This window comes from Epinephelus fuscoguttatus, linkage group LG7, assembly GCF_011397635.1.
Source record: "Epinephelus fuscoguttatus linkage group LG7, E.fuscoguttatus.final_Chr_v1".
Lineage (NCBI taxonomy): Eukaryota > Metazoa > Chordata > Actinopteri > Perciformes > Serranidae > Epinephelus > Epinephelus fuscoguttatus.
Window position 1 is genome coordinate 8,496,717 of NC_064758.1, and position 144,179 is coordinate 8,640,895.

The window sequence follows — 144,179 nt, forward strand, 5'->3', positions numbered from 1 at the left end:
TCTTAATGAAAAGGAAAAAAAACAATGGCAGTGTAAGTCATATCCACATCATGTTATATGATTATAATGTAGTTGTTTACTCACCATTTTGTGTCTTTGCAATTTCTTTTGAAACTTTAAATTAACGTAAAGCACTTTAGACAAAGGTGATTACCAATGCCTTTAATAGCTTTGTTAATTGATAGTTGTAATGATAATCCATACCACTGACTAGGTTTCACAATTGGGAATACTCGATATTTACAAAATTGACAGCTGAGCAGGCTAAATTATATGTTGCAATCTCCACCTTCACTACCAGAGGCCCAAAATTACAAAATCTCCCTGTAGTTGAATGATTCATGGCCTGTAATCACTTGAGGCTACCCCATACACACACACACACACACACACACACACACACACAGAGTGCGGAGCCTGCAGGATTGTTAAAGACAGTACTCATCCCTTTCACCACCTGTTCACACTGCTGCCCTCTGGAAGACATTGAAATGCTGCACCTCCCGACTGAGGAAGATTTTTTACACAGCCGTAAACAAACTGAACTCTCCCTCCAAAAATCCCCCTCCCTTCCTCACCACCACAACAATTTGAAATTGCACTACCATGGACAGATGTACAAAAACTACAAACAAACTATGCACTTTATCTTGTCCTTTTTATAGCACCTTATTTAGCATATTTATCATAATTCAGCCTCATCCTGTTTTAATGTGAGGGTATGTGAGTGTGTGTTTGGGCAAACTGAATGGAACAGTTTTTCTTTTATGAGGGACAGCAAATTGCATTCTGTGTGAACGTACAATGACAACAAGAGCATTCATTCTTTAACTCATTATGGTATTATAGGAATCTTTCAGCGTTGCTGCTTAAGTTCAAAGTGTCACAGTATTTGCAGTCGTGGCATTATTGATGCATTCTCATATACAGGACCTTTAAAGTATAAAACAAAACATGGCAACAGGCTCTAACAACTGAATCACATTATATTCTTCCGTAACTGAACTACAAATTGCATGGACAGGATTTTTTGGAAAATCATAAAGTGGACTACTAAGAAACTTTGGCGACCACACAGACAATATATTTGAGGGGTTATATATGAATTATTTGGGATGTCATTTTGTTGTGGGCTTCAGTTAACCGAAATTACTACTACAGTTACTATTCTATAAATAACCTCTAGTAGAATCTATCTACCCAGATAGTTTGTTTTCTTTTTTTAATCCAGGCTTGTAGATATATAAATGGAATTTCATTTATCTCCTTTCAGAGTTGGTGCTGAATAGAATGGGGGTGGACAGAACAGATAAGCCACAGAATTAACTGTCTCCAGTTTTCATGGGAATATTTTCTACTGGAAAGTGTTGAAAATGTGTTGAAGAGTGTTGAAATATGCATCTCTATTGTATTAAGAAAAGTCTCTGAGTAACTTCCTCAAACACAAAGGACAAAAAAACAACAATCTCACTCCAGATGGTAGTTAAAAGTTGGCAGCCTTGTTCAAGTATTCTCAAACCAGACAGCATGCATACTAAATACGTCTGACTGACTTTTGAGTGTGCTGTTGATAGATGCTTTTCTCCCACAGTGTTATATTCAAAGGATATGGAGGAGTTCTGACAGCTGTAAAAATTAAAATAAATTATGGGTAGTGATGAAACAGCTCCTGAAAGATGATGGAAAACAAAATAACCTTCAGAAAAGACAATCTAAAAACTAAGTCAATTACTTACAGCCACTGAGGTATTTAACCTGGCCTGATCTGGCTGCTGCACTTGCCACAGTTTCTTTGGTTGTGTTGTCTTCAGAAAACGAACTGCAGGCTCCAGTTGCAAACAATCATATTTATTCATACCAGCATGCATAAGGTTGAATAAATGTCCATTTCTTCATTTTTCATCCTAAACAGAACACCCAACTTTTAGCATGTTAAACAATCTCCTGCACCACAGCAGTCAAAATCCATTTGCCCTTCCAGGGTCAAACACCTGGCACCAACAATGTCCTTCCTACCTTCATTTACCAAGCTCAAATAGCCAAAGTAAACCCCAGTGCCGGGGGGTCTGATCCTGGACTGCCCCACCTTTCTAGCAGAAACCGCAACCTCTATCTTCACGCCTGTCAGCTCTTGGAGGTCACTCCCAGGGGCGTTGCTAGGCATACAGCTGTGCAGGGACACAGGCCTCCAGTCAGAAGCCGACCTCCGCCCCCTAGTTTAATTTGTCACGATTTGCGAGACTCATGTTTTTGGCGTTGACACAACAGATAAGAAGTTTGAACCGCTAGACTTTAAACCAGATGATCTTACCTCCCTCCACCTCATTCTCATCTCTCCTTGCTGCTTCCCTGTCCCTGCCTCCTCTGTTCTGCAAAAAGAATTTCCTTATGTCCATGATGACGGTAATCCATCAATGTGTGGTGGTATTATATACTTTTGGTACAAGGGCTTTACTTGACAACATGTGTGGGCTACTGTCTGCTGATAAATTTGCACCGTGGCCCACAGCAGCTTGCCTTCCAACTCCAATTTTGCAGTCCACTTTTAACACAGATTTCACGAGTGACACCTACTGGTGGAATAAATTGAAAGCAGATAAATCATAAACGCAAATATTACTGATGTGCTACTGCGGTGCTATGCTCTTCAGTGTTTTGAGTGTCCACAGTGTAGGTTTGGGAAAAACTGAAAACTGATTAGTGTGTATGGGAAGAAAGGGAAGGGAAAGCTTTTACTAATTTTTCTTTTTAGTAACAGAGTTGTCTTCACTGTGTTTGGGCATTTATGATATTACCTCTGTTGCTCTGGGGAAGATACTCTCACAAGAGACAGAGGAGGCTGGTGAATACTAAGACTGTAGTGCCACACAAGAGACGAGGATAAACATTTTTTTGCTTATTTAGTTTTCAAGCTGATCTTTTTAATCAAGAAACCTCGTTTATCATCAGTCATGATTTTCTGAAAATGAGAAAAGCCTTGATGTGAAGCGGAAAGTACTTGACACACTTAAGTAAAAGGATTATAGTGTATATAGATTTCATATTATTTCATGTTTATGATATTTAATTTGTGTCATATTTCTATCCTTATTTAGCACTCAATTATTTTTTTCCTTATTTCTCTTGCCTCTGTCTCTTGAGCTGCTGTAACATGAATTTCCCCACCATGGGATTAATAAAGCCTTATCTTAAAAATGTAACTTTTAATGCGACTATCTGTGACAGGTTAGATTAATGGGGCTCACCATTATTGTGTCTTTGTGGAACTGAATCTAATCCAGATTTTGCCAAAATACTAAAAGACCCACTAAAGTTTCCTTTGTTGATTATAGTGAGTAAGCTGTAAGTACTTGACATGCCTCGGAGCCTCAATATCATACATATCATTCGGTTACTTTGTTACCTTGGTTCTCTGAGTGAGGAGATTATCTCCCCACCCAGTAGTTATATCATAACTATGGGAATTATTCCCATCTGGGGTAATGGACATGGAATATAAATAATCTTTAAGACACACCACTTAATGTGGCCGGCATGCACCAGGCTATAAAAGCACCACCTTGCGCATGCACCCACTGATTAACATTGATTGGAACAGGTGCAGAGAGGCCTTGAGCCTGGGGAGATCATCGCCTCACTCAGAGAACCAAGGTTACAAAGTAACCGAATGTTCTCTATCGTATCGAGATTATCTCCCCACCCAGTATTTATATCATAACTATGGGAACCCTTTAAGACACGCCAAGGGCCACCCACCCCCTCATCATCAAAACGGGAAGGGGTGGGACCCTGACCCTCACAGTCCGCTCACCCCCTTCTGAAACTGTAATAATAGAGGCAGGGGAGCACCCTGATAGGCCCCCATTCCCCACTAGCAGTCCTACCACACCTAGCGCTTCGCTGGCTGCGGGCCCTGAGAAGGGGCTGGTGGACGTCTGCCAAAACGAATGGCAACAGGCTTCCCTTTGCCTAGCAGACACGCAGAAGCAGTTCATGCATGAAGCTGGATTATCACGAGCAGACACTGCTTCCCCAAAAATTCCCAAACTTAAAACACAGTTGTCATGTTTCTTGTTTGTTTTTGTTTTTCCACAAGAAGGGTCCTGCCAGCTTACCATCCTCTCTCTCTCTCTCTCTCTCTCTCTCTCTCTCTCTATTTATTTATTTTTTTTGGAGAGTGACATCACTGTAGCATGACCAGAAAGTACACTCTGTAGCTATAGCAATAGTGCTGCTAACTGTCTTTAATTAGTTTCAACAAACAGCATGTCAGTGTGGCCACAGTATGGATTATTTCCTTTGACACCGGACAGTGGGACACTTTCACTGGAGGGAAATGTTTTTGTTGTAATGAGGAAATGGGAAGCCTCCGCAGGTGCAAACCGGAAAACCAGCTCCACCTCGCTGTGGCTAACTGTGCAGATAAGCTATTCGCTGCCCCCTAACTCTATCGGGTTGGAGCAAGCAACTTAACCCCTGAGGAACGTCGCAAACTGCCCCCCAACTCTGTCAGCAACAACCTCCTAGAGGAATGCAGCACACTGCCCCCGACTGAGTTACTGTACGTTCACACCAGAATCTTCCAAAGAGGCAAAGTCTGTCGCGGACGCCCAAGAAGCACGAAAACTATTTGTGGCAGCTTTGGTCGCTCTAGTCGCTCATCACGTGAATCATTGAACGTTCGATCATGCTTGTCAATTTAAAGGAGCCGCAAAGCAGACTACTGGCTTGAAAGCAGCGTAGTTGCTGCTTGCTGTTGTCCAGTCAAAAAGCTCATAGTTGGCCTACAGAAAGTTGTTGATGTTTGGTCAGTGAAAACAGAAAAACAGAAAAGGTATGTCATCCCATTCAAACCAAGCAAGAAAGACTGGCATGCTACGTCGCAACATTAGCCTGCAATTCTCTCCTCTATTACTAACATTACACACTTTAAAACTCACTAGACCAACCAACTACCTCCGCGATGCATTCCCAAGTCTCATTCTTTTTATTTTGGTCTCTGTAACCAAACAGCGACACATTATAAAGGACTGAGTGGGCGCAAACGCAAGTAATAACCTTCTCAATATCCATTGTTGAAACAAGTGTGCTGTAGGAACCAAAGTTACATGGCTTGTTCTCTGGAACCTGCTTAATTGAAACACATCAGCATTCCGACTGGTTGCTGCCGAACCGCATCAGAGCTAATTACCATAAAGTTAAACGAGTTTTAACTCTCTTTCTGCTCTCACGTCGACTCCAGCAGGTGGAAATCCATGAATCAGTGGGTGCATGTGCAAGGTGCGGCTTTTATAGCCTGGCACATGCTGGCCACGTAAAGTGGTGTGTCTTAAAGAAGATTTATTTTCCATGTAGATTCCCCCAGATGGGGATAATTCTTATAGTTATGTAACTACTGGGTGGAGAGATAATCTCAATATGAAGAGAACCACTAGTTACAGGCAAGTTAATAACACAGACACTGGGGTGTTTGGTTACTCTTACAGGGCACAGGTTAGCACTGCGATCACTATATTGATTACATCCCTCTTTCTTCCCTTCTCATTCCAAACTCAGAAAATACCGCTGCTTTGACAGTGATTTTGGTATCAGACACCTTCGACAAAAGCCACCTTTCATGGCAGTATGATACGCTGCTGCATGGCATCAGTTTGAAATGCTCCCTGTGACAACACAATATAAGGAGCTGGGAGGTCCCTATAGGGTGGGCAGAAAAAGGGGAAGTGGATGGGTCCAACAAACCCTGGACTTTAACGCAGGAGCGGGCTGTTCCCTTCCTGTATGAATGTAGAGCCAAGCCATTTATTTCAAAACCCAACCACACTTGTGAATAAAAATGATCTAAAGCTCAATCCTGAGGCTGTTCTGTAAATAGTTTTCTGATAAATAATAAATATAGCAACTTCTAATCAATCCATATCCAACATCTGTTTAAATCCCACTCATTTATGGTTTAAGTCCCACCCACCTCCGGTTTAAACCCGATCCATTCCAAGTACAGACACAGACACAGACACAGACACAGATAATTTAGTTGGTTTAACTGATACAAATACAGATGCAGGTAATGGTGTATTCACATGTCTTTAATTGCTATCATGGTATGGCATGGCTTCGTAAGATTGCTCGTGTTGAAATTAGCAACACTAGTGCCACCTCTCACACCTAAAGCCTTGCATACTGTACAGGTTGCCTTTTTATTGGTGAGACTCTCCAGTGTAAGATGGTGCCAAATTGCAATTTTTTTGTATTCTGCTCATGGCTAACTTTACACTATTTACCCAAAATCAGTTCTTCTTAATCGCTCTAAAACTACTGCCGGTGGTTGCACAGTGCAACTTACTGTGTAGGCTACTCTTTTAGAGCGGCACAAAGAATCAATTTCTGTTTATTATCAACTATAAAAACTCTAAATAAAAAAACATCTGACAAAAATTGTCAATTCAGTGTGGAAGATACATCCTTGGATGCGCTGGGACACATCACCAGTGATGTTCCTGAGATGTGTTTCTTTCAGCATCATACACCCTTCCTCAGGTGCCGCAGCCAGGATCAGACCCTGGCTTGTGTCCCAGCAGCATTGGTCCACTGATCTTTCTTCCTGATCCAAAGCCATCTGGAGGCTCGCTCTGCTGCTTCCATGGTGGACTTGATGGCTTTCCTTTTTGCAGCACCACTGCACCCCACCTCAATGGGCTCACAGCGTAATGACAGAATGAAAGCTTGTCAGGTTGTATTGACCACCTCATTGTCTTTACTCAACAGGAAAACCCTCCTACTTCCTGAGTTGTATTAAGTCTATTCTGATGCATTATTGCCAATTATGAGTGTTTCAATCCAGGAGTCATGTTAATGATGTTTGAAACAGATGCTTAATAGCACATTTTTCTTTAAGTGATTTGCCAGAAGAGGATGAATGACTAGTTTAAAATTAGATGTAAAACAGTGTTGATGAATGACACATATAACAAGATGATCATAAAACTGATATACTTCAATAGGAAATTAAGTAAATGTGAAAAATGTTTCCAAAAGAAATCATGAAAGACATTTCCCAGTCTTAAAATATTTAGAATCCTGAGTGGTTCATTATAATTCATTCTAGGAACTTCACTATGTTTGTTTGCATACTTTCTAATTCCATCCTGAAGTAAGCTAAGTGAGTATAAATTAAGAATACATATTGTAGTGGCATAAATGTTATGCATCCAGTCCATTCTTATCACCAGTTTGTAAAACTGCCACTGACACTTTGTCACTTCCCATGACCTGTGATATAAAGGCCCAAAGTCCCCTTTGATGTCTTGATGAGACGAACAAGACTTTCAACCAACTCCAGTGTAAGCCCATCTATGTTAATATTTGATGCTGAGAGCAACCTATGTGTTTTGAACAGTGGGAAAGTCCACATGAGGTGGGAGACAGGGGACATGAATGTGTCAAACAAAACAAGACTGTCACCCAGGGAGAGTTTTGATGGTCGATGCACTTTTATCACTCACGTTTACGTATTTATGTCATGTTACATAGTTATATAACAAAAGCACTTATTTTAACCCAAACTTGATTACTGCCCCACGGTTGTATACCTCCATGCACCAATCAAGTTTCTCTCACAGTTTACATCCATGTCTGTAAATGTAAATGTGGATGTGTCACACACATTTTCCCCCCGAAGATCTATACGATCAGCACAGTTTCAAGGTAGGCATCCTAGTTTAGTGTCACCAATTCAGTATCTGACCAAATATCTCCCCTTCTGTTCCTGAGATATGATGCTAAATAAGGACCAGAAAGGAGTGTTTTTGCAGAACATTATGATGTCACGGTGCAGTTGTTCCAACTTTGACCTTTTCTGATATAAAACATCATCACTTTATTATTTAATCCTATTGGACATTTCTATGGAATTCTTGAGTTATGGCCAAAAACATATTTTGTGAGGTCACCGTGACCTTTGACTTTCAATCACATAATTCTAATCAGTTTATTCTTCAGTCCAAGTGGACATTTGCGTCAAATGTAAAGAAATTCCCTTCAGCTGTTCTTGAGATATTGTGTTTATGATAACGAGACAGATGCAAGGTAACACTGACTTTGACTTTTGACGACTAAAATCTAGTTAGTTTTATCCTCAAGTCCAAGTGAACCTTTGTGCCAAATTTGAAGAAATTCCGTCAAGGCATTCTTGAGATATCGTGTTCACACTAATGAGACAGACAAGGTCACAGTGATCTTGACCTATGACTACCAAAAACTATACAGTTCATAGTTGAATCCAAGTAAATCTTCATGCAAAATTTGAAAAAAAAAAAAAATCCCTCAAGGCATTCTTGAGATATTACGTTCACAGGAATGGGACAGGCAGACTACCCGAAAAAGTAATGCCTCTGGCCACAGCTGTTGCTGGCGCAGAGGCATATAAATCTTAAAGTAAAGATCTTTTTCTTAACCTTACTGAAAAAGTCCCCTCTGTACCTTTTCACATGCCCAGGTTCCCAACATTTACTACCTCAATCACTGTCATTAGGCTTGATAATGCCACCTGTGCCTAGTTAGACACAGGGTGAAGCCATCAGTTTGTTGGCTTATGTCTCATTTAGTCCATAAAATGTCAAATAAAATAGGGTTATGAGGTTTATGTGCTTTTTGTTGCAGTGTGTATTAACCATAAGGATGTATTGTAAGTATGATTTTCCCTTCTTTTCACCTGGGCTGCGTTCAGCCCTGACAAAATGTGTATTTAAACAGAGTCGGTGGTGCGTTGAACTCTGTTGTATTACAAAGGTGCACTACCAATACTGCGGGGTATTATTATTTAGTTTAGCTCAGAGGAGTTTTATTGGCTTGAAAACCCAACCTTTACACTGCCAAAGCAAGTGTGAAATAAAACAAAAAATATTTGTATAATAAGTAGAGATCTACGAGACTTTATTTATAAATATGTCACTGATTGGGAACACCTTTGACACACCCACACCTCAAAGCCTGTTGCACACCTTTTTACACAGTTTCAAAGAAACATGACATTTAACCCAGAAGCTGTAGCAAATCCATAGCAAAAGGGTGCCCACCATTTTCAGATTGAACATGCCTAGGGTGACCATATTTTGATTTCCAAAAAAGAGGACACTCGGCAGGCCACGACATAGCCTACTTAAATGATACTCGCAGCTTACTCAAAGATGCCTTATCATTTTAATATATTTAAAATTTATATGTATGGATAAAAAATTCAGTTATATTACAAAATAATATCTCTCAAAGACAGAAATTCAGATAGGCCCCAATAGGGGACACATACACACACACTAGAGTGGGGCGATCTGAGCCCGATGGTACCCGACGGGTCGGCCAGGTTTGGTCAAAAATGTAGCTATAAATTGTATTCGGGCTCGGGTCGGATTCGGTCAGCTTTCAGTGAAAATGTAGTGTAAAAATAAATAAAATCCTATTGTCTGTCCTGTTTATTGCTTGGGCACTGTTATTTACGTGACAACACCTGAACATAGCATACACAGACACACATTGGCTGTTTGTTTCTACCTCTCCCCTCACTGGAAGTCTCGGACCTCCAGCCGCCCGCCTCCGCCTTGATTAAACGCTGAAAATAAAATAAAAGAGGGAGCCAGGTTTTTCCCATTTTATCTTATTTTGTTTTGTTTCTCCCTCTCGTCTCGCTGGAAGCGTCGGACCTCCCGCTCCCGTCTCAAACACGGAGGTCTCCCTCTCCGCTGAGCACGCCCGGCCTGTTAAATAGCCTATAACCGTAACAACTGTGTGACACAAACTCAGTGTTTTGGTCATTAAATAATGTCGGGCTCGGTTCGGGTTCGGACAGAAATATGCGGCCCGTGCCGCACTCTAACACACACACACAAACACACGGAAAACCGGACATTATCATCAGTTTATAAAACCCCCCCGGACGGGACGTGAAAAGTGGACATGTCCGGGCAAAAGAGGACATTTGGTCAGCCTAAACATGCTGCACTGTTATTGTGGTCACTAGCCATCTGGGATCAAGAGGAGTGGAAGGACCCCGTAGTGTCTTCCTCCCTCTGTATGACCAGACACCACTGACCAGTTAAGTCTGTAGGAGCATCTAAATCAACTTAGGGGGAAGTGATTATAAATATTTGCCATAATGAAGCATTAGAGGCATTTAAATATTTGCCTTTTTCCTGTTAGGTTCAGGTTTCAGTGGAACTTCCCTCTCAGGTTTACCTTAGTTCCCTGCAGTGGTTTAGCCCAAACAGGCAACCCCCATATGGTGGGTTAGTCCAATTAAGGTGGTGCCAGGAAGGGTTATATGAAGCTACTTGGGAATTGACTGTGGGGGAGTTGTAGTCAGTTGCAGCTTGTGGTGAGGTTGTGTTATTTCTCTTTATTTTCTCCATCTTATTTGCTCTCTGCTAAATTTCCTGGAACGTTCGTTCTTCTCTGTTTTATTGGGATTTTTGCTCAGTAAAGCCACTTTATTTATATAGCACCTTTCAAGCTTAAACACAAAGTGCTTTCTCAGTTAAAAGGTTTATGGAATAAGGACCACATTAAGTTTTAGCTTCACCCTATTGCATAAAAATCAATACAGGAGAAGTTGAGGACAAACAGCAGGGACACAGAATCAACAAACAAACCGGATCTAGAGTGCATGATTACAGTGAAAATTTAAAATATAATATGTTTTTAATAAATAAAATGGGAGAACGGCTGGACTTTAATAGGCTTTGCATCCAGCATCCTGGTTGCATTTGGTGTGCTTGTCTACAGCGCCTCCCCAAGGTCAAAATTCCCAAAGTGCAGAGAACAGTGGTAAGGATCTGGAAAGCTATACACATTATATTTAATTATTACTTACATAAAGATTCCCACACCACATGAACATACTGAGTAATAAAATACTCTCCACTAGATATTTAAACACCATTTCCAAGGTAAGTATCATTAAGATAATTTAACTGTCTAAGTAGATTTTATTTTAACAACGTGTTTAGTATTCTCTGACATTAAAGTGACCATTAGTCACTTTTTCAGGACCTTTAAGCCTGCTGACAATTTCTTCAGCAGATCCAGTGATAGTTAAAGGTTACAGTTTGTCAGAAGTCTGGTGTGTTGCTCGAAAACAACAAAGGTAATAAAAGTTGTACACTTTGGTGTTTCTGTGTTTTGAGTAATCACCCCTGACAGCCAACCTTTCACAGACTCTCTTTTGTGGTTTATTGGACAGAAAATCTTTAATCCACAAAATAACACCACCGTTTCCACTTAAATCCAACAACCTTTTCAAAACACATGTAGTGTCATCGGCTGAAAATCAGTAATTATGATTCTAGCACACTTTTTAGGCTTTAAAGGAGGTATATGTAAGAAATCTAAAGCAAATAGTCGTAAAATCCTCCTAATATGTCACAGAGACTAAGGAATAATGTTCATATAACATACTGATCTCACCGACAACAATAGGACAGCCAGAATATTTGCATTTAAAACATTTCCGGACCTCCAGCCACCCGCCTCCGCCTTGATTAAACGCTGAAAATAAAATAAAAGAGGGAGACAGGTTTTTCCTATTTTATCTTATTTTGTTTTGTTTCTCCTTCTCGTCTCACTAGAAGCGTCGGACCTCCCGCTCCCGTCTCAAACACGGAGGTCTCACTCTCCGCTGAGCACGCCCGGCCTGTTAAATAGCCTGTAACCGTAACAACTGTGTGACACAAACTTGCTTTGGTGCTTTGGTCATTAAATAATGTCGGGCTCGGTTCGGGTTCGGACAGAAATATGCAGCCCGTGCCGCACTCTAACACACACACACACTGAAAACCGGACATTATCATCGGTTTATAAAAGACCCCCGGACGACCCGGATGGGACGTGAAAAGTGGACATGTCCGGGCAAAAGAGGACGTTTGGTCAGCCTAGTTTATGTTTTGAATTTGTGTTTTGGCCTGTTGCGCCACCCACCGCCGTCTACCAGTCACGCAGTCAGTAGAGTCTCAGCATCAGTTACAGTTACGACTGAGCTACAGCAGCACGGCAAGCAGCATTAGCAGTGTCCCGGTACATAGCATTAGCAGCCGGCTTCTCCTCCACTGTATCCCGGCAGCAGCGTTAGCAGTGTCCCGGTACATAGCATTAGCAGCCGGCTTCTCCTCAGCTGTATCCCGGCAGCAGCGTTAGCAGCAGAGAGGACTTGCTGGAACGGTCTGCTGGAAAACCGAAGATCAAGGACGCGGCGACGCGGCCCTGCCACGGCAGCCGCCCATGGGCAAACAAATCAGTCTCCAGCGTGCCGCTGTCCAGCAACCTCGAATCTGTAGGGGAGCGGGGGCGGACACGACTGGCGGCAGTATTTTGAATTTGAGTGCAGTAACCGTTTTGGCCACATTCTTACATACAGCGCCTTTAACTAAGATTAGAGTTGCAATATCACTACCTTAAGATTTTTTTTTTTTTTTACATGCACATTAAATGATTACTTAAAACTCTGTCCACAGACAGCAGTTTTCCTTGGGATGAATACAGTTCTGTGTTATCTTACCTGAACTTTGACTCGCTGTATTTCGGACACTTGATGCAGTAAATTTGTTTTGCTGCTTTAATCAATGCACACAGAAGCTTGATTGCTCTCCTCGTCTGTGGGGGAGGGTGTTCCCAGTCGAAACAAGTTGACTGATGCTTTTTACTCCCCAAAAAAATCATATTAAAAAAAAAAAAAAATACCAAGAGACACAGTGTCTGGACTATAGTGAACACTCAACCCATTTCCAGACACATGCCGTTTTAAATTCACGGTATCCCGCAGCAGGCATTTTTAATGCTCTTAATGCATTTTTTTTTAATCAGATATCATTGAATAGGCTACAGTGTAATTGTTATTTCAGGACACTTAAATTTAGTTGTTCTCCATTCTGTGACAGTGATCAGTCATGTCTGGCAGAGTAATGTTACTTCTTAACTTGCAAAGTTATAATTAAAGGTGAAATAACGTAATAAAAAGGACTTAAAGACCTTAAACACTGTATCACCATTTAAGATTTTTTCATGTATTTATCTAGCTTTATTGTGATTAAAATCCCCTTGAAAATAGTATTTTGGTGACTCAGACTCTCTCCACACGGAGCCTCTGGTCACAAAATCTTCCTGCCATGACACTGGAAACTTATCCTGATTTCTGATGCTTTTTTAAATTATGACAGATATATATATACCATGATGTCTGAAACACAGTGAGTCTACATTACCTTATCTTATCTTATCTTATCTTATATTATCTTATTTTATCTTATCTTAATTCTCTTCAAGGTAAATTCGTTGAAAGCAGTTGTGACATTAACCAGTTCACCTCACTGTGTAACTTTTGTCCAAAGTCCTTGTCCAGAACACATTATGTAGGACATACTTAGTCGTCTTGTGTTTGAATTTAAGTCAGCATTGCAGCAGAGAGGATCGGCTGCCCAAAAAACTGTTGAGCAGTTGTACCACCACACAGATAAACAAGTCTGAGTTCTACAAAGATGTATAATTTATAGGTAAAATAAAAGCTTGGAGTTCGACATGTGGACATAATGCACACCATTTAGAGAAAGTGATGGTATAGTGCCCTCTGCTGGTGAAGGATTAGTATTACAGTAAATGGCATTGAAAAATTAAGATAATTAAACAGTGCTCAGACCTACAGTACATGTTCTCATGTACAGTACATGTTGGATGCAGGATCCCATAGGCAAAGAAATACAGACACCATTTCTTACTTATCACAACCATTATTTTTTCCAATACTACTCTCCATTCCCTCAGTTACTTATTTATTACTTGTTTACACATTTTTCACACTGGCCCTAGCACATTTGGTGCCCTAGGCGAATCGAAGATCCAGATGTTCAGGAGGTTTTTAAATTAGCCACAGAGGTCTCCTCATCTCCTAAACAAATGGAACCTAGTGATTTAAACTGATAACAACACTGAATAAAGCTGTTTCATGTTAAATAACTGAAAGGTAATGCATCATCTTTAACTTTCCAATCTGAACTGTAATAACAATGTTACTCATTCTCCAATCCTCTCTGGGTTGGCCAAAAACAGCCAGTCAGAGAGGTGGGTCAGTGTGTGGCTCATGTGTCGAAGAAAAATGTTACTTCCTGACCTCTACAGTTTAGGTCCTCATGGTGAGCCCTATAGTTTTGCAAATACTCCTCTGAGACAACGCATCATTAACCATGTTAAAATGTGTGTTAGGACCCCAAAATGAAATTCACTGGACACTATATATATGCTATACTAACCCATGCTTGATGAAAGCATTATGAGCCTCATCTTATCTTGCGAATGGACAATGTAATTTTCTATGGCTGACCTTTTACTTTTCCATGTGCTCTGGTCCGAGTAGGTAGCGCTGCAGCTGGGGCAGCTACATACTGTAAACCGCCCAACGGCCACATGATTGGCCAACATACCTACACAGTCAGCCTTTGCACCTTAGTCCAGAAGTGGAGGCCCTGAAAAAAATGCTGGATTAGCATTTAACTAGCTATGAAATGTTATGCTTAAAGAGAGGTGGTTAAGATTAGGTTGGAAGAGATGATTCTGAATGTGCCACATTGTGGATTCAGTGCACTGGCATCAGGGGTCTGATTGTCATTATCCACAGCTCATATCTAAACGATAATAATGGTTGTCTCTCAGGTGTATGAGTGCCTGGCAGCAAGTTAACGTCCTGCTGTCAAAATTCCTCGAAAAATGAGTCAACAGTGACCCCTGCAGTCTGGAAGTGAGACCTGTTGGAATGAGCCACAGCCCTGAAGCCCTGTGGTCGAGATAAGTGCTCTGTTGCCTGCATACAAATGATAAAAAATAATACATAGGTATTAATTTTCCCATATATTTGTACAAGTGGACCCCAAAGTATAAACATAGACCTTTGTAAAATCAAAGATTTTTCAACAGGTATCACGTAGACCACATTTTTCAAATTCCCCCCATGTTTCTTATTCAAATTGAGCCCTAACAAGACAGTTTTCAACTTCTGAATCCATATTCTTTCCTGTCTCCTTCACTGGCCACCTGTCCACATAGCACATCCAAAGAGGACAGAGTGGACCTGGAAGTGCTGTGTCAGAAGAGTGTTCAGTCTGCCCTTCCCAGTGTTGTTAATGTGTTGCTTGAGTCTTGTTAATAAAGTTTTCCTTGTCTCCCCTACATATTGCATCCCACAACACTGGTATATAATGACAGACACTAGATTCTGACGTTGCAGGATGAATTTCTCCATGACTGGAGCACCTCCACCCCTGTGTGGATTATATATGAACTTCATTGCCTTGAAGCCCCAGTGGCTGTTCTCTGCTCTGCAAACTTGTCTGATAAATTTGGCTCTGACCTGTACATCTTTAAGGTTTTTTTTCTGAGTGCTGAGATAACTCTGTTTTCACCTGTTGTTTGTCATGATTGGCTATTAAGTTGGTTTTGTAGGTTTGTATATTGTTTAGAGTAGTAACTACAGGCACAAACTTTTCTGGACTCCCATTGCCATTTCTTTAAGGGTGCTGCTGCCTGACAGCTTCAAAGGAGAGATGGTGAGCTGTGTCAGTGGGAGAGAGAGATGGTAGGGTGCTTTGTTTTATCCATCCAAGGAGCTGCTTGGAGTAACCCCTCCTCCTGGAGCCCTGTCTCACACATATAGGCTACAGATATTTTGAAAGGCAAACATTTTCCCCCTCCATTTTAAAAGATAATTCCGTACACATGGCCTTTGTTTTTCTGTTCAACATGTCCACACAGATAAACAGTAACTGGAGTTTTGATAAATCTTCACTTTAGAAAACGTTTGAAAAAACGAGACCTAAAACTCATGTGAATGAGAGGCCAAAACATGGAGGAAACATATCTATATACATATAAACAGGGCCTGAGGCTACAGAGAAGGATGGAAATGGAATGATGAAAATCTGCCATGCGGGATATAACAATGACCTTGAATGTGTGTTTTGGATGGAAGAAGCCTTCTGTCCATATTCTGTATTCATTTCATCCACAGTTGTGAATGTTTTCAAAAAGCATACGGGTAAGGATGAAATGGAGCAGTACCACCAGAGATCGTGGTGGTGTAGTTTAAACAAGATGCGACCTTAGTAGACAACAAAAAAATTAAATAATGGCAGTACGGAACAAATTGGTAATATAGTGAAAATAGTTATTCATCCACATGTTGGGATGTATATTAAGACCACATAGACAGTATCTGTTGTGTCAAACTTTTGACTCTCTAGTGCCATCTCCTGGCTGGATCTATGTCATTATAAAAGAGGCACTGTGGTATGAGGGCAGTGATGTTTCCTTGGGTGAGTAGTCCTGTGCTGTTGTGATTCAAATTTTCAAAAAACACGGTGGTGTCTTAAAAGTTCACAACTGGGTCCAAATTGCACTTTACTTTAATAGAGGGGTGATGGTTATGTAGTCCTGATAGCTTTTCTCTCCATACTGATACACTCCAATGATGTCATCTAAAAACCTGTAGTAAAAATTAGGGTTCAATCAGCATTTTTCCAGCACCTCTCTTTACAGCTTTGTGTGGATGGCATGTATCTGTGTCCCATTGCCATGCCCTCCACCTGTAAGTACTGTTTATCATCAAACAAAACATCATGACATTTCAGACAGATTTATAGTCATTGTAGAATTTCTGTGTCTGGTCTGTTACAATCTGGCACTATGGGCCTGCCAGGGAACTGCATCAAGAACTGTCAAGGCATGTGGCTGTTTGGGAATTTTAGGAAGAAGATAAAACTGATTAATTCCTTGTAAAGATTTTAAATGACAGCCCTCACCTGTGTTTGTAGCTGGATACTTTACCTAATTGGTTTGTAATATCTGGGGTTGGCCAACTGCCTGTTAGCCTCCATGGTATACTGTTATACCAGCGTGGAGGGTACAGGTCCCTACGCAGCCCCTACCTGTCAAAAACATGTCAGGGAGAGAGTGAAAGTCAACCCCCTCTCCAGCAGGCAGATATGAGCCTCATTGGACTGGACTAGCATGGGTAAATTTAAGATGCTGGACAACAATCACCAGGAGAGGTCCACCGAGGCAAGTAGGCCTGGCGCCCCACCGAGCGCTCCAGGGATGTACCATTTTTCCTGTAGGCTGACATGGAAATTAGCATCACGCTGGTTCCCTTTAAAAAAGCTCATGGGATTTTTCCATTAGATTTAGGATTATTGCTGAAAATAAGCTCTGTGGCAAACAAATGTGACTTAATAGAGGTTTTGCATGGGTCCTGGTCCCTGTTATTCAGCTCCACTGACAGCACCACCACTTTGACTGGTGAATGTGATAGAATGAGGTCCCTATCAGTTTGGATGTCCTGGTTGTAGAAAGTTTGTATATTATTCGTATTGGAGGCTCCTACAAACCAAATGGGTTTTCTGCCCCTGAAGCTCCAATCAAATAATTTCCTGTTCTCTCTGGTTCTCTCTTTCTGGAGACGTGCTTTCGCAGTCACTAACCTACTGGCTGTGTGCACAAAGACCTGAGGGGTGTTTTGTGGGATCAGAGGAGGTCTTACTAATTAGGCCAGCACTGCTTTGAAGACTTCTGTGTCATCATTTTATTGCCTTTCACCTCTTTTGTAAATTTGAGCCTGCCCCGATCTAAAGCCCAAATCCAGCCCTAGTGCCCTGTCACACCCTGAGGAAGCAGCAAGAACAACAGATGTTGTAATTCAGTGGAGAGGCCATCATCTCTCACAGCAAGATTTGACTGAAAAGGTCTGTAGGTTTGTAAAGATTTACTGTTGGTCTTTAAACTGTATTTGAACTGTTTGTCTCTTTTAATATGTCCCTCGTTCCTATTTGGTCTGTCTTCTACCTCCCTCTTCTTCTTACACTGTTGCAGGGATGACATTTATTCGTAAACTAGCGTCGCCCTGGTTCCCTTGACAAACATTGGATTTTTGGATTATTGCAGAAAATAAGTCTCTGTGGCAAGTTTAATACGTACACATTTTGTTCAAAAAGATTATCTTAACAAATTAACACCACTCTTATGATACTTGAGGCGTAACTGCATTACCAGAAGTACAAAGCTAACATTAGGTAATAAACAAACTTTCCCATAGTCGCATGACTCAAACATCGCCACCACAACGAGGCTGTGAAGCTGCGGTCAGCGTCGCTCATTCCCACATGATATGTGTCAGTTCCCAACCTCACCTGCAAACATTCTGACCATTCATGCCTACACAATAAGTTGATTATCAATAGACTTGAGTCTTTTTCTGTCCTGCAGGGAACACGTGTTTTTTCACTGTGTTATCAACAATTTAATGTCCTGCTCAACCATATGGTAGAGCACATTTTGAGTCACTGTATGTTAATGACAAATGTGTTGAATTTAACCCAACCTGACTGAGCTATCTCTACCATTCGGTTTAGGCATGTAATGCTACAAAAACAATCCACTAGATGTCGCTGTGTTTTTAAATAGTTTGGCTGTCAGTTTCCCTCTACAGGGAGTCAGTGACAAAAAAGTCACTGCAGACATTAGGGCTCTGTGTGGTAAGATTTTGAAAGGTAGTGTGTTTATTCGACATGTTATAGTTTCAGAGGTTTTACTGAACAGATTTATGTAACTTTATACAAAAAATAAAAGTCTGATGAAGGTCAAATCTTTTTAAAAAAACTTGTCCTACCAAATGATTGATTTGGCCTTCTATGTTAAAGGCAGAGAAGCTGAGCTCGTCTGGCAACCTGTCCAGGGTGTACCCTGCCTCTCGCCCAATGTCAGCTGGGATAGGCTCCAGCCCCCCCGCGACCCTCAAGAGGATAAGCGGTTAGAAAATGGATGAATATATCTATATATATATATCTATATCTATCTATATCTATATATATATATATATATATATGTGTGTGTGTATGTACATTCATTCATTCATCTTCTAACCGCTTCATCCTCTTGAGGGTCGCGGGGGGGGGGCTGGAGCCTATCCCAGCTGACATCGGGCGAGAGGCAGGGTACACCCTGGACAGGTCGCCAGACTATCACAGGGCTGACACATAGAGACAAACAACCATTCACGCTCACATTCACACCTATGGACAATTTAGAGTTACCAATTAACCTAGTCCCCAATCTGCATGTCTTTGGACTGTGGGAGGAAGCCGGAGTGCCCGGAGAGAACCCACGCTGACACGGGGAGAACATGCAAACTCCGCACAGAAGGGCTCCCACGCCCGGGATCGAACCGGCAACCCTCTTGCTGTGAGGCGAGAGTGCTAACCACCACACCACCGTGCCGCCCCATGTATGTCTGTTTAAAAAAAAGAAAACATTGCTTTTTGTTATAGTCTCAAGGAAATAAAAATGCAATGGATGTTTTTTCCATCCCTTTGTCCTTAGAACGTTGAAGGGTTAAGAAAGACATGCATATCTGTCGGTAATAAGGAGTGACACTGTGTTCTGTTTGTTTGTTTGTTTGTTCTTTGTTTGTTTGTTTTGGGTTTACTTTATTTATTTAACAGCCATACACTGATGCTCCCTGACGCAAGTCCTTGCATTTAAACGGAGGGCCAAGAGATCAGCTATCCGTCCTCTTACTGTCAACATTGGGATGAAACTGTAGCAAGATGCCGCTGAGTGAATGTCTGTCACATATCCAACTCAAACCTGGAGGAGTGTGTGTCTGCAGACCTGGAGACCGCAGATTCAGACCTGCAGATCTGGACCCGCAGTTCTAGACCCCTTGTATTTCGCGACAGCGCCCTCTATTTCATTGGAAGCCAACATACTATTACAACTATTGAATATGGCCGACGACGATCCGAGGTGTACCTCGCCTCTCACCCAGTGTCAGCTGGAACTTTTCATCTCAGTTGCTAATAGCTGAGTAGATGTGGGGGAAAGTACATGTGTAGATGACCCCAGACATCTGAAAATAGTAGTAAGCTTAATGAGATAGTTTAGTAAAACATCATGGAAGACACTGGTTTCCAGACTTTTGGGGCTAGTTCCCCTTTAAAGAAATGGACCATGTCAATATAGCCTGTCAGGAAGGGGCTAAATAAAAGTTAAAGCAAAAAAGGGAACAACTGGTTAGGGTTGCAGCGCTATACCGGTTTCAAGGTATACCACGATATGAAAGTTGACAGTTATCATACTGTGTACATTTGCTTATCTACAATGTTGGTAAAAAAAAAAAAAAAAGGAAAAAGAAAAAAAAGAAAAACAGCTGGACGGACAACCTCCCTTTATTTCAGTCATTTTTAAATGGGAGACTTTTTACAACAAAATGATTTCAAGTTTCAATTATAGTGATAAAATGTTTATTCAAACAACAATAACTCTTCAATTTTTGCTTCTTTAAGTGTCATTCTGACTGATTATAATATGAATTCTGCAATAATGTGATACTGCAAAACCACAGTATTTTCTGAGATGGTTATACCGGAAAACCTCATACCATTGCAACCCTACAACTGGTGTGGTCATTTTTAAAGGGGTCCCTTGAATTCTCACCTCAAAATATATGAATAAAAATGGGTTCTATGGGTGCACACAAGTCTCTCATTTTGTTTGTTTGTTTGTGATTAATGTTCAATATTCACCTTTTATCTCTGTTTTGGTCTCCACCAACTCCATAGGGAAATATCTGACTTTTTATCTGTGTGAGTATTGAATGTGAATCATATTATTTGTTTAAACTATTTTGTTGACTTGAATTAGAGAGCCAACTTCATGTTTTACAGTGATACGTTTAAAATGATATGACTGTCTTTACCACGATAGTCTGAAAGGCACGTCAAATATGGGTTAAAGTAGTAGGTAATAGTTTAGCTTGTTAGCAATGAACTAACCACTGCACACAATAAAACATTTCAAACCATTTCAGTATTTCACAGCCTTTGTTTCAAATTCCCACAACAAAAGTGAGCACTGGACACCCAAGACCAGACATTTCCTATTATATGTTGTAGCGGGTTTGATCAATGCAGTGCAAGTGTTTGGGTGCTAGTCAGAGCAGTCTGATGAATATTAAGAAATAAAGAACTAAAATAGTTGGATCAAACCAAACAGAACAACCAGCAAACAATAATGATGCAGAACAGCACCCAGGCATAAATCAATAATTAAATCTTGGTATTTTTATTCGGGTGTAATAAAATTTTAAAATTGTAAATTGTAATAAAGCATTAAAAGTCCAACTTCTTTCAAACAGTGGTGTTTGGGTGAGATGCTGATTTAGTTGCAGTTATACAGCCGTCCAGTAGGGGACGAAAAACAAGGGGTCTAGAACTGCGGGTCCAGAACTGCGGGTCTGAATCTGCAGTCTCCGGGTCTGCAGAGACATACTATTGGGGCAAACCTGACTTCACCGCGGTGTGTTTCCCTTTAACAAACAGTCCAACGTAACATGACGCAGATGCTTCCATCCTTATACCCTTGTGTCCATCCTCACGCGGCAGCCATCCAGCGAACCTCCTGCATCCCCCTGGCCCAGCCCCCTTCTCTCCTCTCCCTCTCCCCGGGTGTGTGTGCCAGGATCACCGCTCCATCCAGCGGAGCTCTTGGCAGAGAAGCGCAGGGAAACAATGCAAACCGAGACGATGGAGCCGCGAAAGGACTAACGGCGCTACACGGGAAAGGGGCCACAGGTAAGCGAGGCCTGGGCTTGTCATTGAAACCGTCAGTGCTATTGGCCGCGGCAGAGCTGTCATTCTGCTAAGGATGCTCCTCGGGAGTGCAGAGAGTGTGGTGCAGCAAGGAAACAGAGTATGATACATTATGGAGTAACCGTGCAGGAAATGTGTGGAGCTTGGTGTTTATTTGGAGCCGAGCTGTTTTCTGCTCTGTCTGTTTATTTTGCTGCAGCTGATGGAGGGATGCTGCGCAGTGCGCTCCGGCAGATGTTTGCGCGTCTTGTCATCCTGTGCGCCCAGTGTTTGAGCGTGTAACTCCCCCAGGGCCTTAGGGCGTCAGATGCATGTTGTCCACCGGCGTCAGCGTCATAACATGATATTTAATCGTACTTTTTACGGTGAATGGAGACGTCCCTGAATTCTCCCCCCGGCCCTGCTTTGCGAATCAGCTCACTGTGTCTTAAACCCAAAGTAAGTGACATCCATGTTTGTAGGCAGGGAAGTCGTGACAGGTTGCACGGCGCTGCAGTTTGACCTTGCAGCATTTCTGTTTTTCAGGAACGCAGGTCCCACCTGACAGTTAATAGAGGCTCAGCTCTTTTTGTGAGCCTTTCAAATGTTGCCACTGAATTACTGCAATAATATCAACGCTTTATCTGATTTCCTGGAAGGCTGTATGGGGTTAGCTCACTGTTCATTGACTTCCATTTCTCCTGCACATGTTAAATAGAAAAAACATATTCCTTACTGTAACAACACAGTGCTCACTCAGGAATGAATGGATATAGAGTAGAGCTGAGTGAGCGAGATTCTGTCAGATCTCCCTGGACAACCTTGGCAAAAAAACATGCTTTGATGCTCTTATAATTTACTTCGCCGGTACCCAAAAATGCTCAAATGTTGTCCGAATTTGGCATTTGTATACACCAAAGGGCACCACATAGAAGCAGGCACTCTTGAATGAGTATGTGTGAACATAGACAGACTTTGAGACAGTGGGCGCCTGGGCAGAGACACATGAAAGTCCTCCCACCCCACTCCAATGCAGGAGCGAGCCATCCAGCATTAAAGGAATGCTTTTGAGTCACTTGTTTACTGTCCTTAAGGACAGGTCATTTTTGTCCTTTGCAGCATGGCCATCTTGTCAACAGTAGGCTCCTCCATCCTGTTCCTCAGCACTCTCAGCCAATGGCAGCTCTCCTCCTGCACACGTTACACACTAGTGGCGGACTGACCGTCGTCATGGTGACTTGGCATTCGTTTTCACAGCATGGTGTTTGCTCAGATGCACCCATGGTGGGAAAATCTCTAATTTTGCCTTTTTTTTCTCCTGTGATAATTCTAAGCACAAACACAACTATTGATCTGTAACAGTGTAACACCGCAGCAGTTCTCTCACAGAACCACATGCAACAGTTCATTTCAGGTCTTTATTTGTGCAAAATTGCCAAAGGCTCCTGCATGTTGTTTTTCATTCCTCTTGTTTGCAATGAATGGCGTCCATCTCCACTTCTAGTGCTAATCACACCTTTGAACTCCCCGGTAGCTTTTACTGCAGGAGAGGAAAGAGTATTTCCATCTTAGTGGCTTTTGCTGGCTATGGCCATGTGTTTCCTGTATAGATGCTCCAGTATACTCTCATAGTCCAAAAACATAATCACCAGAGGTGTGATTGTGAGTGTGTCTGTCTTTATGTGTCATCCTTGTGATTATCTTGTGACCTGTCCAGGTGTACCTCGCCTCTCACCCAGTGTCAGCTGGAACTTTTCATCTCAGTTGCTAATAGCTGAGTAGATGTGGGGGAAAGTACAAGTGTAGATGACCCCAGACATCTGAAAATAGTAGTAAGCTTAATGAGATAGTTTAGTAAAACATCATGGAAGACACTGGTTTCCAGACTTTTGGGGCTAGTTCCCCTTTAAAGAAACGGACCATGTCAATATAGCCTGTCAGGAAGGGGCTAAATAAAAGTTAAAGCAAAAAAGGGAACAACTGGTTAGGGTTGCAGCGCTATACCGGTTTCAAGGTATACCACGATATGAAAGTTGACAGTTATCATACTGTGTACATTTGCTTATCTACAATGTTGGTGAAAAAAAAAAAAAAACAGCTGGACGGACAACCTCCCTTTATTTCAGTCATTTTTAAATGGGAGACTTTTTACAACAAAATGATTTCAAGTTTCAATTATAGTGATAAAATGTTTATTCAAACAACAATAACTCTTCAATTTTTGCTTCTTTAAGTGTCATTCTGACTGATTATAATATGAATTCTGCAATAATGTGATACTGCGAAACCACAGTATTTTCTGAGATGGTTATACCGGAAAACCTCATACCATTGCAACCCTACAACTGGTGTGGTCATTTTTAAAGGGGTCCCTTGAACTCTCACCTCAAAATATATGAATAAAAATGGGTTCTATGGGTGCACACAAGTCTCTCATTTTGTTTGTTTGTTTGTGATTAATGTTCAATATTCACCTTTTATCTCTGTTTTGGTCTCCACCAACTCCATAGGGAAATATCTGACTTTCTATCTGCTATGTTACCGAAGAGATATGTTCACCAGCTAGTTGCAAACTGTGTCTGTCTGTCTGTTCAGTGCTGAACTGGTAGTGTTCAGTGTACTTTTTCACTAAAACAGCTGCAAACAATGCTGATGATGAGAAAGTTAAAACTTTATCAAGACAAGTTACGGACCAGTGACAATGAGCTGCTATAAAGGTCTATGGAGCCAAGGGGAACTGCAGAGAGAGCAAATCCTCTCACATGGACACAGTCATGTGATCCACCGTTAATGTAAACATAATTGGTTATAGCTGCTTTAAGCTTTTCTTAAATTTAACCCCCAAATATTTCTCTTTTATTTGTAACTCTCAAAGCTGTATTATTCAATACTTTATATTAATGTCATGTGATAGAGGGCACTCTTGTGACTTTAGTGTCTTTGAGATCATTGTTTTTGTTTAACAGTCCGCAGCTTGACTGTCGTGGTTCAGTTTTACCTTCTTTATCAACCCCACATCCAGCTGTTTTCAGCAAAAAAAAAAAAAAAACTCTGATGAATACACTGCGGGGCGGCACGGTGGTGTGGTGGTTAGCACTCTCGCCTCACAGCAAGAGGGTTGCCGGTTCGATCCCGGGCGTGGGAGCCTTCTGTGCGGAGTTTGCATGTTCTCCCCGTGTCAGCGTGGGTTCTCTCCGGGCACTCCAGCTTCCTCCCACAGTCCAAAGACATGCAGATTGGGGACTAGGTTAATTGGTAACTCTAAATTGTCCGTAGGTGTGAATGTGAGCGTGAATGGTTGTTTGTCTCTATGTGTCAGCCCTGTGATAGTCTGGCGACCTGACCAATGTCAGCTGGGATAGGCTCCAGCCCCCCCGCGACCCTCAAGAGGATGAAGCGGTTAGAAGATGAATGAATGAATGAATACACTGTATAATACCCAACACCAAACAACAGACAGACAGTCAATGTTAGTGACTCGCTTGCAACATAATATGAAATATGAAACATAATATTCTCAGGAGGTGGTGGAGACCAAAACAGAGCAAAAAAGAGAGTAACTATTGGCCTTTTATTTGTCCAGTAGACAGACACATGACTTTAAATGCTAATGCTGCTCCATGTCCGCTTACTGTGTAAAAAGACAACTGCTGGCCATGTCATAAGTATATAGTGCTATTTTTAACATACAGAGAGAGATTAAACTTGCTGTCATATTCTGTGATTGCACCCACATAATGAATGGAGCTTGATGTCAACAGAGAGAGTGAAAGAGATGAATGTGTGTGGTCCTGAGTCTCCTCCCACATGGCATTAACATGACTGTCAATATTGATTTCCTGTTTTTCTCAATGCTCTTTGCTTGTCTTGCCTCTGAGAAAAATAGTCCACACAGACTATTAGCCTGATCACTTAGGCTGCAGCACTCTGGCATGCTTTTAATCGCTGCTGCTTGGCTTACTAACGAAAAACCCATGGTGTAAGATATTTTGAGCATTTGACCTGATTAAACACAGATAGTCCCTCAGAAGTTATAATGACGCCATGTGCTTTTTACCCAGAACTTGCAGCCAAATGACGGCTAAATCTTGTTCATATCCTGTGAGAATGTGGTGTAAGAAAAGTGTGAAAGAAACCTTTTGACAGGCTTAATGTCAAACTTGGCCAAAACCCTGGTTAATAATTGAAGTTTTAGTAAAATTGTCTATATCACATTCTCCTCCCTCTTTTCACCCTCAACCTCTGCGTTAAGCTTTGATTGATGGTCCAGTAAGAGCTGTGCCTTATTTTATTGCTGTGCTCTGCTGGATCTTAGCTAAGCTAGTCTGCATCCTCTGCAGCAGTGGGGTGACTCTGCAGGATGGACCTGATCTGTGTGCGCTGTGAAAACCAAAAGTCACAGCTTGTGCTCTTTACTGAATGTTATTTCCATCCTGCTTTAACTGAGGAGACATTTGATGGATGCGTGAGTATGTACTTGACTCTTCTCTAGTGATACTTCACTTCACACTTATGCGCTTTCATTCTGAACTACATGCATGTCCACAGAGCAACAAAGACGGAAATTGTCACTGCTAAATGTGCTGCTTGCCAGTCTGCTCTGGTTTATGTTTTCCATCAGTGTAGCCACTTTGGAGCAACTGCGGTGAAGGCTGTCTGAGGGTCAGTGTCTGCATATACTAGCATGCACTGCACAGGAACTGCTGTAAAGCAGTCGGAGTGGTCCAGTGTAGGAAGTGAGTATGTGCTTTAACCTGACTTTATAATGCTTACTGAAAGCCAGTTTGGTTGCTTGACAAATGTGCAAACAGTACATGCGCTGCATACAGTTCATCCACAGTGAAACTCACTGAAATTTTAGGACTCAGTGAGCAACTGGAGCTCAAATACTACCACTTGGCTCTATGTGGCAGCTTGGATTCTGTCATCCTGGCAGGGGACAGTACTATAAAGACGTAGTCTGCCTGGCATTGCTACTGCTTTGCTTTTGAGTTGGCTCTTTATTTGCCCCTTGTGGCTGATGGGGGATAAACACCTGCCACACTGGAGATTTCAGTAGCCACAGTTGCAGTGGGTGTTTCCTGCCCTCTGACCTCAGGGGGCAATAATGAGCCCAGTCTGGCTTGGTAGATCACAATCAGGTGCATGACACAGAGACCTCAAAAATAAAATTAAATTCTTGCTTTATTGGAAGCATTTTTAAATAGTATGTTTGGTTTTTACAAAAGAAAAGGCGTTAAGGATTAGGACCAGGCTTTTCACATCAAGGACCTGGGCCTGGATCTCAGTGAACTTGACCACAAAGTCCAGTTTGATTAGTGTGAGCACTATGTACACAGTCCACTTGAAATGGTAGCAGTTGGCAAATAGAGTTGCAAAGGCACTACTTTTGTGTTACTTTCACCAAAATGAGCTCAGAAGAACTAATGTTCATTTGAAATGGATGAGGGTCATGTTGTTTCACAGCAGCTGATCAAAGCACAGAAGCTCCAGTTTATTACAGTTCATTTCAAATCCAGTGCTGCAGGTCTGACCCATTCATGCATTCACACACAGTAGTTACCACTTTGTATTAAAATCCCCTGCTGATATTAATAATAGGGTGATGATATAAAACTATTATGTAAGGTAGATTGTTTAAAATAAATGCATAGCCTTAGACACAGGGAGGGTCAGGCAGAGGATCAAAGTCTGATAATCATGAGATATGGATCAGTATTTGTGGGCCTGTGACATGAAATACAACAAACAAATGTTGAGGTTAGCACAACATATGGAATGATGTGCGAGTCAGTTACTATGCCAATTAATATTATGGAGCTGGAAGACCCACCTGCTGGTTCCCAGTGTGCCGGTCAGCTACAGCAGCAGTGGAGAAAGAGTTGTTAATAAAAACGGGACTGTGTGCCAGCATTGCTCCAAAGTTTTTGGGGATGAGAATGGAAACACATCCAACACATGCTAACATCACCCAGATGTGCCGATCACTGGGACCAGGAAAAAAACAAACCAGAGGCCATCGTTCTATTCCTGCTGCTTTCAGGCAGCCCTAGGACACAAAAGCAGAACAGAATACATTGTAGACTTTGAGGGTATATTAATGGAAACACAATGAACATGATAATGCACAGAACAGCATGACCCAGATGTTCTGATCACCGGCACCCTTTTATAATGCAGTCTGTAATGACATGACAAGACATAACAACTTTCAGGGGATGTTTTATTTGGTGACACACTGGCAGAGGTGGAGTGGTGTGGAATAATAAACCGTTTGTTTCTGATGGTAACACATTAAAGACTACCCAGTAGTGTTGCGATCAAAGAGTAGTGTTTAGTGTGATGCTAGTTAGACTGATGTTATGTGTCACAGAGTTTCAACTGGCCTAAAGCCAATTTGTGAGTGAAACATTGAGCGAGAAAACAATGAGTGAAACACTTTGCTCCTGTCAGTATTGATAAAAGATCCATGATAATATATTTATAATGGCTCAGTCTGTGGTCACTACCACAAAAAAAGCTTGTGAGTAGTAGACACAATAAATCTTCTAACAGAAGGCTAAATTCCAGGGCGTCAGTGGCTTAGTGGTAGAGCAGGTGCCCCATGTACAAGGCTGTTGCCGCAGCGGCCCGGGTTCGAGTCCTGTGGCCCCTTGCTGCATGTCATCCCTCTCTCTCCCCCCTTCACACTTAACTGTCCTGTCCATTACAGGCAAAAAATATCTTTAAAATAAAAAAAAGAAGGCTGAATTCCAGTTAGATGCTTTAGTTTTAAGGATCCTAGTATTTTGTGTGCAGGGGTGTGTGTGTGTGTGTGTGTGTGTGTGTGTGTGTGTGTGTGTTGGGGGGAGATCTTTTTTAATCAGCGCCCAGTTAGGATATATAAAATCCTCGCCCCTGCAGCTCGAATCCCTGTGGAATCTCAGCCACACAGGACTGAGGCCAGCTTGGCTTGTAGTAAGAGGGCTCAGAACTGGAGTTACATCCAGGTCACTACTGTTTGTAAGGCTAATAACTGATAGAAGCATTGCCTACAATGGTCCACCTTCCAACTTCTCTTCCCCTCTCTCTGTGTTTTGTGAGCATATTCTTTAGAACTATTTGTATGATATCCTACGAATTAGTGCCTCATGAACAACATTACATCCTTAGCGTACAGATATATAACAATGTAAAGTTACAGTTTTGGAAAAGAAACACGGATGAGTTTTTTTAGGTTTAGGCAAGTAATGTCACTGTGGTTAGGCTTAAGGAAAGAAACACGGTGAGGATGCACCTAAAAATGACTCTAAGTTGACACGACTCCAGGGGAATGTCCTGGGGAAAAGTCTGCGTTTTTGTGACCAATCCACCACCCCAACCTGCCCCCTTACAAGACCGCTTGGGACTGCCTCCTTGTTCACTCCCGTCAGCACATTGGTCACATGATTGCATTGGTTACTGTTGTTGTTTGTTAGAAAAGTTGTTCATTTAGCACATCGCTGAATGTGCTAAGTCTAGCACTGGCATTAAATACAGTAGATGCAGCTTTTATCTGTAACTTACTGACCTCTGTGTTTGATATGAAACAGAGGAGTCCCACGTGTCCTGCTGTGAACCACAGGGACCAAACCTGGCAACAGCTAACGAACAAACATGGTCACCAACACAAGCTCCAGTGCTTTTTCATTTCTTTTAATGATTTCATTTCACCTAAACTTTTCACACACCATACACTATAGAATATGTCAGTTCCGCAATTAAACTTTTAACCTCATCTTATTCTCGCACAGTTGTGAGTATTTATAGCACCTAAAGTACCACAAATGGTGGGTCACACTTTAATGTTTCCCAGGCAGATGCTAATAGAAGCTGCTGACTGTGCAGCCTATCAGGATAAGAGAATGAGTCATCATCATCATTTAGTCAGATAGAGAATCTCTGCCTTGGAGGGATGCAGCGCTGCATTCAGCTCACAGATGTATTATTTAAATCAGATGAAAGCTTCTCAAGTTATGGATTTAAAGACATTGTGTACAGGAATAGAGATGAGCCTGCATGAACCTTTACTATCAAAAGAGCCATTTTTTTTATCAGAAATGATTTAAAAGAAATATGTGTGGAGCCGCAAAACATATTTGAGGCTTTTAATGAAGGTAAAACAGCCTATAAAGTCTGAATGAGCCTATACTAATAGTCTAAATGAGCATTCATTCATATTTCACCACAAGATGGCTGCTTTGCAGGGCACTATTTATGATTATTTGGTACTTTAACTTTGCTGAGCTGGCAGTGAAAGCAAACAAATGTGTCCACACACTACTAAATTCTCTATTTTATTCAGATACTTTTACTTTTTGGATTTGGCATCCAAGCTAACCAGCTAGGAAGGCAGGGGACGTGAATTAGGGCCACCCAGTTGTGCTGTGTTTGACTGGACTATATTGGTTTATCAAAATTAAATTACTTGTTCTGTCAACTGATTTATCAACTGTTAAGTTCTGTTACTAAGAATTGTATTTAATTGTCAGTGTGGTATAGCATCCTAAAGTTTGATTTCGCCAAAGCGTGGCGGCATGGCGGTCTGTCTTTCTAGTTTGATGTGAACACAACAAGGGTTTTTGCCTGAACATCACGGCATCTGTAAAAAAGCTGAAGATGAAGAGAGGATGGCTTCTACAACAGGACAATGATCCTAAACACACCTCGAAATCCACAATGGACTACCTCACAGTCCCCTGACCTGGACATTGTTTAAAATCTGTGGATATACCTCAAAAGAGCAGTGCATGCAAGACAGCCCAAGAATCTCACAGAGCTAGAAGCCTTTTGCAGGATGAATGGGTGAAAATCCCCCAAACAAGAATTGAAAGACTCTTAGCTGGTTACAAAAAGTGTTTAGAAGCTGTGATACTTGCCAAAGTGGGTTCTACTAAGTACTGATCATGCAGGGTGCCCAAATGTTTGCTTCAGGCCCTTTTCAATTTTTGTTATTTTGAAACTGTAAAGAATTACTATTAAAAAGTAATCTTGCTTAAAATATTGAAGAAATGTGTCACCATTAACTTCATGCCTTTTGGAAATCAGTTCATCGCCTACTTACTTAAAGGGATAGTGCACCCAAAAATGAAAATTCAGCCATTATCTACTCACCCATATGCCAGTGGAGGCTCAGGTGAAGTTTTAGAGTCCTCACAACACTTGCAGAGATCAGGGGAGAGGGGGTAGCAGCAAAACTTCACCTAACGCGGTGTACAGAGAGGCGTTAGAGCTACAGGCTACAGTGAGGCTAAAAACAGAGTTCAAATGATGTTTTTCCAAACAACTTTTTATGTCTGCGCTTCAGGACAGTGGGATCACAATGGACGAGCAGTATGGAGATATTTTGTGGTTTCAATTATGTGTTTTGTTTTTGGACATTTTATTCTGGGGCGCCATAAGCCTCCATTAGGTGGAGTTGTGTTGCTACCCACCCTCCTCTTGGATCGCCGCAAGTGTTGTGAGGACTCTAAAACTTCACCTGAGCCTCCATTGGCATATGGGTGAGTAGATAATGGCTGAATTTTCATTTTTGGGTGCACTATCCCTTTAACCATTTTGTTGAAGAAATTTTGACCACAGGTGCCCAAACCTTTGCATGCAACTGTATGTTCCACCTTCCTATCTTGTTTCACTTGGAAATACATCCTTATACTGAAGCTAGATCTCAAAATGCTGTTTCATCTGGACTTAAAGCAGATTTTTAAATTTTGGACAGAGCCAGGCTAGTTATTTCCACCCTGCCTCAAATAGTAAGCTAAACTAAGCTAACCATCTCCTGGGTCTAGCTTCATATTTAGTTTACAGACATGAGCATGCTATTGTAGTATATTATAGTGTAGTTTCAAAAATATCCCGCTATTCCTTCAAAATCTGACATAAAATACTCTGAGGTTGATATCTGTAATGTTATCAATACAATTTTAATAGTATAGTTTCTTCGGCTAGAAAAAGTAACACTATGCACCAAAACATCTCATAGCCCTGCAATTTACGTTTATTGTAATGGAGCAGTAAAAGGAAAGTGACATGTCAGCATCTCCGTTATGTAAAACTGTAAACAATGAATGGTGACAGCAAATGGTCAGCGAGGTATATGCTGATGTACAACTCAGCACAGCACCCTGACTCAGCACAGTGATCATCTCTGCACAACACAACATGAACACAGACATGGTGACACAGGTAACACACACATTAGGTAGAAAACATCGCATTTTCTTCCGTGATTCAGTGCCTCTCACTGATCGGTGCCCAGACAGGAGAAGTGTTGGAAAGGACCAAAGGGGCTTTGGATGAGCAACACTCAGCAGCACACAGCCATATACACACTCAGTGTTGAAAGGATCTCCTGCATTAACAGCAGTGACTCAGTGTTGTCGACCCCGGGGCTGTCTAACAGTCTGTAAACCTCTGTTTGCTAGCATTTGTCGGCTGGGAACGCACAGAGATTTCAAGCAGGCTCTAGAGTGTTGCTGGTGGGAGTGAGTCACACTTTCCCACACACAGATACACACCCCCTCCCTCTCCCACTCTGCTCAACCTATGGGGTGCAAGTCGTGAGTTGCATTACCACTGCAGTCTGCTCTGTCCTGATGGGGGGGGGCTTTATTAACCCTTTGAGTCTCTGCATCAAACTCTTTTCTCGCGTTGTGTTTTGTTTAGTCCTGTCAACTCTGTCACTGTTTGTCTACTTTCGGCAGCCAGTATATGGACCTCCATGCTCCAGCTGTGCAGAACAGTTGTTTTTGAAATACACTAAGATTAGTCAAGGTCAAATCATCATGGATAGCAAGGGCACACTGTCTTTCATGAGAGAAACCGCAGTGTCTCCTCTGCTGCAGATACACAGGGGGACGAACAATGACTGTGTGTTCGTTTGTGTGTGTGTAAAATCATGTCTTTTCACAGTTCCGTGTGCGTCCAGATTATCACACTTGACAAAGTGGTGTTCTCTATCCATCAAACATCCTTTCCTCATTTACTCCTACTCCTCCTGTCTTTCTCCACTTCCTCACCCTCACAAGGTCCCTGACACGTGCCGCCTCTTCCTTTCATCTCATTGGCTTTCCCTTCTCCTCTCCTTCCTCTCCCCTTCTTCCTCCCCTCTCTCACTGCCGATCTCTCTTCTCTACGTCTGTGTTTCCGTCTCGTCAGCAGAGAAGCTGCTTGCATGTGTCTACCTCACTCGGGCTGTTCGTGGTTGGGGATGGTGTTATGTAACTTAATAAATCCTGTATGATGTGCCGTGATGTGGTTTCATCTGTTATGACAGCAGCCAGAGCTGGAGATCATGCAGCCTTCTCGGGCCAATGTCACACTCTGCAGAGTATTACAATATTATGATAACTATGTTACACAATTGACAATGAATATTTATACACTTTTTGTCCAAGTCATACTTAAGTCATTTGTACATTAAATCTCAGTGACAAATAGACATGACTGTGATCTTATTCTGTCCTTTTTTTCCCTTAAGTGAATGCATGTGAAGGATATCTATCAGTCATCAATCTGTTGCCTGTAGCTCTGATCTAAACAGTTCCAGCAGACAATCAAATTTAAGTAGTGGCTGCAGGCTTGTTCCCATTCATGTTTCCTGCATCCTGTGTTTCATCTTCATCATCTCATCTCTTTGATTCACTATTGAAACAGTTTGTTACATCACCTTTTTATAAATGGATTAAGCAGATTGATAATTAATTGGAATTGGACAAAAAAACATTGATTAAACAGGATTTGGTGGAATTAGGCCTTTTTACTCTGGATTTAACTAAACACACGCAAGCTGAACAAAATGTGCAGCACTCAACCCTGTCTGACATGTGTGTCTTCATGTGTGCATTCATGTGTGTGTGTGTGTGTGTGTGTGTGTGTGTGTGTGTGTGTGTGTTTCCCCATGCATATTAATGCAAGAGGATTGTACGTGGAGATGTAGTAAGAGAGCGAGCAGGTGGTGCTGTGACCCAGTGTGACATCTGCAGTGTCACAGCCAATGGTAATAACAGATTTTTGTTATTATTTATTTTTCATTAAGACACGGTTTGTTAAAAACACAGCGAGAGTGTTTTCTTAATGTGGGCTGTGATGTATTTGAGCCAGCTTGTGTCATTGTGCATTCACTGAGTGACTGGTCAGTGTTACATTTGTTGGCTGTGCGAAGCCTTTTGCCTCGATTTTTATGCCTCTATGCCGGCAACAGCCGTGGCCCGAGGCATTATGTTTTTGAGTTTGTCTCATTCTCATAAACGCGATATTTCAAGAACAGCTCAAGGGAGTTTCTTTAAATTTGGCACTAATGTTCACTTGTACCTAACAATGAATTGATTAGATTTTGGTGGTCAAAGGTCACTGTGACCTCACCAAGCATGATTTGGTCATGAAGGTAATTATGAAAAAAAATAAAATGATGAAGTGATGACATTCTAAGTCCAAAAGGTCAAACATCAGCTTCACTGCAACATCATAATGTTCTACAGAAACACGTTTCTGGCCATGACTCAGCATCATAATTCAGGAACAGAAGGGGAGACATTTGGTCAGATACTGATGGTGACACTAATCTTGGGTGTCCATCTTAGGGTTAGGGTTGTATAGATGGTCTGTGCTGCTGGGTTGAGGATGTGTGTGAAGCATCCATGTTACAGAATTTCTTGCTTCTTTGCAGCAACATCCATATTTAAAGCATTGCCTACTGTCATGGCAACGTTTGAGTCTGGACAGACATGGATATAAGCTGTAACTGCAATTTGACGGGCTCACGGAGGCATTCAACCACGAGGCAGTAATACTAATTTCTCTAATATATTTTGATTGGATTTCACACAAATGTTCGTTAAAATATTAGCCACTTCAGCCCCCCAAAAAATCATATATTGTCCAAGCGTAGAAATGTTTCTCTCAAAAATAAAAGTCACTCAGTGAATCTGTGTGTTGTGGTTGAGAGGTTATGATGTGCATCATTTTAATCAACTGTCTCTACAACTATGATCCAGCCCTTCAACAAAAATATTTGGCTCCTCGACAAAACTTTCATTGTTTATATCTAAACTTTTATTTTTAAAAAATGTAAATCTACTTTAGATAACATTGTAAATACATGGCTCATTTAAACCTCAGTTAATATGACTTGAACCTGCCTTCATGTAAGGAGAGGCATGCAAACCATGGACACTGTGTGTCGTTCTTTGTCAGGCTTTTTGAACAGTACATGGTGGTCAAATAACTAAGTACTGTGAGTGAAGTGACACTTAATAAACTTGGATAAATATCACAGATAATATAATCCACTTCACTTCAAGATACAGGTGGTGATTATTATTAAAGAAATACTTTATGTAATACTTGCTGAAACTGTTGATATGTCCTGACAGTAGTACATGAGGCAGGTAATATGTGAAAAAAAAACATGTTCCTCTGCCTCCTCGTAGCGCTCCTAATGGCATTTGCAAAAATCTACTAGCAAAAATAACCAGTCAGAGCCAGGAGGTGTCTCTAACACAGTTGTCAATCACTGCTCGTGCCCTTGCTGCACAGCCAACAATAGCAGAAACGGTAAAGACAAGTAAACAGAGGAAGACCCACAATGAAAAGCAAGCTAAAAAGAAACAAGTAAACATCGGAGTAGCTTTTCTGAGGTAGAGAGAGCTTTGGGACCTGAAAGGATTCAAAACCAAAATATGAGTGACTTGACCGAATAAGAGCATGGGCGGGGGAGGTGAGCTGTGTATTCAGTGTGAGCACGAGCAGTGCTAAGCCCCTTTTACGCTGCCTCTATAAGGTGGGAATTTCACGCCAAGGCACAATCACAGAATGGGGGCACAGAGTTGTCCCCCATGTAAGCCAGCATCAGAGGTAGTAACAGCGCTAAAACAATGTATGTAAAATGGACAGCCAACAGGACAGTTGTGATGATTTTGACAACATGTTATGTGTATGACCCACCGTGGGATATTTAAAAAGTAGCTGGTAGCAGCTAGTGGCTAACTCAAAGACGAAGAACAACAGCCAAAAATGTCCGGAAATAAAACAATGAGGTCTGGGAGCTACTCTCCCAGCAGAGGACGAGATCAGCCACCATTTAACAGGGACGCATGCCAACACGTTGTCTGAAGTCACACACTGGAGTGGCCATTGTTTGGTTCTGTGTAAAAATGCAAAGATGGCATAAAAATGGACTTTGTGGCGGCCCTATAACATGATCTCTGTGTAGAAAGGGCTTTAGACATTCCTTAGCTGTGATTGGTTGTTTTTCTTCAGGCCCAGTGGATTGTTGCAAATACCATCAGGAGCACAGTGAAGCCAGAGTAGCATGATTATTTCAGATTACCTGTTATATGTACTCATGTCAGGGTATTGTGATAGTTTCAGCAGTTTCAGGTTTTGCTGATCTGGTCTGATATACAAGCTTTAACCAGTTAGATTTTTTTATGCAAACCGGCTGAACCAACATTTCTCATTACGACACATTGTGGTAAATTAAAAAGTAGCCTACATCAGTAACCTGTACTGACAGCATCACAGCGCTAAATTCAACTTGTATTGCAATTGTAATAAACAATGACAATGTGATTAAAATAATACTCTGTTTAACAAACATACTAATTAATGGAGATCAAATTTCAGTAGAGGTGGGAGGGGGCGAATGGTGCATGTTGTGTTTGTTTACCAGGAGGTTCTTGTGTTTTTTGGTGTGACAAGACATACTAGAGTTAGTCTCTCAAAAAAAGCTGAAATAGTGGTATAATTCAGTACACCGGTCTGGTCTGTTGTCTGGCTTAATATCAAACCAGTTTGACAATTTTTACACTGGCCAAAGTCTATGGCAGAGAAACAACACAGCATGTGGAGGTGTTACAGCAGGAAGGTGACTTACAGCAGGCGCCTCACATTTACACACATACACAAACCTGGCACTTAGGGGCACACGAACTTGTTTGTGTGATGTATTATCAATGCAAATTATCCTCCTCTCTGCCCATCCATGTGCTTTTTCCTTCTATCTCTGTCTCTCACTCTCAGTGTGCCTCTCTGTCTCCCAACAGATACTGGCAGGACTTCATTACATACACCATAAATACCATGGCTGTGACAGAACATATTTACATTTGGCCTTTCCAGCTTCATAATTCCAGAATAAGATGTGTTATCTCACTGATAGGGATAATGATGAAATGTTTATGAGACAATCTGTCCTCATCTCCCTGCATCCACACAGCCATGTGTGTGTCTGAGTGCTCAAAGCGGCAAATGGGAACCCTCACATGAGGTCACACACATGAACAAACGAAGCACACAGATGTGTGTCCTCACATACAGATGCAGATGCAAATGTCACTTCACTTTGCTCAGTTCAGCAACTCTCACTGGTATTTCGCCTGAGATGAGGCAAATGAGTGATGATTGGGTAGTTCTCCCGAATGGCTGAGAGGTGATTGGCTGCTGAGCCCTGATGTCCTGTCTTTGCCAAGTAAGTGTCAGCTTGAGTCAGCAGCACCATGCTGCATGCTGAGGCATTGAACGCAGAGACAGTCAGCAAAACTCATTCCTTATTTGTGTGTGTGTGTGTGTGTGTGTGTGTGTGTGTGTGTGTGTGTGTGTGTGTGTGTGTGTGTGGTCACTCACTGGTCATGTCTCTGTTTCCCTCCAGCCTCTCAGTGTTGAGCTGAAGAACAGAGAGACCAGTTGACAAAAGAAGCAAAAGGTTGCGCAAGAGGTCTGTCTGGCCCCATGTCTGCCCCTGCTCCAGCCAATCGGAGGTCTGCGTTGGGCTCTCGCCGGTAGGTAGCCAATAAGGACACGTTACTTGTTTTACGATGTCAGTGTTTGGATATTCAGTAAGATAGCTACAGGATAGCCACAAGAAGTATCTCTAGAGAAGAAAGGTTTTAAAGGAATATTTAATATATAATAACATAATCATCAAAATATCATTTGTTACATTTGTCATCATTTATTACTTCCCTTGTGTTACGTTGAATTCATGAAGAAAATGCTGTTTTTCTTGTGTGCTTCCACAGTGAATGAAGAATCCAAAAAAGGGGAAATCCTTGATGAGTTAAAGTCATAGAGGGCCACGTTTACCAACAACAAAACAAAATCAAAGCCTCTGTTTACAAACTCTTGCAGTACAATCCAAGTCCCACTTATCCACTTGTATGCTCAGTATTTCCAAACACATGCATTTTCACGAAAATCTATGCTACTCAAAACACTTCCATGTGCGATTAGCATGCCTGGGCAAGTGTGTGTGTTTGAACTCTGTTCGTGCATCCCATTGAACAGAGTTCAATCACACACGCTTTCCCAGGTGCACAGCTCATCTGTGCATGAGATTGCTTATGCAGAATCAGGTTTTGGATTCTTCGTTCACCCTAGACACGTGACAAAAACAAAATTTTCTTCACAAATTCGACATAATACAGATGGGAAATTGATAGGGATGTCCCGATCACATTTTATTTGCATCCGATCCTATACGAGTCCTTTATTTTGAAACTGAGTCCAATACCGAGTCCAATCCGATACTTTACAAAGCATGAAGAAAGAAAAAAAATGCATCCAAGTTGTCCCATAATGTTTGTTTTTTATTTAAGTAGTATCCAAAAAGCATATCTGTAGTTCAGCAGCACAAAAGGTAAACAAATTCAATATCTTCTTGTCTTCAACAAACAAATTAGGCCTATATCTTTTGTAGCTCAGTCAAACCCCACAAAGAAACCATAAAACCCATAAACAGGTCCCTTAACACCAAAATTAAATTGTTTTTACCTGGTTTCTGTAGAACACAAGAATTATACTCACTTTTCAAAAATATAAATACAACAGTAATCAGTTTCAAGAAAGTATATATTTTTTCCACCAAAAAAAGAAATGTTCCGCTCCGTTCAGTCAGTTCAATCCAGTTCAAACAAAAAACTCCACTCCGGGATTTCCAAATAACACACAGTTCACAGTTCACAGTTCAATTCAGTTCAATCCATACATTTCGCTAAACAAAAGGAAACTCCACCCCAGGTTTTTCCGCAACCAAGGAGGTAAAGAAAATCCACTGTTTGCTGTGACTCAGTTCAGTTTCAAAACAATAAATCAACCCGGTCCTAAGGTTCCAAATAAGGAATAATGAAATGGAAAGTAACCCCCGGCTTTTGCCAACTCACGGGACCGTGGGTGAATGCCGTAACGCTCCAGCGTTGTTTCGGCCGTGGAGGCTCCATAGGATCCCTTGATATCCGTGGCGGAATCTCAGAGGTGAGGCCGGTAGCCGGATGGATGATATTCCACAGGGAAGCGCACCTGTTGCACGGAATTTGAGCGGTGTGAAATGCCGACTCTCGCCATACTGTCAGGAGCGGCATAATGTAGGGGCCGGTCTACCTGGGCTCAGCCGATTGAGCCATCCCACTGGCTGATAGCACCAGCGGGTGTGTCTGGAGGTACCTCAGTGTCTGGAGGTGAACAACATAGATGAAAAACCTGGCCATTGTTGTTGTTTTGATTCCTCTGATCTTTTATTACCGATTCCGATTTTGTAAAAATAACATGATCTGCGCCGATCGGATCGGGACATCCCTAGAAACTGATGTACAAAAAATGATCTGGTGGGTAAAGTATTCCTTTTACCTCCGTCATTGCATATTGCAGTGTGATGGGCCTGGTTGTGTTTATCAAGTGTCTTAGAGCAGGTACTCAGTCCTGGCCAAAAATCTTAGAGTGATGTAACCCAGGTCCTACTTTTGTGACTAGGAGTATTACCATTTAATCAAGTTACTAACTTTGAAAATGACTCCTATCCCTGCTGATATTTGGGAGTCGCCGTTCTGTGGGAGGACGGACATTATTGATGACAATGAGGTAATTGCCGATACAGTTTGGTGAAAAAAAAAAAAATTGTGACTGCCATTGTGCACAGTGAATAAGAGAACACATGTTCTCCACAAATAAAGAAGTCCTCTCAAACTTACAGCAACAGCAAAAACGTAGTTTTGCCACAGTGATGATTTGGGTCTGTATCAACCACAACTGCAGCAATAATAAATCGGAACTTTGATTTTACAGCACCTCCAATAATGTACAGAGTCATTTCAGTTGCACAAGCTGCTTGATATTGTTCATACTGTTACTTAAGATCAGGTTATATTACAGAAATAACTACTTTTGCCCACCTGTAAGGAGGACCTACAAGGTAGCAAAGATTGTGGTTGAGAGGGGGGTGGCTCACAATTCTCACACCTCAATAAAAAATATCCCATTGGACCCAAAGGCCATTTTTCCGACAGTCTGGTATCCTGAAAACAAACACCTATTGCTCCGACTTGCATTTTCCTTGAAATAGCTATCTCCCAAACAGATGCACATGGCTAATTATTATGCAGAATGGCAGCCCTGCCCACTATGGCTACTCTGCCTCTAACTGGCTAGCACTTGTTTCCTTCATTGGTTGGGTTGGTCAGGTTTAGGCATGAAGAGTGAGATTGGTTAGGGTTAGTAGAACATTATGCAGAATGAAGTAATCGGACCTTCCTACTATGGCGACTCTGCCTCTGGCTAGTCCTCGTTGCTGTTGCTTGGGTTGGTTAGATTTAGGCATTAGAAGTTCTGGTAGTACAGCCACCTCCTGTTATCGCACTTTATGCAAAGACTCAATCTGGCTGGTAGATGAATTGGTTAGGTTTAGGGTAAGAATATCACGGTAAGCCAGTCAGAGGCAGAGTAGGGTTAGGGGTTAGGGGTTAGGGTCATGTCTTGCCATAGTAGGAAGCTCTGATGATGCCATTTTGCATAATTATTAGCCATGTGCTTCCATTTGGGAGGGTTTGGGGCATATTTTCAGAGAACTGTCCCTTCCAAACAATGTGCGGTTGTTTTCAGGATAATGGGCTATCAGACACAATTTCCTTTCATTCCAGTGGGACATTTTTGGGACTGTTTGGGCTGCATATTTATGGACTGACAGAACAATGGAATGGCACCGTTGAAAAGGGGATTGGACAGTGGATGAGAGGATTCCATGTTTCTTTTGGTGATATGCTCAGCAGTCCACAGGGGCTTTTCTGATGTCATTGCCAATATTGCACAATATATGCATGAAGCAGCACAAATATAGGTATTATAAAACATGAGGATATGTCACGCAGATGAGTGAAGTTGCCTGCTGTTGCTAATTGTACAGTGGGATGCAAAAGTTTGGGCACCCCTGGTCAAAATTTCATTTGCTGTGAATATTAAAGAAATAATGAACTGATCTCCAATCTTTAACAAAAGGCATGAAGTTAAAGGTGACACATTTCTCCAATATTTTCAGCAAGATTACATTTTATTTCAATCTTTTACAGTTTCAAAATAATGAAAAAAGAAAAGGGCCTGAGGCAAAACTTTGGGTACCCTGCATGGTCAATGCTTTGTAGCACCACCATTGGGAAGTATCACAGCTTCTAAATGCTTTTTATATCCAGTGAAAAGCCTTTCAATGCTTGTTTGAGTGATTTTCATCCATTCATCCTGCAAAAGGCATCTAGCTCTGTGAGATTCTTGGGCTGTCTTGCATGCACTGCTCTTTTATGGTCTATCCACAGATTTTTAATGATGTTTAGGTCGGGGGACTGTGAGGGCCATGGCAAAACCTTCAGCTTGCTCCTCTTGAGGTAGTCCATTGTGGATTTTGAAGTGAATTTAGGATCATTGTCCTGTTGTAGAAGCCAGCCTCTCTACATCTTCAGCTTTTTTTACAGATGGTGTGATGTTCTGCATACTTTTTTCTCCAAACATACCTTTGCTCACTACCTCAAAAAAGTTCTATTTTCACCCAGCCTTTCCTAATGGTAATTGTGAACAAGCCATAGCCCCTAACAAGCTGATTAAGGTCTGAGACCCTGGTAGAAGTTCAATCAGAATCAGTTCAATTTCTACTCACTTAACTATTTACAATAAAAGAAATTTTGACCAGGGGTGCCCAAATTTTTGCATGCCACTGTATAAACATTAGATTTTTTAACCATGTGAGCGGCTTGCTAGCATTTACTTTAAGTGCTTTTTGGTAAATATCATTATGACTTAGTAACTTGTTTGTCTATACACATAAAGCCCCCACATAATATGTTGATATTCTCTGCAGTTTGAATTGTATCACTGTCTTATATCTCAAACAGCAAGTGTCATAGAACTACACTATATCATCATCATTTCAACAGCTTTTCACTCACTTCTACAGCTGAGTTTGTCATGAAACAGTGATACCACTCTCCTCAGAAAAGTCCGTCTCCTTGCTGAAAGTCAGTATATGAATCTTCATCTTAAGAAGGAGTGTTTGTAGTTGTAAGTTAACTTTCAGCAATATTTCTGCAAGTGATTGTGAGATGCTTGATGAATGCAGGCCCAGACATTTCCTCCAGCACCACAGGCCGCGGTGGAGCTGCACTTATCCTGCAAGTGTATTAATACCTCCTTCCTATTCACAATTTCCTCATTCTTTCATCAGCCTTTTCTTGAGTGTCTGTTATTTTTTTGTAGCTCAGTTATGTAGCTACAAATTAAACTCTGTTACATTACCTTTTTATTTAGATTTGTGTGTAAAGGCACACTATGTTTGCCCTGTTTATGTGTGTGCAACGTAATTATTTCTAAACTGAATATTTTCTAAGAACAGCTTTCTTCCAACTCAAACAGCTGTTGTAAGAACTCTTACCCAACTCAGTACCACTTTCTTATATGTGCCTGTTGGCATGGTTATGAGTTGTAGACAACTGCATGATAAATAGTTAAGAAATAATTTACTAAAGCTTTGTAGATCTGTTTTTAACCATTTAAAAGTACAAACATAGGGCTGCCAGGATGTGAAAAATCTCCCTGGCTGGTGTTTATCCCCCTCCTCTTTTTACCTTTTTAGTTCATCAAGTAGAAGCCACCGATGGACATTCTGATCTCTGACCTTCAGGAAGTGCTGCAGAGCACGTGAATTAAAGTTATTAACAACTTACTATTATTAATGGTATATCTCTGCAGACCACTTGGCTTATTAGCAAGATACTCCATACCTTTCACAACCTGGCAACCCAAAAGTTTTTGTAAGTAAAGAATTATAAAATATTTTTTAGCATTAATAACATAATGATTCACAGCTTAAAAGGCCCATGCCATATTAGAAAGTGGTACCCTGAACTCTTACTCACCTCTCGTTCTTTCTCCCTCTCTGTTGGTGTCATGGATGAGTCAGCATTTTATCCCAGTTTGTTCTTGTACTTTTTGTCATTTAGCTCTAATGATCCTGATGGAGGAGCTGTGGTATTACTGACAATAAGATGGACTTAAATTAGAGGCAGTCAGTGTTCTCTTACACAGTGACCTGTGAAAAGCAACCTGAACACACTTTATTGAGTATATTGATGTGTTTCTCTTACATCTACATGACCTCTGTGGCCTGTTTACTGCAAGCAGTAGGCATAGGACCATGAGACCTTGAGATTTCACCCCCCCAAATGACCATTTGTATATCAGTTACTCCCCCAGTGTTACATTGAATTTGTGAAGAAACATTTGTTTTTCTTGCATACCTCCAGTGAATGAAAAATCCAAAAACTCTTGATGAAATGACGTCAATAGGTTTCACTTTTAAAACTATTCATTTACAAACTTTAACACAACTTGTGCAGTATAATCCAAGTCTCATTTATCCAGTCATATGTTCAGTACTTTCCAAACAGACAGCCTTTTATGACAGGAAACTGAACTGAAAGTGAAACTTATGCTCTTCAAAGTCAGACTCCATTGAAAACAAAAACAGTAATTTTACCTTGCTGAATATTGGAGCTGTTGGTCTCTCGCTGCCTTGATCAATTATGCTGTGTCTCAAATTGTGTACTTCTATACTTAGACTTAATATTTTGAGTGCATAAGTGCGTTCACACTGAGAAGTATGGAAAAATGCAGTGCACTATGAGTACCTGGATGGTGCACTCAAAACGGTCAAGAAGTTCAGTGTGGAACTACGGACACTTCTCACCCTCAATGGTCGCCATCTTGGCTATGTAGCAGAAGGGGAGGGACGTTATTTCAAACTGGAAATGGCAGCTGGGGACTGTGTGACCGTGAACGTCGCTGCGTTGTACAAATACATGTGTTTTTTGCACTAAGCACCACTATACTGTTGTCGGATATAAGCCAGCAGTATGTTTGTTGGGTTAATTTAGCAGTCTGTGATGATTTGGTACCGTGAACGATAACGCGAATGATAATGCTAGTTTGCTAACTAGCTAATTTGCGGTCGTCATTTCCGGTGAGCGCATAACGGCCGTGTTTGGTTTGAGACAACACTACCCTGTCGAAATTCGTGCACTACGCCAATAAGTACATAGTGCACATAGTATACTACATGGAAGTGTACTAACGGAAGTATGTAATTTGAGACACAGCACAAGTCTGTGTTATTGTGTGACCTTGGTGTTTTAAAGTAGTAAGTTGCCATGTTCAGCGAGGTATAATGTAGGGGTGGGGGGAAAAACAGCTGTTTTGATATAGTTTGCTGTTGTTAAGCATGGACTCCTTTTACTGTAACTCATAAAGAATTTTCTCAGTTTTTGGATTCTTTGTTTACCATGGAGGCATGCGAGAAAAAAAGTTTTCCTCATGAAATCCACATAACATGGGGCAAGTAATTGATATACAAAAGGTTTGTAGGGACGTGTGTTCCTTTAACCCTCAGACTAAATGTTCTTACTCTGCAATGCAAATGCTGCAGTAATGCAGTATACAGACTGTATGTTTTAAACCTAATGTGTACAATAGGATGCATTGATTTATGTCTGTGGTCCAGTTTTACACAGTCACTACTTTAATAATATGGAGAGCATCTTTGGCATTAATATTGGCTGCTTATCAGAAGAATAAATGGTTTGACTGCATATTGCCAAAAATCCACTTATACTAATTGTGTGTCAAGTGATTTTTATGTGTTTTAACCAGTCATCTCATTCAGATGTTGCAAGCCATATATTTATGCGTGGGTCACAGACAGATACCCTCTTAAACTGAAGCCAAGATGTCTGGTCAGTGGTCATAGTGGTTTTATTGGCATGGTAATATGTAGCTACAGACAGTTCAATCTGTAGCTGTGGTGTCCTCCTCTCTTTCATCTCTTTTCCTCAGATTCAACCCTCTGAAGGTGTTGCAGCCCAAACGTCGTTTGCAGCAAATACTGGCATCCTCGCCCGTCCCTGTGCCCAAGCCGGTATCGGGGTCGGGGACGGCTGCGCCAGCAGCCACGGCGCCAGTGGCCATTCCTGTGCCCGCGCCCCCTGCGTGAGACTCAATTCAGTTTCAGTCTCAGAGAGCATGCTCCGCAGCTGTAGCTGTAGCTTCGGCATGCACTGTAGCCACTAAAACAAGACCGAGCACACAGGCAACATTATGCTACCTGTCTCACTTTGACACTGTTTACATGAACAACTGGAACTCTCAGTGTTCATATTCAGATTAGAAGTTGGCATAAACAGCAGCAAACGACACAGACTTGTGTGTTTGTGTTGTAATGTCACATCACCCCAGAGTCTGTTGATGTCCTGGCAGCAAAAAAACACAGCCCTGTACAATAAAAAGACTGTCCTGAAAAATACATATTTTTCGTCTTACCTGTATTGCTATTTATCAATCCAGATTATTTTGGTGTGAGTCGCCAAGTGTTGGAGATATCCGCCATAGAGATGTCTGCCTTCTCTCAAATATAATGGAACTAAAGGAACTAGATGGAACTCAACAGCAATGTCTCTTTCCAGACATTATGACCCTGACTCAAAAGTATCCACAATTTCTGTCTATCGAACTACACCCATCAGTGTAATTCAAGAAAAGAGACATCTCTACGACTGATATCTGTAACTCTCAGAAACTCACACCAAAACAATGTAGATCAGGGGTCTTCAACATTTTACAGGCCAGAGACCCTTAGCTCAAAGAGAGACATAGCAGGGACACCTACTGCTGTACATACAGTTGCATTTTCAGGTCTTCTTATGTTTGCACTTGTCGGTCGCTGCTAAGTTGCATGTCTCGCCTCATCCTCTTTTCTGGTAGTTTCTGAGGTGTATGGTGTGTCAGAGTCTGTTACTTGAAAAATTATAAAACTATCCATCGTGGCTCACAAGAATGTCCAAGTACAGCTAATTGGTCAGTATGTTTGGGAAGAATGTCATTGTTAGCTAACTACTTCATCGTACCATCATAGATAAGTGGCGCACAGTGATTAAGGGTCCACTAGCTTACATAATTGCACAAGGATTCATGGGTAACAGTTAGTACGTTTACATGCACAGTTAAGGCAAGCCATGTTGTTACTGGCTTCCTCTACTACTACTACTACTGTTGCACATTCAATGCTATCCGACTTCCAGGTTAAAGCCCAGAGCAGAAACTGTGGAGCATGTGCAGGGCGCCTAGTCCAGCTTGTGTTCAACTAACTGTACATGCAGGAATAATTCGACCTCCAATTGCATTTTCTAGGTGTGTTAGTCCAACTTTGAGAAATTTGATTTAGTACGATTTCAGTCGGACTAACATGTTTACATGTATTTGTATTTTTAAAGAAAATAATTACATTTTCAAACAATAACATGGTGCCCACACACACACACCCACTGCTGTAATTCAGAGGACTGCCTAGGGGTTGCGGACACCCTGTTGAAGACCCAGAATCTAGATTGGTAAATAGCACCACGGGTAAGAGAAAAAAATATGCATTTTTCATTTTGGGGTGAACTGTCCCTTTAAGAGTCACCAGGTAAATTTGTACTCTAGAACTGGAGAATTTCTAACACCATTTGGTCCATGTTCCATGTTAATGTTTGTAGCATGAAGTTGTATTTAGAGGCTACGTGCACAGTAGAAATAGCGCAATCATTGTGCTGTGGAAGCATACTGTGATCAGAAGTGATCACTGGTCCACCACAGCTGTCAGTCAACACACAACGTTTGTTACGAACACTAACCAATTCAACAACAGAGAGTTGGTGAGACACCGACATTGCCTGAAAAGAGAATGTGCTTTATGGTTTATTAAGAAGTGAGATGTGGCTGATCTAAAATGATTTCAGCCTCTGGAGCAAAGTCTCTGTCTCTACCAGGAACAAACAACATTGTAAAGGAATATTCCTGTACTCCACCCACTCACACTAACCAACACCTGACTCTCGGGCAACACTCGGCTCCTACAGTCTCCCTACAACTTCTCCCACCAGACTGTCACCCACCACCTACAGTGCAGACACAGGTCCCATTCCAGCAGATGAATGGGATAGACTGTCAGACCTGAAACACTCTTGTTCTGTGTATTCCGCCCCCTTCCAGGCTCACTGCTTCAGCTGCTTCCCTCTGCCTGTTTCTGTTCTGTCTTGGCTTTTGTCATATATTGATCTTCAAATAACTACCAAGTAGTCAATATCTGGCCTACTCCCTTACTGTATCACACAGGACACGTATACTCAGCATAACTCTTTCCAAGGAGCTCGGGAACGTTGAGGGTAGCCAAAAGAAAAAAAGATGTACATGTTTTCAAAAAGAAGTGAGAATTACACGCTACTGTGTTAGTGTGTCAAATAAAGTCTCTGTTTTGGTATGCTAAACAGCTGCAAACTAAGTGTCTGAATACTAAAACAACACACGATTAATAACATGTTCCTACTCTCAACTCGTAAATTACAGGTTGGTCAGTGGTTCTGCACTTCAAGCTATGACACTATACGTACCCTTCTAACGTCACTTTTGCACGTCAACGTTTAAACATTTAAAACAAACTTCTGTTATCACAAGAAACTACTGGTTAAATAGGTATGTTTGTTATATTACGTATGTGAGGTAAGTTAAGTATGTTACATAAGTCAACTTACATAGGTAAGTTAAAATAAGCCAACTTTGTCATTTGGTTTCACACAGGGCATGAACAGTGATCCTGTTGACCCATCTATCCTACCTGAACTCCTCTGTACGCAGGCTTTGTCACTTTTAATACTACATTAACTGACTTCTTCCTTTGCGCCCATCAAAGGAAGATGGGCACAAAGGAACTTAATCAACGTGAGCTTACTGGAAATTCTTCATTCATGGGAAGTAATTGCAATCCCTGTGTGCGGCTGTGGCTCAGAGGTAGAGCGGGTTGTCCACCAACTGGAAGATAAGCGGTTCAATCCCCGCCTCCTCCAGTCTGCGTGTCGAAGTATCCTTGAGCAAGATACTGAACCCCAAGTAGCAGGTGGCACCTTGTATGGTAGTCTCGGCCACCAGTGTATGAATGTGACTCATAGTGTAAAAAGTGCTTTGAGTGGTCAACTAGAAAGGCGCTATACAAGTGCAGGTCCATTTACCATAATAGAGCCATCATGGGGCCTTATTCGGAAAAAATAGGCACAGTAGTCAATGGCAAAAATAGCAAATAATTTTTTGATCCCATAATATACATCACCAACTAGCTAGCTAACTTGCTAACTTAGCTTTGTTCATAGCATAAATGTAATGTTATCTTACCTGATGTGTTTTATTCAGCAACTCCTGGTCATTTTATCAGCTGGGAAGCAAAAGACAAGCAAAACCTGTTGCTAGTGTGAGCATATGCCACTAGGAAACACAAAGCTATTATAGATTCAATGTGAGCGAAAGCTATGACGTCACTTTTGTGGCTTTTGTAGTTTTAAATTATGTATTTTCAGTCTTATATTTCAATAGTTTTACAACAAACTATGATGCACGATCTTATCTTATCTTTTTAAATCTACACACATATGTGTAATTCATGGCACAGTTCAATTAGGATCAATCAGGAGAATAATTACTGAGCATATTTTTTCCAAAATAAGGTCCTACAGTGGTCCCCAAGGAGGGGGAGGGACTTTGTCTCTCGTTTACAACTGCCACGTACAGTGTCATAGTTTAAAGTGAAGGGCCACTGACCAAGCTGCTGTTTTGAAGAGTTGGGAGTGAGAGCGTGCTGGGAGAAAATTCATTAAGTAAAAAACAACCATCTCAGTAATGTCCTTTATACAACAATATCTAACTAATGTTTGCTAGCATTAGCCACTATATGCTAGTGTTCATAGCAGACCATGTAAGGCTGTAGCAGCAACACCCTTGTGTGTATTGAATTGAATATAAACTCTTGTAAAAGTAAGATTTAGTTATTTTGTCCTCTAAAAGTTACACAGCCTCACTTGAAGGTGCAGCATTTGGATAATTCTCTTTCTCTCTCAGTTTGTGTGTTGAAAAAGTTCCAGCAGGTTAAGTTTATGTATAAAGATACTGAGTTTGATGCAACACTGTGTCCATGTTTTGGATTTCAGTGTGGCAGCGTAGAGTTATCGGGTCCTGTGTGACAATCCCTCATGGCTGCTCCGATTGGTCCCGCTTGTTTCCTCCTCCCTCCGTGGAGGCCAGTGATTGGGCAACAGTCATGTTCTTTTAAAGTAACAGGTCATTGCAACATTCACTGTGTCATACAAAATCACTTATTATAAAACATTTGCAATATTTACTGTCAGCGAGGAATGTCTTGACAGAAGTTGCCCATCACAGATCACTCCTCCTTTTCCTGTCTACCACTGATGTAACTGTACTGTGATACTCAACTAATTTATTTTCCTCAGCAGAATAATTGAGGTGAAAATATGTTTATTTTACATTTATAAACATCATTATTTGGATAATATGTGGTCTTACATGGTTTCTAAGGTGATTTGGGCGAATGTATCATTGTGTGACATGGATTAGTTTAAAGGAATAGTTTGGCATATTAGCATTAGCATATTAGGAAGTATGCTCATTCGCACTCATGCCAAGGGATAGATGACCAGATCAATACTACTATCATTTTGTTTGATCGTTAAGCATAAAGCTAGAGTCCATGGAAGTATTATCAGAACTGCATACTAGGTCCCAAGATGGCGCCTATTCGGTCCAATCAGAATTGCTCACCTGGTGCATACGCCAAAAATGTTTCAAGCTTTTGACTTTACTGCCAGGGTATGTGGCCCACTGAAAATGCACAGTAGTGTTTCTCCTGCTGGCTATTTCCACAAGTTCCTGCTCAGCCAATACACTTCACATTGTGATGACACCACAGATTTTTAAATCAGTTTTCCTGCCTCAAGATAAGTTTTAAAAAAAAAACCTCCATGGATCAAATTTTCTCGACGAAAGAAATAATAATTGATTCTTTTTGCAAGTCGAGGTGGCCTTTCAACTGTCTCTTACAGTGATAGTCCATGGGAAGATGTTTTTGAGCCGCAGGGGAATTTTAGGCTGCAATACTGGGAGTGACCACTGGAAAAAATTGAGAGCAAGGCTGAGCGGTGGCCCTGTATCCAGTTCATCCATGCTAGAGTCCTACTACTTGGCACAAAGACTGGGAGCACGGGGAAACAGCTCATTTGAAAGCCAAATCATCCAACTACCAGCAACTTCAAAGCTCTCTAATGAACACATTGTTTTATTGTATTTTCAGGAGAAAGTTTCATAAAACAAAAATCCTAGATCAGGGCTTCTCGAGGTTTTGATGACTGGGAGCCATTTCAAGGAGCCAGCATATGATCAAAGGCCACACATTTTCTGCGACATACTGTATAATACCATGACTGTTGATGACTTTTGTTTATGACATATTATACTATGACTTTTTAAAAAATACTATACTATAACCTTTTTTGACAGACTTTTTTATGACATACCATAGTATCACTTTTTCTGACTTTTCTGTGACATTCTGTGTAAGCCTTTTTTATGACTTTTCTATGACATAATATTTCTATGACATGCTATACTAGGCTTTCTTTCAGACTATGACTTTTATGGCATACTTTCTATGACCTTTTATGACTTTTTCCAAAAAACTATACTATGACTTTATAGTGACTTTTTTGACATACTATACAATGATTTTTTTTACATACTATACTATGGTATTTTTATGACTTTTATGACATACTGTACTATGACCTTTTTACATACTATACTATACCTTCTTTATGACTTTTCTATGACACATTATACTTTGACTTTTTGATAACTATTAATGACATACTGTGACTTTTTTATGATTTTTCTATGACATACCAAACTATGAATTATTTGGCATACTTCACTATGACATACTATGGATTTTTAATAACTTATTGATGACATACTAAGACTTTTTTATGACTTTTCTTACTATACTATGACTTTATACATGACTTTTTATACATGACTTTCTGTGACACACTATACCATGACTTTTTTATGACATTTTGTATGATGTGATTTTTCACATACTAAACTATGACTATTTTGTGACTTTTACATGACATACTATAGTGTGGCTTTTTGGAAATACTATACTATATCCTTTTGGAAATACTATAGTATGACTTTTTAGTGACTTTTGTATAACATAGTATGACTTTTTAATAACCTTTTGACATACTTTGACTTTTTATGATTTTTGTATGACATACTATAGAGTGATTTTTTTTTGACATACTAAACTGACTTTTTGGAAATACTATATTATAACTTTTTTTAGTGACTTTTCTATAACATACTGTGACTTTTTTAATAACTGTTTTGACATACTCTGAATTTTATAAGTTTTCTATGACATACTATATGATGACTTTTTTAGATGACATATACTAACACTTTACAAAAACTCAGTCTGTCTTTTTCTCTATGGCCGCACCACAATGACATCCTGGATTCTCAAACCTCAATTTGGAGTGAATGAAACTAGCTGTTTCCTCCTGCTTCCAGTCTTTATGCTAAGCTAAGCTAATCACCTCCTGGCTTTTAGCTTAACATTTAAAAGACACACAAGAGAGTGGTACAGAGCTTCTTCGCTCTTGAGGTGAATAAGCATACTTCTCAAATAGCTGTTTTAATTAAACATTATAATCTGGCCTCATAGTGCAGGATGAGGTTGTCTATATTATGGGCTGAGGAAGAAGCAGGGAGCAACTTCATCATATGTATTGTGGTTACTCTACAGAAGAAGAATGACATCTTTCCTTGTGTTGTGTGGAGAGAAAGACTGGCAGGGATGTTGGATAGTCTTAGGGGTTGGATTGTGTTTTATCAATTCACAATCAACTATTGAGTGGACCTGTGTCTCCTTTAATAGTCAGCCAAGATATTAGCAAGCAAATATAACCTCTCTGGATAAGAGTGATTTTATTATCATGTTCTGACAGTTTTTTGTGTTGTATCAGAGGTTGAATTTGTGTGTGATTATGTTTGTGATGTCCACCTAATGTTCAAAACAGATCTGCTGTGTGTAGAGACATTTGTGTGAAAGCTTGTTTTATAGTGAAAGGCTCTGGATGATCAGGCTGTTTTGAGCAAATGCTGCTCCCTTGCTTCTCTAATCATTAGAGTCTCAGAACATTTTATCTCCTGTGATTGTGTTTCAGAATGCAGAGCGTTAGCTTGTGTTGTGTGCCAGTAAAGGCCTCATAGCTGCAAATGACTTCACATAGATGTCTCATATGGGAAGCTAAAGCAAGCAGCCAGAGCGATTAAAGCTGAGCTATCTGTCTTTCCTTTTGCAAAGCATTTAGAGAGCCTTTTCTCCTGGGCCCAGTCAGTGTTTGAGTGCTTGTTGATATTTAGCATCTGCCTGCATCTCAGGCTCTGAATGAATTAGGTGAATCCTAAGACATGCTTTAAACCAGAAGGCTTTGTCGCGCTTCAATAGTGTGCATACATTTGTAGCATGCACATTGTATCAGTGGTGTGATCATCTGCTGTCCTTTGTGATTTAACACCTTGTTGTCTCTGCCTGGTCAGGTTTGACTACTGCAGGTTCATAGAGCTAGACTACGTCCCTATGGAGACAGGCTATATGGTCTCAATGCGCCCGACTAAAGGCTATGCATCAACCAAGTCGCCAACTAAAGGATATACTTCCACCAAGTCTCCAGATCGCCACAGCCGTTCAACAAACTCTCCCTCGACCCCTCGCTCTCGGTCTGTCCTGAGTCCCTCTTCTCTTCTCCCGATCAGTGTTGACTTTCTGAAGCATGGCAATGATGACACCCTTTGCACTGTTGGGAATGTTTCATGATGTTGCATTATGGAATACATCTGACAGAACTGTTTCCACAGCATCATGTCTAGTCTACCCTGTTAATCCTGTCTTCTTTTCTTTCTGTTTGTTCTCTTCCTTTTCATATTCGTTAGTGCACTTTATTATTTTGTTTTGAAGAATGCTTCTCGCTGTTATATCATTCTTTGGATTTCTGGTTTGGTTTCCCATCTTTGCAGGACACATTCCCCTTTTGAAAAACATCACTGTCAGTGCCCAAATGAGTGTGTTCTTTTTTCTAAGACAGAGCTTGTGGGATCACAGTGACTTTTGCCTCAGAATTTGTAATTCATCTGTGTATTTTTGTGCATTTCGGTGTTGTATTGGCATGTTAGTGGACCGTTTGCTCCATTTGTGTGTTTTTTTAATGTGGTTTCAGATGATGTCATGATGGTTTTGCTCAACAGCTCAAACTTCACTGTAACCTCGTTTGGAGTTTGGTTTCAGGGTTTTACGAGGAAGAGGTTAACATGTCTCCTCTTACTTTGGACCAGGCGGACACCAGCCGCGCCCAGTAATAGAGATCCCCATGGCAACGCCTCCCTCAGCAGCAGCAGCAACTCAGGCTCTTGTAAAGGCAGCGACTGCAGCCCCACCAAAGGGTAAGACATCACAAAGTGCATGGCCTGTTCCGTAATGGAGATGAAAAGCATCTCTAAGTGCTCTCATCTAATGTGCTCCCTAGAATGAGTGGTTGCACTCATTTCAAGCCAGAGATACAAAACAAAACTGACAGTCAGTGAATCGGTAAAAATCCACACAACATTTCAACACTATTTCTGTTCTACAGCTGCTATTTCATTTTAACTTAATCTAAATGATGAAGTGATGTGGGTGGAAATTCAAAGGTCTGGAATGCAGGTTTATAGCATTTTCTTTATTTTTTTATTTATTTATAATATCAAGTAAAATGATTTACTCCATTTGATTTAGTAAAAGTTTCTTAAGTACATTTTTAATCTTTTAAGGCTGCTCTAATCAATAGGTTTATAGTTATAGTGGTTCAAAAAACGATGTGTTATGTAAAAGGTGTCACTTGTAATGACAAACCCACAGAGAATTATCACCTGACTCTACAGTTCCCCTCAGCTCTATGGAAAGATTTAATGTCTTCAAACTCACTGTTTGGTTTCACAGCCCAGTTTTATCTCATCCACATAGTTTCATGAGACAGGAAGCAGCTGTTTGGTGAAAATAGTGGAGCATTTGGCCAGTAAAGAGGATGGTATTTCTCTCAGTAGTTGGTGATGACCAAGAAATTGCTATTTGGAGTGAACTTGGGAATTCCTCCTGTCAGGGGAACACAAACACGATTCCAAATGAATGGTAATGTTGCTCTTTGTTTCCTGCATGTGTGAATATGCCTCTGTAAGCTAACACATTGGCCATATAAGGTGATAATAGGTCAATGAGAAAATAAAGAACAGGAGAAAATGGGAGAGAACAAGTGGCAACCCACAGGGCTGAAAAAATGAAGCTGAAGTTCCAAAAACTGCAGTTCCTTTAATGGCCACTTGAGGCTGGCTCCTGAAATGAGCCAACCCCCACAGAGCTCAATGTTATAATGCTCAAATTTACAGCAAAAATAAGCCTGTTTACAGCTGGGTACAAAAAATGGTTTTGGTCTCTGTAGCTATTTTCAAAATTCATGACAACTGCACATGGGGTGATTTTGATTTTGATTCTGTTTACATTTGACTAAGGCTTAAAGTTATGCATGTTTAAGGGCGGGGGCTGCTTGAGTGACAGGCTGTCCATCACCACAGTCTGTGGTGTGAACAAAATCATTAGAAGGATAAAGATTTTAAGTTTAGGGTTAAGCCACTGCCCCCTAGTCACCAAAACATTACAAAGTAGGCAAGGGCTGGGTACTCTTTGTTATAGCCTGAAATTTTCAGATTTTAAATTATGTCTAAAGACATTTCAATTAGCAGAGACAGGTGCATGAGGTAAAGATAATTGTAAAATACAGATGACAGGTTTACATAGGAACAGATGATTTGATGATTAAAATTTGACAGAAATTCTTTGGAACCTGAGGAAGATTTAGTAATCAAGGGGCATCTGAGCAGCAGCAAGATAAAGCAAGATAAAACTGGCGGATAAACCCGCCTAGACTAGCCAGTGATGGGGAGGTGAAGGGTGCGCACAACTGCAGCATGAAAGAACTACAGGCAGAAAGAGAACCATATTTAAAACAAGAAGCAGTAATATGATTCGCTGTCAGAGAAGGTGTGTCACTGTGCTTTTGGTTAACTGTGATCAGCTGACAGAACAGCTGATGTCTCAATTGACAGCCCCTGACAATGACAGCAAGAAATTATAAGCAGGCATGTGAGGAGTGAATGGCAAAATTACAGACCTAAGAGTAGAGTCTTCCTGGTGAACTTTTGCTAAAGCTTTGTACATTTTACACATATAATTTGCCCAAATAAAATACAGTCTAAAACTGATCAATAAATAAATTAATGTTAATTACGAACATAATCAGTTGTTCAATGCCAGCTTTTGGAACTTCACAGTTTTTGATCGTCAGGTTTATTTCTGTCACTACCAAAAAAAAGAACTGAGGGTTAATTGCAGCCCTACTGACAAGACATATAAAGAAATCAAAAAGCATCACACTGAAGTTAAATCAGTTCTAAAGAACTCCGAAAAATAACAAAATACCTTTTAAATGCTTGTGTCCTAGACGTCATCAGAAGTACACATCATGTACAGACAACCATGGCATCCGGCCCCCTCCACCAGAGCAGTACCTCACACCCCTGCAACAGAAAGAGGTGTGTATCCGACACCTGCGGGCCAGGCTAAAGGAAACCATCAACACTCTACAAGACAGGTGAGATACTGAGTTAGAAATAGGTTTTTTCAATATCAGTGGGGAAGTCAGTTTTGATATTGTCTGTCTGTTGTTAGGTTTTTCCTGAAGTACCCCTAACACTAACCCCAATATCTTTATCCTCCTAATTCATTTGCGCTCTCCTTTTCTCTTCTGTTCTTTCCTTTTCCCTTTTCTCCTCTCCATGTTCATCCTCTTAGGGACACAGAGATAGATGAGCTGAGAGGCCAGCTTTACAGGATGCAGGAGGACTGGGTTGAAGAGGAGTGCCACCGTGTGGAGGCTCAGCTGGCCCTGAAGGAGGCGCGCCAGGAGATCCAACAGCTCAAACAGGCTGTGGACACTGTTCGTGCCAGGCTCAGTGATGCTGGGGGGCTCAGCGGGGATGTAGGGGTCCAGAAGTACTTTCAAGACATCAACACTCAGAACCACAAGCTTGAGAACCTTTTGCTCAGCATGGAGCTAGCCCAGGCTGGATTAGCCAAGGAGGGGGAAGCCATGTCAGGCTGTCGGACCCGTGTTGGAGGTTCCGCACCTGCATCGGTATCTGGGGAAAGTCCAGGGGGAATGCCCAAACCAGCAGTAGGAGGGAGGGGCTCTTGCTCCTGTGACGGTTCCCCAGCCCGTTCTCTGACCCGGAGCTCCACCTACACTAAGCTCAGCGATCAGGCGCTTGCAGACCGTAACGGCAATGGCACAGACTTTCCTTGTCTGTCAGGTGATGGCACCCAGGACAGCGGCTTTGTGTGCTGTGGGGAGAGCAGCGTCCCCAGCCGGGCTGACCTGCTGTTGGAGGCTGCCTTCCTCTCTGAGGAAACAGCATCTTTACTCAACTCCTACGCACAGACATTTTCCCACTCTCTACCCAGCTCTCTACCCCACTCTCTATCCCACACTCTGCCCCATTCTCTGCCCAATTCTTTGCCCAGTACTCTGCCTCACACGTTCTCCCATACTTTACCTCATTCTTTCCCTCACAGTTTGTCTCACTCTGTGCCCCACACTATGCCGCACTCCTCCACCTATGAGAAGCTGTGCACAGGCGAGCGGCTGGCGCCCTTGCGTTGCGGCCTGGGTGGGGTGGGCTGTATGAGCCATCCCTGTTTATCCCACCACCATCTCTACCTGCACCCATTGCGTGAGACAGGTATTCAGACAGAAAGCTGCCCCGTCCCTGCAACGGCAGGTTACCCCTCTGATCTGGATACCATTGCGGAGCAACGCACTTTCCGCTCCCAGGCCTGCAGCCCCACCTCCACCTGGATGTCTGATGAAGGGGAGGAGGAGCTGGACTCCATCACTACCACAACTTCAGTAACCACAGCGACAGTCATGAGTACAGCCACAGAGCCGATCCCAGTCACAAAAATGCCGCTGGTCCCTCCCTTACCCCGGTCTGCTACTGTGGCGTGTTCAATGGAAACTCCTCAGTGTGGGGGGAAAGAGGGAGTGGAGGCAGAGGAAAAGCAAGAGAAAGAGATGGGGGAGAAGGAAGCTGCTGCAACAGAGAAACAGGAGGAAACAACAGTGATCAGACTGGGAGAAAAAGAGCAGCAGACACAAATGGGCTCAGTGGGAGGGAATGAGGTGGAAGTTCAGGTTACAGTGGAGGAGCCAGCACCAGGAAAACTCTGTGATTTAGCAGAGACATCAACAGGGATGCAGGGTGAGCTGAAGTTTGGAGGATGCTGTGGAGAAGGCAGACAGGGTGAGACAACACTGGAAAAACTGAGTATGGAAGACATGCAGCAAGAGGTTGGTCCATCAGCAGCATCAACCCAGGTAGAGACGAAAGAGCTGAGTCAAAGTCCCCCAGGATTATCACCAGACGCAGAACAGCCTCAAACCTCCCAGCCGAGGAGATCTACTTCTCATGAGGAGATAGCTGGTGTCACTGTAGTGGAGTTGCATGATGAGGACGATGATGAAGATGAAACAAAAGAACAAGGCGCCACAGGGGGCGCCACAGCAGAGGAGGGAGATTCATCCGACCCTGGGACGATTCAGAAAAGCTACTGGAGTCGTCACTTCCTAGTTGATCTACTGGCAGTGGCCATCCCTGTGGTGCCAACAGTGGCTTGGCTGTGCCGCGGTCCAGTCCGTGACAGACAGCCCATGTATCATATAGGGTCACTGCTGCGAGGTTGTTGCACTGTGGCGCTGCACTCACTGCGCAGGGGAGGAGGGTTGAGGCATTACCCCGCGGGCGGGGGAGACCTGGGCGGATCACAGATATAAGAGGAGAATGAGTGCAGCACCTCTGTGGTCCTTATCTACGATCTCTCCTGTATGGGTCTGTGTCCTCAGCTTGTTGAAAGATACCTGCAGTGTGAGGAGAGGAAGAGAAAAAACTTCCTGTCCTGCATGCCTCATCAAGGTTACTCGCTGAGGGAAGCATCGGGAACAGGAAATGTGCATTTATGACTCTGATCTCTGACTGGTTAAGTCTGTTCTGTTTGCTCCTGCTCCTTATTGTCTCTCACCCACTGGTTCCTGCTGTTGCTACCAAGATGTCTGCTAACACTACTGACTTGTGCAAAACTGAATGAGCTGATTGAAATGAATGATCTATGCTTTGATGTTTAACGCTGATTGTTTCTTTTTTAAATGCAGGGAAATGTTAAAGGTTCATTGATCTGTTAACCAACAAGGCTGTCTCAATTCTGACATGCATTCATGCGTTGGTGAGTGTGTACATGAAATATGTGTATGTATGAGAGTGTGTCTATATATAACCAAATGGTCTGGTTGTCTGCAGTTGATGAGCTGCACTCTGCTCACCTTAATTCAGACTTTACACGTGTCCTGTGACTGCAGACAGTATGGGCTTTTCTTTGAGTCTTCAAGACTGAAAAAACATGGAGTTCATCTAATATCAAGAAACAACAATGTAGACGTAGAAGTCAGGTTGATTTTAAGGGTAGAACACACCGAAACACACCGCAGCAGACACTTTCAACCCTCTGTTGGAGAGCAGATCCATCATGCAGTCAAGCCAAACTGTTTAATACTGTTGTTTCTGTTTATGCCAGGCAGACACTGTGCAGATTAAAAGCCTTTGCACACCAAGTCCGTATTTTAGTATGCATCTTTTAAATCCGTCATCCGATAAAAACGGTTATGCACAGAAACCTTGCACACCGAGTGCAATGCGTATTATTGTTCTATTTGTTGTGAAAATTCACAATATGAGACCAAATGAAAGGCTATATTTGCGCCCTCGCTTCTCTCCACTGCAGGTACCTCCCTAGCTGTCATCAATCTCCTCATGTGTCTTGCATTTGAAGGCTGAGCTGTCTTCCCTCTCTGTCTCCACACTATTGCTCTCTCCATCTTTCTGTTTGCATACAGTCCTCGTCCTCTATTACATCCTCCTCCTCTTCATCATCATCCACCTGAATGTTACTATCTGACCCATGAAGTAGGCTATCTGAGTTATGACATAATACCATACGCAGAAACTCAAGCCTCTTCAAAAACATTAATGACAGACCAAAGTTTCTGAGTCAGTGTGTAAACATGATTGACAAAAGGTGAGGTTGTATTTTTTTATTTTTTTTTAACAGGCAACAATCTTGGACAAAGAAATACAGACTTGGTGTACAAAGGCCTTTAGCCAGACTTTAACAAAAAACTGATCGCCTCTGATTTATTTTACAGTGTAGATGAGTTTCTGCAAGTCAGTTGTTGTTTGATGTTCAGCTTGAGGGGACATGAAGTGGAAATTCAGACAAAAAACAGCCCTGCGATAAAACAAAGGAGCCATGTGTTGTCACAGAGAATCTGTTTTGAGTAACAGATGTGTAAGTTTGACTTTGCAGTTTGAGCAGTTCCACAACATCTCTCATGGCTACTGTCAAAAGATGCGTTATAAATGGTAGTGAATTTGTATGAAGCTGGAGACAGCAGGCCATTAGCTCAGCTCAGCATGAAGATTGGAAGCAGGTGCAAACAGCTAATCAGGCACTGTTCGGAGTTTATTCTACCAGCAAACCAGAACCTAAAAATTCAACAAGTGAACACGTTATATATCGACTTTTATCCGCTCCATGCACAGCGTCCCCCTGGGTTCTGGCTGGGTGAGTCCTTTACTGTTTCTCTCAACCACTGGTGGAATAGTTTGACATTTTGGGAAATATGCTTATTAGTTTTTTGTCCTGAGTTAGGTGTAAAAATCAATATCACTCTCATGTCTGTATAGGCCTACTAAATATGAAGCTACAACCAGCAGGTGATTAGCTTAGCCTAACATTAGTATTGGAAGGGAAACAGATAACCTGGCTCTGATCTATCCACCTGCCAGCACATCTAAAGGCCCTGACACACCAGGCCAACTGTCAGCCATCAGTCAATGAGTACGTTTACATGGACAGTTTAATTCCCTTTTCATTCTGAATGAAAGTTCATTCCTATTAAAAGTGATCTTGTAAGCACCTAATTCGGAATGAAAATGGCCAATGCGATTGAAAATTCAATCTGATGTAAGGGGCTGGAATATTCCATTTCTAATTCCGAATGAAAGAATTTCTCGTGCTTGTATACACTCATTCCTCTCAAAGTTCATTCCGGTCTTTCTGCACATGCTCGTTTCCTTGCCCTTCTGGCGCGATGACGTATATAGCGCGCATAGCAACGGGCTGAGATAGAGCAGTCGGACTCGTTGCACTCACTGGTTTCCATTCGCCAAAGCACGGTCTTCTTTCTCCCTTCTTCGACCTTCTACCTCTGTTCTCCTCCTCAACAGACGAAGTATTAGCAGAACGTGGTTGTTGTCGTACTGCTGCTTCAAGAATATAAGCAAAACAAGCCTGAAAAAGGCACTAAGAATGCCGTCGTCAAGCATCTTGTTATCTGGAGCGAGGACTACAGTGTTTTCTTCCGGTAAACGTAAACACGTAACATCCGCCCCGCCCCCTATCCGAAACCTTCCCTGCCCCAAACCTTGTGCGGACCCAAATACAGGCGATTAAAAGGCGATTAAACTGATTTCCCATGTAAACCCTCATTTGGAATGAATATTTCCCATGTAAACTACCTGGAAAGACTTTAATTCTGAATGATTTCATTCGGATTTATTTCATTCTGAATGAGAAGCCATCATGTAACCACACCCAATGTCGCTGTTGCTGGTGTGTCCTGCACCATTGGCACTAGTCGGCCCTTGTCAGCAGCTTTCGGGCTGATTCAGCATGCTGAATTGGCAGCAGAGGTGGTGGAACCCGTCAGAAAGTGAAATCACTCTGATTGGCAGTTCTGCTCAGTGCATGAGTAGAGATCTGTAAGTGAGGAAAGCAAACAAACAGCTTAAGTCAGGAGGGTGTAAGATGGAAACCAGTTTGTTACATAAGGTAAGATTATTTAGCCACTGAACTCTTTAGGGCCTGTGTCCACATTGCGTTTTTTTCAAAGGGCTGCTGTCTTTTTTCATTAGTTTCTAATGAGGAGAGAACGTCTGCAGCCATCAATAGAAAAAGTGGCGCGCCCAGCATCTATTTTCAGAGCACCCCGGCTTTTTCTGTGCTGCCGCTCCAAGTGCTTCTAGTTTGAAATCACAAAACTTTACGGAGAGGCGCTAATGACCTGACTGCTTTAGCTACTGTATATGTCAGTGAGATGCTATCACAATGAAGACAGAAAAGTGTGGGATCTGCTGGACACTATATGTTACCAGTGAGTGTTGTGCTTTTATCACTGTATGCATTCTAAGCTTGCAGTCAGTCCTATGTTAATGTAGCCTTACGTTAGCTACCTAGCTAATGTTAGTTAATATTGCAACATTAGGTGGTATTGTTAATGTGCTAACAGGCTCACTAGCGTCTTGAATCCGTCCTGTCAATCTTGTGGTTTCCATTTTTGAATGAAAAATACAGACCACCCTCCTCTCAGTATGGAGAGTTATTTTCTCTCACACAGGCACAGAACGAAGTGCTAGCTGGCCATTGACTGTACTCTTTGTGTGTTCAAGTGCAACTTCCTGGCTGTGACACAGGCTGCATATCAGTCTGTTTTTATCGCTGGTAGTTTTTTGATGCCACTTTGGTGTATCTGGGCCCTTAAGCTCAGCCCTTAAATCTTGTTTATTTAAAGGTGCCATGTGCAGGATTTAGTGGCATCTGGTGGCGAGGTTGCAGATTGGAACAAATTGAAACTTCTCCTGTGTGCCGGGCATTAACTATGGTGGATAACACAAAAACGGGAAGCGCCCTCTTAAGAGGCATATACCATTTTGGCCAACCGACCCCCCCCCCCAAATCCTACACACTGAGCCTTTGATCCAATTTAATAGAAAAAGACAAGTTGTGTTTTGTGGGGTTTTACATGCTGGAAGTATTTCTTCCTTTAATGACACCTCTCAGCCATTTTGTTTGTGTTGTTTCCTTATTTCATATCTTCATATCGCAGTCTTTGGGCTTGGATTTTAGGCCATGAGAAAGACAATATGAACAGCGTGGACATTATGTTTTAAGGTGAACTTTTTCCTGTCCTTGTACCCTGAAGCTTGTATTTGAAGCAAACTCAGCTGAACTGTTGAATTACTGAAAAAATTGAACTCAGTTTGGATGACTTTTATTTCACATAACACACATGAAAATCTCTTCAATATAGTAAATCTAATGGGAAAGTCATATAATGATGGGACACTTGTTTGTAGATACTCACTGGCTCAGTCTGACACGTTGATGTAGATCTGAATGAAGTGCGTTGTGCTCAGTCTGTGCTCCGTGCTGTATATTTCTGCTAACTTAACGCTCTCGTGGTGTAGTTTAACTTGTCACTCTGGTAGTGTGTATTTCAAGTCCGCTGTACAAGAGTTAGTCAGTCACTGCGAATAAATCAATTTTATTTGTCTAATAGATCATTCTGCAAAGAATTTCTATACGTAGAGTGCTACATGTAAGTTGACACTCATAATGTAAATCAATAAGATATCTGGGTTGTAATCGCATTGAGGATCAGGGTGTTTGTGTGAATGTGTTTCTTGAGAGCACTTCGATGAAAGTGGCACCTGATGGCAGTTTCCTTCTGTTTGCTGAAGTTGTGCTGATGTTTAACTTTATGTGAAATAAGTGCAAAAAAGCAGCCTGCAAATCAAAATTCGTACAATTGTCAGAGTCTCGTGACCCAAGCGTGGATCGAGAAACACCCTGACACAACCAGCAAAAATAATCTGACACCAACTGAATTGTTTAGTTCTTCGGTGAAGAAGTAAGCAGCATGAAACTTTTTTTTTTTTTTTTTACAATTTGGTTGACATATTTTGCACTATTGTTCACTTTATGAATTTTAAGCAATTACTTGAAGTTGAGATTGTATGTGTATCCAAAGTGTTGTGTGTCCACTAACTGATTGTTCTGTTGGTCTGTAGTGTCAATTCAGTTTGACATCGTGAGGACATTTCAGGTAGATCCTTCAAACAGCTAAACATGTCATCATTTCTGTGAACACTGTAAAGCAGTTGCCTTTCATCCATGTTTGATCTCAGATCTTTACATCTGACCATAATATGTATCTACATGCCATACAAAATAATGCTGTTTGTAAAAACACACACTGGTAGAGGATGAGCAGTGTTTATGCTTGTGGTCATATCATGTAATTTTCAAACATCTGTGACAATCACGACGGTCCCTGTCTGTGTTTGGGTTTTACTTCATCGACATGAAGGATCCACAGTACCAGTGGCCATTGTCAATGCGTTGACATCCATGAGAAGATTGAAGGAACACTTTTGAGACACAAAGGATGGCCTTTTCTCCCCTTGACACATTTGCTCATCCATAACTTCAACATCAGTCTTTATCATGAGTTGTGCACTAGTTGTGTTCCTGTCTCCTGACTGTATAAGCCACTTGGCTAAAGTGGATGGAGGCTAAAACTATTTCATGTTTTACAAAAAGCCATATAATCCTGTGAGGGAACAGGTGTGAGAATGTTGGAGGTGGCCTCCTCCCCCGATGTCTAGTGAAAAAAAAAATCTTTGATGATGAAAGTCATGTGAATGATAACTACTGTACGTCACAACTGTACTACGATTTCAGTCAGTGATGCTGTGTTGAGAGGTTCAGGCTTATTGTGGGTAGCAGCAATCTCAACCCCCTTAACTGACCTCTATGCACACAGTGTACACTTCAGCTGCTTCTGTGGTTATGTATGTGGGTGTCTGATAAGTTTATTACTTAACTGTAATGCACTGTTATTATTATATAATGGAGCCCTCAAGAAGCCCTGAAAGATGTTGTTTTGTTTTTTTTTAAGAGGATTAGGGCCAGGTTAAAAAAAATCTTAGATTTTGAGAATAAAGTCGTAATATTACAAGGATAAAGTCATAAATCGAAGAGAATAAAGTCATGAATCTACAAGAATAAAGTAGATATATTACAAGATTAAACTCATAATTTTAGGAGAGAAAAAAAAAGTCAGATTAAGACCAGAAAGACCAGAACATGGTAGAAAAAGTGACAAAGTGTGTACAAACAGTGTTGGGGGTGACAGTAATATTAGTTTTAGCAGTACCAAAGTGATATAAGAGATTGCAGGTGATTATTACACTTACAATGTCATGTAATGTGTTACCACCTGGGTCCTCCAGCTCCAGTGTATTAATTTTCCCTCCTCATAGTGACTGACCAGGTCGCCATTTACAACTTTATTCTTGTATATTTACAACCTTATTCATTTAATATTACGACTTTACTTCTATAATATATTACGGCTTTATTCTCATGGATTTACAACTTTCTTTCTTGAAATCTAAGATTTTTTATCTTTAACATGGCCATGGCCTTCGTAGCTTTGGATCTTGAGCACACAACTTTTATTGTTGGCACAAGGTATTATATTGTGCACATAAGACATAAATCCCATTAGTATGTTAGCAAGGTATATTCAGCCTGAAGCCAGAGCTTCCAGTGTCAAGAAGGTGACTCTATTTTAACTTGGCTAGATTGTTATGACAACTTATGCTGCACACCTAACCTGCTCCGGTGCCATTTATTTTCAGAGCTTGAAAAGAGTTGAAAAAAGGTTCTCTTCGGAGGGAGATTGTCATTAGAGACCAAACAGATCCATTGGGTTTTCACGATGACATTCTTTATGAGTGATGCAGATTCTCATCTGAGAATATGCTACATGTGCAAACATGAGTCTTCATGTTAAAGATAACAAGAGGCACTCAAAGTGAGCCATAGCTTAGCTCAATAATTAGGTTTGTGCGCACCACAAATTGTTCAGCTGGAACAGCAGTCATCAAAAATTCAGTTTGCCTCAGACTTTGTCACTAATACCCCTCTTAGACACGAACAGACCAACCAGTTGGCTGTAACAAGTGTTTACATGTTAACATGCCAAAATGAGAGATGAGATGTTTGTTGCTGTTACACATGAAAATTTTGAGGTTTAACCCAACAGCAACCTCCAGAACTGAAAAATAAAGTCGACACCAAAGTGCCAAAAACTGTAGCTCCTTGAATGGCCACTTGAGGCTGGCGCCAACTGCGAGTCAATACCCACCCTTACAGCAGAAATAAACATGTTTACTGCCTGGTACAAAAAAGTGTTTTTGATCTCTATAGATAATTTCCCCGTTTATGACAATGGCACAGAAGTGGGGGGCACTTTTAGTGACAGGTGTCGTCACAGTCAATGAGATCCACCCCTTGCACCTCTAGGGCCCCACCTTCTCATACAAATATGGTCCCTTCTCTCCAAAAAACCAAGATGGTGTAAAATTATCTTTTTACAGTCTGTTACGTCGACACAAACAAACTCTAAATGTTCTCTAAACACGCATTGTAATGTTGTCTGCAAATGGCATTCCATAAAAACCTGTCTTAACAAAGAAAGTTGATAAACACTGTGGTGATACCCAATATCTCTGACCAGGGTTTTGGATTATGTTGCCACAGCTAAGCAAAGAAAGCATGGCTAGGTTGAACTTGCTTTGTGATACATTTCTCCAGTGCACAAAACAATTTATTTAACTTTTCATTAATACCTTGTGCATGCAGAAGATATTATGCTGTGTGCGTAAGATAATACCTTTTGCACACATTATATGACGCATACTTTTGTGCATGTAAGAAAAGAATGAAGATAACAACATTATGTTCTTTTGTGCACACAAGTTTTAAAAAATATACATTTTTGAGGGCCTCTGTATTTAATTGGGTTTTTTTTGTTTTTTGTTTTTCATCTGCTTTTGTGTGTAATGTATGCTGGTGTTTCTAATAGGCCTGTATTACACCTGTATGTCTGCACTTACTTGTCCTTATAGGGTTTGGTGAACATAATCACATCCTTGGAGCCATTTAGCGCCCAACGTTTCCCTATTCAGTGGGTACCACACATTATGGCCTGTAGTATCCTTGTTTAGGATTTGAACCCTTGTCATAAATGCTTTAGTTCCAGAAGAAGCTTGAGATGCTTCATGGTAAGATTTGATTTATCCATTAAAAGTTTAATCTGACTTTCCTTCAATCAATCTTTACCACACAGCACTTTATCAAAACCCATTCCAAGATTACTGCGATGCCAAGGAGGCCATTACCTACGACGCTGTCTCTGCAAGAACGTTGTCGTACCTCACAATGACCCTGAATACACCTGAACTTCCTGCTGTAGTGGTGGTTGTGCCAGTGTACAGTATGTGAGTGTAAGGGGGAGGGGGGTTACTGAGTGATTATATACTGCGTATATCCTTAAACACATATGATGCTGAATATTTCTTGGGGAAAACAGGAGGAGGTGGGGGTGTTTGGCTATTTCTTTTGTCAATATTTGAATGTGTATTGTCATTTTATGCTTTATTCCTTGTCTGATTGTCTGAGTATGTGTTCCATAGCCTATGTAATGATAATTAATGTATACAGAGATTATACCAAGTCCTTTACCATCCTACTATTGAGGGCATTCAATGCCTTGTATAGGAATTTAGCTGACATCATTGATATCTCCAGATAATGTAATGTAAATTAACTATTTTAATGGCAATAGTAGTGTGTACAGTTAAAGACATCAATGGGCTTCTTCTCCATTCACACTCCCACCACACTGTATAAAGAAAGACCAAAAGCCCCTATATTAAACAGCATGGAGGAAACGTTTCTGTTGTCTTCATCTCTGTGTTTGTCTGAATCTCGTATCTCTGAATGTTTTTCCTTTCTTGGTATCATGACCTGGAATTATTTGTTGCATTTTACCCAACCGCAGAGATTTTTAACAACATACTGTATGTTAAGGGTGTAGAATTTGGTAGGGATGGTAGGGACACATCTCTACCAATGTCCAGCACCTACAGAATTGTCACTATCAATAATTGTGATGAAAAGGAAATGAAATTGGAAATGGAAATATAAGCACTGTTGTGCATCAGTGAATGTGTTTGGCACACCAGTGGTTAAAAATTCTCATTCTCTACTATGAGTCCCAACTCTCTAACCCTAAATCACTCACAGAGAGGGATGACATTTTTCTGCAGGCTGACGGGGATGTTAGCATTGCCTTGGTTCCTTCATCAAAAAGCCAATAGGATTCTTCCATGGGGTTCTGGATATTGTCCAAAATAAGCTCTGTGGCAGAAGAAGAAGCAGTTTATGATACTTACACATTTTGTTCAGCAAGATAATCTTCACAAATAACCACTTCGATTTTTGGAGCCTAATTCCAATCGCCAGAAGTAAAAAGCTAATGTTAAACTATAAAAGAACTACACCATGGTGGCATGAGTTAACATCCCTGCCACAATGAGGCTGTAAAACTGTGTTCAGCATGATGAATTTCTGTAGTCTCATTTAGCCACTTGTTAAGACACATAGCTTCAAAATTAACAAGTGGGGTATCTGCTGACATTTCTTATGCCGTAGAACAAAATGTGAAAGTCTCTTAAACTTGTGCTGACCACAGACTTTATTTTAAAAAAACGTTCAAACCCCACTGACTTCAAGATGAGGGAACCGGGAGTGTTAAATGCTCACTCATTTCCGGGATTATGTTATGAGTTGTTAGGGACACTAACAACTCAAAGTACACGTCAAATAAAATTTCTCCAAACACGTTTCTTGTTATTTTAGGTAGTTATTATCATGCTAATGTATGTTCAAGTGTCCATTTCCCCCGATAAGTTGGTTTTAATTCGTTATTTGATTCTATAAACACAGTCTGACCATCTCGAACTTTTATTTTGGTACTTCCGGTGACTGGCAGTGTGAATTTGCATATTAGCTAAATATTTAGTTTCACCCAGAACATTTAGATTTAACATTTAGATTTAGATTTAGATTTAATATTTAGATTTAACATTTATATTTATATTTAGCATTTAGATTTAACATTTAGATTTAGATTTAGATTTAATATTTAGATTTAGATTTAGCATTTAGATTTAGATTTAATATTTAGATTTAACATTTAGATTTAGATTTAGCATTTAGATTTAGATTTAATATTTAGATTTAACATTTAACATTTAGGTGCCACATTTAATATTTAGATTTAACTATTTAATATATTTCTAAGTTAACAAATATTGCTGTAAATGTGGTAAAAGGTGACGTTAAAAAAATCACAATACTTTTTTAAACATTGTTTGAAGCTAAATGTGGCAAAATGTTGATGTTATTTTCAGCGTGAGACACTTTACAAACGGCACCCCATAGGAGTCACTCCTGGGGCACTCTGTAGGAATGGCTTTGCTGTTTCTTACTAACATGAGAGGCTGGAGCTACATCTAGTTGTAAGAAGCGCAAAGCTCTGTCAGCTTGATGTGCATGTAGGCCTTGTTTCCACATAGCCCCATATGTGAGTCAACTGGAAGTCATTTCAGCCCTATGAGAACCTCTGTAATCTCTGATGTGTTTGTGAAAATCCTCCTTCCATCGATTTCATTTTGTAATTTGCCTTAAGTATGTTAAACTTTTGCTCCAGCTTTCCAGACCATACATACTATGCTACAGAATGTTAGCATTAAAACAAATTAGCAAACAAACTGATGAATGAAATAGAGCTCTTTATATGGATTTTTTTTCTTGGTGAAAAATTCCACGTCATGTTTAGTCAGGGTTGCCAACTTTGGTCAGAGGGTCAGAGTGAGATTTTAGCTCGTGACGTAATATCTGCTTGTGTGTGCGTGGTCACAAACATACCTGGACACGGCGGCACATTTTATCTTTTTACCTTAAAAGAGTTAATATGCACATGTGGCAAACAGCAGAAATGAGTGTACATTTACATATTCATATCTATAGGCCTAAGCCCCACATACGTCCATAGATGTATATTTGTTTTACGGTGCAGATCAAGGTCGATTTCATCAATCTATGGTAGTATAGTCATCTGCTTAAAGAATCCAGTCCTGTTGTGACAAATAGAAAGATTTTAAGGGAGGTTCGGGGGTTGAAATTCACACGGCGAAATCCTATTTTCATGCAATTTCATACAGAAATAGATAAATTCAAGGACTTTCAATGACCTGTGTACACGCCACTACAGTTTTAGTGGACATTGACGAGAGGGAGCGAGCCCGCGCCGCAGCTGAATCGTGCACACGACGGATCCAGTGGACATCCAGTATGCGGTCCGGTCAAGCCACTCAATGGGCAGGACGTAAAAAAAAAAAGAAAGAAAAGAAAAAATGGACTCTGTGACGGTGGAATGAGATTTCTTAAACGGGCGTGAGAGAGTGACAGTCACGCCAGATGCATGAAAGTTGGCAACCCTGCCGTAGTCGGCTGACTGCAAGACTAGAGCTGCCCAATCAAAGCGAGAATATGGATTGTACACCAGTCAGGTGGAGTCTGCCCCTCTCCTCTCCCCTCACTGAAGTCTGGCTGCAAACTTCAACTCCGCCCACCTGGTGTACGGAAACGCATTGCATTCACTGGATAAAAAAACCCCAGACCTTTTAGATTTAGATTTAGATTTAATATTTAGATTTAACATTTAACATTTAGGTGCCACATTTAATATTTAGATTTAACTATTTAATATATTTCTAAGTTAACAAATATTGCTGTAAATGTGGTAAAAGGTAACATTAAAAAATTCACAACACTTTTTTAAACATTGTTTGAAGCTAAATGTGGCAAAATGTTGATGTTATTTTCAGCGTGAGACACTTTACAAACGGCACCCCATAGAAACGTGTGTCCTTACTGTGCATATTGAATCTTGAATCTATATTTTATGAAGACCCTGTGTGCGCTCAGAGCTGTGGCACAAGTTACGCACCGAAATCTGGCGGAAGAAAAATAATAATAAGACGGAAAAATAAGTACGCTGTGTGTGACTCATGCGCTGATGAAGTGGTGGGCGATCGATGTTCCTGACATCGATTGATTTAGTTTCAGCACTGCGGTAGTGGATACAGATTCTGTTGTACTGAAGTTTCTGACTGACAATATCTTGCACAATGTTTAATAGCCTACCTGAACATACCAAAACATAACCTCAGCAATGTACTGCTGTGGCTGGGGACAGCAGGATATTTTCTTAGCCACTTAAAAAAGCCCCACCAAAAAAAAAAAAAAAACATTAATTTAAGTGGAAGCTATATTAAAAATATTTTCACCCCTACCTTGCTGTCAGACAGCCCTTTCCTTTGGCTGTACATTTTCTTTAAAGTAGAACCTCTGTACTTCTACATATCTCTGTGTTTTGGCCCATTTAGTCTCCATGTGCAAAAATTATTTTTTGTATACTTTGGTTCATGAGGGTATCCTCTTGTCTCCTAAGTATGAAGTACTTATCCATAGTTTGTGTATTACCTACAGTAGATATTAGTCAGCACGCCCCCAATTTGGAGCAGCCAACAGCAGTACCAACACATTAGCTCAGCAATGTATTGCTGCAGATGGGGCAGCAGGCAATGTTTTTTAAGCCTATTCAAAAAAGCCCTACCTAAAAAAAACACACACACAACAATCGGTTTTAGTGGAAGCGATATTGAGAATATTTTTACAGGTTTATCTAGTCGTCAGACAGCCCTTTCCTTGGCACTACATTTTAATTTTCTGCTTGCTTGTGTGTATGTATGTGTGTGTGTGTGTGCATGTGTCACCTCTCTCACTCTATTTAGACACAACTGACAAATAGCCAATGTGGAATAAAAACATTATTTAAAAAACACAATCACAAACAGCAGTAATATTCAGATATTTCCAAATTAAAATAGAAAAGAAAACAGACCAGATAGACTGAAACCCTCAGCGCTGCCCAGATGCTGGCCACACAGTTTTGTATAAATTGGTAGTAGTGCCAACGTACCCTAGGTACCCCTAAAACTACAGAATTTGTTACCCCACAGACAGCAAAGTAAAGCAGTAAAAAATATACACTTGAATATGCACAGTGTACTTTTAAATTGATAGTTGTTGTTTTTTAGGTGGCTAGAATACATTTGGTTGCCCCCATCCACAGCAGTACATTGCTTCGCCTCTGTGGCAGTACTCCTGCCTGCTTCTCCAAAGTGGGGTCATGCTGACAGCTGACCACTATCCACTGTTGGTGTTATACTGACTGGCTATGGATAAGCCTCCTTCATACAACTCCACTTTCAAGAATCTGAACTATCTAAACTATCCCTTTGTTCCTACAAACCATTGCTTTGCAATCAGTAACTGTCAGAAATCTCTGATCAGCAGACATCAGACACTTGGTATGTACCCTGACGGGGGTTCTGCCAGCTTTTCATCTAACTTGTTTTTGGGGAGGTTTGTTTTATGTCTGGCTCTCAGGAAGTGGATTGAGCTCAGGTAACTGACAGTTGAGAACATCCAGGCCATAAAAACTCCTGGGTTGTTGTCTCTTTATGTTTAGGCCTACTGTTTTGCTGCATTGGGAGACAATGTTAAAAAAAGGAACTACTTTATGAATCCTACACTATTTACCCAGTATCAATTACACCTTCAGTATGTAAAGTAAAACGTTCCAAGACAGATTTCCTGTTGTATAGGCAGCCATTGATATCCATACATTGTTATACAGGATAAAAAACAAATGGTGACTTGAAACTTGTTTGAGTCAGAGCACTGATGTGAAGAGTTTACCTTATTTTGACAGTTATGCTATTGCTATGTGGTACTGTTCCAACACATTCACTGCTGGCTGCTGAAAAACATACACGGTGTGTTGTAAATCAGGCCCAAGATATACATCCGGCAAACATGAACATTCTGCAGTGGTGTGAACTTTCTGTGCTACAAAAGGTTGCTGTTCAGCAGCTATGTCTCTTGCTGGACTCACAGTATCTCCACAGGTGACGGTGCTGGGAACACCAGCCGAGGAAGATGGCGGAGGTAAAACAGACATGATAAGGGAGGAAGCATTTGAAGGCCTGGATGTGGTGTTTATGGCTCGCCCATCAAAAGAGGATTCCCCGTACCTACCCTGTGTGGCTGTGCAAGAGTAAGTTTTATTACAGTACACATTTCCTGTATGAATATGTTTCAGCTTTCTGTTTGTTGTGTATGCTGCATGCACAGTGTTCTTTACTGGAGGCAGTGTGATATGGTATGTTGTGCTTTATGTAAATTCTTCGTTATATATGCCATTAGTATGGTGGCCCACTGTGGTGTAGTGGTAGATAATGAGGTGAGTGCAGGGGCGTAAATATAGACAGCAGGCAGTGCGGTAGTGCTTTAACTCACGTTAAATCAAAAATGGTGTGATTTTCTACATATGCCCTCAAAAAGGCCAACCCATCTCCATCATGGTTTTCTGTTTTTGTAGAATAGTATCAGTCTATAACAAAATGATATGCTTATTCAACATAAACTATAAAAAACTATAGTTTAACTAATGTAATATGTATGTTGATCTTATCGCACATCTGCGAGCAGATATAACATCAAGCAGCAGTAAGACACTCTGCTGGTAAAATGTATATATGCCTAAAACCCTGTATGTGTTTCAGAACTAGTAACTAGTGTGCACTAAGGCTGTCATAATTGCGTGCACTGGGGCCCATCATAACTACCTTGTGCCACTGGGTGGGTGTACTACTTAGTAGGTGGGTAGGTTATGAGGGAGGAAGTGGGTATACTTTCCTGTATTTTCCAATGGCTTTTTGCCTGATAGGTGTTTATACTGTAAATGGCCAAAAAATGAGATGGACATACTCTGTATACCTGCGTATAGCCTCCACTTCACAGATGGTGGCCCAGTCCCTGAATATAATGGAAAGATCCTGAATGCAACCATCTCATTTCCAAGACTAGAATATTGGTTATTTGATCATAACTAATTTTTCTAATTCCACAGAGCAGTCTGCGAAACACTGATGATCTCCCCTGCAGTCTCAGGAGGACTTATTCCTGCTGTTAAATGGAGCATCCAGGGTTGAAGAATACTCTGCTGCAGCTGAGACTTTTTATCACAATTCTTTAATTTTGACCATGTGAATGAATATACTGCAGGATGGAGGAGTGCAGCTGCTGTGGACTCTCTGTTTTACTCTGTGTTTTGATGTGTTGATATTGTTGCCCTGATATAAATGTACTTTCACTAACAAGTTAAAACACAGAACACAGTCATGGTGAATCATGAGAAAACCATCTTTACTAAACCTTTAATATTGTTCAACTGTTGTTGTTATGGGTTCTGGGCTGGGTTTAAAAGAGTTATGCACATTAAGACAAAAATTAGCTATACAGTACCTTAAATGCATTCTTACCCTGAAACATGCCAGTCATGTGACACAGTGCTATGTCCATTTATATACAGTCTAGGAGCTTCACACAAGGTAATAATACAATGGTGATAATATGATAACAATAAACAAGAGTGAATAACTACCCCATTATATGCAAGTGGCCTTACACATATGAACAATACCAAGGAGTAAAGATGACAGCCAGGGATCAGAGGTCAAACTGTAATTTCACATGAGGCCAAGCCAGGCCCCCTAGACAGTGTACTGGGCTTTGAAGGCAATTTTTGTAGTGACGAAACAGTGGAATTTTCTGGTTCCATCACTTGATGCCATTGGGCCCCAAAAGACTCTCTCCCATATTTACCTTTTGAATGGTATGCCTGTAAATCAATGGATGCATTTTTTATGAGCATCATAACCCCAGTGAAATGACTCTTTTCCCCATCACAAGTGGATCCATTTGGTCCAATTACATTTAGAAAGTCTAGGAGAGCTGCACAAGTAATGTTACATCGTTAAGTCCCCATTCCAATAAGCAGAGTACTAAAGTGGAAGTTAGCTACTAAGCCAGGAGAAGTTTCTAGTGTACCTGCTCTAAGGGCCCAATGATGAGGAAGCAGTGCCAGAAATCTGAGTAAGTAAGTAAAGATGGTGCCTATTCATTTCAGTGATAGAAAGTTGAGTTTACAAGATCTTAACTTGAAATTATAAGATAATGTGTCTTTTTTTTTAGTCTGTGCCCTGGCATAGGCTTTCCCAGGAGGGCTGAATAGTGTGATACCCAGGTCATGAGTGAGTGAGTACACCCTTTGGGCCCTTTTTAGATGAAATGGAACCACCACCCTGTCTTACCAGACCCCAATCTCTCTTCAAGAATTTATTTTTTGTAGTCTTGGTGTGTCTTTTTATTCACAACACAATGAATCCTACAAATCTGGATAATGGTGTACGCACTTTTAGTCATTTTAGTGCCTATTTACACTTCTGCAATTCTGGCTTCACGTTTGCCTCAACTGGACCTGATTGTTGGATTGTCTCTTCTGGTATGTTACAAGACACAGCCCTGCCCAATTCTAGTGTCAGGAAGAACATTTCAAAATGGCGGAAAAAGCAAAGCATTCCCCTAAACTCATCCAGCTCCTAAAACTCCACCAGCAGTTTTCCTGCATCAGTCCTAACCACTGCCTGTCAAAGCAAAAGAGACAGTGAGAGCAACATGCCCAAACTTCAGACCTACCTGGTTGATCTGAGGGGACAAAGAGACGGACACGTGGTCAAAACGAACCTGACCAGGTCTGTGGATGAATAGCAGGACCAGATAATACACATGCATTTCTTTAATTGTATACAATATGTTTGCACAGCTTTGGCCTTCAGAGCTTTTTAAAATTGGCTGTTTCAAATGTATGCACATTACAAAGGTCCATTATGTAGGATTTAGGAGATAAATTGGCAGAAATTGGAATATCAAAAATAATATGTATGTTTTCTTTAGTGTATAATTTAGTTGGCTAACACTGGTAGCATACTAGCTGTGTAACATACAGAGTGCATGCATAGCGGATCATGCTCATTTAGCAAAACGTTTCTCAAAACCGCCTACATTTCTGACAGGCCAACCTCCCCATTATTTGTTGCCTTGCATTTTGGTCCAGTTTTTGTCTCTGTACTGCTGCATGCACATATTGCACAAGATTGGACACTGAAAAACACAAAAATAATTAAACTTCTCTGCCTTTTATTCAGTGGCATTTTTATCCATCCCTAAAGAAGTGCATTTCCTTGCACTGAACACCAGGGGGTGTACTCTGTAGATCAAGGCCCAACTGGATGACTCTGCACACCTATTTCGATGCACTTGAGCAGGCTAAGAGGTGCCAGGTTTCAGGAGCAAGTTGAACAGTGAGTAGCCGACATTATGTGAAATGCTGACCCCGACCAGAATAGAGCTCTCTGAAAAAACAATGAATACTTATTGTGGTCATTCTTGAAGATATTGAACATTGTACAAAATTTTGGCAACCAGCAAATTCACTACAAAAGAACCTGCTTGATAGAACTATGTTAAAACAGTATTGAGATATGCTGCTAAGGCACTGTCCAGCTTTTTTTATTTGTAAATGCTTTGTGAGGCAGTGGATAACTTCAGGTGCTTCCTCACTTTAGTCTGATGTGCAGTGATGCCAGTGTAACAGGAGCAACTACACAGGAGTGGAAATGTATTGAACAATGCATGTCATAACAGCAAGAAGTACATTGAATGAATATGGGAAAACTGAAACACATTGTTGAAATTGCTCTTATTTTTCTTGAGACAACTCAGACTGTTCATCTGTTTTTGAATGGATGAATGTTTTCAGACCTTACTTCTTTCAAAATTGCTTTGTGCTTCTTCAGAGCTAAGCTAGTTTTCCAAATTGAAGTTAGCACAACTGAATAAAATCCTTAATAACACTGAACAAAAATCTTAAAACCTACTGCAGGGTTAATTAGTAGGGGTGTAAATCACCAGCTTCATCACGATACAATATTATATCGATTTGTTTGGATGACGATATGATGTTTTGATATCACAAAGTCTGTCATGATACAATTTTGATTCGATTCGATTCAGGAGCCTGCGATCGATATGACGCAATATCATATGTCCATCTAACACAATCATTTACATCAACTCACAAAAACAACTAGAATATGATTTGACCATTTTATTTCTGAGCTCTGTTTGTTGTTTGAGCGGAGGCGTGCTCGCCCAGAAATGGTGACACAGACGTGCTATGTGAATTTCAAAATAAATATGTATCTTTAAGATGAAGATATGGATCGTTGTTTTCATTTTGCATCGATATAATTGGATCGTCAATGAATCGATGTATCGATGTGGATCGATGTATCGTTATACCCCTATTAATTAGTGAGTTAGCCTGCTGACTAGGTTGGCTATGCTAACAAGTAAACTTGCCGTTAGACTAGAATGGAAGCAAGCTAGCTTGCCAAGTTGGTATGCTATGCTAACAAGTAAGTTTGCCAACAGGGTAAAATATTGTTCACCAACAAAGAGTAAGGATAGTCAGTGATGGTCTTGGATCATTGTACAAATTATCCAGGGTCAAAATGGTGATAATGTTCCTGGATCAACCAAATTATACAGGATAAAGATGAAGGCGATGGTTCTGGATCAACAGATTATCCAGGTTCATCATGGCAGTGATGGTCCTGGATCCACATGAGCACTGCAATCTTGCAATTGCAAAATTACATTATCCTTACTCTTAATGTTAATGAAACTCGCTAATATTGTATTGGCAAGTTTACTCATAAGCATAGCCAACCTAGTTAGCAAGCTAACTCGCTAACCCCGCAATAACCTTTAGGGTTTCTGTTCAATGTTATTGAAGACTTTGTTCAGTTGTAATAACTGGATAGAAGCCCAAGAGCAGCATGCTGATGATGTCAAAGGGCTGTGATTGGTTGATTACAATGTTGGTCCTGGAATGCGATGTGGGATGTTGATCTAGGAGCATGTCCTAATTGGAAAGATCACATCATATACACCCCTCTGGCCCCCATTCTTTTTAAGTCACTGATCAGCACCACATCTGGTGTGATCGGATCAAAGATGGTCTTAAGTTTTATATGTTAAATTGTCACCTGGCACCTTGATTTTGTGTTTTCCTTTACATAAATACAGACATTTCCACCATAAATTGATGAAGACAAGGCAGAAATTAGTACATATAGGTTCACCAGAGTACAGAAAATTAAGTGACGCTCAAAATTTCCTGGGGAAGACCACCCCACCTTTAATGTGTCCCTACCAATGTTGAAATGATACCTCCGCCCTTGTGTTTGTATGAAGAAAAATGTAATACCACCAAGCTTATGTGAACAGAAAGACTGTTTATTTGTTTTCCAATATTATCTTGGTTACATTCGTATATAAACTTTTAGATTTTTTTCTAGCCTTTTCTTACAGAATGACAGTGATGTTTATCAGATTGCATACCTAGAAAATTAAAGGAATACATGCATCCGAACATGAACAGCATTAAAAGGAGCAACTTTATATAACAAGTAGAAATTCACAACTGTGAGCTCTGCTCAGTCTCACTGTGCTCATCAGTCAGGGAAGGGATATTACAGAGGGACATCCTCTAACAACACTTAGCAGAGGAGAGCAAGTTCACTGGCTTAACCCATGATGTGGAATTTAAATGCTTTCAATTTGAGCGGATGATTTTCAGCATCAAATTTCAGCAGTTACCTATGTTTAACATACAGGTTTGTTTTCATGAGTTCTCTCATTGACATGAGGCACCACAAACACAATAATAAAAAAAGCACAACTGTTGAACTTCACTGTTGAAATGGATACGGGAAAGACAACCTCTTAAAAAGGTAGTGGAAAGTGCACTTAGTGGGTCCGCCCAGCACAGACCCTGTCCAGACAAACACCAACTACTCTTTCTCCAACTATTCACAACTATATCGCTATAGTTTGAAGACCATATCTCGCAAGTTAATCACATCAGTGTTTACTTGTGCCTTTCACCATGTCACTGCTCTTGTGGTGTTTGTGGACAGGGTTGAGTCCCAGCTGCATGGGACAACAAACATCTACTGCTGCCCCTTTCCCTACACTTTCCCCTGGAATGTGCACACAGTGTTCCCAGTACCTAAAAATTCAACACATCAGAGTCTCATCATGACATTGAATTGTGGCACAATGATAACTTGCCACCTCTTGGAGAAGGTGGTACCTGCTTATGTCATAACTCTCACTTGTATGTTAGAAATATCTGGTATCTACAAAATGAAAAAAAAAAAAAAAAAAAAATCTCAAGATGTCAAAATCAACACTAATTTTCACCAACATATGGTGTAAACTAAAAACAACTCCTTTGCTAAACTTGTTAGTTTTACTGGCCAAGTAAAAATGACACTGGAATCTAGAATCAAGTCAGCAAACTTATTCCCATGAGGCCCTGGGTTTTTATTCAGCTCAAATTATTTAAGTACACACGTTAGGGGCCAAGTGCAGGGACTGGGAGCACAGCTGTCATCAACATGATAGGGCTCTGATGACTGATCATTGGCTTTTACAGCATTTTGACAAGATGAAACGTCACATGCCAATGATTCATCTCCACAATGAGGAGGAAGCTCTGGACTCATGATAGTGTGGCATGGCTTAAAATAAACATTTTGTACTGTCCTTGATCTCAAATACAAAACAAGAAAATAAACATGTCATACGTAGACTACAAGGTTAACATATAAAAAAGTATGAGACATGTCAACAGAGAAAAGGGAAATGTAGAAAAGGTAAAGATTACACTGAACAACTGAAGAATAGAAAAAAAGGCATTTTAAGATCATGTTAAAGATGAGAAATGGCGACGATGATTGTGATGCAGGAGGTGGTTTGGTATGAAGACAGAGAGAGAGAGAGAGAGAGAGAGAAAGAAAGAGATAAAGAGAGAGAGAGAGAAAGAGAGAGAGATCTCTGTATTGTAGACATCCTGACAGTTGACAGTCCTCCTGATCTTCAAACCTCTGGAACAGAGTGATCCATGGCTGATCGCAGGAGACCTCCTGACATCCTGGAAAACAGATAAACAAATCACATCCGTAAGCCCGTCAGTCAATGGCATCATGCAAAACCTTCAGATTATTTCGCCCACCCAATGACCATTTCTGTATCAGTTCCTCACATTGTGTTAAATTGAATTCAGAAAGAAAACTTTGTTGCGTCGAATGAAGAATCCAAAAATGTCCACATAAACAGTCTCACGCACAGTAATGCCCCTGTCCTCTCTTTCGAGATGTGTTTTAAATAATCTGGTTCAGTGAAAATCTTGGCAAAGTACTTAGCATAGGACTGGATAAATAAGACTTGGATTATTCTGCACAAGTTGTGAGACTTTGTAAACGGATGTTTTGATATAGTTTTACTTCTGTTAAACCCCATGACTTAAATTCATCAAGAATTTCCTCCGTTTTTGGATTCTTCGTTCACCATGGAGGCATGCGAGAAAATCGTCTTTATCAGGAACTTGTGGTCCTTGGGCCAAATCTGGCCCGCGATAGGGTGCCGGATGGCCTACTGACCATTTTGAAATTCACAATGAAAATAAATTGATTCAAAAAACAAAAAGTGCCAGGGGAGGATCCCTCGTACCCCTCAACAAATATCTGGGCTAATTATTTATGTATTTATGTTAATGTTTATTTATGAACTGGTCCCTGGCCTTGTGTCATTTTTCAAAAATGGCCCCCAGACAAAGAAAGCTGAGTATGCCTAGTCTAAGCCAAGGCGTCAAATGATTGTTGCATTTAGTTCTGATCCATTTTATATTCACACCGACTGAATAGGAGCAAACCAATAGAAGTAAACATCAATTCATATGACGCAATAGTTAACTCATTAATTGGGCGGCTTTGGTGTTTTGCATCAGCAGCGCTACATAGAACCAGGGGGAAAACTAATTCTGCTGACTGACAGCACCATGTGTGTAGTTTCTGTGTAATAACATTATTATAGCTATACTATGTAGGATCTTCCCAAAAAAGACAAACAATATATAGACTCATACAGCAGAAATCCCTCTCTATCAAAGCTTATGACCCACTAGAAGTGTGTGGTGGTGTATTCATCCGCAGAGACTCTGCCCTCTGCCTGTATTTACTTATTTTTATTTTACTATGTGTGGGATGTTCCAGGCAATAGCCCGCAGGTGAGGTCGGGACTTAATAAAAAGACCATAAGCAGCAGGCATCCAAGAGGTAGCTACAAAAATCACAGACACAGCGCCAGTAAAAAGGCAAATAAAGTGAGGTGAAACGCCATGCAGACAAAGGTAATTCCGAAACGAGTGAATCTGGGTTGGCTTTTACTTTGACTTTCACTGGCAATACTTTACAAACAGTATCTGACAATTTCTGCATAGTAACCCTTTAATGATATGGCAATGACACTAGATTCACTGAAATGTTGGAGTCCTACCTCTTAATCATGTGTTCATAGATGAACTTGGGCATGATGGTGATGGTCATGGCAGTGGGAGAGGTGGTCAGAATGTCCTTGATCTGAGAGTCCTGGAATTTTCACACAGGAATAGTGACATGTGAGGACCTTGTGTGATTAATAAATCATCATTACACAGTAGTTTTCTTAAATGTTTAGGCAAAGAACACATTCAAAGCCTTCATCACAGAGCAGGATGGAACTACACGTCTACCAGGGAAATCACAGGGCTAAGAGCAAACTATGGCAACAATACTGATACGAACTAAACATCTTTTCACTTCACATTTGTACAGACTTAAAGCTGGTGAATACTGCACTTACATAAAAAACGCTGCACGTTCCCATGTTACAATATATTCTGAAAGTATGTAAGCAGCCATGCCAATGCAAAGTTAGCCAAACATTCTATAAGATCACACAAGTTCTGTATTTATTTTCAATTTGTTTTTCCAAAATTCAAGATTAATGAAGGTCATCTTGTATTACAGCAAACACATGACTCCCTCACACTATGAGCACTTAGTGAACAGTTTAAATCCACCAGTGAGCAAACTATTTGATGAAAAGAGTCATATACATAAACAAGTGTCTGACCTTGAGTCCAATAACGTTTTGACCATTGATTTCACAGATGTAATGCTCAGTCAGCAGGCCGTTGCGGGCAGCAGAGCCATCCTTGACCAGTGAGGTGATTTTACCAGACTTGTAGATAAAGCCCACGTGGCCAGAGCTGTCTTTGTGCATGGTGACGGTGCGCTGAAATGGCCTTGAGATACACACAAACACACAGCTTTGTTATAAAGAGCCCTATACTAAGACATTGAAATTGAAATAACATTGTACCACTACATCTGTAAATATATAATCAGGATCAAGAAAACACAATCACAGTCACTGTCTAGTCATAGTTTGGGGGCATGGTAAGGACGGAGACCGCAAGGGGGAAAGCAGTCCTTTCCCTCAGCCTGTAAATGCTGGGAAACCGCAGTTTTAAACCCACATAGACACTATTGCATTTACTATAGAATTAATGAACTTACCATAATAATAGTACCCTGAAGCCATTAACACTGTGATGTAATAGACTAGCATGTTTTAGCAATTTCCATGCACATTTCTTGACAGTATAGTAGCACTAACATTACTCAAAGCCATTAGCCTGTGATGTGATGATGTGTTATAACGTTATCACACTGAAATTTGCAACCTCAAGACCTACAGGTCCTTGGAGGCTCACAATGTTTTTTTTTTCCAGTGGCTAGACAATCTCACACTGTTTGGATAAAGTATTAGATCCTTCTTGTTTGACCAGAAACAGCCTCAAAATCAGTCCATTTAAATAAACAGTCATTTTAGTTTGTACAAAGTCAGCATATTTTAACATCTAATCGTGTGAATTAAAGGTTTATTTCAACCAAACCAAAACTGGTGATTGTTAAAACACTGGAAAGTCAAACCAGGATGGTTTCTCTGAGTTTAATTATGTTTCTGTCGACTCTGATGAAGTGAGTTTTACAATGATAAAATTACTGTTTATTTAAATGGAGTCTGGCAACTTTGACAATTGTGTCTTTGGGACTGCTTCTGGTTCAAAAAAGAAGTTCAAAAGGTCTAACTCTGTAGGGATCCTATTTAATAATCTGGTCACACACTTGCGATAACAATCTGAGCGAATCAGTGACAAAAACACTTTTAGAGGACAGAAATTGACAGTGTGGACATGCCATGGGTGTTGACATTGTAGCCTGCTTACTGCTCTCACACAATACTAGACCAATTTCAAAAACGTTGTTGCTAATAATCACTTAGACACAAAAACGTGAGAAAATGTGGTCCATGTAGAAAATTACCCTTTAACTCTAGATTTTACAGGATATTTGATGTACAGAATGACACACAGCAATTCTTCAGCATGGTAGTAAATGCCTTGTTTTCCCCCTTGGTATAAAAGGATGTGACGTTTTGTGAGCGATCCCCTAAATACCAACTGTATCTATACAAATCAACATGGAACTATATGATAATGAAAGCTGGGTAGCAAAGTGCAAAGGATGAAGCAGCCAGCAGAGGGAGCCAAACCTTTCAGCTTCTAACAGCTACTATGAGACAGCAGAGCAGCATGGTCACTGTGTATGTGAACCTTTACAGTCTGGTAATCACAGGTATACCTTTCCGTTTAACATCACAATACATGAGAAAAACACCTGTAACCATGACAACTGTACATATCAAAGATGATGAGAGCTGTAACCTCATGATGCTTGGAAAACATTAAAAATGAGACTAAATGAGAAGGCACAGGACACAACGTTATAATCCTCTGTCCTAAGTGTGTAAAAAAAACTCCTCACCTGTCCCTGACCACGAGCTCAATGCGCGTCTCGGCCGCAGCCTTCAGGGCCTTGTGGGCCTTGTCTACGCTCCAGCCAGCACAGTTCTGCCCGTTGATCTGAAGGACCTGGTCGCCAAAACGCAGCCCAGCCAGGGCCGCAGGGGAGTTAGCCTGCACCAGCTGGATAAACACTCCCTGAGAGAGGAAACAGATAAAGCATTAAAAAATGAGTCCAAGAATGGATGGAGAGAGGATAGACAGAAGGCAGACACCGACAGTGGAGAGAAAACAAAGCAGCAACTAAAGAGGAAGGAGGCAAGAGGAGATGAAGTGTTGATAAAGAGAGAAAACATATTGCTAGATATTCCAAAAAGTGAAAGGATCATTAAACCAAACAGAATCGACAGAGGGCTTGTGTCGGATCAATTATTTTAAAAGACTTGTTTTACTTGATGACAATGCAATATAACACAATTATTTGACTGGAATGATGTCCTTAATTTTGAGGATTTGGCACACTGTTAAGTCAACTGTGCTGTGTCATTTAAGCAGTGCATCGATCACCAATGCACTGAGTCGTCTCTTTCTGCCAACTCATTTCAGTCATTTCAAAGGCTGCCAACTGTATTAGTGCAAGTCAACACAAACTGAATAATTCAAGACATTCAAGAGACTGTTACCACTTGCAAGCTGGCCAAGTACCAAAATTCACTAAGTTTCTGTTTGTGTTTATCTTGCAACAAATTCATTCTTTATTGCTCTTAGCATTGATCAGAAACGTCACCCAGTCCCAGTTTTAGTTATCTTTACCCTGTTAGAATCACTGTACTGTTATAGACAATGCAAATATGTCTGAGGAATATTATCTACCAAAGAACTGTCACAGAGAGAGCCCAACAACTTTATTTCCTGCACCGTGCCTTTGCTGGGGTAATCCAGAGATAAAGCTACTATACTATACTATGTGGTTTAATGTGGAAGCAGTGGCACGCCTTTACTGTGAAACAGCCCTAGGAAAATTAATACTAGCAATGTAGGCTAAAATATTTGATTTGTCACTCTGTAAAGTGAATCTTAAAGGATAGAAACTCATTTGTCCCCATATTTCCTTGCAGGGCCACAGTAACAAAAAGTGACTTTTGTGCTCAAAACAATGACACTTAGGAAGATCCTCGCCTGCACTGACTAACTGTAGTTCTTGAAACTCCATATTAGCTTTGGTTAAACTTTGACCCATTTTTCACAGAAACAGGACTGTTGTATTTGTCCACCATTAGAATAACAAAGGGATTATTTTCCTACATATGCTTAGTATCTAGTCACAAGTTTAGTAATCCGATATGAGAGTGTGTGGCTGAACAACTCAGACATGATGGTTCCACCACAGAGTTCTTGCATTTAATAGATCTATATTATAGATTGTATATTGGTGTTATCAAAAAATAACAATTTATCGATACATATTGAATCTGAATATTGGAATTGTTTACTGCAGTATACATACGCTGGTACCAGCAGCACTTGCTTACTCTTGTTAATGTTTACTACAGTCATTCTGCTGTTCTCTGCTAATAACTAAGAAAAGAAAAGTCAGCGTTGTCATGTTATAACATTATTATATTTACCTTTAACAAAAATAATTGAATTTAATGGCCTCAATCTCAACTTTTCCCCGTGTTTTTTTTTTTTTTTTAAAGATATAGGTATAAAGGCCAAAACACACCAGCAGCGTCATATGACGGCGGCATCATTGACGCAAGCCAAGTGCCGCCTCCAACACACACAAAAAGTGTCGCGCTGTGGGGCGTCAACCAGATTTCTATTGCACACTCCAGTACGCTAGGCTGGGAAGTACAAAATAGCACTTTTTCAAGGGCAGCGATGCTGGAAAAATAGGACAATAGCGTAAAGTGCCGCGGCGCGGCACATCGACACGCGTCAAGCCGCCGGTTTGTAAATAGAAAATAATGGGGGCGTTTGTTTTGACCCGCGTCGTACGCCGCCGGTGTGTTTTGGCCTTAAGGCTGTCCCTTGGAAGTCAAAGAATCTAATCATCAGTTGGAGACCCCTCAGCTGGCTGAGATTCTTTAAGTCAAACAGGAGGGGTCAGTCAGTGTGCAGCGTTCTTCTAGGGATGTTTTTGAGGATGTTTTTATGCCGCTCTCTGGCACAGGCAGCTGTGGACCCAGACCCAGGGTGGGCCTGAGCGAGACAAAGGCAGCTGCCCAGATGGAGAGAGGCTTGGTCTGGGGCTCCAAGATAACGTTATCTTCTGCCTACTGCTTAGAAGTGGTGAATTTACAGCTCACAGCAACTTCATACGATAGAGTGTTAAATATTTAGATTTGGCAAAAAATGCTGCATAGTTTAGATCAGGCGTATTAGGGAAACCCCTTGTGATCCACATGTCAGATCATGATGATCCAGATAGAGATTAAAAGAGGTTAAACCTTGAATGTTTACACTAAGTGAAGCAGAGTTTGACCTGGATCTTGTGTGGAAAAGAAGAGGGTGTGTGGATTTCTTAAGTCATCAGTATGTTGTTAAAGGGAAGGGGGTGTTCATGACAGTCAGTCTGTGCTGAATAATTCATGCAAGAACAGGAGCTTATCAAAGAGTTTGTGATGCTGACTCACGTTGTCGATGGCCCTGAGCCGAAGTCCCACTTTCCCATCCTGGTCCTTACAGAGGATAACCTCCCGCAGCCCTGGGCGGATCTCTGCCCTCCTGATGCCAACATCTGCCCCCGTCACTGGCCGCACCATCCCTACAACACCTGAGCTGGCGGGCACTGCCACTTGCTGGGGACACACACACACACACACACACACACACACACACAGCAAGGAAGGTGAGAAAATGAAAGAGGTGTGTTGAGAGAGGACAGGAGGGAAATTGAGTGGGGGTGAGACAGGGGTGAGAGGAAGAAAGGATTAAAGAGGCATGTTACATTAAAATTCAGCTAGAGATAAAAAAGGAATGCTGCATCAAATAGAGGCATGTGGGAGGATTCAATTTCATCTCCTCCTCCACCAGTGAATGAGATCAGGAACGCTTTAGGCACTGCTTTTGAAAACTTCATCATCAACATGCTTTGCACGAACAATGGAGAAATTAAAAACATAAGAAAAATAATGGTCGAGGTGAAGATATCAGCAAATGGCAGAGAATACAGATGGTTGAATGCCAGCTGACAAGCCTTGACATCTGCAGGATCCGCATGAACACATACACACACACACACACACACACACACACACACACACAAATGGAGGGGAGTGAAGAGCTCACACCCTCCCACACACTGCTCCAGGCCTGCAGTGAGTCACTCTGAAATGTGGATCTCCAGGAACAGAACACTGTTGTGTTTTGATACATCTACAGCTCATGGCTCCTTCCATCTACCAAAAACAGGTTTTTAATTACAGAGGGCTGATGCGTTGAAGTGAGCGGCTTTAAAGAGGACCGGTTATGTTCATTTTCAGGCTCATACGTGTATTTAAGGTTTCCACTGGAGCATGTTTACATGCTTTAATAGCCAAAAAAACAGTTTTTCTCATATTGTCTGTGCTGGAACACCTGTATTCACCCTCTATCAAAAACACTCTTTTGAGTGTCAAAGCACTCTCACACTGCTTTAGCGCCTGTCTCTTTAAGCTCCCCTCCTGAAAAATTCCAGTCTGCTCTAATTGGTCAGCATTTTCGGGTCTTGTGTCTCTGCACCCTGACTACAATCAGGAATCAAGGAATGATTGTAACGGAGAATAGCAACACTGTATGCCAAGAAAAACTGCTGAGAAATGAACATCATCATCATTACAAATTAACAACACTGGCAACAAAGTTTACATGTTTCCCTGAAGTAAGCATATTGCTTCATGTAGCAATGTAGGCTACATAATGTGAGCAGATGACCCTATAGAGAGATCGGTCACGATCTGAAGTCATTCTGTAGCCACAGTAGAGAAAACATTATTATTTCAAACTTAGGCAATGATTTTTCGACTACTTCCGGGGCACTGCACGGCTGGCGACCTGGGCTGTAGTGCTGCGACTATGCACTCACTTGCACTTTGTTGGCAACTTGTCTGTGTTGATTGTATGTAGGTATGTATGTATGTGAATATTGCAGCTGTTTGCACTATACTGCCCAAGACGAATTTCCCTTGCAGGACAATAAAGTTTATCTCATCTTATCTTATCATTATGAACATCCATCATTGTAAGATTATATATACAACACAAAATATGGAAAAGCATAATAGTTTCCCTTTCACGTGACCTGACATCTAAGAATTTTTTTTGATAACATGGGTGTTATTTTTTTTTACCCAAATTACAAAATCAAATTTTTGGATGGAATGAGGATATAAATGGGAAACTTCACTGATTTTATACATTAAAATCTATTTACGGTTGTTTGAAGTTGTCTGAAGCCTTTTGTGTTTTTATAACTGTCCATTAGTCTGACAATGTTACAGTGCGCTGCTAAATCAGTGGAGTAATCTTTTAATACTACAGCCACACTTTCAGCTGTATACATGTATGCATTGACACACATCCCCAGGACAAACAAAACGACTTACATTGTCAGCCACAGGCACCAGGGCCAGGTTCCTCTGGACTTCATCACTGTTAAGGGCCAGACCCATGTAGTCTCCCAGCTCCTCTAGGTTTGGGTACAAGGCTGGGAGAATGGTGAGTGGAGTGGGAGAAGGAGGGAGAGGGTGGGTGAAAAAGAGAGCCAAAGAAAGATGGAGGGAGGCCAAGCAGATGGTAGAGATGGAGAGTGAGAGACAGGTGGTTGGTAGAGAGATCAGACAAAAAAAAGATCAAATGTTACATAATGAATAAATGAATACATTGGTCCTGTATGTCCTGCTTAAACCCCTACCTGTACTTCCTACCAAGGGTTTCTATTAAACAGCAGCACTGAAGACAAGCCACTTAGGCTCCATCTGATGTACTGTGTTTTATAATGTTTTGAATTCACAGATGTACAAACATTGTTATAGGTGCACCTTAAGTGTCTTCAGAGCTGATCTCACTCTTTCCTACATTTTATGTTTGATTCATGCCATCCATCAAAGTAAGGTCATACTTGAGCTACAATGAGTCTCCCACTGGCTGATAATGAGCACTCTTTGTTGCAGCGTAGTAAAATTTTCCTGGCATCAGTATTCAGTTCCTTGGTATGATGGAAAGTAAATGGTAAATGGACCTGCATTTGTATAGCGCCTTTCTAGTCGTCCGACCACTCAAAGCACTTTTTACACGATGAGTCACATTCACCCATTCACACACACATTCATACACTAGTGGCCGAGGCTACCATACAAGGTGCCACCTGCTACTCAGTTTTTTTTTGTTTTTTTTTTTAACACACTCACACTCCGATGGAAGCATCATCGGGAGCAATTTGGGCTTGCTCGGGGATACTTCGACATGCAGACTGGAGGAGCTGGAATTGAACCGCTAATCTTCCGATTGGTGGACGACCTGCTCTACCTCTGAGCCACAGCCACCATAATCATTAAGTGCTTAGCTATGATCCTTGCATGTTTATTTCTCTTTAATATTACAATAATATATAAATATAGACACAGAGTTTTTATGCAAATGAGTGATGTCTGCGTATTTGGCTTTAACCAAATGTTCACCCTCAGGACTTGCAGACTGAGCCCCTGCCAACTTCAGTTGTGCATTCTGTGACATCATCACGTTAAGTCTCTTTCTTAGCCTATATACTTGGCATTACACTGCACAGCATTTAGTCTATAACGTAGGCTGGTATAATAATATGCATTTTATCAGGCTACCTCTACAGCCCATACTTCTATATATTTCTGTATCATGATGCTGTTGAATATCATTTCTAGTCTACACGATTCAAGCAGTGTTTAAACACAATTATTGTTTTACACATCCTTAATAAGTCAACTGTGGGCAATTAAATTAGTGAACTCTGGTGAAGTCTGTGACCCAAGCAGACTCTCTGGAAGTATGCAGAAAGTCAGCTTGAGGCCCCTTCTGAACTGGATGAATTGAGGATTTGGACAGCCTTCAGCACTCCCAGACTTCCCAGGGATGCGCCCACAAAGTCAGTGAGTCTGCAAGTGCTGTGAAGTCAGACGGAGGCCTCCTCTCTTTTCCTCAGGTAAACTAAAAAGCTGGCTAAGTAATACTTGATTCCCACGATAATGACGGAGTTTCTCCTTTGAATTCTAACACAATATTACAGATGTAAAGTAGGGTTAAGCTTCCTCTTCCTGTTTTATAGTCCATCTCCTCTATCTTCTCCTGTCTACTTCCCTATTTGGACAGTGTGTCCCTGTCTGTCCCTCTTCTCACCTGCCTGCATAACTGCATCACTTCTCTGGCAACAGGAGCTTGCCACTGCCCTTGCAGCACAGCATTATTACTGCGTTTATCCTGGCAAAGGTAAAAGAAAGGACATGTAAGGAACGTTGTCAGAGGTGGGGAAAAATTAGCATAAGATAAATTAGCCAGCAACTGCAAAGTGTCATACATGAATACAGGGTTCCTACACATTTGGAATTTCAAAATTCCATACTTTTCCATACCCTTTTTTTCCAGACTTCTCTGCGTCTCCCCCCCCCCCCCCCCCCCCCCGGAATATGCGACATCTGAGTAAATATATCAGTGTATCATATTTCACATCATATTTAATTATTCTTAATAGGTGATTGTAGCCAAGTACCATAATGGCATGCAAATAAAAACTAAAGTAAGTTCAATGTCTGGGCTGAGGCAAAAAGGTTGGCACTCTGGGTGCAAGCGATGCAGTAACGAGACGTCAGTGTTTTTTCCTTTCGTGTGGCTCAGAATCGCCTTCTCCCCCATGTTGGTGATGTCAAACGAAGCTTGCATCTAGCTCTGTGTGTGAATTGGGAATCCTTGGCCAACCAGAATTTATATACGGTATTGTCAAGCCATCCATCCAAAAACTTGCATCTACCCATTGTGAACCACGTGAAACTCGTCTTCTTGTCGAAGGTGCAGTGTTGGAGTGAAACTTGATACCTGGGGGGTTGGAGGAGGGTCATGGGGCAGTGGACTGGACATACCACTTGTCAATCAGGTAAAAGGGGCGGTACGTTTTCTGAGACGTTTGCTCTCAGACAAACTGTGCTTGGCCCGGCATAAAACACGATCCAGATTGATTAAATTATTTTTGGAAATACCTAATTTTCTATTTTAGAAAACAATATTTTAGAACAGTGGTAATAGTCTGGAAACATAAATATTTTTCCATACTTTATTTTTCATTTTCCATACTTTTTAATACCTGGAAATTGGTCAAATTTATTTCCATACTTTTCCATACTTGCGTAGGAACCCTGTGAATATGCATGCTGGCCAGTTATTTAGAATTTGCAACCCATTTCAACTGTTCACATGTGCTTGTTAAGTACTTGGGAGGTTTGATGTGCAGTGCCAATAAGAATGGCAGTCTATGTTTAACTGGGGCAAAGCGAAGAGTCCTGTATATGGGGTTAGGGCGCTTTTCCACCATATTTCCCCTGCAGTAGGGAAGCACCCCCTTTCTATTTACTTGTTTGTGCTTTTTACAGCATGTCTACTCTGGATGAATGTATGTGTTACATTGTGAAGGCTGACTTTTCCTTTAGGGCGTATAACCACACTGCACCTGCATTTTACAGAATATATTTGACAGATTTTACGATAACACATATAGCCATGAGGACTGCTATAACTGGAGAAAAATTACCTCCTTCAGGCAGTCTTACGGGCTTGAACCACTGTAGTAGCTGAGCCAATTTAGTACTCTTGCGCAGCACTGGAATCAGCTGGTCATTTGGCTGCAGAGATGTGTCTTGTCTCCGACATTATGGATCTAGATGGCACTCAGCATGTGCTGCTCAAAGTGGCAAAAAGCTACATCTGAAAAACTCAACAGCAATGTCTCTTTCCAGAAATTATGACTCGCTTACTTGTGATAATCCACAGACCTTGTTGTGAACAGTTTTACATCGAGACTCTTTTCCTTCTACCGACTACACCCACCAACCACTATCACTGTGCAAAATGAAACAAGCATCTACTCATGGATGAGAGGCTCGTACTTGTGACAGCACGAGATGTAAATATTAATAGCATCCTCCTCAGCTGAGCTGTAACATTAGCTAGCTCAGTGGTGCTAGGTAAGCTAGCAGTAGATGCAAACTTCCCTCTGAGTTCCATTTCATTGAAGAGAATAGAGATCTCTACAGCTGAAATCTCTAACACTTGGCAACTCACACTAAAATAACCCAGACTGACAAAGAGTGCTACAAGAGGAAAAATCTGTATTTTTGATTTTTGGGATGAACTGTCCCTTTAGAATTTTTTTGTGATCCAATCAAATCTCTTCCACACTTGTTTGAGGAAAAACTTATACCAGCAGATGTCTGTATGTGCTGCAATAAATTAGATATAAATACAATAAGTCCAGTTCTCAAAGACATAAACATGGACAGTACTGTGTAATGAGCAGATTAGTCTGAATTATATCATGAATCAAATATATAGTATACACTGGACAATGGGTGAAATGTTATATTTTATATCACTGATTCCAATATCATAAATTCATGATTCATTCAATGACTCCTTGTCATTCATTCTGTCAGTATAAACATAAAATCAACTGTACAGATCAACTGCACAGTCCATACAATACATAACAGATCAGTCTGTGCTTCTTGTACCTCCCTAAACACGTGTCAGCTGGGCACAGATTTAACATATATTATAGGGTTTAAAATTTAAAAATGCAAATCATATTAATAAGTCAAATGTCACACACACATTAACCAACAAGATCTATACACAGCCCTACGAAGCTCAGTGATTTTGAGTCAGTACTCATATCAGTATTTCATATTTCTTTTTCGTTTCAACAACAATGACTGATGTAATAATTAAACCAGGTGGGTCAAGTCTAAAGTCAACATGGTTTGAGTAAGTCACTTCAACCACATACACACTCCACCCAAGCACTCAGAAATCACCCAGTGTACAGGTACAGCTGACATCTCTTGTCGTGGGACACATAATAAAGAGTGAGAGAGAAACACCCACATGTTGCTGGCAAAACATAAAAAACACAAATGATGGAGAAATCCAGATCGTGACTCACCCTGTAATCCTCCTCCAGTGTCACTAATAAAAATCACTAAATGTGTTTTATTATTTCAGAAAATGTTTTTCTTTATTTGTTTATGTGCTATCCTGTATTATCACCATCTCTTTCATTCATCTCTCCCACACACGCCCTCTCCCCATCTACCCACAAAGCCGAATCAATGATGTTCTGTTACTCAGTGCAATAGTATTCTCTGTTCTTGCAGTTTACCTCTCGCCTGACCCCTTTCTTCTCACAAGTCTATCTTGAGCTACGGTATTTGGGAAACAGCCCCTGAGCCCAAACCTCTATTTGCAGATTAGTCAGTGAGGACCTGGACTAATGTCTCCCTCTTGCTTGACAAGGCAATATGATTATCAATCACAACAATTTTTTACAGCTTTGATAATGCAGATAAAGGTTGTTAATGAATTTTCCTGTTCACTTGGTGTTCTTCCAATATGGATAATAAAAGAAAACCTTAACAGGAAGAAGAAAGGTCATGGTGCTGAGGTTGGGCCTGTCACGATAACTACTTATGTTGGACAATACACTGTCCCAGAAATTATTGGGATAAACAATATAATTGTTATTTGGAGATCATTTTATGCCACTGATATAATAATGATGTCTTAGCATAATTATGCAAGTACACCCTTTCAAAGAGCAATTAACTTTTAATTTGGAATTAATTCGGAATATGAAAAAGATGTTTAATTTTTTTTCTTAAAAAAGTAAGTGTCACCTTTTAATATATGAGAGTAAGTTCATGTAAAATTGTATTGCCTTTATAAGAGTAGCTCAAATTTACTCAGTTTGAGATTAAATACAAAATTTGGCCAACAAAAACAAAACGGATGCCTCTTGCGACTAATAAACAAGCTCAGTGAAGCTCCAGGACACTAGCCTGGTTCCAGACCATAGACCCCGCCCACTCAACTGAGTAGGCTTGCATCTCTGGTCTGGCATACTGCAATGAATTTGCGATTTATCTAGTCCAAACGATGGACGGACCAATGAACGCCGGGGGTGGGGGAGGGTCTAGTGATTAGCCAATCAGCGCCACACTGATGTCAAGCTGTACGCTGGTGGGTAACTGGTGAGGATAGCAACAATGGCGACCGCTACAGATCCTACAGACCACATTAACAATGCTATCGAGGTATTTCGCCACTACTCGCGTTAATGGAGGATCAAATTAAGGAAGCTGCTAAACTGGATTTAACAGCGATGCAGCTGGGCGTGCACGACGACTGAGACATTTTAAACGGGCAATGCTTGCTTGTTTTCGGCACCCCTGAGGCATGGATACTAATGACGTCAGATTCTGGGTGAGTCGTTGATCTCTACTGATTGGTTAGGGAAAAATCAAATTCCCTTCCCCTTGTAAATCGCCTTCAATGGAAGCCATGTATATCAATATATATCAAGCCAGGGGTATATCAATATCACTGTACGCTATCAGTCAGATGAGTTATTAAATATCTGCATATTGGACATCAACAAAAAATCCAGTATTGTGCTTCCCCATTTTGTTTTTCTTTTGACAATGCTGGTGACATTCCTATTTTAACAAACTTGATTTGATTTGAACAAATTTGATCAAGGGCGTGTCCATATATATTGTAAGATAAGTGGAGTGTGTATCGTGATGGGCCTAGTCGAGGTGATTTAAGGGCAGCAGATGCAATTTACAGATTTATTATATCTGACTCGGCTGTGGTCCAGTGTTGATGTCACTCAGTCCTCTTTCACCTCCCTCTCCGTTTCTCTCCTCCATACCAGGACAACAAACTCCTCCTCTAACTCACTCTTACACCACTGGCTCTCCCTCTCCTCCCTCCCCTCCTTACTCCTTTTTAAACCAACTCCTCCTCCTCTCTCTTTTTCCCATCATGCCCTGTCCCAGCACAGCTGCCAGAGCCAGTCTCCATGGTGACTCATAGCTAGCTCTGCTGAGCTAAAAACAAAAGACCCAAAGCCCACAGGACTTTGCATCCAAACAGAGGAAAGAGAAACTGAATGAGTAGGAGAATGGGTAAAGGGGGAGAAGTGAGTGAAAATAAGCAGGAGTTGTGTTCTGTAATCTCTAAAAGGGCCCCTTGCCCATTTTTACCCACTTTTAATCTTTTGTGGATGTCTCCTTTCTCTCTCTTTTCTTCCATCTCAGCCTGGCGTTCTGCAAAGTTCATTTTCACTTTTACACAAACTCAGAAAAAACATTTCCTCCAAGTAGAATACAATAAGAGAGAAAGAAATAGTTGCAAGCACAGAGGGAAAGAGAGAGAAATCATAACCAGTGTGGGAGGCCCATATACTCCCGTTATTGTCCAGAGACCCCTAACTCCTCCTCCCATCCCAGTCCTCTCACTCCACTCATCTTTATCCATCCCTAACACTGCAGAGCTGTTCTTCTCAAGAGAATAGCACAGGCTCAGAACCACAGACCCCCCACACAGAGATATCAACATATATCCAGTGCAAGAAACAAAGGAAGAGACCGAAGATATAGATGAAGGTGTTTCTGTTACAACTTCAAGAAAGAGGGGTTTTTACTGTTTTTCCTGAGTGTAGATTTAATTACTCTCTAAAAACTTTCAGCAGTATGTGTGAGACTCACTTGATGATGGCATCCCAGCAGTGACAGGCTGAGGCTGGTAGGTTCCCTCTGTGATAGCTGGCATTGGGGTGGCAGTCTGCGCAAACTGGGCCTGAGCCTGGGAAGTAATCAGACACACCAGTAAACTGGAAGTGTACTTGGACTTAAAATGGTAAATATTGGATGAAAGGCAATGAAACACAAATGAGAAAAAAGGAGGAGAAAATGAGAGGAGAAATGATTGAAGTAAGTTTGTAAAGGAAGCATTAATCTTGATTAGAAATGCATGTCCTTTAAAAAGCCAACAACAAAGTATTAAGCCTCAAACCCTGAATGAATGGCTTTAAGCAAGTGTGAGGTGAACCTCAGTGCATTTCAAAATTAAACAGTGTACTTTGGGCTTAAGCAAAACAACTATTGGTAATCAGATTAAGTGATTGCAGAGTACTTCTTTCTCCACAACCATGTACCAGGGCAACAGAGGATATCTTCAATGACATGCAAATGCAAATTTTAAAAGGTGTGATTTGGTACTCAGTAACTTTCTATTTTCAGTTCAGACTTCGCCAAAGATGGGGGACTCACAAGTAGCGTTACTAAAATGTACAATAATTTGACCACTTTGTGATATTTTAATTCATGCTGCAGAGATGACATTTTTATAAGGCCCACGCAGAAGTAAGCGTCACTCTGGTTACTCTTCAAAAAGCTTGTGGGATTTTGGATTATTGCAGAAAATAAGATCTGTGACAAAAGTTTATGATATTTACACCTTTTATTGAGCAAGGTAATCTTTTAAAACCACTTTAATGAGTTTTGATGAGTAAATGCCATCCCCAGAAGTGAAAAGCTAACGTTAGGTTATAGATGAACTAAACCTTGGTCACATGACTTCACATCATCATCACAACAAGGCTGTTAAATCGTGTTCGTCTAATGATGCTTTGTAGTCTCATTTAGCCACTTGTTAGCAACTGCCTTTTCAAAGAAACCTAAAAGCATAAAAAAAATAACAGTGGGGTATTTACAGAGTTATTTTATGTCATAGAACAAACCGTGAAAGTGTCCAGTTTGAGGCAAGCACACCTGTTATTTCAGGCATCTAACCTTAAACCCAAAGACTTCAAGATATGGGAACCAAAACTGCTAAAATGCTAACTCATCTCTGGGTTTTAGGACTCATTCCTGCACTTCTCTATTTCTCAACATGATCAGACAACAAAATATAAATTCTGCATCTGTGAGAACTCTTTCCAGCTAATCATGCTTGACCTAGGCTATGATGAACATGACTTTCTCACTAAGGTATGCTATGCTCAAGCTGGGTTGTTCTGAATGCACCAGTTATTTATTTAATTAGCTTAGCTTACAGCCTTACCAGTTTTCATGCAGAATATGAACAGGCTGTTGTGGTGTCTTGTAATTTAATTACTGTAATAGTAGGCTATTACAGTAATTGTCAGACTGATGGACTTATGGACTCACACCCCCTTCCACACATCATAGCTGTGTCAGCTTGCTTTAAAAGAACGATGTGGCAGGCGCGACAAGAAGTCATTTAAAGACATGTTTTGTAAAGTTAAACATTTACACCAATTTGTTTGGTGTAACTTTTGGTTATAACTTGCATATGATAATTTTATTCAAATTATGATAACTTTAAGGCTCTGGCACCACAGTTTAATATTTCCCATCTAGCAACACTGCTCATTGGAGACAAATTAAAGACAGAATGGTCAAATCAAGCAGCAGAGGCCAAGACAGCCTGACTTTTAGTCCTTTATATGTGTTAAGCCCCAAAAAACACTGGTGCTTAGTTTTTCCATGGATAGAATATTTGATTAGATCTTACTTTATATGTAAAAACTGTTTCCTAATTGTGCTAAATATAGCAAAAATAATTTGCTTACACTACTACAGACAACACAGCTAATTATCTTCAGATAGATGTCTCTGTCTAAATCAATTCACCCTAACGTGCTTACCTTAATAACCTTGTCGACCTTGAGGTCCTCGAGGGATGGATACAGAGACATCCTGAAGAGAAAACACAAACAGCTGTGAGTGAAGGACCTTGGGAAAGGTAGGATGGAGCCTGCCAGACTACTAACCTCTTATTACTTAAATGGCATCCATTACCTTTACACTCCATTAAGCTATATTCTATATTAACATTCAATCAAATTACTCTCTGTAATGTGAAAGGGATGCTCCACTGAGAATCAATACCAAATCTGTAGCTGTATGCAACTTTTAGCAACATCCTGTTTGTTGTTTTTGTTTTCTGGACTGATAAAACATGCTTTCCCACCTGGCATGAAATAGCAAAGAAATAACATGATGATGACTGACAGATTAAGAAAACAAAATTTTAAAAAGAAATCAGAAGAGAGCTAGATGTTCTGCTCAGGATCTGGCAGCCCAAACAACAGCTACAACACCTGAGAAAGCTTGACAAGCATTTGGTAGGTAGTCAATTCACTCAAGCTAGATTTTCAAAATCAGGCTACATAAAAGTCTATCAGTAAGCTAACAGATAATAATAAATATCCAAACACTGTTTGGCTCTTAGACTGTTGGACAAAAAATGGAAGACAACAAATTATAAATGATAAAACTATGCACTATTTTGTAATCCATTAACTAAGAATATTGCCAGATTAATCAGTAATGAAAATACTTGGTTGTTGCAGCTCTAGTTGAGTTTATTAATACACAGGATAATATTAATTTCAGTTTAGCTAGGGGTTTGCAATATGGACATAATCTACTATCAACATATGTCACGATACAATAAATTTTCTTAAACTTCCAGAAATTCTTGCTAAAGAGTCGACAGCTTTATATCATTTCACAGTATATGTTGTAATATTACCCAACACTAAGCACAAAGTTAAGTTAATAGCTATTCATTTATTGCATTTGGAGGAATGACAAATGATTCTTAGATAAGGAGAAACAGTGCCCACATAATCTAAATACCTCATACACTTTTTTGCATTGGCAGTAAAACTCCAGAGATAGAACAACAGCAAAAGTGACTCAACCTGTCAGATAATGGACGGGTGCACACATAGACACTGACAGTATGTGGAAAGCACAATGATAATAATAGGTGCACTCATTCTGATGTATGTCGTGACTCTGTGACATCATAGTTGATTATTTCACCTTGGTAACACATCTTATCTAATCTTGTTCTCACGCTAGGTGAACGCCAGGTGTACGTGTGTTTAGACTTTGAATTTGCCTTATTGCTTTAAATGATGAACGCATGGACGAAAGTACTGAGTGAGAGGGCGACAGAGGGTATATGTAGGCAGAAAAAGCACAAGGGAGAATGAAGGAATAGCCTATTTAACATATTTCTATTTTATTCAGCATTTCACATGGGTGAAGGGAAATAAGCAAAGACAACAATTAATAGCTCTCAGGGTTCTTTGTTAATGTAAACCATTATGATAATAATGGTGATCCACTCTAACCGAGCTAGACTCAAAAGTGCTGAGAAAAACTCATTACCACTGTACTTTAAACACAATGGCAGCCAGAAGAGGGAAGAGGAAATGAAACATAACAGCCAGTCAGCTGACTGAGACTATGCAAGCAGCAGAGCAGAGCAGGTTGAGACACGCAGTAGCATGATGACAGGTAATAAACACAAGTGTGTTTGAGTCTGTTTGTGTAAATCCAATACGTTCATTCACCTTGATATACACTAATGCTCACACTTCTCCCTGTGCCCAGGTGTCTATAGTACTATGGAAAAAGAAGAAGGCAGTGGCTGCTTCTCAAGCCGACTGATTACACCTAGTGTTAACATGAAAATGCTGCTGGTCTAAAGTGCACGCAATGTAAACAGCAACATCCCCAGTTTGAATCATACTGGGAACCTTTGCTGCATGCATCACACTCTCTCCACATGTTTTTCTTGTCAGTCTCTACCGTCAACTATCTCTCTCTCCCAATTAGGGTTTTTCACCATTTCTATTATCAAATAATCTACTGGTTATTTTTTTTACTCCTTTAGTACCTTGTGTTGTCTGGCCAAAATTTCAAAACCAAGATATTCAGATTATTATCACAGGAGACTAAGAAAACCAGGCAATATTCATATTTGAGCAGTTGCCACCCTTAACTTCTGCCATTATTTCTTGAAAAATTACTTAATAACTAAGCAATTATCGGCTAATCGTGGCAGCTCTACTCCTGAAACAGATTCCAATACCTCAGCTCAGGGTAGCGTTTGGCAATATATTGATGTGAGACCAGTTTTCATCTTAGATTTTGTATATCGTAAGTGTTGACATTTCCTGGTTTTAAACACTGCATTTACAGTAAAGTGATGTAATTTTCAGAACTTAGCAGCCTGCTTTAGCTGGTCTATTATTTGCCTTTACCCACTTAGTCATTGTGTTCACATTACTGATAATTACGTATCAAAAAACTCATTGTGTAAATATTCTGTAAAAGTACCAATCGTCAACCCTGCAATGTCACCGCAATATCGTTATCAAGGTGTTTGGTTAATAATAGTGATATTTGATTTTCTTCATTTTCTCCAGCCAGCCTTACCTCAGTGTATATTCTAGTACTGATCTATTACCAGAGCTATCCTTTGCCCCTCTTTAAACTTCATTTTACGAAATAATGACCCGGATGTCCTCTGTGTTTCTGTTTCTTTTTAACAACAATATTCCTGTCTGTCTTTCTTGATAACCCCACCCCGTTTTTGGTTGGTCTTGTCTTTTATAAATGACTCATACATGCAAGATTCCCAACATGCTTGTTCTCTATACTTGTGCAGATGCTAAATAAAGTTACTTGAACTTTAAATCTGTATACCTCACTTAATATAAGGTAACATGAGGTCAACCTGTCACGACTGAATTAACAGACAATGGAAAGACTGAATTATAAAATGGCAATTGCAACGAAACTGCAGTCAACAACTTCACTTCATAAAGTCAGCATTGGAACACATACCAATCCAATGTAGTGGATCAGTGAGTTAGTAATATAAAGACAAAATGACAAAAAAGAGATCTTAAAAAGCAAACTGATTGCACTGTGGGAGTCCAATCCCTGTACTTTCATATGAAAAGAAATGCTAAGGACAGAAGCATCACTGATTTCTTAGTAATTTTCTTCAGTACACTGTGACAACTGTGTGTCACAATCACAAGACGTGTGAGCACATCTCTTTCTCAATACGAAGCAGGAGAGAAGTGAGGAGGATGACAGTGTAATGTACAAAACAACAAAACAACAATCATGACCAACCTACAGACTCAAAAAAGCCAAATACCAACAGTAATATGAAAACTCACACCAAGTAAATTTGACTCACTTCCTTTCACATTGCTCAACCTCATCACATCTAATTTCCACAAAAAGATAACACCACACCGCCCAATATAACCCATCACACAAAAAGTCTATTCAAATGTTTTAAAGAGTCCATGTTGATATGCCATGTGCACACAGTGGTCAGATGTGTGGCCAGACATTCATTTGACACCAGTGAACAAAAATGCATCGAGTCCCCAAAATAAGCAAATCATTCGGACCACAATAACATTACTGCCACTCTCCCAGCTACTCCAGCCACTACTCTACTCTGTTATTCTCAGTCCTCAGAGACAAGTGCATCATTGTGTCCGTGAACACAGAGGGACATTTTAATACCTTCTAGTGTTTACTTTACAGCTGTGTTTGTTTGCTTGCTTTATATTCCTCCCTCATTCTGACTAGCTGGCCGGAGGTACAAGTGAATAAGCCTGGAAAAAATGAGAGTTAGGGCAGCTTTTCTAATGACATAACCTAATCCTTGAGTCACTTCTGCTGCTGCAGCTTCAAATGAAGTGGACAAGTGAAGTTCTTTGTAATGTAAAAGGAAATTTCCTGCAAAAACAGGGCTAAAAAGCTTGGCGAGTATCTTGTAAATGCACTGACAGCAGTTCAGGAACAGGCCTCCCATGCTCATTGCTACTCAGCCTCAGAGTATGGAGCTAGCAAAGCAAAAGCTTTGGTGGAAACTGGAAAGGAAAGAAAGGGCTAACTTCAGTTAGCCTGAACGAATTGGTTAGATACAAGAATGTGGTCTTCTTGGCAGCTTGTTCCGGTCTATTGACATGGCTGGGAAAGAGACAGAGGGAGTGCGAGGGAGGAGGAGGAGGAGGAGGACTGACAACGGTAAAACGGAGCAGAGGTCTGTTACTGCTTTGAACTGACCCACACCCTTTCTACTGTGCCCGTTAACTGGGCCACACTGTATTATATTGAGTTAAAGCCATTAAACATACAGTTATCCTTCATAAACAGGCACGAGCATGAGCTACCGTATTAACGCTATTATAACAACACAGGCTCAGAAACAATACGTAAGGCTTAACTGGCGTTAGCTTTATTTAAACAGATTAGGCGTTTCCCTTATATTGTAACACTGAAGCAAACGTCGGTGTCTAATTTCTAGATAGGAACTATTGTTGTGTCTTTATCGTATGACTAGCTAAGTTAGCTACGACATGAAATGCTGCATATCAATTGACATTATGGTGCCTCAACGATAAGTCATTAAAAATTAACCAACTGCTGTTAGCTGGTTAAAGCAAGCAGACAGGTCTAATAACAAGCTAGCTAACGCTAACCGAAATTAGAACACATTAAAGGATATATGAATTAGATAAAGTAGTGCCTTTTAGCTGAGTCCGCTAGGCAGACCGTCTTTGTTCCGACATAAACAGCAGGGAAGCAAAGAGCTAGCCGTGTGTCGTTAACGTTAGCTTGTTAGGTAAACGAAACCTGGGAGGAACACTTACCGCGAGGGACGGTGTGGTACAGCGGTGTGGTAGAGACAAACTCACCTTTAACGTGTTGGTTGTAAAGTCGCCTTAAACAGCAATGTCAGACAGCAGCAAACTCCGTTATTCCTCTGTTTTCTGTCTTCGTCGCTGTGGCTCTTCGTCGTGCTGAAGGGGAATTCTGAAGAGTGATGTCACTGCTGGCTTCCTGGTTGTGGAAACCGCGTCAATCAGTGTTGACGTTTAGCCACGCCTCGTATCGGTCACATGAGCTTTGACTCACTGTTACCATGATTTTGTTTTATACCTTTGAACCAGACCTTGTGATAATCGCCATAACCCACTTAGCCTTGTGTGCATATTATTGTTTTCTTTGTGCTTTGTTTTGCAACCCTGTGTGAGCTGTTGTTGCCCTCTGTCAGGGATCAGGTAGGAAGAGTAGGGTAGAGACTGTCCTCTGCTCCAGGGGCAATCCTGGTCTCATGGTGGGCTCCAGGCAAAGAAGACCAGCAAGGCCCCCTGACACCCTCTGGTGTCATTTTTCCTTTAAGTATGACAAGCCGTTTTTACACAGAGATTGTGCTATAGAGCCACTAAGAAGTCCCTTCTTGGTGTCGTCTTTGCATTTTTACACAGAACCAAACAACGGCAGAATCATGCTGCACCAGTGTGTGATTTTAGGGGAAGTACACATGCCGCAACTTTAACCACCTGAAAAACGCGAGGTCGGTTGCTGGGCGCTACTCTTGTGCTAACTTGCAAGGGCGCAGAGGAGGGTTGCGTCTGAGGTTGCTCAGTGACCATAACCAGCACTGTATCACAGCCTACTTACCAGAAATCCTGAGGGCAGAGCTGATATTCTTCCATGCGCAGTTTTGTAAGTGTGTATTAGGCCAAAAATGTTGTTCCTGTGACAGATGTAAAGCTGTGGGTAGCCCTGCACTAAAATGATCGACTTCTTATTATTATTTATCACAGACTGATATTTACAGAAGAAGGAAAAGATATCTGCCAGCTGTGATTGGTTGTTCCTTGTCACATGACATGGTGCTCGCTGCTGTATTCCAAAAGTCGAACTCTGTTTATCTCAGGGTGCAGCTGTAGCACCTGCACAAAACACCTGCACGCTGCAATAGCATCGCACTGATGTTTGAGCATGCCTGCCACGCATCTATGTTGAAAAAAATTAATTTGAGGCCATAAAAAACATGGCATGTGTATGGCCCCTTAGATAGCATGCCAGCATCACGGAATCAAAAGAGGCGTGACAGGCATGACATGTAACACAACAGCGGTAGCCTCTATTGTGAGCACATTATAAACAATAATAATGGCATGACATGGCAATTACAATTATTATCATCCCTGTTATGTGACAGCTGATCTTATGTTCTGCTTGGAGGGTAAGGAGCTCCTGGACCTCATTGCTTACCCAATTTGCGGACATTTTCAGCCACTGTTCTTTTTCTTTGAGTTAGCTGCTAACTGCAATCAGCTATTTTTTTTAAATCCCCTGCTGTGGGTCGCACATAAAACATATTATCAAAATGTCACACACACAGGGATCAAAATTAGCAGTCGCCAGTCGCCAGAGGCGACTAATTTGAACCCTTTGGCCAGTAAATGAAGTCACCTAACCAGCCACTCTGGCAAGTGAAAAAAATAGGGCCAAACTACTGTTGTTGTTGTTTCTCCCGCCCCGGGCTGTGTGTATGTGATGTCATTGGTTGAGTGCTGGTGTCGTACAACAGATCTTCAAGCCCACAACATGCCGCAAAGTGGGAGCTAGAACGTGAGCTTGTAGTTGGAGACCCGCGGTCCGCCATTTCCATGCCCTAGAAAGGCTGATAAGATCCACCGGCACACTGCGTGTCTGTGCTCACTGGCTGCAACAGTTGGAAACACGGAGCGAGGGAATTTTAAGAGCCTACAACAAGAAAGAGGCCAGTTAACCAATGTAAGCGTTCCCGTTTGAGAATTGCTCGAGTGTATTATAGTAATAACACATTGAAAATATACCAAAATGCTATTTATGATTTTTGGCTAGTGCAAAAAAATTCTGGCCAGTAGATTTTTAAAGCTTACTAGCCACTTGGCCAGTAAGCCAAAAAGTTAAGTTTGAACCCTGCACACACATGTCACCCATGATCCTGTCCTGTTTATACAGACATTATTTTGGCGTTGCTACCCACACAGGGTTTATAGCCTGCAACTTCGTACCAGGCACTTAGAACTGAAGAAGCTTCTTGGATGAGAGGCAAAACGTTTTCAAGAAATGCAAGCAAGTCCAGTTGCCTACAATATAGCACTTACGATTACCACGACCTGGATGACTGAGAATCTTCACCGACTTCCTGCAATGCCAGCTTAAAGGCGACACCACTCTGTCCCCCCCATTCCCCAACAGTATCTTTTATACAGAACAGCGAGGCGGCATAATGGTGTGAAATTCTATCTTTGAAGCGGCAGCACCATCCCTCAACCAGGGACGATTGTGTTGTTTGGACAAAATTATTATCAGAGACACACTTAAAATCCCACTCTCCTGCAGCATAAATTAAATGTGACCCTACCATGGAATCATAAAGTTTGTCAAAGTTGAAAAACCAAGGTCAGGATACAAGTTATTTATCGCACCCCATTCTAAGGTGTAGAGGCATTTACATTGAGCTACCAAATATATAACTGGTGACAGCAGAGCTTTATAGTGCAGAATGCAAATCTTTTAATTTCCATAATGGAAATCATTTCCAGTGAAGTCAAAACTTTCCACCGTGGCTTGTTTGGACTTTTTAATCCTTTGATTCAATTGTTCCTTTGAACTGAATCTTGGGATTGAGTGTTACTTTAAAAAAAAAATAATTGTTGAGTTTTCTTTTTGGAGAAGGATTCCAGTGATACAGTATTGCACCTCCATAAAGTTGGGGGAGTAGCAAGAGACAGGTTAAAAAAAAAAAAAAAAAGAATGATCAAAATTGATGCCACAGAGCACAAGATACCCTGAGTTTTACCTGTAGTAAAGCTCAAGCTCCAACGAATACTGGGTACTGCATTTCCCATAATGCAACCAATGGCTGATGACATCATCTGTTATTTTCTTGACTCAGCTTTCCCAGAGCAACAGAAGGCATTACACAACTTTTCCCCACCGTCTAAGTAGGACTCCTCATGACAAGTAAACTGGCCTGTATATTCAAAATTGGCGCACCTTTAAGCAACAAACTCCCATTTATGTTTAAAGGAAAAAAGTATAATTGTTTAGTGTTTTGTTAATCAATCAGAAATGTGTATTCAACTTTGAAAAGAACCATTGCCTAGGGCATACAGTCATAGTTGTGGTGCAAATGCAAGGAGTGTGGCTTCCTTCTGGGGTACTTTGAGCCTGCACAGCAGCAAATGTTGTCAGACCACATGCTTTTAATTAGCAGTGAAGGAAGAAGTCTTATGATTCTTTACTTAACTACAAGTAGTTTTGCCACACTGTAAACTTATTCCACTGCAAGTAAAGGTTTTACACTATCTATCTATCTATCTATCTATCTATCTATCTATCTATCTATCTATCTATCAGTCAAAAGTAAAAGTATTAATTTTCTAGAATGACCATCAGTGTTAAAGGTCCAGTGTGTAGGATTTAGGTCCATCTATTAGCAGAAATTGTATATTGTATTACTGTCATTAGTCCATAATCACCTGAAAATGAGACTTATTGTGATTTTGTTACCCTAAAATGAGCTGTTTATATCCACATATGGAGCAGGTCCTCTCCCACAGAGTCTGCCAGGTTGTTCTACATGTTGCGTAGAGCAGATAAACCAAACACTGGCTCTAGACATTTTTGCACCGGCCATCTTAGTTCTCCTACATGCTTGGCACATAGAAGTTTCAGTTCTTCAACCTGAATGCCCCTAAATCCTACACACTGGTCCTTTAAAGGAACTGCATACAACATTCAGAGCATTTTTAGGATTTAGAGTCTAATCCAAGTTGTCTGCACACAGTTCTCAACATGGAGGTGGCTGAGCTAGCGACTAGCAGATGATGGTGCTAAAAGCACAAACAGTGCTAACAACAGCAACAGTACTGACAGAGCTAACTGTGTTGACCAGGGGATAGGCGGTACACTTCTGAGATGACACCATGGCTCAGGACAGCATTCTTAGCGATAACCGCTTGACGAGCACAGTGTAGTGCATGATGACTAGCTGGCCAGTTGAAAACACTCACAGGGAACAGAAAGAGAGAGAGAGAGAGAGAGAGAGAGAGAGAGAGAGAGAGAGAGAGAGAGAGAGTGACTTCATTCTCTGCTCAGGATGTCATTACTCCACTATATCTTCACATAACAATTAGTGTTTGTTTGTTTTTTACTATAGTTTTGCTCTGAATGTCACATACAGTTCCTTTAATTACAGGTGCAGTGATACCCGGGTTATTATTTGCATTTATATGCATAAAAAAAGACAAGTGGAGAGCACTTCTTTTATTTTAAATATGTCATCATTGGTTTAGTCTGCATACAGTAACGTATCAGCAAATAACTACACAGTACAGAGGTGGACTGCTGCCGCCCCAGTTGCAGCTTGGCCAATATGTAACATCGACAGCCACGGTCAATATCTGACAGCCAGGCCAGCATACTCCTTCATTAAACTCCATTTAAAACTTTATTGGAAATACAAAACCACAAGGATGCCGGTGTGTCAGCTTCTTTTCCTACCATAACACCGACTTCTGCCAGGCAGTGTGGTACTTTACTGACACTGGCAAAAAAAAAAACAAAAAAAAAAGGAAAAAAAGAAAAACATTATCTATCATAGGTTATACATTAGCTTTGTTGATTCTCAGAGATAGAAAGTTGGCATCTGAAAAATACATGATTGAAGTTGTTACACAAAATAAGGTTGGGGGAGGTCACAATTTGATTGATCACTCAAACCCCCCTTTGTAAATTTCAAGCATTTCCCTTTTTTTTCTAAGAAAAAAATAACAATCCAATTGATGTGCGTTAACGCAAATCCTGTCTTTGCACTGTTCGACCTGTGTATGGCTTTAAATGGGGTTTAAAGACTTGGCGAGATGAGAAGGCAGTAATAACGAAAATCGGATGCAAAGCTTTCAACATATACATACTTGGGTTTCCATCGGGGCCTAGAACATGCAGACAGGGCAAGGTAGTAACCATGTGTCTGGTGAGAATATTTAGGCACACATTAGAACTATCTACAACTGTGATTGGCTCTTCTTTGCACCAGTTACCCCTCTCTAGCCCCCACTTCCATTTACGATTTAAAGAAAAAAGAAAAACACAGTGGTACTTTATAGAAATGGGCATTTTATGTAGCAAACTCAGTTCCTTTTTGCACCATTAAGGCCTCACATGTCTTGACATTTGACTACAGGTAGCCGCTAAACTCAACCCTAAGCCTTATCTCTCTAACAGAAATTCCTCTCATTTCTTCTGATTTTCAGCTAGAAAGGGATACAAATGTGTGCTTTTCATTTTCTTTTGTATACTCTTTTTTGTTTCCATAATATAACAAGCACCAGCTCTCGAACGTTATAATACTAGTACGCATTGGCTCATAAGAGATTAATGTCGCTGCTAGTGGTTCATTGGTATTTTGTACTTCTCAGCGTAACCATGCACAACCAACACTTCAAAAAACACAAAGATAAAGTAAAGCGCAATTCAAAAGAATTGAAGATCAAGAACATGGAGGTTTGTAAGGTTATGGCCCATGATTTTCAGGAGGAAGAATATGATGGAAAAAAATAGAATTCACTCAGTCACAGAGACAAAATAACACAAACTGTCAAAGTTTGATGAAATAAGTAGTGGAACTATAGACTGAAGCCTCGTATAGAATCAAGTGCAGACTCCCCTAGCTTCTCTCCAGGTCACCCAGGTAGGAAGTCACCTGTGAAGACATAAAAAGGGAAAATTCAGAGTTGAGCAAAGATAACAGCATACATCGCGTGTACTTCAGCACTCACGTCCAAAGTGTTTTATCACACAGCTCCTAAATCTCCATTCAAAGCAGTAATATAACTTTTCTGGGAGTTTTCTGCATTGGTCAACCTACCTAACACTGCAACAGACCTTGTTGTGAGCAGTTTCACGAAGGAACAATTTTCATTCTACCAACTACACCTGCCAATTGTATCCCTGCACAGAAGTATGCGTGCATCTACTGTGATCTCACCTAGCACCACTGAGCTAGCTAACGTTACAGCTTGACCAAGCAGGACACCATTAGTGCTCACAACTGGCACCATCACGAGCATGAGCCTTTTGTCCTTAAATCCACTGCATGGTGATACCAATTATATCCCCGCATGTAATTTGATGGAATGAAAATAGTTTCTCTATGAAACCACTCACACCAAGGTCTATGGATTACCTTGAGTCAGTTTTTTTTCTTTGAGCACCACAAGCTGAGTGCCATCTAGTTCTATTATATTGGGGAGAAGGCAGCCATCTCTACAGCCAGTATCGAGTTACTGGCATGTTAACGTGCAATATGTGGGAATTTTGGTGCATTACTTTTCAAAGGAGAACATATGAACAGTGCATGAGAACAGCCTGTCCATTCGCACGATGGGTATCAAATGAAGTACTCAGGTAATATTTGTGCAGTTACACAAATCCATTTTTCATTTCAGGTGTAATCCAAATACTGGCAGGTAGGAAATGATGTGTCTGCTCCACCAACACCATGACTAGGGATGCACCGATTTATCGGCCACACAGCCATATCGGCCAATATTTGCTGTGTTGACTGCCATGGGCCTATTGGCAAGTAAGATGGCAGTCACCGATGGTAGCCCTACCATATTAACATTAAGTGGAGCTATGATTCTAGTGTGCAGCAGGAGTAGACAACACCAAACAATTTGGTTTGAATCTGATACCAAGGCCTACAGGGCCAGAATCACTGATATTGATACAGATATGATACTTTTTATTATCAATAGCAGCTTATGTACTTTAATGTAGGGGAGAGCAGTGTGCCATGATTCATGCAATAAATAATCAGTCTGCTAAAGTAGCAGCTAATGGTGACCAATTGCAGTTTAAAAAGGCAACATTAACCAGTACTGAAGATAAGATATGACTAAAATATTAATTTCACTACCATACACCTGGATATTCCTTGTCAGAGCCTCTCTAACCAGCCTGTGCCAGTGAACTCTGTGTCTGTGTCAGGGGTCTGGATGCTGAGGCATTTTCTCTCTCACTTTATTCCTGTTGCAACTTCAAGTCTTCTTTTTCATTGTTTTTTTTCTCTTTCCTTCAGTGACCATCGCAATTATGTGTTGGATTAAACTTGTCAGGTTGTGTGTCACAGTATGCTGCATGTGCACGACGTGTATGTTGATTGAGTGCACGAAACAGTGGTGGAGAAGCAAGGAGTGCACACATTAGATGTGTTCATGACATCGAAGTGTTGTTTACACAAACAGTTCTAATTTTGAAATATAAATGGGTACAACATAGATGAGTGAAACTAATCCTTTTTTTGTTATCAATCCTATTGATGCTAGAATCAGTCTTCAAAACAAAAACAGGTCTCTGTAGTATCAATATTTCCATATTGATCGGCTTGTCCCTTGAGTACAGGTACTCCTTGGATTGCAAACAACAAAACCTGGCACAGCTGTGGTCAGTGTAACTGTCCAAGGATTATAAATGAGGTTTTAGCCTATTTATAAATAAGTTATTCTTAAAATTAGGCTACTGTTGAATATTTAACACTTTCCAGGCAGTTACTGTTTTCCAGTTATTTCATTACACACACAAAATTTGCTTGGTTAAACTTAAAAATTGCTCGAAATCAACACAATGAACAACTCTACTTTGTATGATTATTATGTAATAATTGCTTGGTATAGCAGAAGTGAGCAGGGATTGTTCAAAACTCTTATACTGATGCATTCAGGGCTGCCCTGACATCTGAGAGCTCAAAGATATCTGCCAAAATGGCATCATTTCTAATGCTCGAAACATCTTATAATTCACACCATCAAATTTGCTTTGTCTGTATCTGATCAATGAATAGTGTATTTAGACAGCTTACTCACAGAAGTTATTTGTGCTTTCATTCAGTGCACTAACAAGGACACAAAATGGCCCCTGCTTGAAAAATAGCCAATAGAATTTTTTTGTGATGAATTACCACTCAGCACAGGTCTCTGTAACTTGATTTCCTTTGTGTAGTGAAAAACAGGGACACTACTAGCTGCCTGAAAGATAGTAAATGTAACATTTAACAGCTGTTATATTCTTTTGAAATACACTGTCAATAAAGATGCGGTCATACTAGGGGCAGGATCACTAGAGGCCCCATGATACAATTTTATCACAATACTTAAGTCACAATACAATATTATTGAGTTTACATATGTTGCTATATGCTGAGTATTATGATAACATATATTACAGATTTATTACCTGAAAGTGCTAATTTTTCATGTCACTTTTAACTTTAGTGAACTTTGAGATGCTAATTCATTGCAAAGTCACCAATAGTAAACCATCTTGACAGTCCTGACCTTTAGGGGAACGGACAAAGTCTTCAATGAAGAAAGCTATTGTACTTTATTAGCAGTATTGCACCAACCATTTTTATTTCAGCTCCTCAGTATAAACTGGTATAAATGGTGTTTCAAAAGAGGAATGTCTTTAAGACAGTTGTGGGACAAGAGTTGATGGTACTATGTGTCCTGAACTAAGGCCACAAATTATCACTACGTGGTATGACTTGGCGCTACTCAACTTGACTCTCCATTTTTTGGTTTTCCATTAGCAAATGATGTGGCTAACACCTGGTACCTTTTTAGCTATCACCTTTTTCAAGGTTCCAAGTGAGATGAGCTGATAATGCAAGGTGGAGTTGAAATACTGCAGACCACTGATTGGTCAGACAGAATCATCACTTGGGCTACCCTCCACACACCTGCCATTTTAAAAAGGGACCAAGCTACTGTAGTGTACCAGAGTGACCGCATTCTATTTTATTTTTTATGTGACCGAGGTTTTTAAAAATGGCAGCCAGCAAAACACACTGTACGCTACCACACTATGCAGTACATTGAACGAATGCAGACGTCCCTCTGTTTTGTCGCAGATAAAAGGATGAAGCAAGTGTCACATTGGAGATGATGTCATGGCCATTTAATGTGGCATCGCTATGGTGATCAATAATCTCGCCTACACTAAGGGGGCACTATCTGTAGTAGAAAACAAAACAGAAAAAAGGACCCAGTATTAGTGCTTTGCGGTTAACATTTGATAAACTCTGCAACCCTATCTAAGCACTTTACACAACTTGTAGCCATTTCCTCTCAGTATGTCCTCTGTTTGAACATGTTAGCATTGTGACTAAGTGAAATGCCACTACTAAGTGTACAAGTGAATGTCATGTATGTAATAGTGCTAAATGTGTGTGCTAATGATGTGAATTTATGTGCATGGCAAAAAGCTAGCTATCTACTTTACCCAAATGAATCTGTTGACTGAGCAGTACATATCCTGCAGAAACATTAAAGCAGAAATAGATGCAGGCCTCCTGTACATCAATCTTTTCCACGCAACACAACAAAACACAACGTAGATTCAAGGAAGTGTGCTTAACCAGCCAGATTCAGTGGTGTTTGGCAGAGCTTGTTGACATCAAGTTACACCGGGGGTAAATAAACAGCACAGCACAGACAGAAAAAGAAAACTTATGAGTGATTTTGGCTAGCACTAGCATGTTAGCTGATGTGAGTTGATGACTTTCACTGTGCCACAGGAAGAATGCAATTTGTAGCTAAAATCTGAAAAACCAACAGTAACCAGCTGATAGTCAGTTGTTGTAGATTACTTACACAGAACAAAAAAAAAAAATCAGGCCGTGAATTTGTTTCATTCCAACCCCAGCAGCTCAACGTCGAAGATGAGGGTGGCGTTAGGAGGAATGATGCCCGGGTGGCCTTTGTTTCCATAAGCGAAGTCAGGTGAACAGGTCAGCTTGGCCCTTTGACCAACGCTCATCTGGAGGTACGAGGGGACAGACGATACAAACAGAGGACAGAGAAAGAGACAACGGGGGTCACGTGAAACAGCTAGTCTGCAGCATACAGTTAATTGGATCATAATGCAGTCTCTGCAGTCTAAGTTGGATAATAAACTACAGGAGACAGTGAGAGCGACGGTGAAAACATCTCTCTCATTAATGATGCTTCATTACTTCTGAATCTAATCCACTCCTTATTGCACAATATTTGATGTTGCAATCATCAAAAGCATTTTAACACAGATGCCTTATTGAGATATTAAAGTCTAATGTTCTAACCCCAAAAGAGAACATGAAGCTACACTGCTGTGAATCCACAGGACCTGCACACAGGCCGCACCATTCAGTAGCTACCTCATCTAAATGCTGCAGGGCTGAGTGTGTGAGATAAAGAGCTGCGTCCGTGCTGTATTGACCCACTGTTTGCGGTGTTAATGGAAACCTTGGTGGGTGAAAACTCGATAATGGAACCGTGTCAATAAATTAATGTATTTCAGCAGATGAACTAATGACATTATCAGCAGCCAAATGGTTTTTTTCTTTCTTGCAATTGGAATTATTTCTGCCTCTGAATCATGACTGTTGAAGCTGCTTAGTTGCATGACTTTCTCCTAAAATCTGTCTGTCCCAGTGGCATGTTAATATCAATAGCATGTCAAGTATAACAACATAAGCAATGTTGCACCTTTTCTGAGTGGATGAATAATAATAATAATAATGATAATAATAATAATAATAATAATAATAAGCGCTTTTCAAGGTACTCAAAGATGTTTTACATTGGATAAATAGGAATCACAAAATAGACTACAATAACATATACACAACATCATTGACACATTAAAAGCTGTATTGAAAAGATGTGTTTTGAGTAGTGATTTGAACTGGGACAGGTGAGTGCAGTCTCAAATGTGTTTGGGTAGAGAGTTCCAGAGGGAGGGGGCAGCTATGGTGTCGCCCCAGGTTTGGTGCTTGGTCCTGAGTGGTGGAGTCAGGAGGTTGGCATCAGAGGAGCGGAGGCTGCAGGAAGGAGTGTGGAGGTGGAGCAGGTCAGTGAGGTCGGAGGGGGCCTGGTTATGGAGGGCTTTGTAAGTGAGGAGAAGGACTTTGAATTGGATGTGTTGTGGGACAGGGAGCCAGCGGAGGTTCTGAAGGACAGGGGTGATGTGATGGTGGGAGCGGGAATGGGTGAGCAGACGGGCAGCAGAGTTCTGGATGTGTTGGAGTTTATTTAGGAGTTTGGATGGTGCAGCATAAAGATGCTGTTACAGGAGTCAGTTCTGGATGTGATGGAGGCGTGGATGAGAGTTTCAGCAGCAGAGGGGGAGAGTGATGGGCGCAGACCAGCTGTGTTTTTTCGGTGGAAGAAGGCAGTGCTGGTGATTTGATTGACATGTTTTTCGAAAGAGCGGTTGTTGTTGAAAATGACTCCCAGGTTGCGGATGTGTGGGGAGGAATGCAGAGTGGAATTGTCAATGGTGAGGCAGAAGTTGTGAGAGGTTTTGGTGAGGGATTTGGGACTGATGATGATCATGTCTGATTTTTCACAGTTCAGTTTGAGGAGGTTGGCTTGCATCCAGGACTTGATGTCGGTGAGGCAGGTGGCCAGAGTGGACAGAGTTTCAGTGGTGATGGATGTAGTGGAGATGTAAATCTGGATGTCATCAGCATAGCAGTGCAAGTTCAGACCATGGCTGCGAATGATGTTGCCAATGGGGAGCATGTAAAGCATGAATAGGAGCGGACCAAGCACCCAACCCCGGTGGACGCTTTGGGACAGAGGAGCAGGGTAGGAAGTACAGCTGTTAATATTGGTGAACAGATGTCGGTTCGTGAGGTACGACCTTAGCCAGGCAGTACTGGTGATGTTGAGGGTAGATGCGAGATAGGAAATAAGAATTGTGTGGTTGATTGTGTCAAAGGCTGCTATAAGGTAAAGATGGATAAGAACTGAGAGGTGACCAGAGTCTGAGGCAAGAAGGAGATTGTTGGTGACTTTGAGGAGGGCAGTTTCCATGCTGTGCTGTGAGTGGAAGCCAGACTGAAATGGTTCAAACAGGTTGCTGGAGGAGAAGTGAGCTTTAAGTTGAGAGGCAACTGCACGTTCCAGTATTTTTTACAGAGAGGGGAGATTTATGAATGAGTCCAACCTACAGGATTTGTAGCACAAAGCTAACATTTAAAGGGACAGTTCACCCCAAAATCAGAAATGCATATTTTTCCACTGACCTGAAGTGCTATTTATTGATCTAGATTGTTTTGGTGTGAGTTGCCGACTATTGGAGATATCAGCCATAGAGACGTTTGTCTTATCTCCAGGGAAATAGAACTAGATGGCACTCAGCCTTTGGTGCTTAAAGGTGCCAAAAAGAAACTCAACAGCAATGTCTCTGTCCAGACATCATGACCCAGTTACTCAAGAGAATCCACAGACCTCATTGTGAGCAGTTTCATGTAGGAACTATTTTCTTTTTACAGAACTACACTTGTAGCAAGTCCTGGTTTACTATTATTTTTTGAATCACTTTAATGTGCCACCTGACGTGGCATCTCAGGAACCTTGTATTAAAGGCAGGTGTGCTGAATTATCTGTGGAGGGCGGAAGACGCCACAGGGTTGAAGTCTTTAACCGCTGCCTATTTGCCTGTTAATGTTTGTTTTAATTGTTTGACGAAGTTATTTAATACCCCATTGAATTGAACTGTGTTTTTGTAAAGGCCTGTTTATTTGGGGAATGTTTGTTTGGGAATTTTTGTCTTTGTATTTTTAAAACAACAGTCAAGACAATCAGTTTATAGCGTCAGCCTGCAACTCTCCATACATCCTGCAAATCAATCAACTCTTAATCCAACCGAAGCACCCCAGATCATCAAACAGAGAGTAAAATTTAACCAAAGACAGCGAGTTTATCATATCTCCTGTTATGGCATCTGTGGGTGGCTATTTTTGAACTTATTTGGAAGCTACAATAATGATCCAGTTACTCCACAGACCTTATTATAAACAGTTTAATGTAGCAAGTATTTTCTTTCTACCAAACTACACCTGCCAACCCTATCACAGAGCAGAAGGAAGAGTACATCTACTGCAAGGAAATTAAAAAGGAAAAAAACAACTCTTTTATAGTTCCTTGATCTACTACTAGCTCACCCAGCACCACTGAGCTAGCTTAAGTTACAACTCAGCCAAGGAGGACACCTCAATGTTTACATCTTGCGCTGTAACAATCACAAGCCTCTTATTCATGAGTAGATGCATGCCTCATTTTGCGCCGTGCTATGGTTGGCTATGAAAATTGTCCGTACATGAAACTGCTCATAACAAGGTAGGTGGATTATCTTGAGTAAAGGGGGTTGTGATTTTTGTATAGAAACACTGCTGTTGAGTTTTTCAAATGTATTTTTTTGGCACTTTCAGCACCACAAGCCGAGTGCCCTCAAGTTCCATTATATTAGAGAGAAGACATTTTTACGGCCGATATCTCACACCAAAACATTCTAGATTGCACTACAAGTAAGAGGAAAACCATGTTGTTGTTTTTTGAGGTGAACTGTTCCTTAAATTAATGTGCATATTTTATGTGTGCAGTTTGAGTTAAATTCTTAAACCCACCTGCACTACACCCTCTTCCCAGCCCCGGATCACTTCCTGCTTGCCAATCTTAAACCTGAAAGGCTTGTCCCTGTCACGAGATGAGTCAAACTTTCGTCCATCTGTCAGGGAGCCTGTGAAAAAGGAGATGGAGAAAAAGGCACAGTCAGAAAGAGAGTGAGGCAGCTGCCAATGCACAACCTCATCATGTGGGTGAAAAATCCAGCCATTACCACTGAACATGCACAACATTACAGTTCATCAGTAGGAGAATTCCTGCTGCAGGAACATGTGCAGACCAGATGATGGAAAATTACTGGCTCTCTGTGCAGCAACATTCAGCATGAAGCAACTGTATCAACATTTCATAAAAACATTAGAAACAAATAGATCTTCCAAGCTTGTCTGACATCCATCTTCCCTGCTGTGTGTATATTGAGAACGCAAATGAAGGGATTCCAAGGATCTCCGAAATAGCCGCTGCAGCTGTCTGCAGGGTGGGTTTCAGTGTGACAGTCAGGAAAACGCAAGCATCAATCCGCAGAATAGCACCCCTCCAAGACTATTTACGCCAGCGCTATTACTGTTATTAGCACCAGCAAGGCAGCATGTGCGTGTGATGGTTTGGTGTGATGTGAGCGGGTGTGCGCAGTGTGGGAGAAGGTGCAACATTGCTTATGTTGTTGGGCACATCAGGGGGTGGCTGGCAAGACGCAGCTTGTAATCCAGGCAGAGGAGTGGGTGTCCTCTTCTGGACATCAAGATATCAGCCTAATAGAATTATCTGTGAGAACTGAAAGGTCCTGTCAAAGTATCAAAGCCAATACAGCACATTTCCCGTTTCACCACCGAACAGCATGGTGTTGACATTTTCAAACACCAGGCATTTCCTGCAGGCAGAGCCTTTACAAAAACCTAGCAAATCCAAGGTTTGATCACCACATGGACGTCTACGTTTAAAAAGGCTCGTGTAATGGAATATCCTGTTTCATGTCACATTTCAAGGCTGCTTTGTAGGCTGACAGGAAGGAAGCCCGCCCAGAGAGGAAATCCTGTAGTTTGTGTGATATGAAAAAAAAAAAAAAAAAAAAGATGTAGACTCATGCCTAAAAAGAAGTAAAAAATACTTCACTGAGAGAGCCCCAAATCAGGTCTTGTTACATAATCTTGAAGCTTGTGTTACAGAGAGAGTTATGTCTGTCTTACCAGGCGAGAGGACTGAGACCAGCTTTGCCAAACTAAGAACAGGTGCAGAGACAAATATATATTCTAGCACGGTGGGAAGCAAAATCCATCTGAAAACCCATTTTGCTGCTGATGCTATGCGTCAGTATTTGTACTGTGTTTAAACTGTAATCTCTATTAATAAATGCCCCGCCATGCTAGCAGTGTGTCTGTGAATGTTCAATATCTGTCTGTCAGTCTGTCCACCTCTTTGGTTCAGACTGAAATTGACTGCTATGGAATTCTGAGCAGACATTCATGTTCCTCTGTATTTCATCAGGCCAGTTATTTTGTTGTCCAATTCTTTGGTTTATGAACAATTACACTCCCATCAGACACAGCTTTACTTTTTGTTTAATGCCAAGATGTTCTATTACAAAAGATGACACATTACAAGCTGTTCAGGTCTGCCAAGACAGCGCTGTCATCTCTCCCCCGCATCCTCTGACCTTGTTTTTAAGTGTTGTGAACATCAAATGGATGAAAGCAGATTCAAGACAATAAAACATTATATACAGTACAAATTTAATGTTGGCTCTTTAATATTCCTTCTGTTTTTATCTGCTAGCATAATATCTGATATCAACCTAGTACAAGATCACATCAGTTGTTACCGGATCTCGCAAGAGTGGGTTACTGAGACAGAGACATGTCTTGAACAGAGTTAATTCTCGCCTGATTTGTCTGTCTAAAAAATGACATTTTAGTGTCAGAATGTTCGGAGCATGCGTGGCTTATGGAAAAATAGGTCCAATGTGTACTTCAGTGGATGGACAATCGCCTATAGTCTCCCACGTGACATAGATACAGGAAATGACTCTAAAGTAAGCCATCTAGCTTATCAGTGGTCAATGCTAATTAGAAAATCTTAGCATGCAAACAAGCTATTCTAACAAGGTAACATGGTAAAGATTATACCTGCTGAACATCAGACTGTTAGCATTTTTACTGTGAGCATGCTAGCACACTGCCATTAGCATGTCACTCAAAGTACAGTCTTGTACATAACCAAGCCCTCAGGGACAGCGCTGGACTTTGAAGCCAATTTTACATAGTGGCAAAACATGGAATTGCAACGTTCGGGCACTTGACGCCATCGGGCCCAAAAAACTTTTTCCCATGAACTTAAACACTGTGAAAGAGATGTCTGTAAATCTGTGGATACATTTGTTTGAGCACCACAACCCTCGCGAAATGACTCGTTTCATTGTCAATATTTGATCCATCCAGTCTGATAACATTTCTAAAGTCTAGAAGAGCTGCACGATTAAATCTTTCTATCTGCTTTCAAGTTTGCAGAGCGCTAAAGTGGAAGTTAGCCACTCTGCTGCCAAAAGTCTTTAGAGTACGCTTGACTCAGTGGGCCCCACGATGAGGAGGATTCCATTAATTTCATACTGCGGAAGTAGAGCTTTTTTGGAACCTATGAGCTACTTTCGTAGCGATGAACGGTGCCCCAATCCAACTCTGTATCTACTTCTCTTTATACATTCATGGAAATAACTAGAGCTAAAATATTCAACTGAAGTATTTCTATAATAGATTAATCCTTTAAATATATTATCAAGTAAAAAATAAATAAAATTCACTGGTTCCAGCCTCTAAAATATGAGTATATTCTGGTTATCTAGCCTTTAATAGCAGCAGGCTCGGCTAACACTATGGTTTTGTACAAAACAAGACATTTTAACTAGGGATGCATGATATTGGATTTTTTTGCTGATATCTGATACACCGATATATAACAACTCATTTGACCGATAACTGATTACCAATACTGATATCGATACATCCACATTTTCATCACCTAATTTTGGCGATCATCAAGTCTCTTCTATAGAGGAATTAACATGGTATTATACATGCACACTCTTATCATAATGGCCCGCCAGCAGATGGAGACATGACATGCAATGTATGTCAATGTATGTAATATACATTCATTGTGCAAAATAAGAAAAAAGGATGTTGGATGATTCTGGCCGATACAAATGATGTACTATTGTTATATGCATGTTGGCTGATTCATTTTAAGGCCAATGTTGGCCAATATCGATGACGTGCTGATGTTACGGTGCATCCCCTATTTTTAACTCCACGATCTGGGCTGTGGGGAACTGTAATGGGCTTTCTATTTATTCACAAACTTTTGTTAAACAAAGTGGTCAATTGGTACATTAATCAGTTATGGAAATAATTATTAGCAGCACTAGATTTATTGGTCCCACAGCTGTATTATGGTTATACAAAGAACTAATTGATACAACTGATATTATGAGCCCCTATAGGAATTAATAAGTGATGCCATGTCGTCCTATAGGAGGTATAATGAGGAATACTTCAAATATTAATAGTGTCATTCAACCACTGCGTCTCTAGAGAAAATATTACAGGAATAATACAGAGATTCTGCGGTTATTGCAGTCGCCCAGACGGTTATAATCCGCTCAACTAAATGCCACCAACCCCCCAGAAACTCCAACAAAGACAGAAAAGCGCTGGAAATCAGACGGGATTTAAAACCCCGCTGTCTGGTCTGTCTGTCTGTCTGTCTGTCTGGGCCTCTGAGTAAACCCTGCGGCGGAATCCGTCTGTGCCCCCCACCCCCCCTTTTTTTGATAATTCCCCAGATAAGACAAATGACCACATTATCCAGCGGTCTTGATGAGACTGTAATGGACCCGCTCGGCCCAAACTCGAGCGCGCATTATTTTACGCAGTGATGAATCCAGTGCTGTGTCCCCGGGACACACAGCCACTGCTCCTGCTATCACATCCCACTATCTTCAACACAAATGTGCTTCCACGGAGTGAAAATGCGGTGAAGGGGTTAAATTTTCATGCAGCCCAGTCGGTGACTGACAGTCATGCCTCTTTGCCCTACTGAGAAATCACAGCCTGGAAGGTTTGAGGGTGAAAAATATCTGCTGTACATAGTTTATCGCGCCCCACAGCATTTCAATAAAGTGCGCTGCTATCACTATAATAATGTTCTTAAGGGGATTTACAGTTTTTGCTTTGATACTTAGAGGATTACCATGCTTGGCTATTTTTCATACGGCTGTAGTAGACAGTTGCCCACAGCCGTCACTCCTCTACCATACGGCCTCCATGAGTACAAATAACCAAGTGGAGCAGAGAAATGTGTCCATGCATGCAGAGGAATAAGTTTCTTATTTCAAACTCACCGACATAATGCACCACACACGTCTGTCCTTTTTTGGGGAAAGTCCTTCCTGTGGAGAAACCAAACAGGCGCTTAGTATAACGAGCTCACTACGCAAAGAAGGCGGTGTTTCTGCGGCTCCGTTAGATACATGCAATCACATAAGTGCACTTAGTAACCAACACAAACATGTCTGGTTTCCGTGCAGTGGCTTTACCGTCGCCCGGTGTTATGGTCTCGATTTCGACTCCCATTCTCAGCGGTGTGTTCTGGAGCAGTCCCTGACGTTACACCCGGCAACACTCTTCCCGCAGTCCGTCTGTCTGCTCCTCCAGCGGATGTTCTCAGCTGTCTGTCTCTCGTTCTGGCTCTCTGCGGGGAGACCAGCGTCCACGCTTTATAGCATACAGCAGCACTTCCGGCCCCAACCTCCAAAATAAAACCCATGCATTGCAGACCGTAACATGGGCCCCCTGGCGGCCACAGGGGGGCCCCACAAAAACATTCAATAACCATCAAACACTGAGAGGGATCAATCAGTTTCAGTTTCAGCATGTATCACAGTCATCATACTGAAAGTAGTCTGGATAATCGAATCTATCTAATACATGTATGGTTCATTAAGCGTAGATTTCAGGGGGGTGCAAGGGACACGTCTCAAAATTGCAATTTTGTCAAATCACTGCAACATTACCACACATTTGACTTTTTAAAATCTCAGTTGCTTGTAGAGCTATGCTCAGCCCCTCTCTCTCAGTCATGAGACTACTGCTGTGGGACTGGAGCTCTACATTGGTCACACACACAGACACACACACAGAGAGAGAGAGAGAAGTGACAAGGCAAACTGTTAGCGTCACACAGCTGACGTTATCCAATGGCTCTTGACAGTTTTAAAGACAGAGTCGACTCGTTTCAGTGTCAGTGTGAGATTAACAGCTCAGTGTTGGATGTTTGCTGCTGTGAAGCTTCAGCCCAAGCGGCAAAACATGACAAGCAGGGATGAGATCAGGTTGTGCTGTGCTAGCTCGGACTAAGAGGATCACAGAAATAGTCCTTCAGCACTGTGCTGAACAGTGTAATATCAGTCTATATACATCAAATAATTAGAAATATTAACCATAAAATAAAAAACCAAACGCATCTCACTAAGACCAAATGAAGGAGGCAGTATTTGTAAGCCTAATCCAAATTCTGGACATGAAATGGGACACATTTTGGACATGACATGACATGGTCACCTGGATACCACTTCTGGAGCACCAATAGGATAATTAGCAGAGAAAAATGCTTTTATTTTGAAGGCATGTGATGGTGTTTTTCTTTAACTTGACATCTGGCAGGCAGTGTGTACAGTGTGTGTGTGTGTGTGTGTGTGTACAGTGTGTACAGTGTGTGTTTGTGTGTGTGTGTGTGTGTGTGTGTGTGTGAGTTTTCCTCTCAGTTTTCGGTCCAGTTCATTGAATAAAAAACTCTTAAGCTCACTGATTTATTGTCACATCTCAGAATCACAAGTCATATTCACAAACTATTAAAAAAATCAGCCTCCATACAGAAACACAGATGACAGTGCACTGACTGCAGTTTACTTTAGACCAACACTGCAGTGTAAGACTAATAGGAAGAGGGACAGGGAGCGAGAAGTTGCAGTGAGAGATGGGGCTAATTTAGCAGAGCAGCTCGGAGTGAAAGCATCTTCCTGTCCCAGCAGACACTCAGATACTCTCTGCTCACGTCTCCACAGCAAATTTGCATCCATAGCAACACCCGCATCTTCCTTCCTGTAGAAACCAACAGCAATAAAAGCAAGTGCTTCTAATATCCACAGGAACAACTTTAATGCAGCAGGGAATGAAAAAAGTGGTAGATCATTAATTGTATTACAATCACCACTTAGACATTTATTCTAATCTGACTGATAAAGCAGTGAAATTTGGTCAGTGGCCAGAGTCGTTATGTTTTTGTGAATGCGATCTCAAGAACACCTTGTGGGGATTTCTTCGACTTTGGCACAAACGTCCACTTGAACTCAACAATGAACTGATAAGATTTTGGTGGTCAAGGATCAAGGTCACTGTGACCTTGCATTTGTATCATTCTCATAAACAAAATATCTGAAGAACACCTTGAGAGAATTTCTTTAAATTTCGCACAAAATTCCACTCAGACTCTAGCCTGGAAATCCAGACCCAAATCTAGAAAGATTTAGGGTCTGGCTATGAGTAATGAAAATGGCCCAACTCGAGGGGCGGCACCAAGCATGCATTTGTAAATATCACTGCACGCAACTGGATAACACTACGACCAATCAGAACAATACATGGGGTGACGTATATGCTTAGCTACCAGCGGAGCTAACTGGTAAATTAGACTCTTGCCGTATCCGGTCGGCAAAACAGCAAAAACGTCCTTCTTGCAAAGGAAAGACTCGAGCGCCGTCTTCTGTTCCTCTTTTAGAGAAAAACCCAAGTCTAACTCGTTCATTGTAGCGGCCAAAGCCGTTTCACACAACTGGTGTTCATCCGTAGCCATCTTGCAATGTTTACTGACTGATTCTGGACTTTGTCGTCGCAGCGCTGTCGTCACCTGTTTAGCTGGCCTCTGGCCCGCCTATATCAGATACACTGATGTGATTGGTGCAGCTTGGTTTCATGGGCATGGGTAATGAGCATCATTACTGATTGCCAGAGTGACTCGCTGAGCAAATTCAAATTGTGCTCTCGCGAGAACTCTGGATTTCCAGGGTACTTAGACTCAACAATGAGTTGATGAGATTTTGGTGGTCAAAGGTCAAGGTCACTATGACCTCACAAAACACGTTTTTGGCCATAACTTAAAAATTCCATAAATTAAGTATGACAAAATTTCACACACGTCTAATAGGATAAAATCATGAAAAGTGGTGACATTTTATATCCAAAAGGTCAAAGGTCAGCTTCACCATGACATCACATGTCTCCTGGTTGTTACTTAATGTCAAAACTCAGGAGCACAAGGGGGATATTTGGTCAGATACTGGATAGATGATTGTATAGATCTTTTGTGCTGCTGGGGGGAAGGTGTACATGAAGCTTTCATTTTTTTAGACATGGATATAAAATGTTACTGCAACTTCACTGATTAGTGGAGGAATACAATGGTGAGGTGGTAATTCTAGTTTGATTATAATTTTCAAATACTCTTCATGACTCATTAAATTGCAGCTCAATAGTTTTTGGGGGTGTTATTCTGAGGTCACAGGAACAGATAATTGGCTCTAAGTGTCACTGTGGGTGCACATGGCCCCAGAGATAATTATTAGTTAAAAATACAATGAATTGAAACAAGGACTGCAGACTATTTGTTTTATGTCTTGTGGCCATATATCTGAAGACAGAGTATTATTACTTAACACTGAACGAAAATGATGTCACTATGAGATTTACAGTAATCTTTTCAAGTGGATATTTTCTACTGACCGGAAATGACACGGTCTATCCAGCAAAGTATTTTCAAGGCTCTTAGAAACAAACAGTGAGTCACTTGTGGTGTGAGGCAGTCAATACAATCGTCCAGCAGCAGAAACAAAAGGGAACAAATAGCAGCGCACTTGACAAATACTCAAAGATTATGCAAAGTTTAACAGGAAAATGTTGTCAGTCCCATGTAATGTGCAAGTAAATGTGTTTTTTGTATTTATAGCAAGTGTAGCGAATCATTCACACAGCATATAATGCATGTGCTGCAACTGCTGTATGTGTCTGCTGACTCAAGAGAGTGATAGAACATACGGGCAAAGTCAGGGATGATATGAAAACTCAGATTCTGACTCAGACTCACAATAGATATTTTCCTGAAATGGGCAATTTTGCATGAAGACAACCTTTACTTTTGGTACTTCCTTTGGAATGCAGGACTTGTAAGAGAGTATTCGTACACTCTGGTATTGAGATTTTCACTTATTTAAAAGATTTGAGTACTTCCATCTTTACTATGTTCTCCTGTTTTTTTGTTCGTACTTGTAACAAGCACTCTGACTCAGCCTCTACGGCTCAACTGAGCCGAAGTACAGTACAGAGACAAAAGTGCAAAGTTAAAGCAGCTTGAGTCAGAGTTATTAGACACATGCTTATAATAAAAGTACTTCTGATCAAATGTTAGTCAGAATTGTAAAAATGACATCATTTTGCTCTTATTCATAGATTTAAAAAAAAATAACTGCCATACAGAAACATTCATAAGTAAAATTCATAAGCTTTGGTCTCAGCTCTCAAATGAAAAAACAGAGCTCTGTGAGTCTGTGAGGAGTCTCCATCAGATGGCAGCAAAGAGACTGAGAGCAAAAATTACCAAAACAAAGATAACTTGAAAAAGTCTGATAAGCTGATAAAAAAGATGCCATGTCTGTCCCAGTGCCTACACAGCATGATGTCATCCAGTTCATGACTTCATGATTCAGCATGAATACAAACAAATGTTCATGTTAGTGCGACTGTTCCTAGTGGTCACATTATGTACATAACAAATACAAAATGTGTGCATTTAAAATCATAGTGGCTGGGCTATAAAGGAATTCATATAGGTTTTAGAAAGAGTGATAGAATAAGAAAACAGAAATGACAAATTAATATGTTACTAATTCTGAACATGTAAACTTTTTTGGGGAACAGTCCGATTCTTAGGGTCACCTTATGAGTGCTCTGCTTTGGAAAAACGAGAAAATTTAAAGATACACATGAAGAACAGATGATCATTTTATATAGCCTCTACAGGCATCTGTCACTTCAAATAAATAAATCTTTGACTCATTCCAGAATTTTAATTAATAGGCTAATATCTATCTGAAATAGTACAGGTAAATTTCTTATACAAGCTTCTTTAAAGGTATATTATGGAGGTTTTTCCTAAAAAACAATGTATAGACTCATCCAGAAGTATCAATCATCAATTATGACCCACTTTAAGTGTGTGGCGGTATCTGCAGAGACTCATATTATACTCTTATTTTGTTATGTTCGGGACATTTCTAAGCGCAGCACACAAGTGAGGTTGGCACTTTATTAAAAGTGAGCAGGTGCCAGGCTGTAAGCAGCACACATGGAAGAGGACGCTAAGGAAATCCCAAACACAGTGCTGAAAACAGCAAATATATCCAAGAGAAACACAAATCAGAGTGAATCTGGTGTTGGCTTTGACTTTAACTGGTGATATTGTTAACAAACTGTAACTGACAATTCCTGCAAAGTATAACTTTAAACAGCGCTTATACAGTCCTACTTTTTACTGAGACTGTTTTTTGACTCAGAAGTCAAAGTGTGGGACGATTCTGAGGGACAGTCCAGATGAAACAGCATGAAGAGAGCATCTAGCGTCAGTATCGTGACATACATCTGAGTGAAACAGGACAGGCGGGTGAGATATAACTTTAAGAGGAGTTTGATTTGAGCGTTGAGAAGTGGGTGGGTCATAGTAATGCCTGTCAGTGAGAGAGAGACAAAGTCAATTGTATGCTCCCTGTAACGTTAGTTGCTGAAGCAGTGCACTGTATAAAGCCTTTATCATAATCTGGAGATGTCACAGATATCCCTTTCCTCAAAATAAATTCAGTATTTCAGGTAAACAATGACACATTGACGTAGCACGCTGTTGCTAGCTAGCTAATGAATGAATCTTAGCTCTGTGTGGCTGAAGTTGCAGATTGATAGTGGGTTGATGTCATGACATTATTGGCTGAATTGGCCGGTACAAGCTTATGTAAGCACGTCATACTTTGTTTTACAGGAAGTAAATATGATTGGATTTTGATGTAAGAAAATGAAAAGGTTAATAATTTTTTGTCACATTATGTTAAATAGGTGAAAAATGAGTGGGGACGTGATCTGAAGAGGTTAACAGTATAGACACAGAAACCCACCGCACAAAGTCAGCATTTCTGAAACGTGGCTTCTGCTCCAAGTGATCTGGTTAGTGTAGTTTACTGACACCGAAACATTTGGACAGAACATCCATATAGCATTTAGGAAACAATCCAAAAAAGTTGCCACTGCCACTAGATTTCCTGTTTGTCACTTTATGAAAGTGCCAAATATCCCTTTTCCCACCTATAATAATAATGAAAAAAATCACAGGACGATAAATTCTTTATACATCAACCATAAAATGGATTTATTTTACCAGAGGTCCAAACATATTTCTGTGTTGCCCCAGGATGCATAGAAGATGTCAGTGTGTCAGGAATTCAACTTCCACTTCTACAAACCAGTGTTTACAATCTATGTTCTTTAGCTCAACCATTGGTTTGACAATAAAGCCTTGTGTAACTCTTTTTCATGTTACACAATATCAAAATGCCACTGTCTAACTGGGACAATCCTACAGTCTGTAAAGGAAAAGAAAGAAATAGAGGGGGGAAAAGGCAGTTTAAAAAAATAATTCCATCTTCATTTGAACAAAGGGATGGGGGTGCTTCTGGAGGTGAATGAAGGAGCGTAAGGCTACTGGTAGAGGTTGGTTGGAGAAAAATCCCCTCTGTTTTGTTACACTGTTACACTTCTCTCTCCGAAAATAATATGTGGAGAGAAATGGAAACTTGTTCAAAACCACATTATTGACATGTACTTTTACCTTAACAAGACAAGTATTCCTTATGTGGTTCTGGTTTGTGCTGTTGAGACAGAATCAAACCTGGAGTCTGCTGCTGCGTGGATGTGGTGAGGCCCCAGCACTTGATAGTAAACATTGCTGAAGAGCTAAATAAAGGTTAATAGAAGAGGAAACGTGAGGAGCAAGTTAAAGGAAATAAGAGCTGGGTTTAGTGAACAAACTGCTCTGCAGAAAGCTGGACTGCTGCTGTATTCTTGGGTTAAACCATCTACTGCTGTCAGGTAAACACATCCCCATCAAAACCACAATTCAATCAGCATGTGTAGGCTTTCCAACAGCTCTTAAATGAACTCTGTTTCATTCTGGAAGATTTTAAGTTTCCCCCTCGCAACTGCCCGTCACAGACCACAGAGGGGGGACGTTGAGAGTGGGGGTCTGGGGAGCAGAATATTATGTTTCACTTTAGAAAAACAATAAATCAGAAATTAGAAGTCCATACATAAGTCTGTGTTTTCTCCTCTCTCAGAAGGGGCAGCAGGTTTCTCAGAGCTGCAGTTACTCAGCCACACCACCAGGGGGGCGGGGAGGGGTGCCGTTACTCTCCCCCTCATTGTAGCCGCTGGACGATGACAGCGTTGAGGAGGTTGGCCTGCTCCAGGGTCTGGCTCTCGTCCGACAGCTCCTTGTTGGGGAAGGTGGTCATGAGCACAAACTCTCTGGCAGCCATGGCGGGCCGAGCCTCCACCACGAATTGGCGTAGGTCTGACACCCTGAGGGACACGACAACACATTGTGACAGGAAATACAGGTTTTACTTATGTTTGTGTGACAGGATGAAATGTGGTCGACATTAGCTAATCCAAACAACAATAACAACCTGGGGGGTTGGTTTTCTTAAAACTTATGGCTGGTGGCAGCATGCGAGGTCCAATAAACACTAAAGTCTGTCAGTGCGTAAGTGTTGATGTTACACCTTTAACTGGAGTGAGTGATGTTGTAAGTGTTGGTCTTTCCCCATTAGCAGTTGCTCTTTTGAAATAATTAACCACCGACAGGCTGACACTCCTGTGTTACTATATTACACATTTTCACACAGTGTGGCATGCTAACATGATTCAGCGGGTTACTTTTACTGTAACCACTGTAATGTTAGCATAAAAGCATGAGGGAATTTGCAAGATAGCTAGCTAATTAGCCAGCTGTTGTCAAAATGCCAGATTTGGACAGAGGAAAAAGAAGATCACCTAATCAATTTGTCTGAGGAACAGCCATGTCCGTACAACACAAGCCTTAAAATTAATACGTAACCAAACTGATTATTGTGTTACAATGTCGGTATGGTACCTTTGGAACCGAAAGTACCCTTCAGATATGGTACCTAGACCCTAGCGTTTTCTTTTTTTATAACTTAAATTTTTATTAAGTTTTCACATGCATATAGACAAAACAATACAGCAAACAAGGTACAAATTAAAATAACAATAGTAATAACACTAAAACTGTCTGGAGATGAGCCACTATTGAGTCCACTGTTCCATTTGGCATTTGTTCAGTTGGTGTCACGTCTCATATAAATGTTCCATTTTTCCCAATTCTTTTCACATACATTCTCTTTGACTCTCAAAAGGTATGCCAATTTTTAGACCCTAGCATTTTCACTGCAAACAGTACCCTTAAATGTGTTCGGGGTTGTTGTCACTCACTGCTCCATCCAGCTCTCACTGTATTTCCTCATTACCGGTGACACAGATGAAGTCTGCGCCTTGTTTATTGTCCACACAACGATGCTGCACACTGACATTTTCAGAACAAAATTAAACAGGGTGCAGTGAGAGTCTCTCTCCATGGGTTATTTAAAAATAGCGAGTTTGTGCATTTAGTCCGTCACAGGCAAGCACAGGGTTTAGTGTTGCGTTGGTCCGACGCTACGCGACCCTTTTTTTGTTTTTGTCCGAATGAGGATTAGAATATATGCCGTTCACACAACCCGGCCGAAACGTTTAAAGATCCACTCATTACTAAAAGTGTATGTCATATAAAAACTAAAGTAATGGTCAAAGTTGTAATATAGAACATTTAAGGTGTGTTGATTGAGTCACGTCGTCAGCTCATGCATTGAGTAACATTACAAGTTAATGTTCCACCTTAAAAATCCCAGCAGTCGGCCTGGTGGATTAAGTTATTAATTAATTATTAAGTTATTCACTCTAACTCCGACTGCTGCAAGAGGCAGCAAAACATCCTTATATTTTATAGTTACAGTCTACTAATTAAACTCTCCACAATAAAACCAGCCACAGCTCAGCCCTGAGCAGAGTGACTGTCCTCTACTGACCAATCAGACTGCAGTGTCCACAGCTCCACCTTTTAGTACCAGATCTGTGTGCTCGGAACCCCAAGAGAGGGGGGACCGAAAATGGTAACGTTTAGGAACGGTTCCATCGGTATTATCCACAACTTTTCGCAGTGAAACAGAAACGGGAAAAAAAGCACACCGAACTGAACCGTACCCTACCGTACCGCTCAGTGGAAACGGGGCTTATGTGGTCATGGTTTTAAGGTACCTTCATTGCATCCATTAATTCAGTCAATTAAATTGTGTGTCACAGCATCTGCTGCAACTGCTGATCATACTGGTAAGTGGGCCAAACTATGAAAACAAACTTACTGTTGTTTTGTAACACTAGCATACACCTGTCCCTTTCACCTCACACAGTATCTCTGCCTCAAGCTCTCTCTATGATCACTTATTTTGTGGTTCAACATAGCTGATTTCACTATGGTGCTGCTGCTGTTGTGTCAATAAGCAGCTTGCTCGCTTTGCTGTGGTTAAATACAGGTTCAGCTAAACCTGAACTTGCTGCAGCTGTGTGCTAAAATGCACCTGACTGCTATGTCAAAACTGACACAGGTTCAGAACTGCAGCAAAACTGGACGAATGTTCACTCACAAACCTTTAATTAAGGAAATTATTAAAGATTTCACCTCCTGTGATTTTCCTGAGCGGCAGCCTCTAATCACTACCTGCTGAGGAGAGAATTCAGAAATAGCATAGACACTATAAAGAGTGTGAGGGGTTTTTTTTTTCTAGATGTATTTTTGATTTTCAATAAATAAATAAAATGTCTCCACAATAACAGCTCTGTCTCCTTACAATTGCCACATGCACCACATGTCCTCCTTTCATGTATAATACATGTGGTGCATCTGTTGATGTTTAGTTCAATATCTGTGCCTTTTCAATCAAACTAACCATTTGATTTAACATTTTAAGCACTTGGCGACAGATCTATGAGGCACTTTGAGTTCAATAATTGGGAAACCCATGTAGTCAGACCAGAGGTTGCGCTAGACTTTTTCGTCGCCGGTCATTTTGACCGACAGGGTTGTAAAAATCGGGTCATAGTCTATTTTTACCGGTCATTTTAATTTTCGTTTTTAAATGATAATAAAGATATTCAAAGACATTTAGTTTTCATTTGTTCGTTTTTAATAAATCCAACAAGCAAGTTATAAAGTGTGCATTAATAAGGACATGAACGAAAAGATGAACAGACATCCACACACCGCAGTGCTTCAGTTCGGCGACTGGTCTACGCGCAAGCCACGAGCACTTCTGTCAAGCTGGATAGAGCGGATCATACCAAACAGGAACTTGGACACAGAAAAGACGAGAGAATCCGGCCAATTTTCAAAATAAAATAACAACAGCATGCACTGAGGAACGTGAGGGAATACCATGTTTACAATTTAAAATAACACAACAGTGCATAATCGAACACATTTTTCAATACCATAATCACTTCATTACAATTTTAATTTTGTGTCACCGAGCCTACAGACTACATAAATAAAATTGTCACAATATGCAACAATATGCCCTATTCATTCAGTGTTAATCCAACACGCTCAATACATGGACATTCAATGACAAATTGTCATTAACTTATTACGTTATAAAAACCGATTAAAATATGGACTTACCCATGTTTAAAATGACCTGTTTAAGTGAAAAAACGAGTACTGACGGGGACAGACAAGTGGAGTCGATGTTTAACCAGCGCAGAGAGCGCAGGAGAAATGTGCTGCCTGCGGCACTAACGCATCTGGTGTGTCCAGGCCGTTATGTTAACAAAGAGCATGGATTGTTTTTTTTAAAGTCTATATTTTGCTTTACAAAAACGTGAAAAAGCAGCTGTGACCAAGCTATCATGAGATGAGTAGCATTGTAAGCATAATTAATAGCGATATACTTTAGTTTGTCTGTGTGTTTTTGTATGCAAGCGGGTCTGCTGCGGTCTGCTGACGGTCCAAAATGGCGGCGGTAGGACGAAACCACGGGGGAATTTGTTGCTATGAGGCGTTCTATTGAGCTTCGCCTCTTGGTATCCATGCTCTTTGATGTTAACAACGCTACATGAAACAGATGAATGACTTTTTCTCTGCAGTGTGAAAACGGCAGCCACTTAAACCACTGACTGTGCACTCCGCCGCCAAGTGGGCAGGGGTGGTAATTGCAACCGGTCAAATGACCGACGGCGTTCAGATTTTCCGGTCATTGTTGTAAAAAAAAGGGTCAATGACTGAGAATATCCGGTTAACGTGACCCCTGAGTCAGACACACACGTAGGTCTGCGGTCTTAAATAGGCCAGTAAACTTTTCCACAGACCTGCAAAAACTGTAGCTGTTTATTCTAGGTTTGTGTACATGCCAACTTCAAGTTGAAAAGAGCTCATCAATCACCTGTGGGTATAGTTGAACCTTTGGACCAGCCTGCTGCCATCGGCCAGTCGGATCTGAATGTTAGTGACGGGCTGGGAGGAGTCGAGGGTCACTGAGGCGCTGGCTTGAGCCTCGTTGGCAGCCTGGTCCTGCTGGGAGGTGGCTGGTGCTGAAATTAACTCTGGGGTGGCACTAGGGGAGAAAGAGGATAAAAAAAAAAGATGGGAAATTATTCAGGCTTGATACTTTGTCAAACTGCACCCCTTGTTTTAAAAGCACTTGGTAACCTTGTTTTGAAAAGTGCTTTGTAGGTCCAATATGCATATGTTTAACATTATTAGGAGACATTTAATTCTTTAATTTATTTGGAAAAAGTAATTGTGAATTAAAGAGATATGTGGTTTTACTGGACAATGTCAAATGTTTTTGCAGAATACAATATCAGTGACCCAGAGAAGCAGCAGGAAATGGATGGATGGATTAAGCAATGTAAGAGAATCAATTCAATGAAGAATAAATTGAAAACTTGGCCATTATTTGATGGTGAGCTTCCTTCCCTTTGTAGCCAGCAGCATTGACAGTGTTAGCTAAAGATACAATGATGTTGGCTGAAATTCTAGAAAACAATGTATTGAACAGCCTCCTGTAGCAAAACTGACTGTTTAAACAATCCCATTTTTAGTTTACAGATGTGTAAGGGCCCTGACACGCCAAGCCAGCAATTAGCTATTGTTTAATATCAGGCCATCATGAATGACTGTTGACGAAGTTTTAGCAGTGTGTCCCACACCATTGGCACATGTTGGCTATTTTTCGGCCGAATTAACGTCGGAGACGGCGGAGCCCATTGGTGAGAGAAATCACACTGATTGGTGAGAAAAGCAAACAGCCAAAGTCAAGAGGGAGTGGATCGAAACAAACCTGTTATGTTTGGAAAATTGTTTTTTTAGCTACTGAGCTCTTTAGCAGAAACTGTTCATGATGGTGTTGTTTTTGCTTTAACAAACATTAACAACACAGCTGGATGTTGGCTGTGTTGTTAATGTGCTAACTGGCTAACTAGCATCCTAAATCCGTCCTGTCAATCTTCCGGTTTCCCTTTGATGGATACAGACTACTGCCACCTTTTGGTGTGGAGAGTTATTTCCTCTCATGCAGGTGCAGTGTGTGCATGCTAGTTGGCTGTTGCCTTTGTGGCGTGTTCAAGCAGTACTTTTTGGCTGAGACCCAGGCAACGTGAGGCAATGCAACTGCCAGACTTTGTCACTACTAGTTCTTAGATGTTGGTTTGGTGTGCCTGGGCCTTGACACGACAGACACTACAGCAGGCAAGAGAAAATATTCAAGACTGTAAATGAATTGTAAGACACCAAATTTGTATTCCTTCTAAATATTAAATATTTTATTCTAACAACTGTGACAAATTTGTTAATTGGATGGTGACTGTATGGAACTTACAGTTTGTGTCATTTTAAGCATTTTGCTTTTTGGAGGGTTACTATAAAAGGCATACTTTGTCAACTGTCAACCAGTTTTGTATCATTATGCGTGTAGTATATGTAAATGAACTGTAGTAAACTTCAATTTAATAGCGCACAGATCTCCCTGCTCATCTCTCAGCTCAAACATGTCATCTGGCAGATTTTCGCTGGCTCTAGGGCTGTTACTCAAACTACACATTGTACTTCCTTGTTTATATGCCCGCTGCCACCACAGACACGAGAGTATAGATGCGGACCAAGAGACAGAGCCACTCTCTCTCTCCATCTCAAACTCAGACCAAACTCTGATCAAACTGTCAAACTAGACATAGTGTTAAATATGAACCAAGATTCTGTTGGTTTGCTTACTTCCATTTGATTTAGTTGAGGGGTGGTGTCTGGGTAGAGCATGCAGGAGGCAGGAGATGACACGTATTACACCACTGTCACGCAGCTTGTTCGGAATTTGGTCATAAACTACAGAAACTCTTGCTTTTCCTTAAAGTTGTGTGACGATTTTGGCTTCGGCCCTTACCAACAGAAGTTGAATCTCGTCTTTTCTACAGTTAGACACTATTATTGCTGCTGTCATGTAAAAGAGCCTTCGTCTTCACGCAGGCCACATGACAAAAATGTCATCAACACACTCACTCACTGTGATTTTTTTGGATCATTACCTGCTCTATTTACACATGGGCTCAAATGGACATTACACAAATTTGTACAAGGGAGCTGGCAGTGTAAAGATCGTTTAATGTCCAGTCCGACTAATTGGGACATTTGTATTATCAGATACAGCTCCTCCAGGTAATGGCTAGATAATGACAGGCTTGCAGTGCATGTGAGAAAGGGGTTGTAGTTTAGTGCATTGTAACACAGGAAGAATCTGTGCACCATGCTGTTTCCTGTATTGTGTAAACGGAGACTGAAAAAACTGAGATCAAACAGTAAAACTAAGCAGTGCTTATCAAATATAAACTGAGATTCTGGTACTGCGTTGCCCATTTCTCCCCTAAAATGTTTTCACAAACATATTTTAGCTTACCATTTAACTGCAATACAAGACTGGCTGGCTGCCGTATTGTTTTCAGACAGTCATACCAACTCGCATTATGTCACCCACCAGCAAAGCCTTTATTGGTCTGGTGAAGCACAGTGCATCCTGGTAGTTGTAGGTTTTCTACCTCTTGGGCAAAAGTGAATGCCACAGTCCTTTTTTCTGTTTTGTCTGGTCATGTAGCACCAAGTACTTGCAACTTTCTACTGCATAGACAGACCGGTTTTATGAAAAGACCATCTTTCCAGTAGTAAAATGCTTCTCTGGGTGTTGTTAAAATCCCCAGATCTCACTTTGAAAGTGTCAGAGACAACTCTGTCCTTGAGGTTTAAATGTGCTCCAAAAGTGCCACATTACTAATTAGAAACCAGTCATTTATCTGGAATGAGCCCGAGCAGCAGTCAATAGCCAGACAAATGATGATTCATTCCCACGCAGGACAAGTACGACTGGTTTACCAGCTTTCATTTAGACCTTGCATTGATTCAGCTGCTGCTTTTTGATCAGTAATGTTGTGCTGAAGAAAAACAAAACAGAAACCATGTTAAATTTAAAACAACAAGACTGCTCATCAATCTCACCTTCCCAACTTCTGTCCTTCACCTCCAAAGGCCTTGAAGGCCACTTTGGGTTTGGAGAAGTCCTCGTCCCTGTGGTCCTCCATGTCTAGGTTGACTTGGCCCCCTCGAGACCGCTGTCTCAGCTCAAGGGGAATCTCCCTGCAGGGCGATAATCAACAGGTGAACCGGGGAAATTTAGCTGTCCACATGTGTCACCCCAACTACGTTTGTCTGATGATATACTGTCATTAAAACACCAGCAATAAATAATATTACTATCATTTTGAGACCATTTTATGCCATTAATATAATGGTAATATATAAACACAACAATGCAAGTACATCCTTTCTAAGAGCAATTAACTTTTAATTCGTAGGAGCAAAGAGGCACTAGAACACTAATATGAAAAAAATGTAACATGTTTTTTCAAGACTAATAAGCACTAGCTAAAATACACAAGAAAGTTTATAAAAACGATGGTATTTCTATAGGAGTAGTCCAAAATCAGTCAGTTTGAGACTTTGTGATAAATTGGCATAGCCAGGAATGGAAGGCCTGGGAACTGGGTATTTGCTGGTGAGCTTACGGAGAGGAGGATTAAGTTGTTGGAGGGTAAAACTACAAATGACAGACTTTTTGGCTTGTTGCCAGGGGTTGGCAAGCTAACTACCATCAGACCTTTGCCTTTTCAACTCCAAAAGCACAGCTGCAGGCTACCAGTAAGCTACACTGTGTCATCTTTCAAGTGTTTATTTATGTATTTTTTTCCAACTTGCACATGTGAGTGAGTGTTGAGAGAAATAAAAAGGGAGAATCTCAGCACTCAAGTCTTACAGTGGCTGGGAAAACCCTCCTGTTTACTCTTGCATCAGGTTGGTAACATTCTCATGTCAACAAACACACATGTAAACACAATGGGCAAAATCGAGGTCAGCAAAAGGATCAAGGTCATGTACATATGATAAATAAACATTAAGGACACAGTGTTGTCTAATGGACCTCTGATGAATCTATACGTAAATTATAATAAGTTAAACAGAATATTCTCACCCCCTTCTGATTGCCTCAAGGAAATTGGCATTTCCAGGATCGTTGTAGTTTCTGAGCTCACCATTATCAAGACTGAAACCTGTCTTCCACAGCTTCAGCACCACGTGTACCTAACACACACAAACACACATTTCTTGTGAAGGCAGTCATTCTTCAATATGGATGTTTTTCCCCTTCAATTAGTCCTGGTAAAAACTGAATGAATTCATATCTTCTACTAAAACTTTTCTTGATGTTTGGTATGTACCAGGTCTGTGCTGGTATGAATCGGGTTTGTACAGACACTGCTTCAAGGAAAAAGCTACAGCTTGGCACTTGCTCGCTTACTTTACTTCAACTCAATACCAGCACATCCAGTTAGCATGTCCTGCTCCCTTGTGGGCTGAAAGATGCACAGGAATACTACTAGATAACCTGAAAAAATTGATATATGAATACATTAAGAGTTCCAAAACCGGTATATACCAAGGCGACATACTGGACAGAAGGTCATATATGACTTGACAATATAAAGAACAGCACACAGTCTGTGGCTGCTTGAACTGCCACATCTCATTAATACAGTAGAATTCCTCGTGTGTACAGAAATACACATTTGTTTAAGTTAAATGCCCTGACTCACCATAGTGACCTCGAAGAATTAGCAGAGAATCAGGGTAACTGATCACTTGCTCTATTGGCTGAGGAGCCACACAGAGTGCTTGACTAGTATCAGTGATGCCAGAAACAAAGCAAGAACTGTTAAAAACAGGAAACATTATGATCTGTACTTACATCCTGATGGCTTTTGGAAGCATGCCTCTCCCCAGCCACATAGGCTGACTCCTCCTCAGGAGCTGCGCCTAGTCTGTAGCCTCCACCAACAAAGGCCTAAAAACAAATGAGAGACAACAGAATCACCAAGAGGAGGATGAATTACAAATACAAAAAGGTGATGAAATTGCTGCCCCAGATGTTTGAGCAACAACAATTTAATCAATATAGACACCCCAGACCAAAACTGATAAAGGCAAAAAATAAAAAATAAAAAAAAAAAAAAATTGTGCCAATTCAGACGGTGACCAAAAAAGGACCATGGTATTGTTCTTGGGAGTGTCATCTTACCTTGGCTTTGCTGGGCTCTCCTGGCCCTCTGCCAGCCCGGTCCAGAGGCACAGCCCCATGTTCCTTTGCCCCTTTGAACAAATCCTCCACCACTTCGTTGGTGCTCTTTTTCTTGGGAGGCCCAACAATCTGCTGCCCGCTGCGCTCTGATCCCCCCGCAAAAAACCTGGCAGGGTGTAAATAAAGATCATAAGTAGATCAGCAGAGACAAAAGGAACAACCCAGTAAGGTGCAACAATCTAAACACAACGTAACAACTAAAAGTTCACTAAATGTCATACTGAGTGAGATGGGCCAAATAAAGTCTAGGGTGTGATAAATAGTTTGAGGGAATGTAAGATGGTGCAATGAATGTTTTGCAAATCATAGCGCTACAATGTAAATAAACGTGCAAGAAGAGACATGTCATCAACTTGTATCATCTCTCATGTTCATGAAGATCTGGCAAAACAATAAACAAGCTCTGGCCACATAGTGCTGGCATTCTATGCATCAGAAAAAGAAAAAACAAGAAGATTGTAAAGCCATTTGGGGCCAGGGAATAAACTGCAATGCAAATGAAATGCAGATTGTGCAGAGTGAGTTAGAAGTAAGGATTTAAGCAGTAGCATTAGGGTGCAGTCACACAAGCAAAACCAGTGAATATTTGACTCCCGTTCACTTCCATTCAGTGCCCTGCCCACATTCAACATGAATATCGCCTCGGCAGGCAATGGCCACTCACCTACATTTGCTCATGTGTGACCATGCCCTTTAGTTAGTTCACCAGTGTATTCTGGATCATTTCATGTTATATTCTGATTGGCTGGTTTGTAAATGTGGGTTGAAATAGCAGTCCCATCCTGGATTTTAGGTCCTAGATTTTGGACTTATTTTGCCACAGGTCACTGAAACACTAAATCAGCAGTGAGTAGACTGACTTTCAGTATGATCTCTGACCACCATTTTTAAATAACCAAATATTTCAACATGTTTCTATCACAACTGTCATCTGTCATCAAAGACAGCTAACAATCACAGCGCAAAACGATGTGTAGTCAGGACAGGATCCCCTCTCCTTTGCTCTTATTTATGCACTCTTACAGCTTACAATTAGCTGGTGGTCTATGAAATCTGTCTCAAGTGTCTGTGACAGTCTAGCTCATTCCACTGTATGAACTGTAATCACTCTAAAGAGCAATTACTACGTAACTATGTGCTTTGAGGTGTCCCTTTTTGGCTAAGATTTATAAGATTATTGGCAGGTGCAAACTTTATATCATCATATATACACAGCGGTTAGGTAAGTAGCTCTGTAGCTACATCAGAGGTGACATGTGCCTTCTCAAAATCGTAACTATACCTTGGGGCTCCAGCAACTATGACGTCACTATGTGCGAACTGCAAAAACTGTGACTGGTTGGATTGACTACTTGTATTTTGTCCAGTAAGTTTCTGGTGCTGGTAGAGATTATGAATAAAACAAAGAAAGTTTTAAAAAAGTGTCATTTATCTTCTACTTTTCAGTAAAACACATCTAGCAAAGCCATGTCCATTGTAAATCTTCTGTTCATTGCAACTGCCATGGTCTCATATATTATGTATGATTAATAACTGCTGACCTTTAAACATTTGCTCTGCATCTCAAAGTGAAGAAAAAAATGGAGAGACGTGTACTGTTGTGAGACGTAATCGACACATGTCACGTACAACACATCCATCTAGTAATGCAATAGTGATATCAACAGAAGAAATCTGACACTAAACTATAAATCAAATAGCCTATACATACACCATAGTTATCTATGGCATGAGTCCTATTAACCCATTGCGTCAACCATAAACCCAGCTTTAGCAACACTCAGTAGTTTGTAGCCTGTAGAGCATGAATGCTTTGACATTTATCGAACAAACCACATACACCATGAAGCTAATCAACAATAAAATCACAAGCTCACACTTTGTTGCACCCCATTAAGATTTCTAAAGTGCAACATGTCTACTGCACTTCAAAAGAATAACACTGGCACATTGTTGTATATGTGCAAGGTGTCCACATTACATTAACACTGTTCCAAGTATTGTATACAGAGCACAGTTAGAGGCATCAGGAAAACAACAACATGAACAGACTTGAAAATTGCCTGAGCAACATACTGCACAACAATAAGCATGAACCTTGCATTTGGTTTTGTCAAGATTTCTGTTATCAATTCATTGTGCCCCATGTCAAGTATTTCACTATCAGTGCTACTTTTAAATACTTTGCAGACTGCCAGTGAGCTGGCAGGAGGAGTTCTTAAACCACACAAAGAGATAATGCCTCAAAACTACACACATCAGGTGAAAACCAATAAATATTAAAGCCATCATGCACTACAAAACAGAAATGGGGGAATATGAATTATGTGTAACATTTTAATTGACCCTAGATGACACATGTACTGTTCTTCAGTTCAGCTTGCTTACTCACTGCAATAATAACAGGATGTTATCAACCCAGCACAGTCCCTTAACAACCAGTCCACAGCGCTGCCCCGGCAGCAGAATCTGTTGATGCTGCAGAAAAGCACAAGCTACCGGCTCGTAGTGAATGAGGTGAGACCAAAAATAGTTTGGTGCATTCTGGAATCACCCCGCTAGGTGTGACTTTCTACCATCCAAACACTCAGCTCAGACACACAGCCATGTCTGCAGCCTTGAACAACTGTCACAACCATTTAAGAAGATGAGGAAAAACCTCCAAGGGCTACCATTACAGCACGCGATCAACTGTGCACACATAAATCCCCCTCAAGTGTCCTTGAGCATGACAATCAACCAGGCCCATGATCGATTTCTTTATAAGTGACCTAACCCTGATAAATGATTTTCTTGAGAAACATCTTCTGTATGGTTATTAACTCAATCATTGCAGAAAAAAGCTGGGTGGCTCCTGAATACAATTTTAAAGATCACCTCATTTCTTCAGCTGGTATGGTAAAAGTGAGGGACACATTCACGTCAGATAGATAAACTGGTAATTAAACTTACCTTTGACCTTCCTCCTCATCACTCTCCTCCTCTGCCTCATGCATCAGATCTCTGAAGGAGGTCACTCTGGGCTGAGTGCTGATGATAAAGAAGAAAAATATAGGGTTTTTGCTCCGATTATTATGCTATAAAATTAAAGCACTGAAATGGGAGTCTTTAAAGGGATAGTTCAGGTACTTATCCAAAGTAAATGTATTACGTACAGTATATGTCTGTCTGTATGAATGCAGTTTGGAGAAAGGGCAGGAGTGCTGAAACAGAAGCGAAGCAAAATAGTCCTGCCTGTCTCTTCAAACTGGGGACGTACTGACTGCCATCTATTGTAGGTAATATATTGATGATAGATAAGTATCTCATACAACCCAAATTCAAATAAGCCTAACTATTCCTTTAAACTGTACTGCTGTGAACACAACTGCATATAATTATGGGCTGTTGAACGTAGCGCTGCGGCTTATAGGTGTGCCAAGCAGTGGCAGGCTGTAAACATTACCTGGGCCCAGCAGACCTGGACACTGAGGAACCTCCCTCAGGTTGAGGAAGCGTCACTATGTCGTCGTCAGCTCCATCCTCAAAGAAACTGGCGAGTGCAAGCTGGAAGGAGGCAAAATTAATGTTACAAAGAACTCCTGACAGACGGCTACTCAACCACAACTATCTAATGTGTTACTCATGACCCGTCAGACAACATCTCAGTTAAGAGCTATGTCACTAATCTCTGTGTGTCTGGGGTTGCTGTGTTTTTCCGTGAGAAATCCCCATTTATTACCCGGCTGGCGGATGTATTGACTCTTTCTCTCTTGTAACAGTGGAAACACTATTCGAGTGGGAAAACACAGAATATAACACTCACTCAGTTTCTGTTTCATTGTGCATTTGACTCCACAAACTAGAGTGTGTAGGAGTTCGTCTTTGTTTTCCTGACCACAAACATTATACCCTAACGGGACAACTGATGGTTAACGTTAGCTTCAGGAGCTAACGTTAACCAACCATATTTACACATTTCACTATCATTAATCTGACGTTACATCGATACAGGCTAACGCTAGCTAGCACGGCTGAATGGACTGACGGCAAACTAGCTTTAGCCAAAACTTACTGGCAACCTGCTTGGTAATGACACAGGGGGAATGGACCGCTTGGTGAATGTGGCTGAGCCAGCAAACTAACTGTACAACAGCCCTGCTGTTTGGTGACAGAGCGCAGTCAGGCCATTGTCAAAGGGTGACTTGCACAAATTACCGGCAACACAGGCTAACGTTAGCCGGCAAGCTACTCGGCTCACACATGTCATGTCACCGCTGTTTCTTTTTAATTTCCCGCCGCGCAATCCACCGCAACTCAATGGGAAAACGGAGAAAAGGCGTACCTGCAAATTCCAGCCGGCGGACTCCAGGAAAAACCGGGCCCTCTCCTCGTCCACATCAGTAACAGCGACGAACTCCCTCACAGACTCATCTTGGCTCGCCATTTTGATTTGCTCCTTCAGCTACTTGTCCGTCTCCACCTGGGGAAACAAGCAAAAGATGATGGTTCCTACCTGGTTTCAAACCAGGGACCGCAACGACACAGACAAAGACGCGCTTCTTTGAATGAACAGGCTAACTTCCAGTTTAATGCGTGATTTTTTTTTAACATTGTATGGGGCTGTTTTAATCTTAATGTCTACGGTCAGTTTCATTCTGATAATCACAGTGTGCTATGCTGTAACTACTATTATCATATTAACCAGGAGATGGCAGTCTAGCCACGGGTTACACAATAGTACATACATCATACACTCTACAGTTTGCAACAAAGGGCTTGTAATGACTCAGGGATCATAGAGTAAGACATGTCAGTATGTTTGAGTGCTTATGACTTTATGATACTTGTTTTTCTGTGTGTTTTGTATAAGCTGAAGTTGTGTAAAATGGGACAAATGCAGTTTTACATCTTGGGCTCTTTAAATATTAGCAGCCAGTCACCAAACATTATATTGTTACTACAATGGTTTTTAGGCTGCCAGGTAGGGGTGTAAATATAAACAATGCAGGCAGTACAATTGCACTGGGGCCCCTGGAGTGGAGGGGCCTGGAGATAGCCGGCCCTTGCAAGTGATTCAGATGGCCACCTTAGAAACATACCTGTGTTCAAAGTTAAATGATAAAAAAAAGAATATTAATAATTAAAAAATTGTGTCATTTGCTATATATGTCCTCAAAAGGCAAACCCACCTGCATCACAGTTTTCTGTTTTCTTTTTTTTAAATACTCAGTAGCTATCTAAAACAAAATGATATGTTTTAAAAACTATAAATATACTTAAAAAACTATTCAATTATCTATTTCTTACTTTCTTTGATATTTTTGTCAAATATGCAATGACGATTGCTGGGTGATATGTATGCTGACATTGTCCAATGTCAAGTCTCTATTTGTGTCATAATAGTGTGCACTGGGACCTGTCATAACTTCCTTATGCATCTGCTACCAGGTGCCATAAAATGATGCATTATGCTACTGTGTGCCACCCTCTCATATTACAGACATTTTTTGTAATTTGTCACTTAAAAAGCATTAAAGATGATGCAGTGAGTCCATGTCAGGTGCAGTAGACCAGAAATAGCAGTGTTACACACACGCAATCACACTCACATGTCCATTATAGACACTATGGTACCAAGAAATCAGGCAGCAAAAGAACAGGGAAAGCATGACAGAAAGGTGAAGAACCAATCATGTATTGCTTTTTATGACAATCAAATTATTTAACAAATCATAACACATTTGCTTAGGTTCATGTCCAGTTGATAATGGCTAATGTTCTTGATAGTAAAGGTTACAGCGATATATTTATTATATTTATAGTTGTATCATCTGCATTCACTGTCTACAGTGCTTTCTTAAATTATGTCTAAGTTATTTTTCTTCTAGCCTGAGGCTGCTTATAGACATTATTATGGCTTTTATCTCATCTCGTCCCATTAATCTCATCCCATGCCATCTCCTCAAGTTGTGACACCTCAGTGTGAAACCACTGAGCTTCTAATACAGCAGTCAGATCTTAATCTGCATCTTATCATACCATCCTGCTCCCATCTCTTGTTTGTCTTCTTGTGCAAGACTACCGTGAAACAGATGCTGATTGAAGAATGAGACGCCTCACCTCTGACAAAACCATTCCAGTAAACATGTGCCTCTGCTTTCACTATGATAAACAGATGGAGAGAATATTCTCACGGGAGATAGCTTTGTACCCCTGCTAAGATGTCTGATGGCGGGCTGGTCAGATGGCACAAAGTAATAAGTACTAGACAGATTGGGAGTATGTTAATTGTTTCTGCGGGGGAAAGGGTTGATGGGGTTTGCTGTTGGCTGTTTGATCTTCAAGGCTAATTAATCTGTAGCAAAGTGAGAAAACCATGTTGTCACCTCACCTCGTGAAGCACAACCCCCATCTCTCCTCACTTGCACACAAAGAACAAGATAAAAACAGAAAAATACAGTGCTGTACACATAGGGGGTTTAAGTGGCGGTGATCATATACTGTTTCCCCCTTTGGATGTTTTTAGCTCCAGGGTCTGTATGATGAGGCAACAGCATCTAGATGCAGGGCAAGAGTATGAAAGAGACAAAGAAGACAATGGCAAGAAGAGAAAGATGTTTAAACCCATAGACTGTCACATTAAGAAAATGAAAATTGGTGTATGTGTGAGAAATCGAGACTGGAACAAGAGAAATAAAGCAGTAATGGCAACAGCAGTAATCAGTCATAGGTACTGTGCAGCAACTGTGTACCTGAAGTCTGTCACACACCAATACTGTAAGTAAGGAGAGAGGACAAAACACAACAGTCACAGTAAATCAGCCATAAGCCAGGTGACGGGTTGACAGCATTAAATGTCGCCTCAGGAAACCCTGAAGGCATGTGTGTGTTGATGTATGTGTTCACATGTGCTTTATCCTCCCATGAGGCTGGTGTTGTTGTAGTGTTATGTTACCACCAGTGTAAAGTATCAGTAGGTTAGAGGCAGACAGTGGACACTGACATGTCAGCAGAGGTATACTTAAATGTCAACACGTGGTGTGTCTGAGGCCCTGAGGCACACCAAAAACATTACACAGACAGGAACTGGCTCAGTGAACCTGATGTAAAGAAAGTTAAAGTGCATGATTGTGATAGTCACCTGGTGAGTTATAGAGATATGTTATCAGATTTTTTCATTAGTTTGCTCGCTAAGACCGATAAGCACAGGTTTTCTGATTAAATAAACAGTATGCAACCAATGAGCAACTTTCATGGGAACGAATCTTTGAACACAGTACCCAGTTCTCCTTAATACATCCATCTTCACATTTCATTCACATTTCTTTCTGACTGCTGATTGTTTGTCTGATTTTGGTGTTGGATTGGTCACACTAAATGGTAGCATCTGGGGCTGAAAAATGAAGCGCAGTGCAGAAGTGCCAAAAAATGCAGTTCCTCGTATGACCACTTGAGGCTGGCTCCAGAAGCAAGTCAATCCTCATAGACCTCCATGTTAAAATGCCCAACTTTACAGCAGATATAGAATGCTCCAGGTATAACGTTTTTCTGTAAGACGACGCGGATGTTAACATGTAACATTAAGATAATTTTCACAAATGAACACCACTTTCATGATTGCTGAAGCTTAAATAGAATCCCCAGAAGTTACTTCACATTAAGCTATAAATCAACTACATTACGGTCGCATGATGTAACATTACCATCATAACAAGACTATAAAGCCGTGTTCAGTGCAGCTCAGCGTGATGGCATTTGGTAGTCTCATTTAGCCACTTGGTAGCAACCGCCTTTTAAAGACACAAAGAAGCTGAAAGTCTCTTAAGCTAACCACAGACCTTATTTTAGGTATCTAACCAAAAACCCATTCAAAAAATCTGATGACTTTGAGACAAGGGAACCATGTAGGCTTTCTCCCAGAGAGCCCTTTCTACCACAAATCTATTCATTTTACCCCAAACCATGACTTTTATTCCTAACCCTCACCAAGAAATCCCTTTCTGATAGAAAGCCCTCAAGTAAAATGTCTCCCAACTGAAAACCAAACCCAGAAAAGGCTTTCTGGAAGGAAGGCCATAAGGCAAACTTCTCCCAACAACAGTTGTAGCTGTGCTACATGACTTATGTTCAGTGTTTGGTTGTACTAGTTGGATATTCAGTTATTCTGATAAGTATATTTTGTTTTAAAGGTTTTAAGTCTGTGTTTTGCTAGTGAAAATTAGAATTAGCATTAGCATTATCACAGTCAACCATAGTCTGTAAATGTCCGTTGCTAACCAAGCTAGCAGCTAGCATTGTGATTAACTCCACCCTCTCATCCAAATATGGTCCCTTCTGGCTCCAAAAATCCAAGATGGCATTGGAAAAGTGCCATACTCAAGGATTCTAAA

At 40.9% G+C, this 144,179-nt stretch overlaps 4 protein-coding genes across 6 annotated transcripts; 1 reads left to right on the forward strand and 3 right to left on the reverse strand.

Annotated features, from left to right (window-relative positions):
* Positions 1-21,279: 21,279 nt before the first annotated feature.
* On the forward strand, positions 21,280-59,650 carry snphb (syntaphilin b). Of its 3 annotated transcripts, XM_049580329.1 has the most exons (7): positions 21,280-21,650; positions 37,315-37,444; positions 44,805-44,957; positions 52,455-52,634; positions 53,247-53,354; positions 55,445-55,594; positions 55,795-59,650. In XM_049580329.1, exons 2-7 carry the CDS (start codon positions 37,395-37,397, stop codon positions 57,830-57,832), a joined length of 2,679 nt encoding a protein of 892 aa, XP_049436286.1. In that variant the 5' UTR covers positions 21,280-21,650; positions 37,315-37,394; the 3' UTR covers positions 57,833-59,650. The 3 variants fall into 3 exon arrangements, with proteins under 3 accessions (XP_049436286.1, XP_049436287.1, XP_049436289.1); XM_049580330.1 differs by lacking the exon at positions 44,805-44,957; XM_049580332.1 differs by lacking the exons at positions 44,805-44,957; positions 52,455-52,634.
* A 17,468-nt stretch (positions 59,651-77,118) lies between these two features.
* sdcbp2 (syndecan binding protein (syntenin) 2) lies at positions 77,119-101,370 on the reverse strand. Its single transcript, XM_049580353.1, has 9 exons — positions 101,214-101,370; positions 96,333-96,384; positions 94,369-94,465; positions 87,187-87,287; positions 85,237-85,401; positions 82,620-82,795; positions 80,863-81,034; positions 80,245-80,336; positions 77,119-78,841 (listed from the first exon to the last, which is right to left on the reverse strand). Exons 2-9 carry the CDS (start codon positions 96,381-96,383, stop codon positions 78,787-78,789), a joined length of 909 nt encoding a protein of 302 aa, XP_049436310.1. The 5' UTR covers position 96,384; positions 101,214-101,370; the 3' UTR covers positions 77,119-78,786.
* A 4,245-nt stretch (positions 101,371-105,615) lies between these two features.
* On the reverse strand, positions 105,616-119,582 carry fkbp1ab (FKBP prolyl isomerase 1Ab). Its single transcript, XM_049580356.1, has 5 exons — positions 119,407-119,582; positions 119,212-119,259; positions 114,821-114,933; positions 111,021-111,186; positions 105,616-107,068 (listed from the first exon to the last, which is right to left on the reverse strand). The coding sequence occupies exons 1-4, from the start codon at positions 119,441-119,443 to the stop codon at positions 111,058-111,060; spliced, it is 327 nt and encodes a 108-aa protein (XP_049436313.1). The 5' UTR covers positions 119,444-119,582; the 3' UTR covers positions 105,616-107,068; positions 111,021-111,057.
* Positions 119,583-125,305: 5,723 nt separating this feature from the next.
* On the reverse strand, positions 125,306-140,269 carry nsfl1c (NSFL1 (p97) cofactor (p47)). Its single transcript, XM_049580351.1, has 9 exons — positions 140,132-140,269; positions 139,253-139,353; positions 138,760-138,837; positions 135,748-135,913; positions 135,418-135,513; positions 134,644-134,753; positions 133,614-133,751; positions 130,516-130,686; positions 125,306-126,541 (listed from the first exon to the last, which is right to left on the reverse strand). The coding sequence occupies exons 1-9, from the start codon at positions 140,231-140,233 to the stop codon at positions 126,379-126,381; spliced, it is 1,125 nt and encodes a 374-aa protein (XP_049436308.1). The 5' UTR covers positions 140,234-140,269; the 3' UTR covers positions 125,306-126,378.
* Between the last annotated feature and the right edge of the window lie 3,910 nt (positions 140,270-144,179).

Coding starts and splice junctions, on each gene's coding strand:
- snphb (XM_049580329.1), top strand. CDS start 37,395: ATGTCTGCCCCTGCTCCAGCCAATCGGAGGTCTGCGTTGGGCTCTCGC. Junction 44,958..52,454: donor CCTGTGCCCGCGCCCCCTGC/GTGAGACTCAAT, acceptor CTGCCTGGTCAG/GTTTGACTACTGCAGGTTCA. Junction 52,635..53,246: donor CCCTCGACCCCTCGCTCTCG/GTCTGTCCTGAG, acceptor ACTTTGGACCAG/GCGGACACCAGCCGCGCCCA.
- sdcbp2 (XM_049580353.1), bottom strand. CDS start 96,383: ATGTCTCTGTATCCATCCCTCGAGGACCTCAAGGTCGACAAGGTTATT. Junction 94,466..96,332: donor AGGTCGACAAGGTTATTAAG/GTAAGCACGTTA, acceptor ATTACTTCCCAG/GCTCAGGCCCAGTTTGCGCA. Junction 78,842..80,244: donor TATGAACACATGATTAAGAG/GTAGGACTCCAA, acceptor TCTGTTTTCCAG/GATGTCAGGAGGTCTCCTGC.
- fkbp1ab (XM_049580356.1), bottom strand. CDS start 119,443: ATGGGAGTCGAAATCGAGACCATAACACCGGGCGACG. Junction 119,260..119,406: donor GACCATAACACCGGGCGACG/GTAAAGCCACTG, acceptor GTTTCTCCACAG/GAAGGACTTTCCCCAAAAAA. Junction 114,934..119,211: donor GTGTGTGGTGCATTATGTCG/GTGAGTTTGAAA, acceptor CCTTTTTCACAG/GCTCCCTGACAGATGGACGA.
- nsfl1c (XM_049580351.1), bottom strand. CDS start 140,233: ATGGCGAGCCAAGATGAGTCTGTGAGGGAGTTCGTCGCTGTTACTGAT. Junction 139,354..140,131: donor CCGCCGGCTGGAATTTGCAG/GTACGCCTTTTC, acceptor GCCTCCTTCCAG/CTTGCACTCGCCAGTTTCTT. Junction 126,542..130,515: donor AGGTTCAACTATACCCACAG/GTGATTGATGAG, acceptor CGTGTCCCTCAG/GGTGTCAGACCTACGCCAAT.